The 144,179-nt window shown below is 37.2% G+C and overlaps 7 protein-coding genes across 18 annotated transcripts in view; 3 read left to right on the top strand and 4 right to left on the bottom strand.

The window, feature by feature from the left end:
• The window catches only part of LOC128020993 (dehydrogenase/reductase SDR family member 13-like), a 4,859-nt gene extending 685 nt beyond the window's left edge, over nt 1–4,174 (bottom strand). The window contains exons 1-5 of the mRNA XM_052607846.1: nt 3,810–4,174; nt 3,484–3,602; nt 685–808; nt 248–574; nt 1–163 (exon numbers count right to left, since the gene is read on the bottom strand). The exon at nt 1–163 is cut by the window's left edge and continues 685 nt beyond it. Of these exons, the coding sequence (XP_052463806.1) occupies nt 1–163; nt 248–574; nt 685–808; nt 3,484–3,602; nt 3,810–3,936 (860 nt within the window). The 5' untranslated portion in view covers nt 3,937–4,174. The remainder of the gene's footprint in view (nt 164–247; nt 575–684; nt 809–3,483; nt 3,603–3,809) is intronic.
• A 148-nt stretch (nt 4,175–4,322) lies between these two features.
• On the bottom strand, nt 4,323–11,674 carry LOC128020991 (PHD finger protein 12). Of its 2 annotated transcripts, none has more exons than XM_052607842.1 (15): nt 11,210–11,674; nt 10,779–10,960; nt 9,345–9,417; nt 8,536–8,962; nt 8,327–8,447; nt 8,100–8,232; nt 7,797–7,961; nt 7,559–7,702; nt 6,889–7,468; nt 6,696–6,812; nt 6,030–6,173; nt 5,850–5,948; nt 5,693–5,775; nt 5,455–5,593; nt 4,323–5,265 (listed from the first exon to the last, which is right to left on the bottom strand). In XM_052607842.1, exons 1-15 carry the CDS (start codon nt 11,273–11,275, stop codon nt 4,910–4,912), a joined length of 2,829 nt encoding a protein of 942 aa, XP_052463802.1. In that variant the 5' UTR covers nt 11,276–11,674; the 3' UTR covers nt 4,323–4,909. The 2 variants fall into 2 exon arrangements, with proteins under 2 accessions (XP_052463802.1, XP_052463803.1); XM_052607843.1 differs by having other exon boundaries at nt 8,103–8,232; nt 11,210–11,672.
• A 1,023-nt stretch (nt 11,675–12,697) lies between these two features.
• Nucleotides 12,698–47,682, bottom strand: LOC128020990 (seizure protein 6). Of its 2 annotated transcripts, XM_052607841.1 has the most exons (17): nt 47,264–47,682; nt 34,173–34,712; nt 32,871–32,998; nt 28,329–28,521; nt 25,532–25,717; nt 25,176–25,344; nt 24,155–24,321; nt 23,181–23,375; nt 22,194–22,332; nt 19,662–19,858; nt 17,529–17,723; nt 15,489–15,680; nt 15,129–15,323; nt 14,906–14,941; nt 14,683–14,791; nt 14,494–14,593; nt 12,698–13,095 (listed from the first exon to the last, which is right to left on the bottom strand). In XM_052607841.1, the coding sequence occupies exons 1-17, from the start codon at nt 47,346–47,348 to the stop codon at nt 13,066–13,068; spliced, it is 2,856 nt and encodes a 951-aa protein (XP_052463801.1). In that variant the 5' UTR covers nt 47,349–47,682; the 3' UTR covers nt 12,698–13,065. The 2 variants fall into 2 exon arrangements, with proteins under 2 accessions (XP_052463801.1, XP_052463800.1); XM_052607840.1 differs by having other exon boundaries at nt 12,698–14,593.
• Nucleotides 47,683–56,228: 8,546 nt separating this feature from the next.
• Nucleotides 56,229–95,532, bottom strand: LOC128020989 (unconventional myosin-XVIIIa). 2 transcript variants are annotated; one of them, XM_052607838.1, is made up of 41 exons: nt 95,397–95,532; nt 93,398–94,524; nt 80,627–80,714; nt 80,440–80,546; nt 80,186–80,362; nt 79,894–80,104; nt 78,956–79,098; nt 78,768–78,868; nt 78,379–78,442; nt 78,147–78,291; nt 77,672–77,836; nt 77,492–77,582; nt 77,211–77,403; nt 76,163–76,249; nt 75,640–75,781; nt 75,389–75,548; nt 74,695–74,881; nt 74,369–74,564; nt 74,170–74,279; nt 72,594–72,659; nt 71,150–71,278; nt 69,523–69,666; nt 69,041–69,130; nt 68,696–68,815; nt 68,148–68,265; nt 67,822–67,949; nt 67,498–67,652; nt 66,648–66,771; nt 66,287–66,487; nt 65,741–65,851; nt 65,511–65,615; nt 65,286–65,432; nt 65,081–65,194; nt 63,161–63,277; nt 62,760–62,843; nt 62,177–62,314; nt 61,639–61,824; nt 61,218–61,360; nt 60,911–60,955; nt 59,617–59,739; nt 56,229–57,065 (listed from the first exon to the last, which is right to left on the bottom strand). In XM_052607838.1, exons 2-41 carry the CDS (start codon nt 94,397–94,399, stop codon nt 56,930–56,932), a joined length of 6,093 nt encoding a protein of 2,030 aa, XP_052463798.1. In that variant the 5' UTR covers nt 94,400–94,524; nt 95,397–95,532; the 3' UTR covers nt 56,229–56,929. The 2 variants fall into 2 exon arrangements, with proteins under 2 accessions (XP_052463798.1, XP_052463799.1); XM_052607839.1 differs by lacking the exon at nt 60,911–60,955.
• Nucleotides 95,533–96,781: 1,249 nt separating this feature from the next.
• LOC128020988 (vascular endothelial zinc finger 1) lies at nt 96,782–120,199 on the top strand. Of its 3 annotated transcripts, none has more exons than XM_052607836.1 (6): nt 96,782–97,976; nt 111,701–112,467; nt 114,877–114,946; nt 115,163–115,328; nt 117,145–117,180; nt 117,419–120,199. In XM_052607836.1, the coding sequence occupies exons 1-6, from the start codon at nt 97,941–97,943 to the stop codon at nt 117,775–117,777; spliced, it is 1,434 nt and encodes a 477-aa protein (XP_052463796.1). In that variant the 5' UTR covers nt 96,782–97,940; the 3' UTR covers nt 117,778–120,199. The 3 variants fall into 3 exon arrangements, with proteins under 3 accessions (XP_052463796.1, XP_052463795.1, XP_052463797.1); XM_052607835.1 differs by having other exon boundaries at nt 111,698–112,467; XM_052607837.1 differs by lacking the exon at nt 117,145–117,180 and having other exon boundaries at nt 111,698–112,467.
• Nucleotides 120,200–123,382: 3,183 nt separating this feature from the next.
• Nucleotides 123,383–134,852, top strand: LOC128020986 (CUE domain-containing protein 1-like). Of its 7 annotated transcripts, none has more exons than XM_052607830.1 (12): nt 123,383–123,526; nt 126,476–126,646; nt 127,889–128,473; nt 128,562–128,692; nt 130,393–130,519; nt 130,874–131,105; nt 132,910–132,975; nt 133,274–133,363; nt 133,452–133,596; nt 133,809–133,867; nt 133,976–134,048; nt 134,135–134,852. In XM_052607830.1, coding segments are annotated over exons 3-12 (1,233 nt in total). In that variant the 5' UTR covers nt 123,383–123,526; nt 126,476–126,646; nt 127,889–128,164; the 3' UTR covers nt 134,136–134,852. The 7 variants fall into 7 exon arrangements, 5 of the variants coding, with proteins under 5 accessions (XP_052463790.1, XP_052463791.1, XP_052463792.1 ...); XM_052607831.1 differs by having other exon boundaries at nt 123,407–123,526; nt 126,222–126,646; XR_008185455.1 differs by lacking the exon at nt 123,383–123,526 and having other exon boundaries at nt 125,528–126,646; nt 133,452–133,545; nt 133,813–133,867.
• A 3,906-nt stretch (nt 134,853–138,758) lies between these two features.
• The window catches only part of LOC128020985 (kinase suppressor of Ras 1), a 26,025-nt gene continuing 20,604 nt past the window's right edge, over nt 138,759–144,179 (top strand). The window contains exon 1 of the mRNA XM_052607828.1: nt 138,759–139,210. Coding sequence (XP_052463788.1) covers nt 138,992–139,210 — 219 coding nt within the window. The 5' untranslated portion in view covers nt 138,759–138,991. The remainder of the gene's footprint in view (nt 139,211–144,179) is intronic.

The raw sequence follows: 144,179 nt of genomic DNA, 5'->3' as shown, positions 1-144,179 counted from the left end.
ACATTCTGGACTGCACATTTAGAGAAGTAGCGTCCGCTCAGGGGTTCAATACCCTCTTGAAGTGCACAATAAAGAGACGTTTGAGCTCCAGATTCCACGTCTGCAAAGAAAAGCAGCAAAATCCATAGAACGATGTGGCGACAGATGTCCGTTTTGATGGCGCCTACAAAATAAATCAGAATTGATCACTTATGATGACCTACGATATTTTATCAAGTACTGCTTCTTACTGCTAACACAAACTGACCTGGATGAAGACTGTAGCAGGTGACATTTGTGCCTTTGAGTCTCTTGGCTAGTTCATGCGTAAAGAGGACATTGCAGAGTTTGCTGTGGCCGTACAACTTTAATAAGGCCAATGTGGAATTTCCTAAACCCAAATCTTTATGAGTGTTGATGCAGTCGAAATCAATTTCCCCCCCTGAATGGGAGATTGAAGAGACTGTCACAACTCTGCTGGGGCCGCACTCTTTTAACCTTTCCAGCAGCAGGATGGTTAACAGAAAGTGACCGAGGTGATTGACGCCAAAGATCCTTCCAAAGCCATCCTCAGTCTTGCCACCAACAAGAAGTCCTAAAAACACAGAAAAGAAACAATATAATGTTTTTAATCCTGTGGCTGATTTTCAGTTATCTTAAAACGTATCATTGCATAACATAAAATTGCATATATTTGATAGCTACCTGCATTGTTGATAAGAATGTCCAACCTGGATTCTTTCTTAAGAAAGTTTTCAGCGAAAGACCTCACAGATTTCAGACTGGCCAGATCCAAGTGCATATACAACACCTCTTTGTTTCCGGATTCCTGTGTGGCAGTCACATCGGTTCACTGATTTCACAACATTCCTACATTCATTCTGCTGACTTATCTAGCAGAATCATGGATTTGTTTAATACTGATATGACTGGAGTTTTATTTATTATTATTTATATAGTAATATTTTTCTTTCTTTTTTTTTAGGGGCAAAGGTTTTTAATGGAGAAATATTGAGGTAAAAATTCCATTCGTTTTCTACAAAAAACCTTTAAGGCTACAAAAACATAAAGGCCTACATATGACCTTAGGCTGGTTTTGGTTGATGCTGTTTTTTTCTTTTCAGCAGTTTTCAACATTTTAATGTGCCTGCATGTGGGGGAATTCAATCAAGTGTTGAGAAATCATCATTATGGGCTCTATTTAATATCAAGCAAAAGACAGCAGACTTTAGACACATCTATGAAAATAACACAAGTATGCTGTTCGATCCTTTGAGGAAACCTCATGTAGGCTATATGGTGCTGGTCATATAATTAGAATATCATCAAAAAGTTGATTTATTTCACTAATTCCATTCAAAAAGTGAAACTTGTATATTATATTCATTTATTACACACAGAATGATATATTTCAAATGTATTTTTCTTTTAATTTTGATGATTATTAATGACAACTAAGGAAAATCCCAAATCTCAGAAAATTGGAATATTACTTAAGACCAATACAAAGAAAGGATTTTTAGAAATCTTGGCCACCTGAAAAGTATGAACATGAAAAGTATGAGCTGGTACAGCACTCAACACTTAGTTGGGGCTCCTTTTGCCTGAATTACTGCAGCAATGCGGAGTGGCATGGACTCGGTCAGTCTGTGTCACTGCTCAGGTGTTATGAGAGCCCAGGTTGCTCTGCTAGTGGCCTACAGCTCTTCTGCATTCTTGGGTCTGGCATATTGCATCTTACTCTTCACAATACCCCATAGATTTTCTATGGGGTTAAGGTCAGGCGAGTTTGCTGGACAATTAAGAACAGGGATACCATGGTCCTTAAACCAGGTACTGGAAGCTTTGGCACTATGTGCACTGTGCAGGTGCCAAGTCCTGTTAAAAAAAGAAATCTGCATAAAGTTGGTCAGCAGCAGGAAGCATGAAGTGCTCTAAAACTTCCTGGAATACGGCTGTGTTGACTTTGGACCTCAGAAAACAAAATGGACCAACATCAGCAGATGACATGGCACCCCAAACCATCCCTGACTGTGGAAACTTTACACTGGACCTCAAGCAACGTGGATTGTGTGCCTCTCCTCTCTTCCTCCAGACTCTGGGACCCTGATTTTCAAAGAAAATGCAAAATTTACTTTAAATCAGAGAACATAACTTTGGACCACTCGGCAGCAGTCCAGTCCTTTTTGAAGAGAGATGCTTCTGACGATGTCTGTTGTTCAAGAGTGGCTTGACACAAGGAATGCGACAGCTGAAACACATGTCTTGCATAAGTCTGTGTGTAGTGGTTCTTGAAGCACTGACTCCAGCTGCAGTCACTCTTTGTGAATCTCCCCCACATTTTTGAATGGGTTTTGTTTCACAATCCTCTCCAGGGTGTGGTTATCCCTATTGCTTGTACACCTTTTTCTACCACATCTTTTCCTTCCCTTCACCTCTCTATTAATGTGCTTGGAATACAGAGCTCTGTGAACAGCCAGCCTCTTTTGAAATGACCTTTTGTGTCCTGCCCTCCTTTTGCAAGGTGTCAATGGTCGTCTTTTGGACAACTGTCAAGTCAGCAGTCTTCCCCATGATTCTGCAGCCTACAGAACTAAACTGAGAGACCTTAAAAGCCTTTGCAGGTGTTTTGAGTTAATTAGATGATTGGAGTGTGGCACCAGGTGTCTTCAATATTGAACCTTTTCACAATATTCAAATTTTCTGAGATAGTACTGAATTTGGATTTTTCCTTAATTGTCAGTTATAATCATCAAAATTAAAAGAAATAAACATTTGAAATATATCAGTCTATGTGTAATGAATTAATATAATATACAAGTTTCACTTTCTGAATGGAATTAGTGAGATAAATCAACTTTTAGATGATATTCTAATTATGACCAGTACCTGTATTGTCCGAAGCCCGTGATCTTTTTTGAAGATTCACTCATTTTATTACATCAAACGATATAGTTTTTAATTATTTAACTTTTTTAGTCTTCTGATACAATTATAAAATGTTGTTTTCGACCTTAAAACTGTATTAAACAGAATTCTAACCGTAACGCATTGTTTGCTTTTTCAGCTTCTCACGCGTTTTTAAAACGCCTGGTCACGTTAAAATAATTGTTTAAAATAGGCTATAAGTCAAATGAGACTCATTTCCATTTTTCTTTGGGTTTTTAAAACCTGCATTTATAGCTGATAATAGGTGGAACTGTCAATCGGTAACAAACCTTTATAAATCAGACAGAGCTAGTGACAATAACGTGATAAGAAGGTGTTTACTAAAAGCTATTGACGCTTTAAATGTTTAAAAGATAATATTTTTATTTTAGTGCTGCATGTTTGTATAATATAAGATACCAATCAAGTTAAACTATGAAACTTTTTTAAAACCAGTCATGTGAGATTTGGATGCAGCTCAGTGGCTCCACGAGCCTCCTAGCGGAACTTCATTTTTTTTATTTTATTAGAAACGGCGATTATCCTGAACAGTAAAGAAACAATGCTAGCTCTCACCCTCTGGATGTCTGTGACAGCAGCCTGAGCTCGCCTTTCATCCCTGCAGGCGAGAATCACACGAGCTCCTCTTTTTGCCAGATCCAGCGCGGTGGCTTTACCGATTCCCGTGTTTGCTCCTGCAGTTAAACCAACTCAAATGTCAATCGCATCTACTCAATGGCATAACACGATTGCCTGTGTGGACGAGATGTCCGTTTGGAGTGCTTACGAGAAGCGTAAAATGCGCAAAAACGTTTTAACATTATCAATAATGATCAAATTGGGACACGCCATGCGTGGCTGAAGAGAGTATCAAATACCCTGAATTGAAACTGAGCACATACCAGTCACGATCACTGTCCTCCCGTACAGCTTTGCTGTGCTCTTACATTTTGGCTGTTGCAACACCGTCACCCACATCAGCAGGTAAAACCCGACGAGTCCTCCGCAAATGAGCAGAACGGTAAACATGCTCAAACGATCAGAGCAAAAAACTGCTATGTTTATTTATGAAAGAGCAATTTCCTCCAGACTGGGAACAGGAAGACTTGCTGGAGCCAAACACGCCCTCGATGCCCTCCTCAGATTACAAAACCAAAAACAACCCTCAAAGCTATTATATTGAAGACTACAACACTGTTGCGCTGATTTAAAGCAATTTGTTACAGTAAGCTGCTGACAGGCCAGGCCTCTGTCGATGAAATTTTGAAACCATGTCCATGTTTCTATAGGGTGGTCGAAATTGTAAGATATTCTGATTTAAGCAGGGACCACTAGGAGGTTTTTCAAATATATCGTTTTGTCTGAAAGATTGAGACCAGTGAGTGAACCAGTAAGCATGATACATGAACACAGGCTGGTGGACTTCTAAAGCATGTTATTTAAAATCTGGTTTGTATTTACATAGTTTGAGACAAGAACCTGGTGAAAACTAATTGCAAAACCACAAGAAACAGGCACATAAAAGAACTGAACAGCAACAAAATAGTGCAGGACAGAAATACAAACTCTAGCACTTTTGCGCATTGAATCGTGTGGCTTTCTGGCTATTCACATGGATACATACATCTATGTACATGAGTCTCTTTGCACGTCGTGCTAAAGAACCACCAGGTCTGACTGCTCCAGAGGACATACATAAATAAAAACATCAATTTTTATGAAAAAAAAGAAAAGAAAATGCATGTTTTTTATAAAAACTATTGTAACTGGCACAAAATAGAACATGTTTGGATTTTTTTTTTTTTTACATGTCAAAATTGCTCACTGGTTCTGAGCATACAGGATGATCAAAGTTTCCCTTTAAAAATGCAAGTCTTGCCTTGAGACAAGAAAATGTGCAACCTGTCAAAAGAGTCTGAAATAACTAGATAAAAGGTCACCTCATGCAAGTGTATAAACAATTAGGAAACCGTTTAAACTGTACAAGTTGATGCTTGAGGGGTTAAGTTACAAGGTTGTTTTGAAGTGAAGGAGGCATGGCCTTGTTTAGCTGCTCCCCCTGTTGGCCAACTGTGGGAGTGAGGCTGCAGGTGTTGAACTCCTCTTTAAGTGACTTGTTGGCGAACTCCGTGATACTGAATATAAACTGCAAGCAGCCCAGTTTGATGTGGCTTCCATGATGGAGGAGTGCAGTGCCTTCCCATCCAGCACCACTGCCTCCAATATAACTGGAGCCGCTGTTTTTACAGTTACAGGGAGTGATGGGAGCATCTTGGGACTCGCAGCTCATAACTCCATCCTCTGTTGTTGCAGCGATGCCCACTGAAGACTCCTCCTGCTCCTTTTTCCTGCAGCGTCCTACAAATGCACTTTAGTTAATACTGATGCTTACTGTGCGATGCTTTTAAAGTTGTCATGAAATGGAAATCACCCTATCCATTTTCTAAATGCATGTTATTGAATTTATTTTAAATGATTAATTTGTGCATTTTTAATTTTTTTCCCCATGATTTTTAAATCACTGGAACTGAAAGAGGAATAACTCACGGATGATATTTTGCACTTTGGCGAGCAGGTTGTTGGACGTACTCTGGCTCATCTTCTCAGAGAAGTCACAGGAATATAATACGTTGTCAACAGTCGTCCCGTGTTCGCTGTAGTTCAGCAGTTCATACTGCTTTGTATTCTGGAGGAGGAGAGAACAAATGCATGTAAATGTAAATCACTCAAAAGAGATGACACCACCTTTGTTCGTAAAGCATGTTATATGTTTAAAAATGCATACCTCATCATAAAATATACAGGCATGTTTCCCTGAAACATAGTTACAATGCCCGTAGTTTTTAAGGCACACATCCATATCAGCACCTGCAATGAGAACACATAGCTGTACTGAACTTTCTAGGATGAGGCATTTCCTGCAGCCACCTGATAATAATCACCTGTTCCGATGTACAGACTCCTGTAGCACATGTTTACAGCCGTCCCCTTTCCTGAGGCCGAACAGAATGAAGCTCTCGCCTGCACTTCCTTGTTTTGGGCTGAAATGGAAACATCAAGAGTTCATTCGCTGACAGGTACACAAACTTCAGAAAGAGCATAATGAACAATGAATTTCATACCTTCACTGGGTTTCCTGTGAGTGGGTGACACAGATAAAGGAGAACTGCTCTGAACAGGAGAGGCTTTCGACTTGAAGAGCTGCTGAATCCGCTGCCAAGCTAAGAGCTTGATAAATTTCTCATCTAATGAGCCAAGCTCAACTTCTGCAAAATAAACCAGGTTTCAAAAAGTTAACAAAATGCTGGCATCTTATAAAAGTCTTTTATTTAAAATGGTTTACGTAATAGTAATCCTAATCCAAAAAGTAGTAATTATTATTTTATTATCAAATTGATAAATAACAGTTTATATCCAAATCATGGATGCTTACAAAAAAAGCACTGGAGATTTTAAATAAATAAATACTGCATTATTTCCCCCCCAAATAATGCAGATGAAATCTATTAATGTATGCAAGTTCGGTATGAAATTCTGTGAAAAAGCAGACTGCTTTGTGGTAGCTTTATGTATAGCTATTAACTGTAATTAGGACAGTGAATTTCTTTCACTTAACTGTAGAGAGTGCCAAATTTGCAAAAATAAACAAACATAAATTGAGTTGCTTTAATGCACAATTTAGAACTGGGAAGGATTTTGAAATCTTAAAGTTATAATATCTTTTCAACTGAACTTGAATAGCAAAACAGAAAGATTACAAGATTCCACTGAAACACACTCAAACCCACCTCCGCTGCCCTGCATGAGGTCTTTTATTCGTCCGGACAGCTCCAGCATGTTAGGTTCTGTGTAAGAGAAGACTTCACCACTGCCTGCAATCACAGGATGCGAGGCAGCATTCCCATCTGAAAGAGAAAGTAACCAATCAATATTTTTAAAGTGTGGCTGGATAATAATCAAACTACAGAAGTAGGCATTTACCACTGGATCTCTGATCTTTTGACTCGGTATCTGTGATGATTTTCTGTGGTTTAACAGCATGTGCTCCTGAACACGCAGTAGAGGCCAAAAGTTTTGCTGCTGCTGCTGCATCCAAAACTAATGCAGTTTTCCCAGGGTCACATGATGGGGTGCTGGGCTTAGATTTGACACAAGCAGGTGGAGGTACCTCGATGCTATTACAGGACTTTAAGCTGGCATTCTCAGTCTTGATTACAGTTTCAGTGTTGGTATGGTTGGGTAGATTGGGCATGTGTAAACGGGGTATATCATGGTCAGTGGTGTTTTCTTGAGTTCTATCAGGACCCTGCATTCCATTGGACTGAACCAATCGGTCTACAGGGCCATTTGTGGTCTTACAGTTCTGACACAGTCCATCAGTACATGAGCTACAGGAACCTTTTGGAGCAATGTTCTGGCTGCCTGTTGAGGTGGCACTCTGGCAAGAGTCTCTGAGTTTTAGATCAGTCTTTTCTGTGTGCTCCGAATCCCAAGGAGATGTTTGTCTGTTCCATAAATGCCTCATAATGCTGCACTGCAGCGAGATGACATCTTTGAGCCACTAAACCAAAGCATAAACAGAATAAAAACACTGGTTCAGAAACAATACTGAATCCAAAAGCAGAGCAATCTGCAGGCTGCATATACACACCTGACACTGTTCGTCTTCACTGGCTAAGTGCTGTGGGGTAAAAGATTCTGAGAGGCTGGAGCAGATCAGCTCTCCTTCACGGACTCCTGCCGGGGCCATCAGAGTAGGTGGGTTCTGGTACTGTGACTTTATGGCATCTGGAACCTGCGGTTAACCGAACGATATCTCCTATAAATGTCAACATGTCAAGTGTCTTATCACTCATATCATACAGTGAGTTTAAAAGAAGACAGATAACCTTCAGAGTCTTTCTGCTGTTGGCATGAGCCGACCGCCGAGTAGGGGGGTGCTGCTGATGTATCTGCTGCAGGAAGTCAAGTTTGACAGCATGTTGAGAAATGCGATCCTGAAACTGGTCAAATAACTGGCAACGGTTGCTGAGGGTCAAGGTTCTCTGGTTCAGCTGAGAGGAAATGAGGAAAATTAATGAGTGGCATGTTTGTAAGGGTGTTTTCGGGGTGTTTTTCAATTTGGCATATGAAAATTTCACAATTAAAAAGATATACAAGTTTTGATTTTTGTTTTACAAAAGCTTCCTTACTACCAGGTTCTGGATGTGGTTGGGACACATCCACCTGCCTGTAGGAAAGGCAGTGAGAGGCGGGTCCAAACAGTCCATGTGAAACAAGAGAGGGCAATAGTCGCACTGGATCAGTGGAGCCAATCGGCAGGTCCTGAGAGAAAAAAAACAGCAACTATGAATGTATAATATCTTAAAAGGGAGCTTATTAAAAAAATAACAAATAATTTGTATATAAAAGCTTGTACCTGCTGCATGTGTAGCACACTTTCACTGGCAGTGGAACCAGTCCACAATGGTCCAACTCATGTTGTGGGCGTTTAACATTCTTGCCTGATAACTCATCTTTTCGTCTCCTTTTGCTGTTGCCTTAGAGGATGAAAACAGAGGTTTCATTTCTTAGGATAACATATGATCTGTTCACACAATTTTACAGTGAGATCATAATGTCCTGTACCTGGAAATGCGGTTGTGCAAGTGAGGTCAGTTGGAAGCTGGAACTGCGTAGGGTTCCTTTGCATGGCAGCGGCAATTAGGAGGTCAAATGGTCTCTTGAGGGTGGTTTTGATATTTGAGATTTCAGGCTCAGAACCCTGGGCCTCGTCCTCCACGTCCAGGAGGTCTTCCTCCATGTCATTCTGCTCAGATGGTGTGGGCGTGTCTGTGGAAGAAGTGTTAGAGTTGGGGGTTGCGGGTCGGCTGCTTGGTCGTCTCTCCAGGAGCCGTACCTGAGCGACGGCGGCCCGAAGCCCTGTGCTACCCAACCCCATGGAAGGATCCGGACATAAAATCCCACATTCCTGCTCAGGAGTTGGAGAAGGCATTTGCCTCCCCAGCTGCGGCTCCAACAGACCGTTAATTTGCTCCTTCTTCTGTTCCCTTTTCTATAAATAGGGGGGAAAAAATACAATAAAAATCACAAACCAATATTTGAAACTTTGTTTTTTATTGCAAACCGCTGACAATCAACAAAAATGTTGAAGAACTAAAGTATAAGGAATTTTCAAACATAGTAAATATATGATTATCAGACATGTGATCAGCTAAGGACAAAAAAAAGAAAAGAAAAAAGAAGGAAAACTTGTTTTACACCAATTATGACTATACAATAGCAACAGTATAACAATAATATTTTATTAAATTATACAAATATAAATGTTATTATTAGTACAATGATTTGAATGTAAAATAAAAGATGTCTTTAATAATTTCACAGAACAAAAGTACAAAACTAATATTTGTGTCCATAACTGACAGGACACCAACCTTCTTGCGAACGGTACAGCGATGACACATCCAGTCGCCAGGGGGCAGCATTTCTCTACTCAATGGCGGGTTACTGAGGAAATGTAAACAAAGTCAGAGGTAAAACTACAGGCTTCATTTAGCACAGGGCAAACATACAGTTATAGTATGCACAGCCATTCAATACTACAATGAATGATAACGGGACAGCAGACCAGCTTTATACTTCAGCCTTTAGTAAAAATACAAACAAACATGATACTATAACTTTGGCAGCTTCTCAAACCAGACCCACATGTTATGCAAGACATGTTTTAAAAGAGGCAATTTTGAATAACCTATCTATACCCAGCCAGCATAGAGAAGGTAAATCAATACCTCACTCTGAAAGAAAGGAGCTTCTGTTTTCAATTGCATTGCACATGCGCAAACAGATCTACGTCCAAACATTTCTGTTCTACTGATGGTTTCAAATAAATCTGTAAGGAAGCTTAAAAGCACCAGACTCTATAAATGCAAAATGACCTTGACATGCTAATGTAGTTTCTTGTTGCGGCACAACTGATCAAACCCAGAAACTCTGGAACTAAGAGACTACACGGATGAAGTGTGGCAGATTTCCAGTGGCCCGTGGGCCACGTAGCACCAGCTGCATGTGTTTCTCCTCACACTAATGGAATCATTTCACATCCCAAACAGACACAATAAACAATGAGAAAATAAGGAGGGAATTGAAATTCAATCATCCTCCACTGCAGCTGACCAACTACAGCATGAAATGAGTTTAAAGTCATAATAAAACAGAAATGGCATCAGATAACACCACTGTGACATACGTCCAAGTGCAACAGGGTACCATTAAAAAAAAAATGTATGGCAGGGACTTGATTCCATGCATCAGTTGTTGATTGAATTTTGAGATGTGGACATTGCACTCAAAAATAGAAGCAGATGAGCGTTAAAGCATGCAAGAATTAAGTTTAGGAGGACTAATTGATTGGAAAAGCCCTGCATAAGAAAAATGTGAAACATGCATGGATGAATTGTTCACAATAAAATTTATAACATGCATTTAGAAAACTGATATTGTGAATTTTCATTTAATTCTGACATTAATAAGTGAAGCCAATCACAGATCTTCAGCAGACAAATTGACTCAAATGATCAAGGAAAATCCATCTCAAACTCTCCATAATGGAGATTGTGTGGTTGTGGCCTTCAGATCTCCATTGTTAATGATCATTTACCAGCTCCCTGCTAGAGCTTTTCCACGCTCATGCAAGAAACATCAGACAGCATATAAATAAACCCCAACATGCATGATGTTCCATCAAGAGATGCAATTATAAACATCAGCCAAATCTGAAGGACATCTAGTTGATACGCATGTGCACCGACTAAACCGACATGACAGCATTGGGCTCAATTTTGTTCCAGCTCCAGCATCACACACACCAGCACTGTAGATGGAAGGCAGCGGGGCAGTGATCACAACACAGCAGGTCCCCTCCTTCCCGGCAGCTGTCACAGGTTTCATGATTGCTGGCCCTGCCGGCTCTCCTGGTGCTCCTGTCTGGTTTCCTGGCCTTCTTCTCTCCATCTTCAGACTTGGGTGGCGCCAGCAGTGTCTGGATTTGCTGCAGGAGGGATGCGAGAGAGATTCAGAAACTCATTAGTGAAACATCTGCACGCTTCTTACATCACATCAGCCGCTCCAGCCATTGTTGGGCTGAGACCGTGAACTCGCGCGCGCCCCCGTTTGAAAGGAGCCTATGGAATGGATGACATTAGCGAGCAAGAGCGGGTTAGCGGCTAACGTTACTTTAAGAATGTTATCCGGTCAGTGAAGAGCGGTATAAAGGAGTCTATGAGTGGGTTTGACTTACCTCCATCAGCCCGCCGGAGGTATCCAGATCGTACACGATCGTCGGGTTCTCCATTTTCCCCCACATCAACACCAGCCCCAACTAGTTCCGTTTCCCTCAGCCACTACACCCCGACTCGTGTCAGATGAATAGCGTCTGACCTCCAAAACATCCGTAGAATTCCCGCCCGTGTCTGATGTGGTTCCGCGCGGGTTCTCCGTTAATCGAGCAGGCGCGCGGAGGCCTCTATTCCCGGTGCTGTGCGAGATTCCGGCCCGGTAAGAGAAGGAATAATAAACACAGATAAATAACCACTAAATCCATGTTGCAAAGACGTCAAACATCAAGCACCCCGAAGAACAACTCCCCCGAGGAACTGGCAGCGGCGAAAACCAGACGTTTTTCTCCCAGTGAAAGAACGACTTAACGGCGGAGCGTCTCTGTTGTGATGAAGGAACGCTCGCGTGAACTGACGCACAAACCTGTGTGCGCATGCGTCGCCCCGTCAGTAGCTATAGGAATCCAATTCATTTAGAGAATCGGTTCGCTTCAGTTAACCGGTTCAGTAGAATCAATTCAGTGATTTGCCATAGTTGATGTTTATGTTCTATTGAATATTTATACAGCTGTATAAAAATAACATTTTTAAATAATATTTATACCATACACATTTTAATTACTGCTTTTAATGACTTTACATCGATTAAAGTTTCAATTAACATTCCACACCTCACAATTTTACATCCAAAGTTTTCTCCACGGAATAAAGAAAGTCATATATTTGAAATGAACACGAGGGTGAGTAAATGATGACATATATTTAACTTTTAAGTAAAGTATCTATTGTTAACAATCTAGTGATTTACAAACGCTTTGCGAATCGGTTCGAATGAATCTTTATAAAGAGTCGGTTCAAAACAATAATTCTTTCGCGGTCGGGCATCACTACCCGTCAACAGTGGAGCCATCTTGCGCTTTTCCTCTGTTTATAAAAACCTCTCTGTCGATGCAGTCATTGTGGGAACCGACAGTTTGTGTGTGAGGAACTTGTTTAATACAATATCCCATGACGTTTCGACAGCAGATGCCATTATCCGTTTTGTTTACGTATTCGAGCCTCTTTTTATTGTGAGGGAAAATTCAAGCTTCTGATTGGTCCGTTTCGTCGCCGGCGTGACATGAACCAATGCGAGAAACGGAAGAACTGAATCAAATTCCTTTTGATGGTTTTGGAATGGGGTAGTGTTAAAATCAACATATCACCAGTAAGCACTGAAATGATTATTATTTAATTTATTAAACTAGATATTAAATATTTAGAATACATTATAATAGAATAGATTCTATTGAAAAGCAAAATATGTTTGTTTTATTATAATAAATATAGCACATTTGAGAGATAAAAAAAATGTGATGCTGTTCAATAAATAGCTGCAGTCTTGTTCAAAGAAAAACTTCCACAGCTACACACTATATTGCATAATAAACACACAACACAACACCATAATGTAGTTTTTGACCATTTATTTACAAAGTTATCTGCAAATAAGCACCCATGCAGCCAGTGAGTTCAACTCGAGACTTTCAGCCACTCTCCCAACTCTTTTGCTGCATGTGGGTGAAAACAGCTTCCACCTCTGTTGTTTTCCAGTGTGAAATAAAGAATCCAGTGCATTCTGATATAGTCTAGCCTCAAGGTGTGAGCCTTTGGGGCTTTAAAAAAAGGTACAACACAAACCTCAGGCTCTGACATGCTACAGAAATAACACTCTATTGTCCACCGTCATTTATGTGCTGGCAGAGGTCTTAGAGAAAATACATTTACAGGAACCCAGCAGGAAAAAGAGCATAGGTGCCAAAAGAAAGACAGATGAATTTTACATACACACCTCGCATTGCCTTGCATCCTGAAAAGATAAACAAATCAGATTTCAGGACAGTGCAGTACAGTAGTTTGCTTTGTCCTATCATTCAATACAGCTGGTTATCCAAGTTGTAGGCTACTTGAAACAAAAAAATTCAAAAGTTCAAATGTTTTGGGTCAGTAAGATTTTTTTTAAATATTTTTGAAAGAAGTTACTTATGCACACCATGAGACTGCATTTATTTGATCAAAAATACAGAAAAAACTGTCAAATGTAATTGCAGTTAAACTGCTTTTTAAATATATTAGTAATATAAATATAATTTATTTCTGTGATGTTTTCAGCAGCGTTACACGATCCTTCAGAAAGCATTCTTCTAATATGCAATAATCTGTTTTTTTGGTTAGTTTTTTGTGGAATCTGTATGCATTTATCACCTTTCAAATAAAAAATAAATCCACATTTTAAGTTTATGAATGTATAATGTGCAAGCAAGTTCAAGAGCTTCTTTAGCATTTCTTGTCATCTGAATCAAAAAAAGGAAACTTATGAAAGCATGAAACAAATGATCAATCACATCAACAAACAACTTGAAACACAATAATGACTGAAAGTGAGTGTCATGAAAAAATCCAGTCAAATAAAGCTATTATAAATAAACATACATTTTTGTGATCATTCAAATGGAATTTAGACAGAACCTTTCACATTCAGTAGATAACGGTGAATTACATACACAAATTGAAACACACACACACACACACACACGTTTGTTATTTGGGAACAGTGGGGACATCCCATAAGCATAATGGTTTTTATATTGTAGAAACTGTATATTCTATCGCCATTCACCAACCCTACCCCTAAACCTAACCCTCACAGGAAACTTTGTGCATTTTTACTTTCTCAAAAAAACTCATTCTGTATGATTTATAAGCGTTTTGAAAAATGGGGACATGGGTTATGTCCTCATAAGTCACCCTCTCCTTGTAATACCTGTGTCATACCCATGTAATTATACAGAGTTATGTCCTGATATGTCACAAAAATATGCCCACACCCACACACACAGACACACATCTTCTGAGTTCTAGATATTTCTGACCCACAGCCTCGAGCCTAAATGGATTTTAAATCTAAAATAAATGTTTTAATAAGGGACACAGAATCTTTCCTCCAGACATATTCTTTCTAGCACGTTAATGTGTGTTACAAATAGACAGCAGCATTTTCAACCTTTGCTTATTTTTAAATATTGTTAAAAAAACTTAAGAGTTGGCTAATGCAACATTAGGCTCATTCAGTTATAAAGTTTTTTGAAATATCCAGTTCAGAGTCATAGATGATATGTCGAAATGACAGAATGGAAAGCATTGATCAGGACAAGACGATGGTGTTGTGAGAGCCCACGTCTCTGAGGTTCACGGCATCCATACTTACTCCTGTCTCATAAACAGGGTTGTCAAATGCAGATTCTTCTGTCATGTTGTCATACGGCGGCAATGATGATCCAGGGAGCTGAAAAGACTTACTTTGAGCTCTGCAGAGACAAACAAGACAACATTATCAGTGAAAAACTAACCCTAAAACAATAAGCACAGTGTATTTTTCCATGCCCTTGAAACTTACATTGAGATGCAGAGGAAGATGACCAAGAGGAGCATCAGCACCGCCACTACAGGAATCAGAACTGCGATAGCGATGTTGACGTCCTCTGCATCAAACTCTGAATCAACAGCTGTAATGTGGACATTTTACGGAACATAAAAAAATAATAATAATACAATAATGAATGAGGATGTTTAATTGTTTAGTGATCGAAACATTTAGATAATACAAAACATTGTGTCACCGTTCAATCTGTGTTCCTCATTGTTTCTTGTGGAAGCTGAAAAACACCAATGACAACGAATGAAATACCCCTGAATCATTGAACAGTGTTTTAAATCTCATGTAAGATGTAAGCCACTTACACTAAAGGAGATTATGTTAATAATTATTGTCTATTCTTGTTTTTTTGAACATTTTATTTAAACAATTATTTAAATATTTAACGTTAGGAGTGCAGTTTGTACCTCTGCACATAGGGGGCGCTCCGCTCCATTGAGAGGGATGTCCAGGGAGGCAGTGGATATTGGGTTCACCCTGAAGCACATAACCTGCTCGGCAGGTGAAGCTCAGAGTCTCTCCTGCCTGGAAGAACAGTTTCTCTGAACTTTGGATGGCCGAGGAGGGGGCACCAGGGTTACTGCAGGGTTCATATCTTTCAGCTAAAGAAAAACGCAGAGATTTCAGTCTAGAGATTTCTAAGTACTGGGACGCAGTAATTCTGAAGTCCACTAGATGGCAGTACAGTGTAAGATTTAGGTTTGCATTTCTTGGAATGCTGAAAAATTAATATCAACAATACAACAGCACAGACGTTTCCCACTTACGGACACATTTGGGCAGTCTTTCACTCCACTTTGGGTCTGCAGTATCTCTGCTGTAGCAAGTGAGCACTCCTGGGCCAAAAAGTGAGTATCCTTTGTTGCAAATGTACTCCACGGACGATCCCACAGTGAAACGAGAGCTGGTCACCAGTCTCTGACTGTTTTCCACTAGTCCTGGATCCTCACATGACATAACTAGGCAAAAAATAAAATAAAAAAATAACACTTGCAACATTTACCAATACTTCAAAATAAATAATTATGATTTAAGAAAGTAAATAAGCAATCAAATTAGAGAAGCAAAATTATACCGGAACTTATTTTTTTGCGCAGAACATTTTTATTGCATAAAATGTTTTTGTGGGGTTAAAACCTATCTTTAATCATTATCTTTAAAATAACTGTATATATTGTTTAATAATAATAATAATAATAATAATAATAATAATAATAATAATAATAGCATTTCTTGTCATCTGAATCAAAAAAAGGAAACTTATGAAAGCATGAAACAAATGATCAATCACATCAACAAACAACTTGAAACACAATAATGACTGAAAGTGAGTGTCATGAAAAAATCCAGTCAAATAAAGCTATTATAAATAAACATACATTTTTGTGATCATTCAAATGGAATTTAGACAGAACCTTTCACATTCAGTAGATAACGGTGAATTACATACACAAATTGAAACACACACACACACACACACACGTTTGTTATTTGGGAACAGTGGGGACATCCCATAAGCATAATGGTTTTTATATTGTAGAAACTGTATATTCTATCGCCATTCACCAACCCTACCCCTAAACCTAACCCTCACAGGAAACTTTGTGCATTTTTACTTTCTCAAAAAAACTCATTCTGTATGATTTATAAGCGTTTTGAAAAATGGGGACATGGGTTATGTCCTCATAAGTCACCCTCTCCTTGTAATACCTGTGTCATACCCATGTAATTATACAGAGTTGTGTCCTGATATGTCACAAAAATATGCCCACACCCACACACACAGACACACATCTTCTGAGTTCTAGATATTTCTGACCCACAGCCTCGAGCCTAAATGGATTTTAAATCTAAAATAAATGTTTTAATAAGGGACACAGAATCTTTCCTCCAGACATATTCTTTCTAGCACGTTAATGTGTGTTACAAATAGACAGCAGCATTTTCAACCTTTGCTTATTTTTAAATATTGTTAAAAAAACTTAAGAGTTGGCTAATGCAACATTAGGCTCATTCAGTTATAAAGTTTTTTGAAATATCCAGTTCAGAGTCATAGATGATATGTCGAAATGACAGAATGGAAAGCATTGATCAGGACAAGACGATGGTGTTGTGAGAGCCCACGTCTCTGAGGTTCACGGCATCCATACTTACTCCTGTCTCATAAACAAAAAACATTATTTTTTTGCGCAGAACATTTTTATTGCATAAAATGTTTTTGTGGGGTTAAAACCTATCTTTAATCATTATCTTTAAAATAACTGTATATATTGTTTAATAATAATAATAATAATAATAATAATAATAATAATAATAATAATAGCATTAATAATAATAATGTTTTATAATCTATCAAGTATTTATTATAAATATGAAAATACAATTGTATCATTAATGAAAAAATGTAAATGTATTATATTTATATTATATTATGTAAATTACTTAATAATAAGGCATTTGGTTTTGGCTTATACGCTGTGGTGCAAATATAATATAAATTTAATATAATAGGATTCCTCTTCAAGAACAAAATCAGTTTGATTATTGTCAAATATTCTCAAATCAATTAATTGGCATTGCTAAACCCAGGCAGGTGCCTGCCAGTTAATGCTTCTGAAAACTTACTTTCAGATTTCACTGCATCTTTCATGATAGGGAGGATATTGTTTGTAGTAACCTCAATTCACCAGTAGGTGGCATTAAGTTTAAAGCTATGTAGTCATTATCACCATGTTAATTAAGTTTTCTTAATTTGTCTCAAGCACTAATGATCTGGTGTGACCTTTAAGTGTGATGTTAGTTCTTACTTTTCTCACAGATCGGGACGTCTCCGCTCCAAGTCAGATCCCACTGGCACATCAGGATCTCTGAGCCCTGCAGACGGAAGCCTGGGTAACACTGGTAGGTAATAACGGTGCCATGGGTCAGGTCGGGATGAGATGTGCTCTTCCAGCCATTAGGGATTTCTGGCAGCTCTGCACATGTGTCGTTACGTGGCACTTCTAGTATTTGGATGATGGAAGGAAAAAAGATGCATGGGGTCTTTTCTGTTTTTACCATTAAGTTTTGAATTAGATTAGATTAGATTCAACTTTATTGTCATTATGCAGAGTACAAGTACAGAGCTAATGAAATACAGTTAGCATCTAACCAGAAGTGCAAGAATATAGTGTTTTATATACATAAAAGTGCAGAGTGAGTAAAGCTATGATATACAGAATGTACAGTGGAGTTGCTATATACAGTATTGAGCAGAGTATATACAGATTATAAATATGAATGCAATGTAGATATTGTATGTACATTATGAACAGAGCAATGAAGGATTATATATACATTATGAATAGCAGGAACGTGAGAACAGTGGTAATAAATACAGTTGAATGAGTGTGCAAAGTATTGTTGAACAATCTATTATATGCAAAATAACAGTAGTGCAATGATTTTTTGTAGAAATAGTCTACTGTGCTTGTACAGTAACCATTTAGACAGTTTATAGTGTAATGGATTTAACCATGTGCAGTCTGTGCAAAATATGAGTAGTGCAATACATGTATGTAAAGTACTGTGACCAGTGCAGTAAAAGAGCAGGTGCAGGTTAGATAGGTGGTGCGGCATTCAGAAGTGTCACAGCCTCAGAAAAGAAGCTCTTCCTGAGCCTACTAGTTCGAGAGCGTAGGCTTCTGTAACGCCTGCCGGATGGAAGGAGGGTGAAAAGTCCATGGTTAGGGTGAGAGGCATCCTTGATGATGTTTCTTGCACTGCCCAGACAGCGCCTGTGATAAATGTTCTCGATGGATGTTAACTGGGTGCCGGTGATCCGTTGAGCAGTTTTCACCACCCGCTGGAGTGCTTTGCGGTCAGATGCGGAGCAATTGCTGTACCACACTGAGATGCAGTTTGTAAGTATGCTCTCAATGGTACAGCGGTAGAATTCAGCAAGGATCCTGGGACTGAGGTGAACTTTTTTAAGGCTCCGTAAGAAATAAAGGCGCTGCTGAGCCTTTTTGACCAGGGTGGAGGTGTTTAGGGACCAGGTGAGGTCATCTGAGATGTTGATGCCAAGGAACTTGAAACTTGACACACGCTCCACTACAGCTCCGTTGATGTAGATGGGTGTGTGTGCATGATTCCTAGTCCGCCTGAAGTCCACAATGATCTCCTTTGTCTTCTGGGTGTTTAGTTCCAGGTTGTTGGTGGCACACCACACAGCCAGGTGCTGCACCTCATCCCTGTAGGCTGACTCGTCGTCATCCTTGATCAGACCTACCACCGTGGTGTCATCTGCAAATTTGACTATGGTGTTGGAGCCATAAACAGGAACGCAGTCATGGGTGAATAGGGAGTACAGGAGAGGGCTCAGTACGCAGCCTTGTGGCACTCCAATGTTCAGGGTGATGATGGAGGAGGAGAGGTTATCTAACTTAACAGACTGAGGTCTGTTAGTCAGAAAATCTAGAATCCAGTTGCAGATGGGTGTGCTGATTCCAAGATGGCTGAGCTTGGAGATCAGCTTGGAGGGGATTACCGTATTAAATGCAGAACTGAAGTCTATGAACAGCATTCTCACATGTGTGTTCTGACTGTCCAGGTGGGTGAGGGCAGAGTGAAGTGCCGTTGAGATGGCGTCCTCAGTTGACCTATTGTTGCGATAGGCAAATTGGAATGGGTCTAATGTAGCAGGGAGACAGGCTTTTAAGTGGGGAATGTAAATGAGGCTGCTGTGAGAAAACAGTTGCCCATTTCAGACTTTGGCAGTGATAGGCACTGTCAAGCAGGCTGGCACCCCTTCTGCTTGTTACGACACTAGGGGCTCAATAGACATGTCAATAACTGATCCTTAATGTACTAATGTTCACCGTAAAAGGCCTACCGTATACATAGAAATAAAACAAAGAAGAATGTAAAGATGATCAGCAGATTCTCATAATGCCACTTACCAAAAAAATGCACTACAAAGCCATTGTTGTATCCGTACATGTTGGAGGCTGGATCAGATTGAAACTGGATGGTCACATCAGCTGTGGAGGTGTAGAGTCTAAATCGAGCAAGGAAACCGCTGTACTGGCCCAGGATGTTGGCTGTGAGGTCATCACCATCATAAAAGGTCAGCAGGTCATTCTTCCCCAGACGAAGACTGATAATACAACACAAATGAATGCACACCATTAATGTAGCTCAGGTTGTAGCTCTCACCATATTGTCATATTGCATTGACATATTATTATGATAATAATATATCATAATGATTATCTTTTGAACGTACAGTTGCAGAATGAAACTCCATGTGAATATGTTTTTATTTAAATAGTTTTTTAAAAAGTGATTTAAATATTAAATATGTTTAAATTATTAATATATTTGGCATTCCACAAAAAAAAAGAAAATCATACAAGCCTAAAGCAAAAGAAGGATAAATTATAACAGAAAATTCATTTTTAGGTGAACTGTTTCATTAATTTAGAGGAATGGTGGCATTCTAACATAAGAAGCGGTCACACCAGCAGCCACATTTATTCCCAGATGGTTTGCTGATGTCATTCCACAATTCATCTTGATTTCCAAACCAAAATGAGTAATGCAAGGGAAAAACTAATTACATAGCCTAGGCAGAATTTTACACAACAGTATCCACGCTGAGAATCAATCTTGTTTTCCATTCTGTCATTCTAAATGGCAGTATAGGACAGTGTTTAGATTCCCTCATCTATCGGGAGGCTGCATTTACCTCTTCAACGGGGAAGTGACATTTTGCAAAGAAATTTGATTTATTTATTGTAATGTTGGAAAGCAGAGAGGCAGAACCCTCGGGGCGTCATACGGCTGTCAGCCCTTTGGGTTCTGATGTTTGGAAAGGTCACAGATGAGCTGTGTTAATATTCACAGCCTGACAAAAGACGGGTGTACAATGAGAGTTTACAGAGTTAAATGCACATGTACATCCTGATGATCAGCTGAGACAAACGGAGATATTTATTTTCTTCTTCTACCAAACAGAATTATTGTTAGAGCCTTGTCTTTCAGGTCTGTGTGTGTGTGTGTGTGTGTGTGTGTGTGCTTGTTTGGGGTATGTTTGGAAGACAGTATTGTGCAGAAGCTAGTAAAGCTGAACTAATGATGCATGCTGGGACACAGAGGCTCTGGGTGCAGAGATAATGTCACACTCAGCCTCAGAAAGTGTCGATGACTGTGGTGGACCAGTGGCTTCTAAAAAGGGCAGAATGTCAGAGCAATAAAAAATACTTAATTTTTTCTTCTTAATAATAAGTAAAATAGAGTAGGTTGGTTTTAAAATGCCACAGTCTCTATTTACAAAAACTTTTTGTCTGGTCAAACAATCTCTTTAGATTATGCCAAACCTACCCATCACACATAAACTTTCTTAATCCCAATATATCCTAAAACCCAAAGATACCATCACAAAACTGCTAATACTGCACCAAAATTCACCAGTAAGTCCACAAACTAATTTATACCACCACAAAACCCAACAAAAATCTTCTATAACACCCAAAATCTATTTGTACCACCCTAATCCCTATTCATATACCACAAACCTCACCAGTAACACTATAAAACCCACTTGTATCACTCTAAACCAACATATACTACCCAAAACCAATTAATACCACAATAATTCCCACTCATTCCATCACAAGCCCACCAATGGCTCCATAAAACCCATTCATATAATTCCAAACCTACATATAACACCCAAAATCCTCACTCATACCTGTACATCACAAAACCCACCAGTAACACTACAGATAGCACCCAAATCAATCCAAACCTACCTATACCACCCCAAATCAATTCACACCACCACAAAACCTACAAATAACTCCATAAATTCCATCTATGCCATCAAAAACCTATTCATACCAACCCAATCCACCAATAATTACTCAAAACCCATCCATATTTCCTATCTATAACCACCCAAACCAATTCATACCACCCTTCTATTACCAACCCACACAACTCCAACCTCGCCCCAAAATGCCCCAAATTTATTTTTTTAAAAAGAAATAAAAAATTATTTACCTTTATGTTTCCCTCAGATCTTTGCTACTTATGAAATATGCTACAATCAAACATCAATATAATAGAGTGCACATCCCATAGTGGGTCACAAAGATATTGAAGAAGCTCCATTGTTTTGAAGTAACATGTGCAGGTGTGACCCCATCCAGGTGTTCAGCCTGGCACAGGTACGAGTGCTCATTAGCGCTATGTGTTAATAAGTCTGTGGGTTCCACTCCATATCTGTGCTAAATCAATTAATCAGTCATTATACACACTGTTCCTCTGTAATTGGAAGGCAGTGAACTGTACTGAATGCTAGAGAAATTAAAGCATTCTCATTAGAGGAAAAAAGCTAAACACACACACTTAGCTACACAAAGACAGTCCTAAAATATAACCATCTATCCTTTCTGTCCACACACATACATATAGGTTCAGATACTCACACCTGAACATCCAGCATAAATCTCTTGTCCTCCTCCACATGTAGACCCCAGATACAATCCTGGCCTTTGTCATATGCTTCAGGCCAGTTTGGAGAAAGCACCACACCTGCTGAATCTGTTATTTCTCCACTGCACACCGCTGTAAAATAAACAAATGGTGCATTCATGTCCTCCTGCGAAGTTAGTATAAATGATACAATGTCAGGTGCTTTTAAATCAGTTTGGAAGACTGTGAATCCGGTGTGTTTTTGCATTTTGCGTATTGTGTAGACACTATAAATTTGGATCTTGATATATTGTAATTATATTGTAAAATGTTGATTTTGTGCATGCAACTTATATTTATTGCAAATTAAAAATAAAAACATATTTTTAACAAATTTGCCATTAATGCAGATGTTGCATCTGACTTGTTTTCTCACTGACACACCCCCAACTCAGATTTTTCAAATGAAATTACGACTTTGTGGTGACGATCATGGGTGTTCAATTTGTAAAATGAATATTTTCAATTAATATTGGACAAATTAAAATTCTGTCCTCATTCACATGCCCTCATGTCATTTCTAACCTATATTACTAATTTTCCTCTTCGCAACAAAAAAGAAGATATTTTAACAATTCAATACAAACAATATTTTAGCCCACTAACTTTCATCATAGGGACAAAAATATAAACTAAAAATTAAAATGCAGGGACATTCTTCAAAATGTTAAAAAGAAGAAAAAGTCTTAAAAGTTTGGAACGACTTGAAGAGAGTGAAATTGTTTTTCATATTTGGGTGAACTGTCCCTTTAAGAACAAAAAGAGTCAAATAGGTTTTCATATCGACTTCAAACGGCATGTAAAAAAAAAATATATATATATATATATATATATATATTTTTTTTTTACATGCCGTTTGCATATTTGAAAATACATGAGGTAAGGTTTTAGACTATAATTCAATCAGCATGCTGAAAGAGACATCACACACACAAAATCACCTCGACAGGCTGGTTCTGTCTCATTCCATTGTGGATTTTCCTCATTTATGCACTCTAAAATAACAGCGCCCTGCTCCAGTGTATAACCCGGCTCACAGGTGAACTCCACCACAGAACCAACTCCAAACGCAGGATCACTTGTGGAAAAATTTCCATTCTTCACAAATGGCTCATAACAGCTGCCCTGAGCAAATGCTGTAAAACATGCAGAATTATAAAAAAAACAAAAAACAAAAACTCACAGTTAAAGGGATAGTTTTCCAAAAAAATTAAGTTCTGCCATAATTTATTCACCCTCATGCTGCTCCAAACTTGTATGAGTTTTTTTTTTCTATTGCTGAACACAAAAGAAGATATTTTGATGTTGGTAACCAGACTGTTGCTGGGAGCCTTTGACAGCATTGGGAAAAAATTCTATAGAAGTCAATGGTGATCAGATACTGTTAAGTTATGTACATTCTACTTTTTTGTTCAGCAGAAGAAATAAACTCAGGTTTGGAACAACCTGAGTGTGTAAACAAAAACCATTTTTGGGTAACCTATACCTTTAACATTTATAAAATATTTAAAAGAAAATATAACAATATAACATTGTTCATATTATTTATCCCATAAACAGTTAACATTTAGATGTATACACTTGGCTTTAATCCAAAGTGACAAAATAAAATCAAGCTACTCATTATATAAGTTCTTGCATTCTTTAGCAATCTAGTATTTCTAGTGTTATTTCAGTAGATGTTTGTCATACTCCTTGGTGATGGTGAACCTGTTACTCTATAAATATACCCTGTAATCTTTTGTCTCTAGGTAACGTCTATTGCATCTGGCCCTCTCTGCTTTTCTTCAGTTGATGTAACAGATTTGTTCAGGCCTTAAAGAGAACTAATTAGAGGCAGAAGTGAACAAGGTTTTTTGCTAAATTACTGGAAGACATGGATTCATGTTCAGGAAATACAGAAGGGTCCTTGTACCTTCATATCGAATGGCAGCTCCAGTGCATGTGCCCGTCTCATCACTGGTGAATTCCACAAACAGATGCCTGCCGGTGCTGGTGACCCCCTCAGTGGGCAGATACTCGACTTCATATGAGTCATACAGGGGCGGAGAGTCAATGTTACTCCCATCCTTTATGAGGAGCCTGAATACAACCAAATGAAAGTCAGCATCACTAAACAGTAAATGTTTCAACAGATCATTTCATTTTTTATTTTTTATTAAAAAAGAAAACAAGGTATAAAGCTGTCACTGGGGCAGTACCTTTACAATAGGTACTAATATGTACCATTTAGTTACTAATATTTACTTTTAAGGTATTAGTGTAATATGTATCTTTTTGGGGTATATAATATAGAGTTCAAAAGAGTACCTTTTGTAAAGAGACCACCGCAATGACAGCTTTTGTAAATCTTTTTGGAGAGTGTACGAATAATTGTTTTAAAATAGGCCTGATAATATTACAACTATTTTCCTTTGAATGTATATACTTACTTTGTACATACTGTTCAAAAGTTGGGATTTGAATTAAGTCTTTTAATGCTCACCAAGGCTGCTTTTTTAAAATATAAAATACAGTAAAAACAGTAATATAAAATATTTTTTATAATTTAAAATAAGAGATTTCTATTTAATATATTTTAAAATGTAATTTATTCCTTTGATGACAAAGATGAATTATCAGCAGCCATTAATCTTGTCGTCAGTGTCACATGATACTTCAGAAATCATTCTAATATGCTGATTTGGTGCTCAAGAAACATTTCTTACTATTATAAATGTTTTGACCAGTTGTGCTGCTTAATATTTTTGTGGAAACCATGACACATTTTTTTTTTTGCTCAAATATAAAGTTCAACAGGTGACAAAGGTTTTACTGTCACTTTTTATCAATTTAATGCATCTGGTTTCATCTGTTAACCCACTAAAAAAGGTTTCACTTTAATGGAATTTGGGAAATTTTTGGAGGTTATTAAGTAAAAAACAGAAAGCACATGCCTGTCATCATCCTCAGCCAGGGCAACTTTCTCAAAGTGAACATGGAGCCGATGGCCCTCAGGGGCCTCCAGTACCCAGTGACATGTCAGATTGCTGCTGTAATTTCCTGGAAATCCCGGCGAGATGATACGACCCTGAGTGGCATTTCTCATCATCCCCCCACAAACAACTGGGCATGAAAGACAAAAAGTTTCATTTTCATTGTGCATGGCATAGATTTCCAACAGACTGCCAAAAACTAATGAGACTAATGAAAAGGAATAACATTTAAATGAAACCAAAGTCATTATTTTTGACGTGTATAGCAATTTTGAAGCAACACATACAGGCATAGTATTAGCTTGTCCTTCTCATACCTTGACACCTGGGCTCTCTGCCACTCCAATATGGTGTGGTGGCATTTCGGCATGTGAGAGAGGAGGGGCCCTGGAGCTGATAGCCAATCAGACAGGAGAAATAGGCCACGCCCTCCACCTGAAGACCAGTGACTGATACTTCACCATTTTCAGGGGCCAGCAGGGATGCACAACTCAGAGCAAAGGCTGAAGAGAGAAAGAAAGAGAAACAGAATATATGGTATATATTTGAAAATGAGTATTATTTTTTAAATTATGTTGGGTGATGCTTGTGGCATAGAAATTAGACATTTATCTGCAGCCTCCACCCCTGCAGAAGGATTTGGATCTGTCTATGATGATGGATGGGTCTGATAACCTGAACACTCAACACATTTACAGTATGAAGTAAAGTGACTATAAGAGCTATATATGTCTTGTCTTTAAAAAAAAAAAGTATGTTTATGCTTAAAACAAGAAAAAATATATCATCTTGTTTGCCAGTTTAATTAAGTTTATTTTTCTTATTATTTTTCTTGTTTTTCATTTTTCTGAAAACAAGACTTAATATCCCATGTCATTTCCCTTCTTCAAGTATGTGCATCTTGATTTAACAAGACAAATAAAGATTTTTGTTGTTGAAGTGTTGAAGGTGGCAGAATTTGTTTGTTAGAAACAGACAGACACTGAAAACATAGCTGCCTCAATGTAAGCAGAAGATCTGTAACCTTTAACTTCTTATCCAGCAATTATATTTAATGGCATTTTTATCTGAAGCACCTTACAATGCATTTAAGGCACATTTTATCACTATTTGTGGTCCCTGGAAACTGAACCTTTGATCTTAGTGCTGCTACGAGTGCAGTTGAGCCATAGGAAAACAGAAAAGAGAAATCAGACCGAAAGCAGATGCTTAAATCTGACCCAGACTTCCTTTATCTGTCACTAAACCAATCAGGTGCAGGTTAAATGCAGAAGCAACATTTAATGTCCAGTTGGTCTCACCAGCTGTGAATAACTGACCCTGCTGTCTCTGTTTCCATGGTGATTAATGTTCCTTAATGACCAGTTGTTTAGTTTTTACTAACAATGACTAAGTTCAAGCACAGCAGGGCAGATTCACTGCTTGGGGGTTAAGGGCTACAGATATCAGGGTTTTTTGTAACACTTATCCAATCTGTCTATCTGCGGAAAAAGAGCCACTTACTAAGTGCAGAAGCATATAATCAAAAACATATTCTTTTTTTCTTGAAAAAATCTTAAGTGTCTTAAAAGTGAAAGCGAAGCAATAAGTCAAGATTATTTAATAAACTGATTTCCACTTTAATAATATATATATATATATATATATATATATATATATATATATATATATATATATATATATATATATATATATATATATATATATATATATATATATATATATATATATATATATTGTTAAAGTATATATATATATATATATATATATTAATTATCAAAACTGGTTTGATCAGTAAATACTATTTATTTATTTTATATTTGCAGGTTTTTGCTTGGAATATCTGCATTCTGGTGTGACCATTAATTGTTTCATTCATCTAGTTGTTATGAGTAAAATACTAGCAGAACAGCATCATATCACGGCGAGGTCATCATATAGCGAATGGTTCATTAATTTGACTGCGTTTGAGAGTGTATCAGAGCTCTTCATGGCCTCTGAGCTGCATCTCTCTCCCTTAATAGCATTTATTGAGCCCTTACCATTTGAACAGAGCATTTAACCCCAGCGCATAAATATCAATAGAGCACAGTGATGCATTATAGTTCTTTCTCATTTAATCTCTCTCTGGGACAAGCACTATTGATCTCTATTTAGCGGCAGGAGTGCTATTCACGTGTGCTTCAATTGCATTTCAACTCGGCAGGCTTTTGGCCAGCAACTTCATCTCTGGTGGCTGCCAAGTCCAGAGGATGCTGGGATTTCGAGAGGGAGGTCATGTGAGCATAAAAATGTATAAAATGATTTGATATCATGTATAGTCTATATAGTTTTTTGTTTTTTAAGAACTGAATACTTTTTTCAAAAAATACACATTACATTGATCAAAAGTGGCAGGAAAGACATAATGTTCTTGAGCACCAAATCAGCATATCAGAATGATTTCTGAAGGATCATGTGACACTGAAGACTGGAGTAATGAATAAAAAATCCATCACAGGAATAAATTCCATTTTAAAATATTAAAATAGAAAACAGTTATTTTAAATTATAACAATATTTCACATTAATTATTTACTGTATTTTTGGACAAACAAATGCAGCCTTGGTAAGCAAAAGAAGAAAAAGCTTTAGAACGTTATGTGTAGCAACACACACACACATTAGGGATTCTGATTAACTACATATACAGTTCAAAAGTATGTAAGACCTGTTTTTTCAGTGCTGCCCATGTAACAATCCTGTCTCTCTGAATGAGCTGTCTGCCGGAAAATAAAAATAAAAATGTTTGATTTCTTTTCCCATGTAGACACACACACACACACACACACACACATCCAAACAGACAGATGCTGTCTGCCTCCTCTGGAAAACAACCTCAACATGTTTACACTGTGGAGTACCATCAGTATCAAACCCCTCAAGGACTTTAGCATGAGCGATGATGTTTTATTCTTCAGGCTTATTTCCATGACATTATTCTAGAAACCAATTCAGTACTAATATTTGTTTATAATTCTGTAAACCAGACTTTTGCAAATTACAACTACAGCAAATTGATTTTTTCCCTCTTATTATATAGGCAAAACATAACACAAAACAGTTGGATGGTACCTCTATACCGCAGAAGTAATAAGCCAGGCTGAGCGGGCCATTCACTGCTGAACTGCACTGAGATCTGGTTGCTAGAGCTCCGCAGCACCAGACCCCTGGATAACACTGAGTTGTTGGCAAGTATTGAAACCACAGGTCCACCTAGATCCTCCAGAACTGCCTCCATCCCGTCATCCAAACTCGCGTTCAGCACCTAGAGCACAAAGTTAGAATCAGATCAAAACATAGGCCTACATGACTGCATCCGTATAAATATATTAAGATCAGCTCAACTGAATGTGTGTTTTGGGTGCACTTCATTGGTTCCAAAATATGAATTTGTGTGTGGAGGTTCCTCTGATCGGTTTTGTTGCATGTGCCCCTGAGATAAGCATAGCGACCAGCGTTGTGTGAAGTGTTCAGCTAACCAGCTGTATCAGAGCTGATACTGATACACACTGATATGTTTTTATGGCTGTGAGAGCAGCACAGGTGCTACAGTTTTCTTGTTGAATTAAATATATTTAACTTAATGCTCATTGAGAATTTGTAACAAGCATACATTTGGAAAAAAATAGCAGTTTCTAGGTAATGCTATCAACAGAACAGAAATAAAACATCAGAATTAAATTCACTTATTCCAAAAGGTTATTAAAATAACTTCTAATAATTTCCACATATATTTAAGTACAGAATAAAAAATAAATAAATAATAAATATGTTTTATTCATTCATTCATACATTCATTCAAACATGATTCAGGAACCACACTGGTCAATATTTACAATATTTATCCTACTACACTTGTCGTGCTGTATGTTTCTGGTTCACTAAAAAGAATCGGCTCAACATAAGAAATTAATTCTGTAGGGAACTGGACTACACTGACTGCTGTACAGGTGCGTCTCAATAAATTAGAATGTTGTGGAAAAGTTCATTTCAGTATTTCAACTCAAATTGTGTAACTTGTGTATTAAAATAAATCCAATGCACACAGACTGAAGTAGTTTAAGTCTTTGGTTCTTTTAATTGCGACGATATTGGCTCACTAAATCTCAACAAATTACAAATACTTCATAAAACCAATAAAAAATGAATGAATTGTTGGCCTTCTGGAAAGTATGTTTATTTACTGTACATGTACTCAATACTTGGTAGGGGCTCCTTGTGCTTTAATTACTGGCGTGGCATGGAGGTGATCAGTTTGTGGCACTGCTGAGGTGGTATGGAAGCCCAGGTTTCTTTGACAGTGGTATTCAGCTCATCTGCATTTTTTGGATCTCTTGTTTCTAAGAACATTTTGAAGGCTCAGGAAACCTTTGCAGGTGTTTTGAGTTGATTAGCTGATTGGCATGTCGCTATATTCTAATTGTTTTCCAGTTCCTAAGTCTAATGAGGACAAATTGCAGGTAATTTTGATACTGGTGACAAACTGTAATTCTCTTTGCCGTTACTGCGTTGAAAACAAAACAGTATAAAATTCCATTAATATACGACCTCATTCCATCATTTCCTTCTATGGTAGTTAGCTTAAAAACCAAGAGATATTTGCAAAAAAATTATGCTAGACCCAGAGCAGAGTTTACACAGACCTTCTTTACTTGTAAATTAAGCCTCATAAAATAATAATTTGAAAGAGGGTGAAGGAGCTGATGACCTGTAGAAAAGACTGAATAGATTTGAATACATGCATGATAAGTTTAGCTTCATATTTCCAATGCTTTTTCTTTTTTCTTTCTGTTGTGATTTGTCAGTCTCATACTGAGAGGAATAACCATCCCTAACACTCCTTTGCTTTACATCTCCCTGCATTTTATGACACATACCGGAGCCAAGGTGAAATTAATATCAGCTGACAGCAATCTCTTCAACTGAGACCTTGACTGAAAAACTCATTTCGGATGTCGTGGCAAGACCCAGAAACTGTGCTCAGGTTCAAGCGACCTCTTTCTGTGAATATTAGCTTATGTGCTCTGCTATAATTTGAGCTTTTTAAACTCAAATGCCAACTGAACAAGCACAAAAGCCTTAATTTCGATAAACTAGGTTTGAAGGTGCGTCATCAGATGTTTGGTTGATGCTTCCTGACCCCTGAGCTAGGTAGGGTTAGCAGGGCAGCGCATGTGGAATAATATGAGCGCTGTCATGGTCAACAGGTCAACAAGCAATTAAAATGAAACAGTGTTGAGAATCTTAATGATTTTTGGCCTTTCACGGGACCTTTGAGGACTCCAACAGACCAGTTTGTGGAAAGTTAATGAGGGTCTAGCCGACAGAGCACTGGACCTTGTAGAGATGGCACTGTGAATACAAGGTACCTCTAATTATAGCACAACTGAAACTCCAGTTTCTCTACTATACACTGCCAACTCATTCATCAGCACACAAGCATTGATTAGATCAAGAGCTTCTCACAATTAACAGACCTTCTATGAAAGAATATATATTAAGGAGGGAGAGTTTTGAGGGAAGCTGACTCATGTACTTCAGCATCTATTCCTCAAATCACTGCAAATGGCCGCAAATCCCCACTACCTTAGTCTCATAAAAGATAATGCTTGATGGCTAATCAGCAAAAGGAGCACAAACTGAGCTAGAATTGTCACTTAAAACAATTCTAAAAAAAAACACAGAGGCTCTTAATATGGATTTGAAAATACACTGCAAAGTTTTGAATTCTGTGAGTAATACTTTAGAAAAAGAAATGAGGAATGTTTTTAGTATTGTTATGGTTAAGGCCAATTACTTGATTGAATTAATAATGATGACATGTCCATGAAAGTCTGTGTAAAGTAATTTTTGTCCATAACCTCTGAATTTTTACATTTATTTCTTTAAGAATTGATTTCATCATTTGACAGTGGAATTGCATCTCTCTTTTTTTGCCAGATATGGGCATAATGGTTTTGCATTTCACTTCTTCTGATTTTGGAACCCACAACTGTTAGCTGTCCAGCTCTTTAACCACTACTACACCACCCACCTGTCACACTATAACAACAGAATACCTGCAGTTATAGACATTTTAACCTCTAACTAGTCACTGTAGAAAACACAACTCTAGAACTCTGTGGAATCTGCAAAGAAAAACATAATTTACAAAGAAATATGCAGCCAGTGTGCCTTTAGCATCCCATTCCAGAGCAAGCACGTATTAAAATCACTGGCTTTAAATTGGCCACTTGGAGATTTACAAATACCAGGAAAGAGCAGTTATTTTTAAGAAGTTTTGTTTTTGCAAGACATAAAAAAAGCAAACAGATGGTCTAAAAATTTGTAGGATGTGTTTGTGATCAATTCAGTACATTAAACTTTTATACTCACTATAAAATCCTCAAACATAAAACCTCTTCAGCATTTTCATAATTGGCCTCAACTCAGTAAGATCAATACGCATTACAAATGAAAAAGTTTTTACTTCAGACATAAATGAGAAATGTCAGATGTTGATGTGATTATTTCAAGAAAGTACCATTACTCAGAAAACCGAATTCACCAAAGCACAGAGATCAACTTGAAGTTAAAATCCTGATGAAGCCATCACATCTAAAATGTTCAGAAAATCAAGTGAATGTCACATGTATGATTGAGCACAGAACAGAGCCTCTCTCCTCCAACATATCTACTGTAGGGCTTTTTAGATAGAATTTTGTTTCATTTGATACGCCAGCTGTGCTGCAGACAAACACACTGATATGTGAACATGACGGTCCTCCTGGAACTCCACGCGGAAACTTTCACAACTTCAGACTGGAGGCCTTTATAAATGACTGAAAGAGAATTGGCAGCATCTGTCAGCAAACTTTTCTGTGCAATGTTCTGTCTCCTCGCAATCAGTTTTTAAAGGCACTTCTCTCTCTTCTGATCAATCAAAAGTTAGAGGGCAGTGCATTCAATCGAACCATATCGAGTTGACGGCTGACAGGAAAAATAACAAGTTCCACCTGAATGCATGAAACGCAGAATAGACAGTGTCTGCTCTAAATGAACGGTTTGTTCTCTCTTAGCTTGAGTAATAATAAAAAAAAAACATCTTGTAAATACTCTTTGCAGTTAATGATTTATTCTAAGAACTATTTAGAAAAGTGACTAGTTCCCTTTAGTTCATAATCAAACTAGTTTATCATTCTGCGATTTGAAGCAGTCACTGATATCATTGATATTTTTTCCTTTACTGAATAATTTAACTATGCTGTTTCTTCATTTTATTTTATTTTTTGTATTGTATTGTATTTCCTACATTATTGGCACACATTCAAGCATTGTTCCTCTATCTATAGCAGTGGCCTGTATGCAGTTGTCAGGCTTGTCAGTTCATACTTGCCATTTAGGAAAATTCTTTTAGTTATGCAGAAAGCTCAGAAGAGAATATCTTATCATACTGAGCCTGTAGGGACAGGCTGAGACTTTTTTAATTTCTATATACACTTGAAATTAAATTTCAATGTAAAGTGTAGAGGAGAGGGAAATGACACTCTGTTGTCCTTGAGAGACAAAGATGTGCCACAGAGAGGCTTCTCCTAATTTGCATACGATAACAGTGTTAGATGAAAAAGTACTGACCTGAATCTCAACACCGTAACCCAGATATACAGTAACCAGGCAGGTGCAATGAATGTGGGAATCAAATGAGACATCCAGGGGGAACTCAATATAACCCTCGGCGTCTGTGAAGTTCATATCGCAGTGAGCTGGAAAAAGAAAGACAGAGAGAGAGAGAAAAGGGCACCATTCTGAAGTCACCCCTTTTATAGCTGTTTTATGTTTGGTTGGCTGTGCAATAATCCTCCATTAGCTCTGAGGCATGTGCATTGTCGTAGAGATCAACAACATCCATATCCATCTATCTTTCATCTATATCTAGCCATATACATCTGTAGCTGTCCATATCCATCTATAGCCATATTTCCTCTGTATCTATATGTATGGTATATCCATCCATATCTATTATCTATCGATGTTCATATATATCTCCATCCATATCTATAACTAGTTATACATATCTGTCAATTCATATCTAATCATACCTATTAATTTCCATATCTATCTATCCATATCCATCTTCATCTATCCATACCTATCTATATCCAACTGTTTCTATCCATTTCCATTTATATCATATCTATCTATCCAAATATATCCATCTCTATCTATCTATATCTATATCTTTCTATCCATTTGCATCTATATCTTCCAGATCTAGCATCCATAGATAGGCTTTTCTATCTATAACTATCTATATCTAAAATCCATATCTATCCATATTCATAAATATCCTTCCATGTCCTCATGTCCAATCATATCTATATCCATATTTATCTACCTGTCCAAATCCATCTATGTCCTCTGTGTCTAGCCATCCATATCTATTCATATCCATATATATACATTCATATACAACTGCATATCTGTCTATAATTGTTATACATGTCTGTCCATCCATATCTATCCTTTTTCATCTATCCATATCATTTATACCCATCTATATCTACCCATATCCATCTATATCATATCTATCCACACCCATTTGTATCATCTGTACCTATCCATATCTATCTATATATCTATCCATATCTATCTATCCATCCATATCCATCTATATCCTTCATATCTTGCCATATTTATCTATATCTACCATCTACCATCCATATTCATCCATATCTATTTATTCATATCCATCTATACCTATCAATGTCCTCATATATCCATCCCTATCTATTCATATCTCGCATCCATATCAATCCATATAAATTTTTCCATCCATATTCATCTATTACCATCCATATCTATTGTTAATATCCATCTATGTCCTTCCATCTCTATCCATATCCATTTCAATCTGTTTTAATGTTCTCTTTACTGTACCTGGAGATGTCTCAGAGGAATATCCTGGTGTGGTTTTCCTCTCCGGCCTCAGTGATTCTTTCTTAGGTGAAGTTGACAGAGACAGTGGTGGCAAAGTGCTTTCCTTGTCAAAGGATTTCTTTATTGTTGTGTTTTGACCTGTGACTGTGGGAGAGCTTATTGGAATGGAGGGGTTTGTGAGAGGCTGAGAGGTGACTACCATCTTCTCTGATGTTCTACTACGGCTTTTGCTGGGTCTTCTTTGTTCCACAGGTTTTGCCGCATCCTTCTGAGGCTCCAGTGAATGTTCAGTGTTAGATGTAGAAGTGGGGACTGTTGGCATGGTGTGCGTTGCCTCTTTAAAAAACTGCTGATCTCCCTGAAAGCTCTTGGTTAGCAGAGCTGAGTGGAGTTTGAGCAGTCTTAGGTTGGGGAGGATTGGTACTGCATCTGTTGTGAGCTGCTGGACGTCGGTTGGTGGCTCCTGTTTGCCGGTGAAAGGGTCAAACTCTCTCTCTGATTCTGACTCTCCTCCTTTCCGAGTTTGTTCAGTTCCATCCTCTGCAAAATCCAAAGAGATTGAAAATTAATACTTAACAAACCTAATCTTGTCTAAGAGACTAAGTGATTTTTAAACTGGCCTATACAGATCCCCATGGGGGCCATTGAGAGAGAGAGAGAAGTCATACAAAAGTCATTGTACAAAAGTTTTGTAATGCTATTTGAATATTCAATGTTTTAACATATTAAGGTAATGCTTCCCTGCAAATTAATTATTTGTAGCTTAGGAGTGACACAAAAAGTTCAATAATATTGTTGTGATCTTCAGTGCTGAAATACAGCAGAATCTTTCAGGGAAAAGAAAGCATAAGGCAATGACAGCACGTCTTTCATCTCAAGATTAACACTCCTCACTAGACAGCAGAGCTCTCAGAAGGGTTCAGAGAAAAGAGAGAGAGAGAGAAAGAAAGAGAGAGATGGAAAATGACAGCCGATACTAGGCCTGAAAGTCTCAACAAATGTTTATGATTAGAAACAAACTGTAATCAGAAAGACAGGCCTTATTTGCCACTGAGAGGAAGTGAGTCATTCGAGCATCTCATTCAGACACAAAGATTTTTAAAAGCATGTTTGATAAAGAAATATAAAAGTCCATTTTGATCAAAAACAGTCATTATGAAAATGTCAGAGACTGTTGTTGACCGTTCTTTGACTTTTAAATGCGTCAAACCATTCCGATTGCATGCGCTCGCTCAGATTTCAAACTAAATTATTTTAATCTTTGATAATTAAGTTGCATGATGTAAAAATAAATAAATAAATTTACCTTCAAAAGATCGAGTCTAGATTGAGAATTCTGTCATTTACTAACCTATGTCTTTCAAAACTAGAATTACCTTTTTTTTATGTGGAATATGAAAGTTATTATCAAAATGTCAAATCTGTTCTCCAGGGAAAATGCTTGATGATCACTGACTTGGAAGCCTAGCTGTAATAAACAGTGTGTGTGTTTATTTATATATATATATATATATATATATATATATATATATATATAATTTATTATTATTTTTATTATTATTTTGTCACACTTTTTAAGCCAGTGACTACAACAAAAGCTATTGAACATTTTCACCACTACTGCACATGTTGGCATCTGTCTTTTCTTATTTAGATATTTGTTACATTTCACTGAGGTGTGAAGGAAATTCTTTTGTTTTTCTACTCATGTGATATAGCTGTGCTGAAAACAACATCCGGAGTTGAGTTTAATCTTTCAGAAAGTGCATGAAGACAGAAAATCATATGGATTTGGTAAGTAAATCCAGATATGACAAATATAAAAAAAATTTAGTCTACCTAACGCTTTTAAAGTGTTTTGTGACGACCAGAGACAATCATCAAGGTTAATTTTGCCTTCATAGTACGTCCTATACATCTCATGAATGGCTTCAAAATAAATCTCTGAGAAGACTCTGAACCCCAGAGGAGCAGATACCTCTGAGACCTACTATTGTTTCTGCGTTCAAACAGCCTGAGATCTCGAGTGTGTTTTTACTCCCTAATTAGGGAACTATATGACAGTGTGTTCTAATGTAGCTTGGTGACACAGTGAAGACAGTAAGAGATAAAAAGAACATCACTGACACAGACTGTAAATGGCAGACGAAAAAGGGATCAGAGATTTAGAGACAACTTTTGGAGACTAGCACACAGTTAAACTCTCAGCAGGAGCTATGGCTCTGCTTTTTTATTGGATCAGCCTGTAGTACGGTGCCAGTGAACTCTGGTGGAAGGCAGAATGAAGATAATCAGTAGTGGATTGTAACTGTTTTGTTGGCATGAAAATGTTCTGGTACTATAAGGTCAGAAAGCTGAAACCTCCATTGGGTGAATTTAAAATATCTGCATGTTTTATTGCTTTGTATACATGTTTTAATCTTTATCCAGTCATCACTAATTGCTATAATTGGTCCATTAAACCAGCTACAAGGAAAGAAACAAATATGCTGTTTGCATGCCATTAATACTGATAAATAAATGAACTGAAAATACACATTTGAGAGTCCAACTAGCTGAAAACTAGCTTGGCCAAGCTGTGAGACCAGTTTAACTTACTAAGACTGGATTTAGCCAGCTTTATTTCAGCAGAGTAGCATGAACTAGACATCCTATGCTGGTGGACATTTGTACTACAACATCTGACAGCAGAAAGCATTACTGTCACTGACAGCCATTCAAAATATAATTGTGAATTATATGACCAGTGTTGTGATCGTTAATGCAAACAAAAATAACCTAAAACTATTAAAATTAGAATAAATAAATACATGTGTTAATTGAAATGAGAAAATCATAGAAACCGTATACTAATATAACGTGTATGCTTATAAAACTGAAATTAAATAGACTAAAGTGTTAAAATGACTCAAATGAAATACATTTTTAAATAGTTTAAAAATAATTGTACTATTTTTTTAAACATTAAACAAAAACAGCTTAATAACTATTCAAAATATTAATAAATAATATTATAGTAAATAAGTAATAGAAAAATGTGATTAAACATTTTACGAAGAACATATAAATAATAATATTTCACTGATATTTTATATTAAATATAATATTTTTATTGTGGCCACATTATGTAAAATAAATATAAAAAAGGCATTGGATAGGCCTAAAAATGTAACATTAAAAAAACTTACTCTCATCAATATTATTGAATGAGTAAATCTATATTTAATAAACATTATACATTGTATAATCTTAGCTTTATCAGATTAGCTGGTGTTGTTTCCATAAGATAGCAAATATTAAAAAGTAAAAAAATATTCTGACATTAAAGCAATACAATCTTTTGTTTACAAACACATCTGCTGCTAACTGCAATTAAAATGCGACGGTTTCTCCAAGAGCATAAATCACACAGTAAATCTGGGTGCATAAACTGGATTCTTTCCTCACATTGTTTAGAGGCTCACAAACGTGTCCTGCTTTCATCCCATAATCTCTTTCCAATAAATGATAAACAGATCTAAAGCCTTAAAAAAGCTGTAAATCAAGCACTGACCTCACAATCTCTCTCCTATTAAGAACACATAGAGCACATGTCACTCCAGAGTGAATCCCATTTATCAAGATGACACTTTCTGTAATAGAAGTGTGATCAGATCATTCCAGTGGCAATAAACAGCCGCCTCGCAAAGCCACACAATGTCAGACCTTTCAGTCAGATTAAACCTGAAGCTGTAGACAGTCATTAATCTCTAAAAGAGACAATTCAACCGTATTTTTATAGACTAATCCAAGTGCACTTCTGCAAATAAATACCACCTTTAAGGGCACAAAACAGCCCATATAATTTTGAACTTTCCTTAGCCACATGCATTATAGTATATTTCAGATAGCTCCTCCCTTAAACGGCATGTAAAAGCAAATTAAAAAGTGTGGTTGGTCACTTTACATGTCAGTTAAGGCAGCCTAGAGTCAAGCTACTCAAGTCTTTCACATATCCAGCATGTTTCTTCCAGCCTGTGAAAATCCCGCAGAGACACGTAGAGAGCGCTGAGGTATTTAAATAGTCTGAAATTGCTTTTATTCGGTTTGGCAGGCAGGTGTCAGAGTGGAGAGTGCTGCAGGTCAACATGTCAAAAAACATAAACGGCCAAAACAAAGGTCCTACCTGCCCAACAGACATCAGTATGAACTACAAATATTAGAGCTGACACTGATGGATGAAGCTCAGTTCTTAAAAAGATAGAGTCTTGCTCCCAGAATGGATACAGTGACCCTGAGTTTCAAAAATGGATCCTTACAGATGAGGACAAACCACTGAACTGACAAAACCAAATTAATTTTGGACAGGGACGAACCAAACCCTGTTCCACAATGCAATGCACTCAGCTTGACCTTTCAACTGCACTTTTTACAAATGTTAACACATTTGATCAGATTTTAATCAAGTTTTTTCTACACAAAAATTATATATATTTATTTATTTACTGAGAGGCTACACTGTCACGTCTCATTAAGGCTACCTACATTTACACTACTTGAAAATAGAGACTTTCAAAAATGCTGCAGACCCCGTTTTAGTTTGAAAACTCATGGGGTTGCGTTTCAGTGCAACCAGACCAAAACAGACTTTTGAAAATGATGCCGTGGCTGCCAACATTCGCTCTGTGTTTCCTCGATGACTGTGTAAACAATAACACCATGCACGCTTATTGTTGTATCTGCATGAATGGTCATGTGACATGTGTTTTCAGTTGTTAAGTGTGGATGGAAATCGTTTCTGAAACAAAGTGAAAACGCAAGATACTTTTTTTTTTTTTTTTTTTTTTTTACAAGTTTGCATTTTATAACAACAACTTTTGGGCAGCAGGAAGAGAAAGTAAAAGTTGACTAAGTGCTAAACAAAGTAAAGCATAGTTGAGTAGGTGTTAGTGAACTGCATGTATAATTTACTGAGCTCATACATTAGCAGCTCTTCTCTGACACACGCCTTAGCCATGTGGAAAAAGTGTTGTTATACTTGAAAGCGCATGATTTAATTGTTGGCAGCTTGTGGAATATATTAAAGTGTGGACGTTCAGACAGCTTTCCACCCACACGGAGGAGAGGTCGCTGCATTTCTGTCCTGATGAAACCATTTACATTTTGTTGACCTCAAAATAAAGGCTGTTGCATTATGAGTTTGTTATTTACATCGTTTTAGTTATACTGCTTCCTGCACAGTCATTACGCCCTAAGATGAATGACGGCTGTTAAAGAAAAAGTTAAATAAGATACACGGGGAATTGTGCATACAGTACATATGAATTAATGAAAAAAAATAATAAATCAACTTTTTTATTTAATTTTTTAAAATATATATGATAGAATTGTAATATTATATTTATTTTTGCTTTATTGTGTCATCTTAAGTGTTTGAAGACATTGCAGGGCATTCCAAATGAACAAATTGAATGAACACTGCATAGGGACAATGAGAACCGAAACACAGCTACAGACAATAAACTTCTGGGGTTTACTGAAAAAAAACAACTGATTTCATCAAAGAGACAACAAACAAAACCATTTTCTGTGTTCTGGTATCCCTGCAGTTTCTGGATTTCACCTGAGCTGTGTTTGAACTTAGCGTCATATCTGTTCAAATCAAGTTCTATGATTAATACAGCATTGCTACATGTTCGATATGAAAGGGAAATGCACAGAGATGAAAAACTCTAGTGTTTTCAAACAGCTCTAGACTCCTGTAGGTTTAGTGAAGCCAATTTTTCAGGAGGTTATCCCATGACAGTTTGCACAGAAGGAGGGTGAGAACATGGCCAAGGAATAATAATGATCTTATTTGGCCATCCATCTCCTGAAGCATGCTGTAAATCCAGAGGAAATTTGTTATAAGATCAGAAATAATCTGGGTTTCTAAGTAAGTGTTTGATTTGTTATTCCCCTTTCCATTTTTGTATCTCTCTCTATCCCTACCTTTCTCTGTCTTTGTTTTCCTAGGCTTAAAAGTTTCACTTTCTCCCATTTCTTTACAGTGCAATCTGTGCAGTGAGATTTAAACAAAGCATTGTGGGTAATAAAACAAAGGAGATTTAGAAAATCACTATAGGAAAGATTTGATTTTATAAACTTTATATTAGATTGTTTTAGTTTTTAGGGTGATTCGAGCCAAAAAATAAACATTTGTTAGATTTTTGTACTCATTTAAAATATAAAAGTAATTCATTCGGAAGAAGCATCTCTGACCTGCAAATTTGCTTGAAGACCGCAGGTTTACAGAATTGCAGGAAAGCATTGAATAGCCTGTAATATTATAAATAACAGCTCACATATAGCTTAAAAAAGGAAAAGTCTTCTGTTTCTTTAATTTAAATTTTAAAATTAATTCTAGGTGATTCTAGATTTTCCCTGTACAAGAGGGAAGAAGAGCTACACAGATCTTTATTTATCTTTCTAAAACACACGCAAATGTGCAAATACTCAAATCTCATAGGCAGCCTCACTAAGACACTTTCATTCTGCACCAAACTCTTCAGAAAACACTTGATCAGAGTGACAGGAGAGAGAGAGAGAGAGAAAGCATAATTCATGCTATTTGGAAGAACAAAGGCCTGTGAGGAAATGACAGCTTGTCAGAAAAAAATAAACCAATGGCAGTGAAGCGAAAACAACACAAGACATAAAGCTAACAAACAGAGTAAACAGTAAACAGTAAACAGTAAGTAAACAGACACTGGTTTATCTATGTGTGCATGCATATGCCTTTTACTTCAGCTTACATTTTTTTTTTATATATATTGGAGTAAATTAATATGCAATAAATGAGTGAGGTGAGATGCATGTGCATAGTAATTCCGAACTCCTAATCAGTTAGGATTTACATTTTGAAATACAATGTGAAAAGAAAATCCTGGTATCCTGCTCTCTTATTTTGTATGCTTCTCTCTTCTGAGACTACCGTCCTGATAGACATCTGTGATTGACAGACAGGTTTTATTGCAGAGGAAAGGTCAAGGTTACTAAAATTTTAGAGAGAGAGAAGGAGGCTGATTAGATGCTCCGTGATGAGCTCAGAAATCTCCCAGAAGCCTTTGCTCAATATCCACCCGTCTCCCATCAACCCAGAGCATAACATCAAGAAGGAAAATGTCTGAAGTGAATATCCTTATAAAAATACAAGCCTACATAGGTTACATAATTATATTTCATACTTAATTACACTGCCAGTCAAAGTTTTGGAATAATTATGATTTTTAATATTTTTAAAAGTTCCTTTAATGCTCATGAAGGCTGCATTGGAGGTTGCAGTAAAACATAAATATTTAGAAAATGATTATAACTCGAAATAACTGAATTGTTTTCTGTTGTAAAATATTTTAAAATGTAATTTATACCTGTGATGGCAAAGCTGTTTTTTCATCAGCCATAACTCCAGTCTTCAGTGTCACATGATCTATTAGAAATCCTTTTACATCATTCAGTTTACACGTTAGAAAACATTTTCTTATTCTTATCAATGTTGAAAAAACTTGGGCTACTTTATATGCGTATTCGACATTGTGTGATGTAGCATATCTAAAACCATTCTGCATCAAAAATTGCAATTTTTATATAGATATGTACTGTATATGCAAACAATTTCATTTATTTATCCTAAAGAGTTTTACGAGAAACGCCTGTGACAGCAAGTCATGGATTGACAGAAAGAAAGGAAGAAAGAGAAAGGCGTGATGCTAATTATGTAGAATGTATTCCCCTTGTGTCTTGTTAACTTCTCAAGTTTTGCACAGTTTATTTGGAAGCTCCTGTTGGTGCCACTTCTCTAGCAGATTACCATGGAAACAACTTTTAGATACGTCCCACTGGATGTATTCAATTTATGCAGTGAATGATGAGTAGTGAATATACAGGTTTTTCCCAGGCTGTCTGTCTGGGTCAACACAGAGGATTTTTTTAAGCGTATGAATATGTAACAGGGTGAGAGATGTTGCTCAGCTCGACCTGGAGGAATACACTGATGCTGGGGAACAGAGCAGCGAGACGTGCACTGTATAAAACTGACTTCTTAACACCAAGGATTGTTTCACAAACATCTAAACCTCTAAACATCACTTGAGAGTGTCTAGACTTGACCTGCATGCACTGTTCATAAACTACATTTCACAATCCCTGAACTTGGGAAATCGAGAACACATTGTTTCTTCCGAGGTCAGATGGTCTTAAGTGAAATAAAAATGGTTTCAAGTGTGAAAAACACTTGCTCAGTTCATGAGTACCATATAAGTGGGGAAGTTGTGGCCTAGTGGTTAGAGTTTGTCTCCTAACCCTAAGGTTCTGGGTTTGAGTCTACCATGACTGAGGTGCCCTTGAGCAAGGCATTGAACCCCCAACTGCTCCCTTGGCACCGGAGCATAAATGGCTGCCCACTGCTCCAGGTGTGTGTGTGTGGGATGAGTTAAATCTCTTCTAAAACAGGTTTTTCATCTCTGTTTTGGAAGAGAGGGACAGATCTTTTGGAATGGCAGATCCAGAGAAACATCTCCCAGACCAACAGAAGAGGTGTGAAGTCAAACTGTGGCTTCGTCAACCTGTCAAATCACTTCAAATGTAAAGCGCACAACACCTAAGCAACCTCACAAACAGCAGCTAATCACACACTGCTTTAGCCAAGTTCCTCATTAACTGGACTAATTACTGCAATTAAATGGGCATAATTACTTTTAACACAGAAATCTCTTAACATCTCAGATGGCCCCCCCTTTTATTGTATTTAGTGTAAGAACTTTCAGAGCCAAAGGTAGTGTTGAACCAATTAAAGGGGCCAGGAATAGTAAGCCACTTAATGAGTAGAATAAAGGGACTGGAAGTCTCAGTTTTCTCAAAACAGTAAGCTCTGCCCTAATTGGCCAGCTTAAGAAAAAGTTGAGATTTACTTGGTTTTTATCACTTGACCTGATAAACATATAACATACTTTTTACATATTCCCAGGCTGCTAGAACAACACTTCAGAAGATAGTCTTTGTTTTTTTCAAAGCAATTTCGAGCTTCATGCAATCAGATCTAAAAGTAATTCAAGTTTGAGGCACTTACAATGATAACAACAACAACAAAAGCAATCGGCTATCTGTGCCTCTAAAGGACTAAATAAAAGTCTCAAACGGAATAATATCAATCATTTATTACAGCACGACAGATAGCTGCTGATGCAGAATTCAAATGCTTTAGACATTGATCGCAGCATCAGTTTCAAATACAGTGCCATTTCAAACCTAGTATCAGAAGGATGCCAGGAAACGTTTGAGTCTTTGATGGACCTGCATCTTCTGCTCTGACCCTGCCAAAAAACAGAGCCTCTTATTTGACAAATGAGCTCAAGGGATCTGCAGACACCAATTCCCTGTCACTTTATTTAAATAGCAGTTGTGTAACCTGATAACATCAGATAATTCATTTACAGAATATTACAGCATAGATATCCACTTACAGTTTTAACAAACACAACATCACTACATGCTCATGATAAAAGCAAATATTAATTAAATGCAATGCATTTAAATAAAAACACAAACTCAAGAGATGTCATCTTCAATCTTCAAATCACTTAAATTATGCTCATAAGTCTCACATAACTACCTTTGGTTAATGACTGACCATGAATAGAGTAGTAGTAACAGATCAAAGAGCACAGCTGCTTTTCATTGCTAAATAAGTTTGTTTTTTCTGTTTTCGTTAGATTCCATTAGAGTACTCTCCAAAACAACTTCATAGAGATCATTGTCAAATTTCTTCAAATAAAAAAGGAAAATGAAAAACAAGCATTTAAAATGCAGCACTTTTTAACTTTTATGAAGAAAGTGAAATCAGAACACAGTTTATAACCTTCATAAAAAATAAAATAAATAAAAAATCCTTATTTCGTGTCAGCACATGTTAAGACGTATCCTGCTCTGCATTCTGAATCAGAGGCTGAGGAAACCATCAGGATACTAAATAATGAAATGTCAGACATAATAAGAGGGGGATTACGCGGCCAGTGGACTTGTGGCTTTTTAAAAGTCAGAATATCAACTTTTAATCTTTCTCTTAAATATACCAATTTTATGGTTGTATGGCTGCAGGTGCCTGGCATGTAAAGAGCCTCAGCCTTGCGCTTTCAAAAGGATCAGTGGGTATTGATGCCCAGGAAGTCGATGTTGCCACCCTCTAGGCTGATTTGAAAACACTTGAAATCAATAGATGATCCATCACAGCGTGCCGGTTAAAGTGTTTTAAATGCTATTTTGATACAAAAGGAAATGTGTGTGGCAGACTTTAAGGGCTTAACATGATAATAACACAGATAAGAAGCTACGATAAATGGTTTCAAACGTATTTTGCTGTCTGTCTTCTATATTTTGCAGTCTTTCTTTAGAAGAAAAGTCAATCTTGGACAAGCCCGCTATTGCTTTTGTGTCAAAGCTGTAGGCCACAATGCAATGCAACCAACTTGAAGGTATAGTTCACCCAGAAATAAATATTTACTGAGTATTTACTCACCCTCAGGCCATTTAAGATGTACAGTAGTATAAGTTTAACAAGCATTATTTAAAACAAAAAATGTGACTGTGACGAGTGAGGCTGGGTCGAGAGCTGTGGAAATGGAGCAAGGCCAGTGGAGTGATCGGGAAATGAGCGACACCTGCTCCACTCACCGGTCTCGAGTCCCACAGAGGAGATTGGAAGAATACAAAAGAGGAGCGACGACAACAGTGAAGGACGGGAGAGGACCAGGCCTGGGCTTTATTTTGGGTTTGGTTTTTGTTTGTGTGTGGCAGTCGTCCGTGAGGGGCTGTCGCTGTTTTGTGTTAAATCTGGTATTAAAAGTTTTGATTTGAATGTTCGCCAGTTCCCGGCTCCTCCTTCCCGTGGTTATGAAGTTTGTACTCCGTTACAGTAACATTTAAAAGTAACATTTTAATTGAAGTGTATTCAACCATTTTCTGTTATCCCTTTAACCAAAATAGTGCTGATTCTTGTGCCGGTGTGTCACTGAAATAATTTTGCAGAGTGCAGTAAACCACAAGTAATCATCTACATCTTTGATGCCCTGCAGGGTGAGTAAATTCTAAGCAGATTTTCATTTTTGGGTGAATTATTCCCATTTCTATTTGATGAATGAACTGGAAATAATATCAGACACAATTTTGAACCAAGGATCATGGTTTGTCTTGGTATATTTACCGTCTGGTTCCTCTCTCTTTTCTGTCTAAATTGGAAACATATGTACGTACATAAACCATCATCACAGATCTTCCAGTTTTCTGTGAGAGACAGCAAAGGGAAGGTTTGTCATATATTTAGACAGCATGACGATATTAGAGAGCATTCTGCCATAATGACTCTCATTTACAAGCCATAAACTGACAAAGCACCAGACTAATTATGTCAACTAGCAGCTTCTGAATAGCCCTTGATCAAGCTAATCACTAGAAATCCCAAAAACGAGTGTTGAACATTTTCAAACCCTACCCTGAAATCAGAGGTGTGAAAGGCAGAAATTGAAACCATCAGACTGTTTCCATGCTTCTGTTTTTGAAAAGCCTGAATATGAGAGGAAGAATCTTGCACAGAATTATGAAAGGATCTGATAAGAAAGCTACAGCGAAATGAATGCAGAAATAGACCTTTGGAAAGACCTATTCCACACTTCAAAATTACTTCACATATTTCTGCATGAAATAGAAAGAAATTTCCCTCTGGCTGCCTAAAAGACTCTTTCACTCTCAAATACATCTTATAAAACTTACATTCAGAGCTCAACAAGGCATAGTTCAGTGATATTAACTCTATGTACCACCACCCTAAATGCACTGTAATGCACTAATAAAACCTAATTTTGTCATTTGGAAACATAACATTAAACAAACAACCACAGAGGAATCTACACAGGTACAGTATGATATACAATGCAGAAAAACATGCACAGTTTAGTAATAGCTCACTGTTCTTGCTGATAGCCTAATGAATGTGAATAATAATACAATTTGCAATCAAGATTAATAAACACAAAGACGTCCTATGAGTGAAAAATGCAGAATTTGTACTTATAAAGCAAACAGGAGGCCACAGGACAGAACAGGAGGGCTGCATCTCATCATCCCAAAACAACATATGGACGCCAAACATGCTGTGTCACTAAAGTAAATAAACGAAACAATGCACTGACTTATGAAGAAACGTTTATCATAGCCTATATAAAATCTGCCATCTGCAGTCAATCAGTTACTTCTAAAATGACCCGAATAAGCTGAGATAGAGTCTGTTATTAAACTCGTAAAACATAAACAGCTCAGTTCGGGACAGGGGTAGTCTGATTTTCAGGATTAGTCTCATTATCTTGAGCTGCAGAGACTCTCAGAACAATCACTATGTCCCGTTGTAACACTTCTATGATATTTGTGAAATGGTTCAAATTGGGGCTACTGATACGATAAAATATCTAATTTTCGAGTCGCAGTATACGGTTCTTCTCTCGAGAAGTATAAGTTGTTAGCGTCAGTTATCTTAAATACTTTTTAAATATACCTATATAATATAAATTCTCGCCGTGTCTTGTTAATATTCCGTCCGATAATTACTACTGCCCATCGCATCATAGTGAAACGTATTGTTTCTGTGGTTACCTCCAGACTAACGCGACTTATAGCGTCTATATTTGTGTTTTTAAAACCTGCCAGTGTCAAGACAGGCGTTTCAAGTTTGTAGTTTAAATTTGAAAACGCGTCTGAGAAACCATTTTGTAGCTCTGCGTCTGTTTTTTTACTTTACTCTCAACACTACAGATGAAGTTTTATGCATGACGACTTCATGCAGTCCTGCGATTTTTCTGTTAAAGTACAACACATCAACAACTAACCTCTAAATATATCCTAAATTGTCTAAATATATTTGTAATTTGTTATTGTACGTAAATGGCATGTGTGCGTGTGTGGAGAAATCCTTTACCAGTAAACCCCCAGACAGTACACCCAGTTACTCGTTGTGCCAAAGATTGTGCATCATGTAACCCTATTACAAACAGCAGCATTAGTAGATTTAAGTACTTAAAAATACTCACCTTGACAATGCGTGTAAATCACTGAAAGAGTCAGAATGAGCAGCAGAAAGAGCCAGTTCTTTTGGAGCTCGATCCTTACACACATGCTGAAACGACTCCACAGAAAACACTATAATATTTCCTTGTGTTTAACAAGGCTGTGAGAATCACTCGAGCGTCAAATAAAATGTCCGTAAGGTCTTGTACGCGTATGAGCTATTCGCCTTTTTCCCGGTGAATAACGCAGAGCTCCCGGAGCAACGCAGAGAGAGCTAGACTCACGGACTGTTATACACGGATTGCGCGGTGGAGGTTCAGCACCGCGGACAGCTCCAGTCAACCACAGCGCGCCTGGACACTCTGGACAGCAGCCTGGCGTTCCCCCAGCAGCGTTGGGCTTATTTACAGCAGCAGCTTTTGTGTGCGGAGAGGCAGAAGAGAATTACATCAGATACATGATTATCTTCTTAATGTAATGAGAACAAGTTAAACATTTTCCTGGTTGGGGGGAGGGACAGTGAGTGATTGGTCTAAGTTGGTTAAAATACAGTAATAGCAATGTTTTGAAGGAAAACTTTGTTGGGTTTTAAATTTAACATTTTGATTTATAAGGTTCTTTTAGCAAAAATGGTTTTATTGAAATTAGTAGAAATCATTTACTTGCAGACACTATTTGATTTTATTCTTTGATATCTAATATGATGACATTCATACATTTTAAGTGGGGTTTAAAGGAATAGTATGCCTAAAAATTTAATTGTGCTGAATATGCCTCAGGCCATCCAGGATGTAGGAGTTTATTTGTTCATCAGCACAGATTTGGAGAAATTTAACATTACATAACTTGCTCTCCCATGAATCCTCTGCAGTGAATGGGTGCCATCAGATTGAGTGTCAAAACAGCTAAAAAAACATCTAATAAAAACACTACAATAATCCACACGACTCCAGTCAGTCAGTTAATGTCTTGTGTATTGAAAACAAATACATCATTAAGGCTTTTTAACTTTTAACTTTAAAATGCACATCCATAATCCACAATAAAACTTCCTTCAGTGAAAAAGTTAATTCCCTGTTGTCCTTTCACATCAAAATCCACAAACATATTTGTTTAGAACTGTTTTCGATGTAAACAATTTTTTTTTCCCCTCCAGATTCAGACAAGACAACTTTTTCACTGGAGAAAGCAATATTATGTAGAGATGACTCATATTTTCACTCATCTACATCTTGGACAAAATTTAGACAAATTTTTAAATTTCTTTGTTTGCATGTTGGGGTGGTAATATTAATATTCATGAGGCTGGGGCCGAAGCTCAGACTGCTAATAAGCCATTTTATTTTTAACAGAAAATGGGTACTTGACATGACATTTCAAGCAGTGACGGCAGTGTCCTGTCGTTATACTACATCTCCAACCATTTGAAATGCCGCTTTAGTAAATTTTATGTCCATGTACAGCATTAATTGGTAGAAAACATGGAACAGTAACTTTTTTTTTTTAAAAGAAATGAATACTTTTATTCAGTAAAGGTGCAATAAAATGATCAAAACTGACAGTGAAGACATTTAAAATGTTAAAAAGATTTCTATTTCAAATAAATCTGTTCTTTTGAACTTTGTAGTCTCTAAAGAATACTGAAAAAAAATTGTATAAATAAATAAATAATAAAACTTCCTTCAGTGAAAAAGTTAATTCCCTGTTGTCCTTTCACATCAAAATCCACAAACATATTTGTTTAGAACTGTTTTCGATGTAAACAATTTTTTTTCCCCTCCAGATTCAGACAAGACAACTTTTTCACTGGAGAAAGCAATATTATGTAGAGATGACTCATATTTTCACTCATCTACATCTTGGACAAAATTTAGACAAATTGTCCAAGGTTTCCAAATAGTTCTGGAGCTACTGAACATCTCTTGTATAGTACAAACTACAACAAAATCAGGAGGAAAAACTGTAGAAACAACATCAGGTTCTTCTGGTTCCATTTTACATCCTGTACTGTATATTTTATAGTTTTTTTTAATGCTTGTAACTCATTGCTTACACACACAGATTTCAGCTGTGCAGCACTGCTGTTAAAAAAAGTCTGTCTGCTTAGCTAATGAAAATCACGTCCGTGAAATAGACTGACCAATGTGTTGAGGTAATGAAGCGATCATCATCATCTTTACAGGCTCTAAATTCATTCGGATGGGATGCTGACTAAACAGCCGTTAGACATTATTACTGAGGAATTAATCTATATCCTTCCATAATGGAAATAAGATTTGCTGTGTCCTTAGCAATGACAGTAGCAGGCCTGGCCATAATAAAACTGCATTAGTAATTTGAAAAAAAAAAAAAAAAAAAAAAAAAAAAAAATATATATATATATATATATATATATATATATATATATATATATATATATATATATATATATATTTATATATTTTAATATATTTATATATATATATATATTTATTTATATAATATTGTTTTATATATAACTAATATATAATAACTACATATATAAAAAATGTGTAATCTGTATTGTTTAAATGCCACTTTAAGTGAATGAAAGATGAAATTCACATCTTAAATGTAGATCTACTTGAGTATATGTGTATCTGCCTGAGGATTTGATCAAAACTGCTATTGGAAGTGTGATTCAGGCACCAAGCCTTTCACAGCTGCCAGATATTTTTGTCTCTGTCTGCTGATGTCATGGCCTCCCTCTGTTCTACTAAATCAGCCTTTTTCTCTGAAATCATTTCCACTCAGGACTGGACAGCTCTGTCTGTACTGATGAAGTCATTCTGTCTACAGTACATGAGCAGAAATGATGTGTATCATATCATATCCAAGCACTCTGCGTCAATTGTATGCAGTGAAAATGCCTATAAAACCTGAGAGGGTCTTTTAACATTGCTATACATCTCAATAGATGATGTTTCTGAAATGGCATTATCCTAATGGCTGCAGAAACAGCATGAATGAGACCATGTGATTTCAAATAATAAAACGAAATCCTTCCAAGGTTTCTTCAATATCGTGTACAACCTATGTATGGTCTTTTCCACGCACTCACAGCCATCGCACAATTCCTGTGAACCTTACATATTCCTGTGAATGATGATGATTGAGGCTTAGTGTACAGTATTATAGGCCATAGCTGAACACCTTCCACATTTGAACACCACAATGTGAAACTTGACCCACACAATCCATGCAGCCTTATTCTGTGTATTTCAGAGTATGAAATCGCTCATGTTTAAAAAAACAAGCTACACATTTTAGATTAAACATACTGGGACTCTCCTTCTATACTTACACGAGATTATACATCATGTTCTGAGCCTGTGTGCTTTTGTAGAATGGCTGCTGAGATCATATCAGCATGAGATTATATAAAATAGTTTTATGCTTTTACACAGCGGATTTCACCTCAGGAGGAAACAGGTTCTGTCTGACCCCCAGGTTTAAATCGTGCATTTAAAAAAAAAAACTTTCTTTTATTAGAGACCTCACACACCTGTGACCACTTTTAAGACCCAGTAAATTATTCATCAGGCAAGAACAAACATTTCTTTGTTTGCATGTTGGGGTGGTAATATTAATATTCATGAGGCTGGGGCCGAAGCTCAGACTGCTAATAAGCCATTTTATTTTTAACAGAAAATGGGTACTTGACATGACATTTTAAGCAGTGACGGCAGTGTCCTGTCGTTATACTACATCTCCAACCATTTGAAATGCCGCTTTAGTAAATTTTATGTCCATGTACAGCATTAATTGGTAGAAAACATGGAACAGTAACTTTTTTTTTTTAAAGAAATGAATACTTTTATTCAGTAAAGGTGCAATAAAATGATCAAAACTGACAGTGAAGACATTTAAAATGTTAAAAATATTTCTATTTCAAATAAATCTGTTCTTTGAACTTTGTAGTCTCTAAAGAATACTGAAAAAAAAATTGTATCACGGTTTCCACAAAAATATGAAGTGCCCACTGTTTTCAATATTGATAATAATAAGTTTCTTGAACTTATAAACTTATTAGGAAGATTTTTAAAGGCTCATGTGACACTGAAGACTGGAGATATGACAGCTGATGAAATACATTTTAAAATATAAAATTAGTATGAGTGAGTGAGCATAAGAGACTTCTCTCGAAACATGAAAAAATGTAACCCCCAAACTTCTGAATTGTAATGTACTTTGAGTATTAATGTTTTTATTGAGGCATTTTATTATTTATCATTATCTACCATTATTTGAGTGGAAGCAAGAAAATCACATACAGTTCACATAATTCCTCCAAACACAATGCTACAAGACTACATAAACACTGGCTCACATCACAACTCTTGAGTGTGTGAAAACGAGTTTCTCAGCATCTTCTGTGACAGTTGTGTGGAAGGTGTTGAAGTGTTGCACAAAGCTGCACAACAAAATAATCTGCAAATATCACAGAGGTAAAGAATCCCAGAGCTCTGATTGTATCTCTGCGGTTTAACGCAGCATTAATCATTTTCAACCTGGTTATACAATGACTGATGCACAAATGTGAAGAGCGCTCAGATATCTGATCAACCCCAAACACAACACAATAACCATTTTTAATCAGTCACTACCCTAAACTCTCCAGAGTGCAATGGAGTTTAGAAATGTTAATTCATTTTCTCATTGCCTGTTAGCGATAACACTTTAAAGGTGTTACACAGTGTTAACATAATTCTGAATTGGGGCACATGTAATTGATTAAATTCCTGTTCAGTCAAATTATATTACAGTATGTTTAGATAAAATATTTTGCAATAAATGTCAAATTAATGGTATAAAGTTTAATGAATAATAGTAAATAGTTATATTATACTGATTCAATTGCATTTTTTAATGAATGTGGAAAAATTTGATCAAGTCCACTTGAAAAAAACTGAGAGGTCACTGTTGCACTCGATATTACCTACAACCTAGGATGTCTATAAAACCTGAAGCCAGAAAGCTCATGGTAGTAGCTCAGCTGCCAAATGACCCCCGGAAGTAGAATATATGACCTTCCCTTAAACAAGGACCAGGCCTTATAAAGGTCAGAGGATATTCTGACTGTTTGGCATGCATTAGTGAAGGAGTCACTGGGGTCCCTAACTGATTTATTCCAGTGATTTATGGCACAGCACTGATAATTCACTTACCAAATGAGAATTATGCTCTATTAAACTGCCACTGACCTTCACACCATCAGACATCTCACACCCTCTCTATTGCATTTAACAAATATTGCATTTACCTGCTTTAGAAACATTCTAGTAAACATTGCTAATAGGGATTAGATGTCAAAAGGGGAGACAATTACATTTTAAAGCATCTGTGTGAAAACAAATATGGGAAAATATTGTAAATTAAATTGACCTTAGTATATGTTGTTATATAAATATTATGTTGTTTGAAGCATGTGATAATTGTGTGTTGCTAAGCATCTAGCAGTAACATTCTAACTTTCATTTCACACTGCAGAACATTCGACACCGCAATGCATGGGTTAAAGGGGTCATATAATGCGATTTCATCGCATTTGTGAATAGATAAGATTCCTAAAGTTGCAAAGACTGAAGTCTCAAACCCAAAGAGATATTCTATTTAAAAGTTAAGACTTGTCAACTCCCTCCTAAAACACCTCGTTTAAACACACCCCCACATCTACATCACTGTCTGGGAAGATTTGCATAACACCGCCCAAATGTTCACGCAAATAAGAAGGCATAACTTTGATTCTCACTGTAGTATTGTTGTTGCCGCTGCCGCCATGTCATGGAGACGCTGTGTGTTTCGTTGTGAAAGCGAAACTACGTTGTTTGGCCTTCCAAAAGTGGACACAACAAAAAATCAGTGGTTAAGTGTTTACAACACTGTTCCAGAGCAGTTCAATTCAAATATTTGTGTGCATTTTATGGAGGACTGTTTCCTGATCCTGGGAGAGTTGCCTACAATGCCGTCTGTTCTGACTCAGTCTGTAAATATGTTTTCATATTTAAAGAATTTGCTGCTGATGATTCAAATCTGAGTTTTGAACAGTGTAGAGTAGCGCTTGTTGTTGGTCATTTCTCCAGTCACAAATGCAGAGATGGTTTTATGTTTACGTTGTGCAATGCAACACCTAAAAAGACAGTATTAGTCATTATGATCAATAATTATGTCCCCACTGGATGCAACAAATGCCCTTTTTGTGATGGGTTTTATTGTTTTTGTCTTGTCACACCGGGACATGGTGTCACAGTATGGTAAGGGGTGTAACTTTTCTTTCACATACTTGAGGTATTTGGCCAATCACAACACACTGGATAGCTGGCCAATCAGAGCATACCTCGTTTTTCAGAACAAAGAGCCTTGTAAAAATCAACGCGTTTCAGAAAGGCCGGACATAGAGAAGAAAGAATAATGTACAGTATGTGGAACATAATGTGTTTTTTAAAACTTAAACTGTATAAATAAATTGCATTACACAAAATACACAACATAATGTTCTTTTTTTTTTTTTTCTTTTTTTTTTTTTTTTTTACAATGTCATATGACCCCTTTAACACCACAAAAGCAGTTCTAACCCTGCTCTGAGCATGGTTTCATTACTCTGGGGTAAAAAGCGGTGCTAACACAACTAAATTACAAGTGTGAAACATTTCTGTACTTGTGGTTAAAAGAGGTTTAGAATGACAGTAACACAGTGTGAGTGAATTCAAGTTTTCAAAGTCTGCATCATGTGCAGAATTTCTATTGACTGCTGCTGAAACATGAGCCTGGTAATCTGTGGTTGGATCATTTGTCTATACTGTATATACCCTACAGAATTCATCCCATCTGCTCTGCTAATGAACTTTGGAATTAAATGGCTAATTAATTTGTGCTTTTAAGCAGTTTAAAGTTCTGAAACATACACCTTTGGAGGGATCTCTATAATGTTATAAACGCTGTAGAGAGCGCTAAAGCATGAATAACACAAATGCTGTATTTTTTAGTTAAGAATAATTCTTTCACATATTGCAAATCTTTTATGTCTCCCAACCCTGCAGTCATAAAGCAAGCTGTTAAAAAACGATTAGCTGCTTTGTTTCATGATTCCTGATGTTCCCGCATCCCTCTCAATCAGTCTGCAGTCAACACATATTCCCCACACTTCAATGGGGCTCCAAACAGAAACTGCACAGTGAGAAGAAGACCAGCATATTTATTAGGGGAATAATAAAGTAAATTTATATTGACTTTGTCTGACAATGGACACATTAAAAGACCATTAGCTAAAGCAGAAGAAATCCATCCTCAACCCAGAGAGGGCTATGTTAATTAGCTTCGGGATTGCCGCCATCAATGGAAAGAAAGAGACAGGTGTTAAATCACAGGATTCTCGTTTAAAGTTAAACTCATTGAGAATTGGGACTTTTATATGTGATATTAAAATACCTCTTAAACAACCCATCATCTGTCAGAACAACACAATACACAACTTTTAAAACTTTATGGTTATAATTATAATAGACCTTTAATTCTTATCCTTTAATCTGATTTTGGCAAAAAGCATTCCATTAGTCTATTTAGTAGATTGGTATCTCTTTGATGTGATTCACTTGTCAAATGAAGGTCTGACAAGAATAACAGAACCAACAAAACCAAACCATCGATCAGTACTGAACCAAAACAAAGCATGCAAGACTACGTCATAAAAAGACAAAGCTTCATGCACAACACATTATTGTCACGTAGGCTTACAATGGAAACAGCACTCTTCTAAAACAGTGCACCTCCATCACTTCCTCTGACAGATAAAATCAAAGCACCATAAACCTCTGGAAACTCACGGGACAATGCCAGGGAGGATTTAAACCACAGTGTCCTGCTGATTTACCTTTTCCACTGAAGAACAAATGATATCAGTGAACATGGCTCAGAACAGACTAGACAGTAGATGAGCCCAAACATAAAGCAGTGGAAATCCCAGCATGGCTCTCCTGTGCATTTCCACAACGCTGTTTATGTAAGGCCCCCCTGGAGACTCCAGAGATTCAATTATATTCTTGTGTTTGCATGCAGTGTTCCTTCTAGCCTGCTAGACAGACCTTGAAAAATAATATACATCTCTCAATACCAAATCGTAACCCAACAAATGTACACTGTTGTTATTAGGGTAACTGAGGATAATATATGCTCTAAAACAAGTTTATGCACCAATTGTGAATCCACACAATTAAATAAGGCCTATTGTTATATTTTCTGATCTGTCAAGATTCTAAACTTCCCTATTCAGAGACAACACTGTTTCAGGCAGTTTGTGATAAAAGGAGTTATCACACATTTATGTCATTTTTCATTAGCTTGCAATCTAAAATACCTGGAGAAAAATTGCTTAGAAAGTACTGAAGTACTCAACATGGACGCTGCCATCTTGAGAATTAGTTTTGGATATCATGCACTCACCTGAGCTGACTGATCACTCATATCAAATCCCTGCAGCAGACAAGAAAAAAACCCTCCAAATTAAAAGCCCTCCAAAAATGTGGTTATTGGTGATATAATGTAATGTAATATAATACAATATTGCATTTATACGTTAATCTCAGGTCAGATCAGATGGCACACCTACAAACTGCCCATTTAAATTTAGTAAAGTTAAGTAAGTTTGTTGATAAGAGTTTTCTGAATCTTCTGGTTGTATGCAACGTCTGGGAATAATTGATTAAACTACCCCACTGACACTCTTTAGACACATATGTGTCAGAAATCAAGTTCACAGGCCATAAAAATGGAGCAGCATCTTTTATTTACAATAAAACTAATGCAAAACTCTTTCTTATATATATATATATATATCTTATATATATATTCTTATATATCTTTCTATATATATATATATATATATATATATATATATATATATATATTGCTTTTATATATCATTTTGCTTTTACTGCATAAACCACTGAACAGACAGTCTCTTGTTTGCATGTATTTTCATAATAAAATTATTATTTAATGCATAGAAAAACAGAGGACACACACATGCACGCACACACTAAACACGCACACACCACACTTACCCACAAACACATCAGAAATTATTAGACTCCCATCAATTACTGATTTTGGCAGAAAATATATAACACTACATTATTATCTTAAATGAATGGTTAAAAATGTAATTTAAGGCCCAAAAATGAAGCACCCCCAAGAAAATAGACAGAATCATAAAGAGGTTTAGAATGAAAATGCTGCTATTCAAATGAACCTCCTCTGGTTAACAGAAGTTCACCAGCTCATAAAGAACCAAAGGAGAGATAGATAAATACCCTATTTCCTTAACTGCAAACTACAGCAAAGCTGTGCTACATGGTTCACTCAAGCAAATTCAAGGCAAAATATATCATGAAGCAGACACTCAACCAAACAAAATAAACATTAGATAAAGACTCTAATTTCTTTTTTACAATATATTGCTTCATTTTCTTGGAGGGATTGTTCATTAAGACACGTGAGATCTAAATAAATACAAGTGCCTTGCAGCTGCAGAAAAGTACTCTAAAACACACTAGACCAGCGGTAATGAACTTAAGTCCCACTGTAACCTATGGAGAAACCAAAGAAAATCAATATTAGGGTAGATGAGAGGTAAACAGAGGCACTTTTCAGTGCATGTGAGAAGCAGATCAGCTCTATGAAGTGCTTTCCGAAGGTTGGCAATCACCATTACTGTCTTCAAGTATAGTATTTTTAGTTTTTGTAGTGTCTTCCTCTGGTCCAGTGTTATCTTCATCATGTTGCATTGAGTGTAGTCTGTACAGAGTGGGGCTGGAGGAAAAAAAGACAAAAGATTTTTTTAGAAACAGGAAGAGAAGGTTAAAGCCACATCTTCAGACCTGTTCCTTGTGAAAGAACAGATGGGCACAATGCCATGCAAAGATCGATAGCAAGACAAAAGTAATGAGTGAATGTCCCTGACAAATGCACATCTACAGCGGTTCCAAAACACCCTCTCTGTTTGCTCAATTATCAGTTTAAACTCTACCAGTATATCTAAAGCCTTGTGTAAATTAATTGTGGCTTATTGTGTTTCCTAGAATATCTTTTGTTGGTCTTGGAACAAGAATTCTGTCAAATCAACAAAAAGGCCTAAGCATATCCCTTATCCCTTATCCTTTTCTATTACTGTAAGTACCCAACATATCCTTAACCATTAACCATAAAATCAAATGGTTGATAATAATAGGTTCATGAAGTGTTTTGAGTTTCAAAATCTAAGTCTAACCTACCAGAAGGATCTGATTGACAGTATATTGTTCCAGGACCAACAAGGAACATGTCCTCCTTGACAAAATCAAGATAAGCATCTGTGTATTAGTACAGTACTGTATGTGGCTACACTTTGAATGTGTCTGTGTCCAAACTCAAAACCAAGTTCAGGAAACAGTGTCAAGGCATGCTGTTCAATCCAGTTATACAAAGAAGGTCATTAATGTTTAGAGTTTAACACAGAGCAGAACATGTGTTTAAAGTGAAGCTTCTTGAAAACATAAATCCTTAGTCTCGCCCATTCGGGGTCACCTGTAAATGATCTCTAATCACTGCTTGTAGAGATACTTCATAACCAGAATGTCCACATTTTTCTTCTGTTTCTTTATTTCTTTTTTTGCTGGGGGGTCATTCTTCATCAGGACTTTCCCCCATCTGAGGCTTTCTGCCCTGGGGTCTCTTCACACTGTTTGAGCTGCGTTATGAAACTGTTGATGCAGAGCGTGAAGATGATGATTCAGAGGCAGATTCTGACTTGGACGATCCAGATTCTTTCTTTCTTGACCTTCTGGATCCTCTCTTTTCTTTCTGTCTGGAATGCCGCCGAGTATGACCCTCATTGAAGAAGCTGTCAGACTCAGAGCACCTGCTCTTTTTCTTGTTCTTCCTCTTGCTGCTGTTGGAGTTGAAGGAACTCAGTGAGCTTCCGGAAGTGAACTCCAAACTCGTTAAGTCGGGTGCTGCATGCCAAGGATATTTGTGAGCCGACGCTGGTGCTTCCAGAACTGTGGCTTCTAGATCGTTGGCTCATACTAGTACTTGTTGGCTCATAATCACTGCGGCTGTCATCCATCCAAGAAGTACTACATTGCAAGCTGAACTTGCTCACAACAGACTGAGCATCATCATCTTGGCCAATCCCACGGCGTGTGGAAGCCCGGCTCGGGGCAACTGAGGACACCATGGACTCCTTGTCAAATTCTGGACTGGTTTTGGTCCAGCGACGGTCTAGGCCTTACCTGGCCTTACTGGCAGCCTCAGAGTATGCCTGGGATATCACTGAACCTCGGTCATCCAGGTCATCACCAGACTTAGCCCTGTCTGTGGATTTGCTTTTAGCTTTGTGCAATGATAATCTGTCAGGCATGTCCGGCTACTTCGAAGGGCACTGAAAGAGGGAGCTGTCATCCCCTGCGCCTCCATTCCAGTCCTTCTGATAGGAGCTGAGCGAACTCATCACAGACACTGAACGGCTCTCATCCAAATCTTTATTTACTTCCTCCTTGCCCTCTTTTCCCTCTTTTCCTTCTTTTATATCTTTCACATCTGCATTAGCAGCATTGGTGTGTCTGAGACAGACAGAAGTGACATCAAAAGTGGCAGAATTTCAGATGATCAATGAATGAAACAGGATGACACCCGTGACAGAGATCAACATGAATTCAAAGAGCGAAAGAGATTTGAGAGGTAATTTAGGAGCATATTTTACACCAACACCAGGACTAAACTTAAAAGGATTAAACTCCTAATGGCAGTTATGTAACCACACCATACTAATACTACTGAGGAACAGAACAGTAACAGCAGCTCCTGGTGAGACAGTCATGAATCCAACACCATCAAATGCTGTCTTGAGCTTATTAGCAATTCTTACAGATGGAGAGGACATATGTAAGTCTTGGCTGGTAAAACACATCAGTAGCGCCCCCAATGTTCTTATCCTGTAGCTACAAAAGCTGCCTATACTCTTTGAACAACTGTTCAATCAGCCTTCCACAGAAAACTCATGGAGGATTAAATAGACACGGTAAATTAAATATAAATATCTGTTAAATATGTATTTTGTATAACTAGAAAGGGGTTCACTAGCTTATAGATTAGAACACTAAAATTCACAAAATTATTTTTTCTGTCTTAAAAGCTTTAATGTATACTTCCAGAAAAAAAAAACATACATTAAACATAAACAAACTCATCATTTAGTCCCTAGTTTCCCACCAATATTAAGTGTGGTTTGATTTCTCCAGCTCTGGGGATCATCAAATGACGAAATGATGAAATGATCAAATGATGAAACCGTAATATGCAACTAAAAGGATTTCATGCTGACCTGGTGGTCTTCTGGGTGCCCTCATCAGAGAGTGTCTTGGTAGATCCTTTGCTCTCGGAGAGCGATAACTTCACCCCATCCATGCGGTCCTCCACTTCAGAGTCCATATCCGATTCATCTCCACTGCAAACAAGAGAACCGCAATCAAATGTAGCAGCTGACATAAAGGTCATTTTGGCTGGTCAGGGCAAGAGGGTCACAATACTTCAGTTAGTTGTTAGTACCACAACAACAAGTGTTTTCAATAAAAGAAATTGGGGAAAAGAGCATTTGAATCTGTTCCACAGCAACTGCCTCTATTTTAGAAGATACGAGAGAAAGAAACGGCTCACGTCGAACACTGAAGTCAGATCTTTTACTGCATTTTATCTGTATAGATCTGAGAATGTAGTGGTACATGTAAGATCATTCCCATGAGCCTTTACAGTTACTATTATAGTTTGATTTTATGAATATACACAAAAGCTTATCCTAGAATAAATCTTGTCTACAAAAATTGCACAACCACACAATCGGGGATGCCATACTGTGGATTTAGGCTACAGACGTTTCTGGAGAATTTTAACATTCTGTCACACAATTTAAAGCTTAAGCACACACACAGCTCACATTCAAACACTAATCGACCGTGACAATCTGATTCTATTGGTTGCATATCGCAGTTCCATCCAATTACAGCAAATCAACCCAAATGCAATTATTCCCCCTTCCCAAATCCTAGCACAATGACACACATGAACACATCACAACTTGCTAAGTAGTTAAGACAAGTAGCAAGATACAGTTAAGTAGCAAGTTGCTCTAGAAATTCAGAGAACACCTGGGGAACTTTATGCAGAATCAAAATTCAGTCTGGAAGTGGAAACTTAATACATAAGTTTTGGATTTTCAAACAAACACACAATGAAATGGGTCTAGAGTTGTATTCATTTAACAATGTTTTTTTTCTGTGTTTTTCAATGCAATATTTTCATATTTTCCTGGATGTATAAATGGCTCTGATGAAAAGATGGCTGGTGTAATAATGGGTAAAAACAGATGAGCAACACATGATGATATTGTTAAATGTACAGCACGTGCTCATGAAGACAGGAAAATGATGCTGTATTAAATTAGTTATTGGACTATTAATTTTTCCCATTTCAGCTGCAGACAACGTTCGCCATGTGAGACTTCACATGGTTGTTGGACTGCAGATTAATACAACAGCATTTTCACATGTTCTTACAGTGAATAGCATTACAAACTCAAACCAACAAACAGCTGTGAAACAAACACCATTCAGGATCCTCACGTTTTGTGTTTTCTTTTCTGATACTTTGTCACCGTGTCTTGTAAACTGCCAAAAATACAATTAAAATAGACAAAAATAAAGGGAAAACGAGTAAGCAGTTGATCATATATATATATATATATATATATATATATATATATATATATACACACACATTTGAGACAAGAAGTAAAAGTAGAAGAAGAAGAAAAGCAAAATAACGCAAAAATTTATGTTAACGGTAGTAACATGCAATGGTCATCCTGATCAACTTCAGAGAACTGTTGCCATGGGAACAGCGGCATTGACAGGAGACTAATCCTCGTACCTGTTGATGAGGTCATCATCATCATCATCCGTCTCCATTTCATCTTCCATAGCAGCCTGCAGGTCCCCAATCCGCTTAAAGGCCAGCTTCAAATCTGCTTGTAAGCTCTGATTGGCTGCTTCCAGACTTTCAATATCCATTTCCTGTTAAAGTCCAACCAGAGTTATAAAAAAAAACGACCACAGCTTTACCACAGTAAAAATAGTGTGTTTTAGGCAGTATCGTTACATTTACCTAACCATGGTAACGATGAGCCATCTATGGTTTTACCAGTGGCCTTACTAAAACACCACAGTTAATCTATGGTTACTTTGCAAGAACTATGTCACTTTCCATATAAGGTTCCTGTGCTGCAGTTTTCCATCATTATAGTTGCTAAAGTGATGATGACAAGAGAATCTCTGTATTCTCTGGAACTCACCAGCTCATGTTTTTTGCGACTGGCCTCTGCCTCTTTCTTAGAGAGTTCAGTCATCTCCTCCTTAATGTCCCGGGTCTGTCGTTGCATGCGCTTGTTCTGATCCTTCTCCCGGTTTTCGCTGGCAATACGCTGGTCTCGTTCCTCAGTCATCTTCTCCAGGTTTTCCTTCAGCCGTGTCACAAGAGACTGGAACATAAAAAGATGGAAAAGCCAGAGATTTAGGGCTCATAAAAAATGAGGAACAGAAACATTCTGAAGCAATTTACTGTAAATGAATTCTAGCCAATGACGGAGTTGTTTATCTGCATGTGCCATGCCACGTTGTTTTAGCTCCCAGTGCATCTAAAAGAATTATGCATGGATTAAAATAACAATTCCTTGTATAACATTAAATCAACAAAAGCTAAAGTGAAATTTATGACTAAAATACAAAATGAAATAAAAATAAAATTACTGAATTTTTCGGAACGATCCTGTTTCAGAATCCTGCTATGAATTAATTAAATTTGCATGAAGTATGAGCCGTCACATGACTCACCTCCAGACGTTTGGTCTGGGTCCTCTCATATTCTAGTTTGGTCTCTAGTTCACGAATTTTGGCTTCCTGACGACTGACCAGTGATTTCTCCACCATAGATTGTTCCTGAAATTCAAGCTGTGACTGCAGGGAGTGAAGCTGCCAAAACACACACACATACGTTTGTTTTTGTGGAAAGTGGATTCATCCCATAGGCGTAATGGTTTTTATACTGTAGAAACTGTATATTCTATGCCCCATACCAACCCTACACCTAACCCTAACCCTCATAGGAAACTTTGTGCATTTTTACTTTCTCAAAAAACTAATTCTGTATTATTTATAAGCATTTTGAAAAATGTCACCCTCTCCTTGTAATAAATGTGTCATACCCATGTCATTATATAGAGTTGTGTCCTGATATGTCACAAAAACAAGAGCACACACACACACACACACACACAAAGGTCACGTTTAAGACTGACTGCATCTCTCTCACTGTATGGTCCCTAACCATCTACAAATCCACCATATACTCCCGTAAAGAATAAAGAGAGCATCTGCCTTTTTAGTGTATTTATTTATTTATTTATTTTTTTTTTACCTTGTCCTGGATCTCTTGTTTTTCTTTCATGGCCTCTTCCACCCGGGTCTGCAGGTCACTGATCTGCACCAGATCTCTAGTAGACTACATTTACATTTTACATTTAATCATTTAGCACACGCTTTTATCCAAAACAGACTTACAAATGAGACTAAACAAACACACACACACACACACAAACATATGTAACATATACAGTTAATTTGAACTCTTAATCTATACTAGTAGTATTTTAAATGTTTTTTAAAGCTGATGTAACGTTGATATATACATATATAATAAATTTATAATCTTTGACTTTTTATGTCATACACAATAATTTTCATATTGATGAAAATAAAGAAAACTCTTTGAATGAGAAGGTCTGTCCAAACTTTTGGTCTGTACTGTACTGAGGTCACCTGAGCCACTGCAGCTTTGTGTTTCTTCATGAGTTCGTTCATGTCCTCCTGATCCTCCTCTAAGCGAGACTGCAGGTCGTTCTTCTCTCTCTGTAGACGACTTATCTGCTCCTCCATCTGTGGGAGACAGAACAGACAGGGTTGGGTGAGTACCTTGAATAGTTTTGTTCACAAACTTCTAGCATGAGGAATTGTCACACAACCTGTCCATGTTGCCAACTGTCTGATTTGGCAGCTTCTACCATGTGACAGATACAAATACCATACCAAAATACTGCAGAGTTTGATTGGATGCACAGAGTTTGACATCAACAACAACATATGATTTATCATTCCCTTTAAAACTAACAAAACCTGTTTATTACACATACAGACACACACATACACACACATATATATCTATATATATATATATATACATACCACTGCCACATCTACATGATTATCACTGTTTTAAAACTGCTTTAAAGACATTATTAAAAGTCTCAATTGTTATGTATTTCTAAACTCATGGTTCCAGGGGGTTAATGTTAAAGCTCTTGTATGTTCAATTATTCTGGGAACAAGAACCCCAATAAGGAACCATACCGCCAAAGATAAATTGTGTTCAATAAACTCAAGTAAACTTGCCAAAGTGGTTTGTGTCTGAAATATATTTATGTGTATATATATTTTATTTGGGTTGTTTTTTTTCTGATCTCCATGACCCTTTCAGGATTAAAAAGTCTAGACTACCCCCCAAAAACATTACTTTTAGTAATAGTACACTTCTGCCATTTTAGAGAAAAAGTTTAGGGTAACATTTCAGTGTGGGACTAAAACACTGTGACATATTTACATTTATCTGACGCTTTTATCCAAAGCGACTTACAATTGGTACATATGTCAGAGGACGCACGCCTCTGGAGCAATTAGGGGTTAAGTGTCTTGCTCAGGGACACATTTGTGCCTCACAGTGGATTAGAACCCAAGTCTCTCACACCAAAGGCATGTGTCTTATCCACTGCGCCAACACCACCCCATATAATAACTGCATATTTCTGAGGCTGTGTGATGAGGAGATTATAACTTTATACACTTTTCTATTTGACATCATCTCCCCTATCTCCATCCTTTTTCTGTCCTCAGTGAGGTATAACGTGAAGTGACAAAATCAGAATATATTTAAGATTTAAAATTCCACGTATATCAGGATTTGTGTCAATGAGATTTCACTGTAGGTGGAGCAAGACAGCATGACGCTGCATGAATAAAAGCCAAGCAACTGTCAATATGTTTTGTCAGCTGTCACAGTCACAGTCAGTTAGGACAAAAACTCAGACAAACATGGAAGAGACAGGATTTAATGCTTTATCACGTCATGCTTGGTTAGGACACCTTGATTCAGGGTTTCTTGATCTGACTCTGGAGGTTTACTTTTTGTCCCTCTGGAATATTTATTCTAAATGTTTTTTCCATCAGCCCGAGCAGGACAATGATTGAACTGTAAGCACTTTATTTATCTTTACTTAACAGTCTGAGAGAATCCTGACACATTTACTGCTCTATTCAACTCAAAAGAGGATTTTTGTTGTTGTTGAGGAAAACACATTTTGAATGGCACAATCTATTCTCAGTAAATTCCTAAAGGAGATGTTGATGACTCGCATTCTGTTGTCTGTAATGATCAACTCGACTGATCGATATAAGACAAACAATCGGTTAAACAAGTAAACGACAAACAAAAGACAGTAATCAGACAGTAAACAAACATCTTAAACAAATAAAGGACAAAAAATACAGTAAACAAACATTCTAAAAACAAATAAGCAAACAGTAAATAAAGAGCACAAACAATCATATATAAATAAGTGTACTCTATGTTTGAATAAACATGTGAATAAAACATTAAAGCTTTTTTAAAGAAAAAATATGACTCACAGCCATCTTGGCTTTGGTGTTTTCGTCCATCTGGATATGAAGGTCTTCAATTTCCAGCTCCATAGACTTGCGTGCTTTAACTGCAGCTGCGCAGGCAAACTCGGACTCCTCCAACTAAACCAGAAACAATACACATACACTCGTGTTCGATTTATCCATCTAGTGAGGGACATTAATTGTCATTTCTACAGCTCAGTGATTCCACCTTATTTTTGAGTGTGGTGATCTCTCTTTTGCTGGGCACATTGCTCTTTAGGTGGTCCAGCATCATCTGTGCATCCGCCAGAAGACCTTTTGTGCGCTTCAGATCCTTCCTGAGACGTTTCTCTGTCTCTACATCCCTCTGACCAACCTGTTATATGGTGTGATACTTTGTTGAGTGTAGTGTTGTATGCTGTCTGTGATATTTGTTTTTTTGTTGTGTTAGTACCTGTTCCTGTGCCATCATCAGTTTGGACTCCAGGTCTCTCTTTTCTCTCAGAACTCTCTGTTTATCTTCATATTCCTCCTCTAACTGCACTTCCATCTGCTTCAGCTACACACACACACACACACACACACACACATTTCAAAAGAGCCGTGAGGGAACATGGAGGAATGAATGAACCCAAAAATGAACCCATGAACCCATGAAGGTGTGTTAAGATCCTGTTTGTTCACCTTCTTACTGCAGGAGAGTCTGATCTCCTCCACTTCCTCATCTTTACTGTCCAGCTCTTTAGAGTGAGTTTGTCTCAGTCTCTCCATCTCCATTTCCAAACGGAGTTTAGCCTAAAAGATCAAATGAGGTTAACTATTGCTAATATCCTCTGAAAAATAAAAGTTTCCAAGTTTTAATTTCCCACCCTTCTACAATGAATGGTGTGCGATATATATATATATATATATACATATATATAATTTACATAAAAGTATTTATAAATATATTAGCTTTTATTTTTCAGTTTTAATTTTAGATCATTAGTTTTTTTTTAAATCTTATTTTAAATATTTTTTATTTCAGCTTTAGTTTTCAGTTTTAGCTTCTTTTCTAATTTTAAAGATTTTCATCTTATTGTACTTTATCTTAGCTTCTACATTTCCGTGAATGAAAATGTATGTTTTATAACATAATTTGTTATTGTAATAATAACAATGGCTCTAAACAGAATACAGTATAATTCATAGTCGTTATCCATCTTCGATTCAAATGTTTTTAGCTTGTACCTGTTCCAGCATCTGAATGGTTCCCGCCTGTTCATCAAGCTCCTCCTCTTGATCTTTGACCTTTGCTTCCAGTTCACGCAGTTGCTTCTTAACCTTTGCTAGTGAAGCCTCCTCTTTTGACTCCTGAGAGGAGAGATCCTGGAGCTCGGATTCCAGCTGCTCGACCTTCAGACTGACCGTACACAGCTCTGTGTCCTTCTCCTGTTTGTTCAGTTATGGAATTGTCATTAGCTAAAGGTTTTGTGGTTTTATCAAAAGCTATTTACCATAGACTTATTACAGAAACCAGAAGTTAAGTAGGCATCATGCTTAAGGATATGAGAGAGAAACATTCACTTACACTATCTATCTTGAGTCTTACCTGTAGCTGTTGTCTGATTGTAAACACCTCGCCAGTTAGCACATCTCTCTCGCGGCTTAGTTTCTCCCGCTGGTTCCTCTCCTTCTGTAGTTCCTCTTGAAACTGGTTCTTCTCCACGTCAAACCTTCCAGAAATGTCAGTAGATAGACAGGTTTTGAGACATGTAATTTCAAGAGCAACATGACAACCTGCAATAGTCATAATCTAGAAAACACAAACTTCAGTTGGTAGGCATTTCGAGCAAACATTTGCATTGTACTGCTTCTGATTTTGCAGACTGTCATCTGCATTGTTAGTAGAAAAGTGAACAGCTCAAACTATAACCGAACAGCCCAACTAATCGGAAAGTAAACAAACTGCTGAAACCAAAAGAGTAAATAGACAGTAAATAGACAGCTTTAACTAAACAGCAAACAAAAGACAGTAATCAGACAGTAAACGGACAGCCTTAACAAACAAACAACTAAACAAACAAAAGACAGTATTTAATTAAACGACTTAAACAACAAACAGTCAAACAGTAAAGAGCCCAAACAATCATACAGTAATAAAACAACATAATAAACTGTTTACTGTAATTTATGATTTAACAAACTGTATGATTAAACAATGAGTAAGCGAACAGCCCAGAAAAAAATAACAAACATACCACTAAAAAATATCAAACAGTAAACAAACAAAAAGCCCAAAAACAAACAGCCCAAACAATCAAACAGTAAATGTATGGCCCAAACAAACAAAGGGTAAACAATAATCAGAAATCTCTGTAATCAGACTCCAGCAGGTGACCAGGCAGGAGACTGAAGACACAGTCTGAGGTGCAGTATGTGCGTGTATGATTGGCTCTTACTTCCTCTGCTTTCTCTCAAGCTCATGGTTGCGTCCCTCTTGATTTTCCAGGTGCAGTTTGGTGTCTTGCAGTTCAGCAGCCAGCCGCTGGCATTTCTTCTTCAGCTGCTGGACTGAACGCTGGGACTCCTCGTGGTCAGCCTGCAAGTCCCCGAACTACACAGAAAAAGAGACGGTAGGGTGAATTTAATAAATTGCAGGTCAACGTCAGAGTATCATTTATTTTAGCAGAGTTTGAATTCAGGTACATTCAACACTGTGTGTAGTCTGTCAGAAGGCCGTGTGTGTATGCATTGTGTGTGTATTTACTGTGTGCGATACTAACTTTTCTTTCGAAGTGTCTCTTGTTCTGTTGCTCTGTCTCCAGCTTGTCCTCCATCTCCTGCTGGAGCTTTTTCTTTGTGAATTCTGTGTCTCTGATGACACGTTCATATTTCAGCCTCCATTCACCTCCTGACATGCACAAACGCACAGAGACAGACAGATTTTTTCAGAGCTGTTGTTATGATGAGCTGTTTGTGTGTGTGCTTTCAGTAGTTTTTGACCAAACTAGCCCTCTTTCCATCCCAGCGTCCAAAAAAATGCTATGTTCTAATTAAAATAAAGCATTTCCATAATCAGGTTCAAATGCTGATTGTGTTTCTTCTTTACCGGAATCATCACCACCATCTTCCACCTCGCCGTTGAGTTCTGATGCTTGGAGGAGTCTGGCCTCCATGATCTCCATCTCCATGGACTCCTTCTGTTTCCGCACAGCGTCAAACTTCACCTGAGTTTCAGAAAAAGAAATGAACAGGCATGTTCTACAGCAGCCCACTCACAAAATATGCTCCAACACACTTTCACCACTTTTTTTTTTTGTCAATCCATGGCACAAGCAACTCATAATTTAAAGTAATTTAACTAGAGTAAATCTACACGTATGAAAAAGTACTTAGCTACTCTACAAGCTACTGAAATGAAGATGCCATATTGTTTCCCATATTAAAAACAATATTTTGAACTGTTACTAAACAGCAGCATTTTACTAAACACTGTACCAAAAAGTCGTAAAATGTTATCTTTAACCACTAGAAAAAACTATACTATTTTACTGAATTCTATAACTTAAAAACAGTTAGCCTAGTAGCATCTGTCCTTTAGGTAGTTACTCCCATCACTGTATAAAAAGACTGAAGCTGGATTGAGAGTTCATGTACCTGCATATCCTTCATGTCCTTTTCCAAACGCAATCTCTCGCTTGTTTCTGTCTCCAGCAGCTGAGATGTTGACTCCGCAGTATTTCTCTCATCTGAAAGCTCTGCTGTCAGCTCTGTGATCTACATAAACACACATATGTGATTGTTTTTCTAATATGGTGGAGGCTTTTTAATATTTTCATTAAGACTTACCTACTAAGTTTATTGTCTATCCTTGTAGAGACACACGGCCTAACTAAAAAATAACACCCTTTGCTTTCTCAACTTCTTTCTCATTTTCTTGAAGCAGCAAAAATGAGGCCCTGCTTTGCATTTGAAATTAAATAAGATGCTTGCATCTCTTACTCGACTATCCAGACCATCCGAGGTCAGCCGCAGCTCATTTCTTTCCTTCTCCACCTTCTCCAGCTTCAATTTCAGATGCATGATCTCCTCCTACAAGGCGAAACAACAATTTCATCTCCCGCAAAAGATAATACTGATTCTTTTGATAAAATAAAGACGATCTTTGGCCCGAGGCTAGTAGAGCTAATATTATATGATCTGGTGTTTTTTTTATCTTTTGATCGGGCAAGATCTGGCCAGATGGCAATGTTGCATTTCTGAAGACAATGCTTTGAGCTGGGACTTAGATGTGATGGCAGCAGGAATCAAAGAGAAGTCTCAGCTCTAAAGCTGATGCAACAAAAGCCCTCTGATCATGTCATCTTTAAGGCAAACGCATCCACAAACACAGATAAACCTTCAAGCTCTTCTGTAAACTGACAGGAGCTTTGCATAGCGAGCAAACCAGGGAATGAAATAAAGAGTAAGATGCAAAGTCTCACATCTTTTCCGCGAATCTGTTCTTCGGTGAGCTGAACCTCCACTAGAGGTCGTACTGTGGTGAAGAGCTTCCACCAGGGCCAGTCCTTCACACCATGATTCTTCTTAATGTTCTTCTGGACACAACGGATGGCCAAATCCTGGATCTGAGAGACAGAGAGTGATTTGTTTTAGATGATTTAAAGTGAATATGAAAATGGTCATCATTTACCTCATGTTGTTTTATTTTATTATAGCACATAAATAATCATACAGTAGGTTAAAACTTTCAAGCAGCCCTAGTTTTCCTTTATTTTCATTATATGAAATACAGTGGCCCAAATATTCATCAACTTTTATGTTCCAGGGGGAAAAAAGCCATATAGTTTTGGAACGACATGAGGATGAGGTAATGATGACAGAGTATTCATTTTGACTGAACTATTGTTTAATTTCTGCTTCACATGGGTTCAGAACAGGCTGATGATACAGATCTCCATCTGTGAATGACATGACGGTTGCATTAATAGCGAGGCATGAAATGATTAATGTTCCTTTGCAAAGACAATCATAAAAGCCACCTTATGACTTTGATATATTACATTTTTGAAAAAGTACAGAAAGACTTGCAAACCAAAACTGTAAATCTGACTGTCAATTCAATTCAATCAATTAAATGCACATTATGAAGAAATGAGAGGATCTGATTCAGAGGCCCAACTGCATGGTAAGATCTGTGTTCAGAGGAGCTTTTACTGATTTGAGAACTTCTAATGACTAATAATTCTAGGGAGACAAAACAGGAGAGAAGTGTGTTTTTTTTTCATTATTACAATACTTTCTACTACAGTTTGCTATACAGAGACAAGTAAGTAATTTGTAGGTTAATTCCCTCATTTAAAACCTTCTGTGGTCCTTTTTAAAACATTACTTGGTTTGTTTGAGCTGCACGTCACCAGCAACTCTGACTCAACCAATGGACTGAGTTTGGGGCAGAAGTGTTTGTTTGGCTGACCAATGTGAAACCGGGGGAGTTTATTTCTGCAGTTCTGCCCGGGGACTCAGGGTTTCAGAAATTACATGCTTCGGCTTAAATAAGACCTAGTCACCTCCGTAAAGGCTTACCTGCTCAATGCTGTGCATTGATGTGTGCATTTTACTCTTAAAGCAAACTGATTATTACTATTTAAAAGTCTGGGTAAGCAAGATTTTTTTTTTTTTTTAAGGAAATGAATATAATAATTCAGCAAAGATGCATGGGTTGTCAATAAAGATGCAGTTTCTTTTATTTTCTATTCATCAAAAAAATAAAAAAACTTTCTTCAACATTGATAATAATAAGAAATGTTCCTTGAGCACCAAATCAGCATATCAGAATTTCAAATATATTAACATTTTTATTTTAAATTGTTATAATACTTCACAATATTACTGTTTTTACTGCATTTTTGAAAAATAAATAAAAAAATAAAGCCTTGATGAGCATAAGAAACGTCTTTCAAAAAAAAAAAAAAAAAACAGGAAAAGAAAAAAAACTTACCGACCCCAAACTTTTTAACAGCAGTGTAAGAGATATAAATGTTGAGATTCTGAATGATTGACATTGTATTTTCAGCTCAGGACTGAAGCAAAATGGAAAATGGACTTTACCTTCCTCTTTTTGAAGGTCTGTCGAGACAGAAAGCCCCTGCAGGCGGCCTGGAACAGCGTGATGTTCTGTCTGGTGTGTTCATCCCTCTGTCCCTCTAGTTTAGCCACTGTTCCAGCCCTGAAGAACACCTAACACACACAAACAAAGTTACAGACGAGACAACAGTAAAGAGAGCGTGTTAAAACTGAACTGTATATTATGAAGTTCTTAAAATGACAGAGTACAAAGAGACAGATACATTTGTAGAGAGTCATAGTTTTAAACAGAGACAGCTTTAACTGTGATATAAGGTTCATAAGCACATGGAGGTTTTTCATAAATGATTACCAAATTGTTGCAGTATCATTTGCAATTTAAACTAAACAAGAGGTGGCTATCCTTCACACTACAGTATCAGTTTTCTTCAATTTATTATTCATCAAACAAGTAAATATATATTTTTAGTCTGTTTTATTATTATTTATAAAATACTGCATTTTATATAATATTTCACATTTTATTTCATTTATATTGTGTTTTTATTGTATATTACTGTATTTTATTATAAAATTTCATTTTCTTTTTTATATATATTTGTTAAGCAGATGCTTTTATCTTTTCGTGTCTATCTGATCTGATGCACACAGTCACAAAATCAGATGCAATTTAATCATTAGACATGCATTTGAGAAACAGCAGGTGAAAACGGCAATCTGTCTCACCTTATGGATGTTAAACTATATAAACAACTTGAGGGTTTGAAGAGAGCAAAGATAAAGAAAATCTGAAAATCTGAAAATGTTATTACCCTCGTGCAATAATTTTATCTGGCTTCATATTCAGAAATAGACCATCTGTCCACAGCAGTTTGAACGACTCGAGTGAATCAATGTCCATTTAATGCATGTTTGGTTTATTTTTCATTGCAAGTAACTGTAACAGCGCAAGTCGAGCAGAACTGACAGGAGATGCTGGTGGAGTTGTAAATCAGTATGTTTTGTTGCTCGAATCCTTCGTCAAGGGCCCCTGACATTTTAATCCATTTCTGAGCACAGTTCGGCCTTCACAAAACTTGACGCCAATTGCAGCTGCCACAAAATAATTACTAACTATTCCAACTTATAATACAATCCAATAAATCTCCAATCTTCTGGGAATGTGCCATGTGGGGCTTGTTTACACACGCCGCAGGTTTTCCAGCTGATGGGCTTAAACCGTTGAGTGCCAGTGTCTGTTCACACTGATTAGGATGGCATGAAGAACCAGGAAAGACACAAACAAACAACGCAGCTCACGCCGAGATGAGAGTTTCTTGATTCCAGCCGATGGACCACGAAGTAGCAGACACAAAAGCACGCAGATGAAATATCATCCACTGCATATAATTTACTATTTGACTCACCTGCATCCTTTGGCGCTTCCGAAGTGATAAAATGGATAGTAACTTGTGTATGTGTTACTCACCCTGCTCAGGCCCATGTGATAGCTGCTCTTCTCTAATTCCAAAGACTCCAAAAGCTCCTCTACTTCCTGCAATGACAAACACACTGTCATGTCTAGTTCACACAGTGTACATTACAAAAACACTGCTGACCCCTGTGTAGGCCTACTGGACACACACACACCGGGTATTCTCTCCCGCTCAGTCCCCGAACTGTCCAGACTACCATCAGCCCTCACCGTGACACTGACACTGTCTTTGTCATGCGGAAAGGTCTTGAGAACTCGATCTATCTGAAAGGGCCCATCTAGATTACAGCACTAAAGGGGGTGCTGGCCCCTAACAACTAAAGGGCCATTGTTTGAATCACTTCACAAAAACCTCTCCTCTGAGACATGGTTCTACCTCCCTCTGTCGTTTTCTTTCTCTCTACGTCTCTCTAGATAGAATTTTGCATCGTCTCGACTTCCTATGAGACTCGAAATGCGACTGACCTCTGCTGTGCCATAAAAAGAGGATGGTCATCTTTCTTTTGTAAAAAATTGACTTTTTTAAGACATCTGTCAGTTGAATAGTCATTAATATTTCAAACTGCCCATGGAAGTTTATTTTGCATTTTTTATTTTTTTATTTTCAGGGTTAGGGACAATGTGTGATTTTTTAGCTGTTTATTATTTACAGCACAGGTTTGTGCAAGTCAAGAACGTGCTCATTTCTGTGAGTAAAAATAAAACAAACAATAAAACAAATAAATAAACAATAAAACTTTAATTTCTTTTGAATCTCACACTGATTTAAAATTTCACATTTTGAGTTTATATCTCACAATTGCAACTTAAGTATCTCAAAATGACTGTTATTCCATAATATGAATTATATCTCAATTACGACTTCATTTCTGATCATTGAAATTTCATATCTCACAATATGACTATATCTCAAAATTGTCAATTTCTTATAATTGAATATATCTCGCAATTTTTATTATATCTTCAAATGTTACTTTTTACATCACAGTATGACTTCATTTCTCATAATTGCACTTTTATATATCGCAATTTGATGAAATACAATATTTCCCAGTTATATCTCCACATATTTCCTATTTAAGCTTCCATTCATCTCATGAATAACTTCATTTTCTTTTCTTGGCAAAGCCAGTTTTTAATTGCACATGGCACTGGCGAGTGTTAGTTCTGGACCCTGCCTGCAGTGTACATGCCCAGGGCCACAGTGCAAAGGTTTTGTATATAACTCTCCTCTCCCCTCGGCTAATCACAGGGCCCAAACAAGATTAGGAGACCCTGGACGGAGACATTTTTCTAGCTGATAATTACAGTACATTTGGGCTTTTAGTAAGCACTAAAGCCCAGAGCAATTACTACATTTTTCCTGTCTGCTCTGCGTATTGATTCAAGTCAGAGACCCAGCTGGGGTTTTTTGATTAAGCCATCACAATAACCCTGATTACCCAGAGTTCATTCTGTCTTGGACTCACAGCACACAAGAGCGAGAGGAGCCCAAAACTTCATTTCAATCAATTCTAAACCCTTTGTTCTATTATTTTCATACTTATTACTCTCTTAATTAGCTACTCACTCGTTTCTCATCCTTCACAATGTAGTCTCGGCCCAGTTTCTTGGTCAGGTGAGGGGCCAAAATGTCAAAGCGTCTTCTGAACTCAGAGAAGACCATGTGATCAGGGTAACCTGCAACAAGCGTGCGGATATTCAGCAGGAAATAAAGGAGAGGACTTGATTTTATCTATTTGATTGGATCTTTCAGTCTCTCTTTTCACCTTGTCTGTAAATCCTCAAGCTGTCCAGCAGTTTAAAGCCACGGATCTGGGCCCTGAGCAAAGCCACATCCACCTGCATGAGTCCAGGGTCACAACTCTCCTCTGGGGACCCTGCGGCCCTCAGAACCTCCGCTCGGGGTAAGAGACAGTTGACAAAGTGAACCCTGGATCTGCGGATGGTGTCCAACAGTGCATCCTGATCAAAAGAGAAATACATAATGTGTATTTTAATCCATTTCTTGCAACTAATAGGGAAACTGAACAATTTCATAAGAGAAAAAATGTCCACCACTAGTATTCGGTGTAGGACCCTCTTGAAAACCTACCACTTGGAGTTTAATCTGAAGACAGAGAGACTTCTTTTTGACAGTAGCCATGCCTGTGGTGAAGGTCTTCCTCATGCTGGTGGCCCGACGCATCGCGAGCTGAGAGACGCCCTCCAGTCCAGCGATGGAGCCTGTCAGAACCGCGGCACTGCTGGAGCGGCCCACAAACATCCCACTGATGCTCTTCCTGTGAGGAACACACAGTGAGTCTCGAGGGGTGTGCGGTATGTATAGTCTACAATAATAATGTGTTTATTGTTTTACCTATTTACGAGCTGACATTGTGTATGTTACTCGCAAAAAAAAAAAAAAGTTTTATACACAATATATTTCATTTTTGCTTTATTTTCTCAAGAAAACCGTGTATGTGAGCAACACATAGCATTGCTAAGTTACATAATAAATCTGCATTTTGAACAAAACAGTGCAATGAATGATTCAATGACTGAATGAATGTTTGAAAGAATCATTTGAATGACTCGATCACTCATTAAGGAGGTGAATTGCAGCCACCTACTGGCAGTTTTAGTTATAGATGTAAAATATCATATTTTAAATGAAATCAGTTTAAGGTGGCGCAACTCTAATCTGATGTCTGGACTGTCAGTTCTTGTCATCAATCTTGAATTAAAAAAATGTTTTTTGACTGATTTACTGAAGTGACAAGTGCAATGGGGTTGTGTGTAGGTCTCACTTCTGGGAGTTCTGCAGCAGGTTGGCTGCGTTCTGGGGGGTGGGATTTAGCCTGGCTAGGTTCAGCCATCCATGAGTGTCATATTCCACCCAATCTGTCCCGTGACTGTGGCCGAGCAGGAAGTGATGTCTGTTTTCACTTTTAAGCAACACTGTGTGACCTGCAAAAAAAACAATGCATAAATTAGTCTAGGGCAGAATGTAAGTGTGTGAGTTTGTGGGGTTTTTTTGTTGCATGTTTGTGTGTGTGACCTGTGCTCTCTCCCTCTGCAGGGCCGTAGTAACTGAAGAGTCGCTGCAGGAGTGTTTCCTCAGACCCTCCCGGCTGCAAAACCTCCTCCTCCATCAGCCAGAACAAGCCCCTGGCCTCATCTGTCCGGGACAGAGTACGTACCTGAAATACAGACATGAATATCCACAGTCAAATAATCATATGTTTCTTTCCTACACAGACATTTTCTTCAGGTCTCTCTCTCTCTCTTCTATTCTGATACTTATAAACACGGTTTAAAAGGACTGCATCATATATAACCATGACCGGCCAACTAATTACTATTTATAGGATATAGGACAATATACTTAATATAGGATTACATTTACCCTGTCTGTTTCCATTTTCAGCCTTCAAAAGTTAAATCTTTTGTATTAAACAAAAAAACAACAACAATTAATTAAATTAAGTACTTATCCAGCGTTCTTGTTAAAATAATCACACAGACACTCAATCAAACTTTAAACATCAGCAGTTTTGACTAATTTAGAAAGTGCATCTCACCAGGGTCTGACTGGAGGACTGATCAACCACAGCTACTGAGCGAGAAGGGCTGGGATCCAGGTCATCCAGAGGGATCTCAATGTTTTCCTGTGTTAACACGGTAAAAAAAAAATATATATATATATTTTAGCAAGGATGCAAATAGATCAAATGTGAAAGCAGAAAGCATTTAAAAATATATCTATTTCAAATAAATGCTGTTTTTTTTTATTTTCTATTCATCATTAAACGTTTTTAACATTGATAATAAAATGAAATGTTTCTTGAGCAGCAAATCTAAATATTAGAATTATTTCTGAAGGATCACGTGAGAATGATGCCTGGAGTAATGATGCTGAAATTTCAGCTTTGCCATCACAGGAATAAATTACATTTGAAAATATATTCCAATAGAAAACAGTTATTATAAATTGTGATAATATTTCAAAACGCTAGTGTATTTTCATTCAAATAAATATAGCCTTGGTGAGAACAAACATCTAAGAAGCATAAAGAGGCATAAGACTGCACACTCACTTGCAGGTGATTCTTTATTACAAATGTTTCGGCAACACAAACACAAGGTCTTATTCCTCTTTATGCTACTTTGATGTCTTCTGACCGGCAGCTCGGATGGTGTGCATATGCATGCTTATTTTACTAGAGAACAAACATCTTACCATAATCTTACCTTCATAATATAATTATTGATTTACAAATGAACTGTCTAAGTATAGTGTCACATAGACATCCTTGGTCATTTTTAGCACTTTCTTGTGCCATGAGCTTTGTGTTTTTTAAATTAAAGTAGTTAAAGTTTTGAAAGAGCCGATCAAGATCCCTGCAATACATTTCATTGCGTTATTTATTATAATTAGTTGTAGTAAAATTTCAGAATAGTAGTTCACTGCTCCACAGTCTCATCCAGTAAAGGCAAATTGCTGATGAATACAATAAATAAAAAAGTAAAAATGAAGTCGAGTAGTGGTAAACTAACAGCCAAGTAATTCAGTGTTGTAATAAGAACTGTGTTTGACATTCTGGTGTTGGTTATGGGTGTTTTTCGGACCTCTTTGTAACGCTCCAGTTCCCGTACGAATGTTCGCTCCTGGAACAGCATCTGCAGACGTTCCTGAGCATAATTATGACAGAGCTCCTCAAACGTGGCCCCGCGCTGGTTCTTCACCTGACGAGGGTTCTGGAAGCCTGGTGTGTCCACGATCAGCAGAGAACAGAGAGAATGCTGGCTGGACTTCAGCGCTCTGAAAGTAGACAAAGACATCTGAATTCATCTCTTGTTTGATAAACCTAGTTGCTTTAGGTAATCACCGGTTACTGCTTATGGATTACCTGTTAATGAGAGAGACGATGAGTGTGAAAAGCTCGGCGTATAAACCAGACGCCATGAACTCCAAACACTCAGCTGCTGTTGCTTTAGACACTGAAACGCACACAAAAACACTTTTTGAGTCATAAAATAGGGAAGCATTTATCACATATTTAAGAATGTTAACAACAACAAAAAAACACCTGAGCTATCGGTATCATCTGTACTCTGCCGGACACTTGAGGAGCGGGGGAATGTGCCTTTGCTGTGCGTTTTAAAGATGGCGGAGGACAGCTCTTCCAGCGTGCAGCCCAGGAGATATGCTGCTTTTTGTGCCCACTCGTGCCTGGCAAACTGCTTTCGGCCCACTGAGGGGTCAGAAAGCCACATACATGAAAGAAAAGCAGTGTTACCACAAAACATCTGTCATGTTATGGTGATGATGACTGAATTAAAATTTTTGGCCAGACGATCCAAATGTTTTGAGACCTCAAACACACACACTAACGTCTCTAAACAATGAAACATTCTTTTAGTTTGATGGCTGGAAGGTCTCTACTGACTCTCAGTGGACAGATTTTAAAATGCACTCTGTGTAATTAGACATGCTGTATTTTACTGCTTCACACATTCAGATATTAGTGGTGATCTAGCCACTGGAGGAGCTGGCAGCTTTACCTTTGGTGGCCCCAGCGGCCCCAAGGTGGTATATGGCCCCTAAGATCAGCCACACGGTTTTCTGTTCTTCAGCAGAGATGCCCAGGACCTTCATGGCTGCCTGTAGCTTAGTAAACTGCTGAGCGGCTCTCTGCTTGTCCTCGGGCTACAGAGCATTTGATGTATGATACAATGTATAGAGATCAAATAGATAAAGTGTGTGTCTAATGATGCCACATGTGGTTTTTCTTACCTTCGAGTGAGGGAGGAGCCCAAACGTGCTGCTTTCAGCAAAGTGATCAAAATGAAGTTCAGTCCTGAAAGGCATAATATTTCATTAGCTGATCAACTTTAATCTGTACATGTGTCCTGCTATGATCAGCATAATTACCTGCTATGACCATTTGCATGCCAGGTTTGATATTTTGTATGTCTAGAATATTACAAAATGGCATGGTGGCTGGATAAATTTATGCATAATTTAGACATAATATGCATTTAGTATTCATGCTCTTTAGATTAATGCACTGTAAAAATTAAAACCAGTCAGGTCAATAATCTTACAAGATTGAACTATTTTTTCTTTATTCAGTTTAATATAATCTTTGATTATACTTAAGTGCCTAAGGCAGCACTGTTTACTTTAGAGCTGCATCTGCTCCAGCCATCAGATAGTAAAACACATTGAAGCTTGATTCTGCTTCTGGTCGTCTGGTCACTCTGAACTTCTCCAGCAACATGGTCTGTTTGCAAGACATAAAGCAAATTAGAGATAAATGTTCCAATGTCTTTAAGAAAAAGTGTGTGTTATTGCCCTTGATGTACCCCACCTGAACAGAGGCAGAGGCCACCTGTCCTGCCTGGTCGAAGTCAAGAGAGACTATGTGAGAGAAGCGACTGGCGTTCACATTCATAGCTGTACTGCAGTTCCCGAAAGCCTCCAGAACCGTGTAGACCGCCTGCCATTTCTCAGCTGTGGGGAGGGGACAGTTCATAATGTTACAATCTTCTAATAAAAATCAGAGAATCTATGTACACATTTTTTTTTATTAAACTTAAAACTTAAATTAAAAACCTGTTTTTGAAAAATAAAATAAAACATTATGAATATAAAAAAAAAAACTAAAATCCTTGGTAACTAACTGAGTTTAAGTATTAAAATGACTAAAAGTGAACTTAAAAAATATGCAAACTAAATAAAATGACAAAAGCACACAAATTTGTAAAACATTAACATTGAAGATCAAAATAAAGGGTAATTAAAAATAAATAAATACTGTATTATAATCCTAAAACAACACTGAAACTCAAACACACATTATATTTGTATTAGCTAAGTCCAGGGTAAAATAATATAAATTTAAATTCAATATAATATATAACAACTGAATGTAGTGTAGCTATATATGTAATTAATCATTAAATAAAATAACATAAGTTCATTAAAATAACTTGAGTATTCATATCACTTGACTATAAAGTGTGAACATTTTATAGATAGATAGATAGATAGATAGATAGATAGATAGATAGATAGATAGATAGATAGATAGATAGAAAGATAGACAGACAGAATATTTTTATATTTATTTATTTTATTAAAATTAGGATTTCATTATGATTGTATGGCTTAAAGGATAAAGAAACAAAAAAATCAAATAGAAAATGAGTGACTTATAGCCACTGTTCAGTTTAATCAAAAGTGAAAATGAACTCTGGGAAAGCTGAAAAGGAGAGCGCTATATTGGGTCCTCCTCATCTTCCTCACCTGAAAACACCTTTCCACTGCCAGCTGCGACGGTGACCAGGTACTGCAGCAGGTGCTGACAGTTAGTGGTCTTTCCACTGCCACTCTTGCCCAGCAGCACGATAGTCTGATCCTGACGTGTGGTCAGCAGCTGATGATACGCCGACTGAGCAATGGCAAAAATGTGAGGGGCTGTTTCTTCTCTCCGGCAGCCCTTAAACATCTGCATCACCTGATATAAACAGACCATGTCACTCCATCTCTCACGGCCATAACTCTCAGGTAACTTTAATACTTTGTGCGAAGTTCGTACCTTCTCTGAGTACAAGACAGGGGTACAGAGAGGATTGATCACAATCAGGTTTGGCCCAGCGTAGGTGTGAATGAGGTTTCCACCATAGCGCTGGCGAAGGGTGTGAAGGATGCTAGACTCGTTGAGGTACAGAAGAGAGGAGAGATCCTCCACTCGATCATATGATAGAGGATTTGCCTGACAGACAGACAGATGAAAGTAAGTAAACAGGTCTCTTGGCTTTTGTGTGAGTAATGTCACATGTTAATGTCCACCTTCTCCACATCATCCTCGTCCACTTCCAGGATGGTCCCATCATGCTCCAGTCTGACCTTTACTTTCCCCTCTGGGAGAGACCCCATCTCTATCTTGAGCTGTGTAGCTACAAAAACAAAACCATTATTTATTTACTTAATGAATATTCAGATCATTATAGGAGTAATGCACGATGACTTCACTAACCCAAAGAGAAGCCATCTTTATGGACAAGCCAGACCTTCCCAGTGTTGTACCAGGCCTTCTCTGTAGCAAGCTGCTCCTCCGCCTTCACCTGCAGGAATGAGAGAGACTGTCAGACACACGCCAGTCACAGAACGTGAAACACAATAGGTTTCCAGTCCAACGATTGAATGCAATTCAGTTCAGATTTTCAGTCTGTTTAAAATTAACTGTGACAGAGACAGATAGGTAAAGTGGTCGCTGCTAATATAAATATAAATAAGACGACATCTAAAATGTATACACAACAAAACAGCTAGAGTCATGTTAAACACAGAAAGACAAACACATTCGACACAAAAAAACAGCAGAACAATGCACATCATTAGGTTGAAGTCTATCTAGCTATAGAAAATGAATCAATAGCCTCTCTTTACACATCACAAAGAAAACTATAACACACAGAAAACTGCAAATAAACTGAATTGTCAAACATGCACATATACACCAGAGTAGAATTTGAATGGGAGCTCGGAGGTGATAAGATTCCTTCAATGTCACAACGAAACTCAGCTAAGCTTTACACATAAGCAGAATTACACACAGGCAATGCAGTAGGCAGACCTTGGACAGACTGGCAGCTTTATGTGCAGCCAGCAGGACAGCGAAAGGATCTTTAGCTGTCACGGCCTGCAATAAGTCATGAATACACAAATCCTCACAGGATAAATAATAACAGGGAAAGGTTCAGGTAAAAATGCACCTTAGTCACACTACATATAAGAACTGTGAAAAAAAAAAAGAAAGGAGAAAATTGACAAAGGTTAAGGGAAAATTTAGATTAATTTCCAAAGCAACAACACAGAACATGCATCTGTTTGTCAGGACTGTAATGCAAAGGTCCAAAAGAACGCGTGAGTCAATTTCTGCAGGCAGAAATTAGACATAAATTCTCTCTGCTGCAGCGCATCAGTCACACTTATAAGGAAAATTGTGAGTAAATGCATAAATACATACTCTGACCAATTCATACATCATTAATAGCAGCTCACTTCCATGATTTATTAAGATTGCATTCACATCAGAAGCGAACCGTACTAGAGTTTGCATGAACCATACCCCAGACCACCCTTTTTAGGTAGATTCAGGGATGGTTCACAGGTGCACATCCAAGTTCAGAAAACAGCCTTCACATTATCCAAACAAACCGAACTCTGACGTCAAACGAACCCAGGTGCACACCAAAAGTGCTAGTGTGAAAGCCCCGCAAACCAGGATCAGCAGTGTGATTATTATCAAACCAATTGATGCTAACATTAAAACCAATACAAGAACAAGCCTGACACAATAGTATAACCGCTGACAATTGTTAACTGCTGAAAATAAGCGGTGAGACATAAACACTGATGATGCAGAATACATTTAACTGACCACATATCCACTTTCAGGCAACACATATCTCTCACAGTTGAACACCACTGTTTTACACAAACATCTTGGCAGTTGCGGGACACACCTGTTGGTTGGCGATAGTTGAAATCTGGGATGGAGGCTTTCCAGCAGGGGCTGCAGAAGGTTTTGACTCCCCCTTCACAGATACAGCAATTGTCAGTATGTGTGTATTCAAGCAGACGGTCTACAATCATGCCAAAAAGTAGCAAGATAGGATCCACCACATTACAACTGTACAAGAAGTCTGCAACTGACACTAATGCAATATTAGTCTTATATCTGGTCACGGCTGCAGCCAACAACATTTTACCTCAACTTGCAGTTAAAGCCATTTGAGGGGTTGACAGAGATGGTGTGCATTAGAAAATGATCTCAAGAATCAAAAAAATCACTTCCATCATCAATAGTTGACATGATGATCTCTTGAAGGCGTCAACTGATTTCAAAGTTACTGCTTCAGTCCACTTCAAAAGGTTAAAGTAAGACAAATATTAGTTCTGCAGGGAGCCTTGCAAAGTTTTACAACATTGGCCTGCTGAGTAAACATGCATTACTAAAGCATTCAGAAACAAATGCAGTACCTCTGGCTTGGAGTAACCCCAGAGTGGGATACTTGCTGGCTTTTGCACAGCAGCAGTCTGTGGTACCGGAATAAAGCCTGCAGGGGGTGCTAATGGGTCAACTTTGGGCTTGGGGATAAATCCTGCCACTGGGGCAAATGGATGGTTGGGGTTCTTCTGAGGCACTTTTAACAATATTTTCTTTGTTTTCCTCTTGATGTTCTTTGCTTTCGGCAGCTTTCAATCGAGAGCGATGCTCTTTAATCCTTGCACGGCCCATTAGGCTGGTCAGCCCAACAGAGAGGGCATCTCCATCTACAGAGCTGCGAGCTTGCAGGGGGCAACTTGTTTTGGGGACCGAAAGTGGCTGCCGACGGCTTTTCCTCTGACCCTGCTCCTCGCCAATGTGCCAGACTCAACGCTGCCATGTCGTCCATACATGGAGTCGCTGCTTCTCTGGTCTGATGTCAGTGGCCACTCTGGATATATATATATATATATATATATATATATATATATATATATATATATAATTACAAACAACTTAAATAATTTAACTGCTTTTGGATTTTAATTTTACAAAGGGCATCTGAGAAGTATTTTAGATCAATTTGAAATACAATAAACAACGAAGAGGATTAAAAATATCCACATTTATGTAAAAATTATTTTGGTAATAAAACAATATTATTAATCAAATCATACAAAACAGAGCACTCTTTGGTTAGATCTTGTAACGTTTGAGTGAAACCATCAAGCTATCAGACCTTTCTCTACCATCCAGTCCTGCAATGCTTTCCAAAATGACTGAGACAAACTACATGTAGAAAAAATATGTTCTGTATCTTAAACTAAATATTTGCATAAATAACATAAAAATAAAAATACATTTTGAGTGCAGAAATTTATTAGAGGGATATACAGGTTTCTCAATTAATATTTTTAATTGCATTTTTTTTTTTTACCTTGGGGGGAATAGGAATATTTAACAGTGTTTTAATCAAATGTTTGATCTAATTTATTTCTTAATATTTGACAAGGGTAGTGTGACTGGATGATATATTGTCTTATATTCTAATTCTTCGTCCAGCTGCTACTCCCAAAACAAAAAGGGCTTCAGGCCCCACCCACTGGAGTACAGCAGTACAGTTCTAAACAATCACTCTCACTTTCTTCTCCAAAAATGATCTTTCGCCTGCTAACATTCACATTTGAACATTTAAGACCCTATAGTTTAGAAAGTTACTTCTACTCACTCCATGTCCATTCAAATGTTATCTTTCATTTAAAGCCATTCTACTACATTCCAACTGGATGATGAGAAGAAACAGATGAACTGCTTTCTTACGGCAATTACAGACAAAGTACAAGGTTGGAAGCAAACAACTGTCCTAAAAGAAAAAGACCACCATTTTCTGAACAAACCCCATCTTTAGCACCTCCTGGTGATATATACGTGAAGTAAACACACAGGATCTGTTTCAGAGAGAACCACAGGCACAATAACAAATGCAGAGTTTTGTGAGATGTCATATCTTCTGATCTCAGAACAGACACCCATCTGAAATCCGAGTCAGTAATGATGATGCTGTTCAAACACTTACATTCGTGCTTTTTGCACCTGAGACATTTTCATCTTTCACCTGAAGGGAGGCAGATAGAGACAGGAAAGTTAAACCAGGGATCAGACTTTGTGGTGGTTGTGACACTTGACCCTGCTCTCTCTCTCTGTTCTCTTGATATACAGTTTATGCACCAGTGATTCTCATAGAGGCGGGCATCAGACAGTTCATTATCCCTCTGTCAGACTGAAGATTAACCTCTGTCTATCTCAGTTACTAAAGACCAGTACAGCAAACTCTCATATACAGGCACCTGACACTAATTCAAAGCTACTAAATGTGGACAAGGGAGTTTCTTCTTAAGAAATGCGATACTTGAGAGCATGCAAAAAAAAAATGTGTGTGAATGCAACATTTCTTGTGGGAATTTGACACTTTTTGTGAGGGAAGGCAAAAGCATTGAAAGATGTTTTTTCTCCACCCATGTCATACTCTGTAACATATGGGGCAACAATCATATATCATATTGTGAAGAAAAATCTTGGTCTATTTCACCTGTCCTGAGCAGACAGTAAAGTCATGAACAATAAAACATAAAACAGTACTTGCGTTTTTCTCCCAAAATGAGAAATGAGATGAGAAGGCCATGGAGAAACAGACAGTTCAGGAGAGGAGAGGAAGAGGAAAGGGTAGGAGGGAAGCCTGGTTTGTGCAAAGATAAGATAAAGTGAATCAAGCTTTGCATAAAATAAGGAAAAATGCTGACAGAATGCAAAAACAACCCATCTGAAAGTGAAAGTGCAGTTTTCATGACATACCAGAACATTAAACATTAGTATAAATAGAGCATATGTGAAGAGGCCTGTGAAGTAACCAGCACACACACATGAATGGCTGTCCGGCCGGCTTTAAACACTGATTCCCTTTGTTATGTTAAGTTAGCCATGTTCAGTTAGCCATTCTTGAGCAGACGTCTTGAGCAGAACTCAACGTGGGGCATGACATTATGACAAGGACGTCAAGCAGGAGTCTAGGCCTGGGAGGGGGAAAACAGCTGCGTGAGGACACCATGGTAAAAATAACCATGCAGACCCCAGTACCCCCAGTACCCCCTGACCACACACACACACACACACACACACAATCTGGATTCAAACAGCTTAACTATTCTTTCTGAGAATCCAGCCGAGCTCAATTCACAAACTTTACCAGCAGAGACAACACGTTTAATTCCCACCACAAGGGGGCAACAAACAACCGACAACATCATGGCTTGGTGATAGTGACAAGTTTTGATTCAGAAAATGTGCAAATCCATTTTCATTTTCAAGTTTCACTGATTCACTGTGTTTACTTCAATTTAAAAATAGACAATTCATGCTGGTGAAACTTATCAAATGAATAGTATAGAGCTACAGTCAGCCTCTGTGATTGGTCAGAGGTTGACAGGGTGACTGCTGATTGGCTGTTCTGCAACTAGGGGCTGGCACAAAAGGTGGAATAAATTGTGTTATACATAAAATACATAAAAATACATACATAGATAAATGAAGATATATTATTGTTTTAAAGTCATTTTGTAGCTGTATCACCTGGCACTGAATCTAGGCCAACATTTAAAAGTATGTGACATTTTTATGTTGTATAATAAAGTTTGGAATTAAAATACATCTTTTAACAAGTTTCTGGTGTACAAAAGACATGAAAAACAAAAGAAGAGGTGAGGACATTCTTCTACAGGCCAAATACAGCCTGATTGAAACATTTGCTCCACGAATTCATAAAGTATTGTTTCTCTCATTCAGAAACATCCTGAGGGCACAAACCCTACGGACAGATAAAGCAGCATGTCTGGTCTTGCTGCTACTCGCTACATAGTGATTTACATAACATTTATGTTATGGGAAAATTGCTCATATGATGTAAGATTACCAGTCTCATGCTAAATGTAGGCATCAAAATCAAGGTTTCTTGTATTTCTTGATACAAGAAACCTAAAACAATCTGTCAGGTCTGGTTTGATTAAAGAAAGGTCCAATTGCTCTGTTAGTGAAGTTCACTTAAATAAGTGTGAATGCTGCCATCTGAAAATCGGTGTACACCAAACAAGCTTCCAAACTTACTCAAGTTCAGTTTGACTGAAATATATGTAAAAAAAAAAAAATATATATATATATAATATTCCATGTACCAAAGACATTTAAACAAACACAAACCCATTACAATTCGGTAAAGGAGCCAGAACCACCATCTATTCGCAGCAGAACTCCATTTGAGCTCATACAATGAGCACATTTAGTCCAGTCAACAGCATTATTTTGTATATTTGGTAAGTTTTATTGCAAAATATCTGCTAAAAAGGGCACTTGTAGTTTGATCAAACCAGGACCAAATGTATCAGTTTCTCTTTTGGTGTGGAAAAACTCAACAGTCCCGCACACTATCGACACTTGCACATATATATTTTATTAAAAACATTTCGGTCCCATGACCTTCATCAGGTATACAAAAAATATTCATGCATCTTATGTAAAAATCAACAAATGACCAATCACCAGGTTGTAAGCTTTTATATTATATATAATTAATGATTACTAAAACCTGATAGGAAAAAAGGAAACAAATCAAGTTTTTGTGAGAGCTATGGTGTATATGTTTTGACTAGCAACTCTTGTCATAAATTAATCTATAACTGCTCCTGCATAATTTTTAACAACAAACAGTGAGAAAAAAAAATAAATAAAAATTTTTTATATATATATATATATATATATATATATATATATATATATATATATATATATATATATATATATATATATAATTACAAACAACTTAAATAATTTAACTGCTTTTGGATTTTAATTTTAATATATAATTTATATATATATATATATAGGATTCTCATAACTTTCAATGATATATAGTTTGTTATGATTAGATTAGGATTTAATTTTAATGTATTGAAGTAAACTTGGTCATCCTGGTAGTGGGACGGTGACAGTTAAAAACCGTCACTCTATAACCTCAGATTGAACAGTGCTTCATCATTCATACCCATAGGTGATAAAGTTTGAAGAGTAAATATCCCGAATAACTCACGTCTAAACAAAAGCATTTCTATATCACCACCTCTCGGTGGCACAGTCACTTTCTCAATGCCACAAAACCATAAAAAGGAAACCTCATGATTCAGACAGCCACAGGATAATTAACATCTTTTCCTCTAATAGAACTCTTATGTTCACTGATCCTAACATCCCAACACACAAAGACCACAGGGGCAACTAATCAGGTAAAGGACATGGGATGAAGCACAAGTAATAACAGAATTGATTCTGTATTTTTTCCCAGTTCTTGGAAGGCAAAAATAAAACATTTTTTTAAACGTATTATTGCGCTTAGCACTGATACCACATCGATAGTTTCCATTTTGTACAGAACTCAATAATCTTTGAGATGGACTGAGATGAATCTCTTAATCTCTTCCAATTTTTGACCGTTTGTATACAATCAACGGAGGATGTTGAAAAAGAGAACTCAATTCAGAATCAGAAAACAACAAATGCCAATGTTTTAAAAAGATATCAAATAGGACATAAAGGAGCAACAATAATGTACAGTATGTGGAAAATAATGTTTTTTGAACCACGTTAACACATTTCATTACATTAAATACACATAATAATGTTTTTTTTAGCTATGTCATATGACTCCTTTAACTTTTTTTTTTCAATAGATCAGTTTTTTTGTATCCAGCCTTGGTTAGTAGTCTACCCGCAGGTGTGCAAGGTTAATTGTTAATTTACTTTTTTGGTATTTACCAAAAGGACCAAGAGAACAGAACTCGCCCTTACGAACGGAAAATATATTTACCAATATATTTCTTAAAATATATTGTGATATATTGTAATATATAATTTTCCCTTTTTATTTTCTAATATATTATATATTTGAATACATTTAATAATATATTGATGACACATATATTATATAATATATTGCAAAATATACAAATGATTGCCGCTTTCAATATATTGCAATATATTGGAAAAAATAAATATATCTAAGAATATATGCCTAATATATTACATGATATTTTTCAATATACTGCAATATATTTTTGTTTCATAAGGATCCAAGCGTAAACACACCTTTGTTGTCAAATTTGAAAGAAATCAATCATTTGTTAGAATCAAAGCTACACAACCAAATCAAATTGCAGACGCTATGACAACATTAAATGACATTCAAAATACATTAAGAAAGTAAATAAGAGCATTGTTTTGATTTTGTGCATTGTGCTATATTCTGACCCTTACGAAAGGAAAATATATTTACCAATATATTTCTTAAAATATATTGTGATATATTGTAATAAATTATCTTCCCTTTTTATTTTCTAATATTTTATATATTTGAATACATTTAATAATATATTGATGATACATATATTATATAATATATTGCGAAATATACAAATGATTGCCGCTTTCAATATATTGCAATATATTGGAAAAAAATAAATATATATAAGAATATATGCCTAATATATTACATGATATTTTCCAATATACTGCAATATATTTTTGTTTCATAAGGGGAGGGTGTGAATGGCCAGCAAGTAAATGACTAACCAACTGCTACTGTTAACCGAGTCACATTTAAAGAAGTACAATCATCCCTATGCCAACATGCTCAGAGAATACTGGACAGATTTGCACAGTCCCACTGCCAAATACCAGCGAAAATCTGTCCAAAAAATGCAGATGGTTGTCACTGACCTGCAGATAAAAACCAGGATAATTATCAGCCTGACTAAAGCCACTTCCTGGACCCCTGTGTCCCCTGACCAGTGTAAATATTCAGGCCCCCTCAATCTCCCAGTAGCACTGGGGCAACACTGACAGCTCAAGAAAGACTTCTGGGTCATCGGCCAGGAAACAAAGTGGAGACATAAAGAGAGATTTGACCGAGAGGACGGAGGGACAGCAGACAATGATGACAGACGAAAGACACATCCTGTATTCAGTGCCTGATGTGCAGCCAAGTCAAGCCATTACATAATCTAATCTGATACTAGTTAATGAAGCCATTCAAAGACAGATTGTGTCGGAGCAGTCAGAGCACATTCATAGTCCACAGGCTGTTGAACCCTCACAGGGTGGACAAAAAAGAAGCCATTGAGTCCAAAGAAATTATACAGGACTGTTTCTTTGCTAAAATTAGTAATTTCCTTCTTTTAAACACTTCTGAGCACTGAATAAACTGATCATTATCTTATTGCCAAAAGTGGACTGCTGTTACCAAAATATTAACCAGCATAATATAAACAAAATTCACTACTTAAGTGCACTTTTAAGACTGCACGTACTGTAGGTGTCAATCATCTCGGTTATGGCTGACTAACCTTTGCGTATCAGCATTGTTCACATTGTTGTCCATCAGGACAGGCCAAGTCACTGAATAGGTGTTGATATACAAGTGTGGGTGGTTTTAGGTTAGCAAGCATTGCATTGTAAACTTTAAAAAACGTCTACATAGTACATTTAAGCGCTTGTACTTTAAAAGTGCAAGAGCAAGGAAAACCTTTTCATGTTCATAACTTTTAATCATAAATCCCTACATACATTTGTGGGTTCAGACTTCCTAATAGATTCAGCAGTCACACACAAAAGGCTGATTAAAGTTGATTCATACATTCAGAGGACAATCGTTCAGCTAAGAGAGAGCTGGAGAGGGTGTAAGGAGATTGTGTGTGTTCTTCACACTACAGTAGTGCAGCTGAAACCTGTCTGTCTGGTAACTATCAATGCTAAAAATCAAACCTGTCAAACAAAATCACAAGCAGTTCCTGTCACAGACAGACCATGATTGAACCTGACATTCTACTGGAATAAAGCCACTCATGCTGCATGACATAAGAGTATCTGCCTTCCATTTCAGTTCTGGAGGGAGCTCACTAGGAGTGATTTGTGCCCAGTGATATTAAATAAAAATACTTTTGGTAATTGAAATAAAGGTGAAGTTTATAAAAGATCAAACTAATATTTGAAATGTTGTCTTGGAGACTACATGAAATGAATAAGTCTGACTAAAACTGAAAAAAAAAAACAACAACAATGTAAATAAATAAAATAAACTAATACAATGACAAAAGTAAAAAAAAAAATATTACAAATATTATTCAATACTACAATAAAGTATACATAATACTAAAATAACACTGTGGTGTTGTTTATTTGTAAATGCTGTCTGGGCTATTTTGGCATCCAATTCAAAGGAACTGTATATCAGGTAACGGTGAACAGGAACAATGGCTTTGCTGTAAGGTCAAACTAGTTGCACTAGGCAAAAAAAATAAAGTTTCTGTGAGTAAATATTCTATACATGTCTGACAATGACTGCGGCACTATTACAAGACATTTAGCCTCTGGTTAATTTAGCCTCTGCAATTTAATTGCAAGTGGTTGGACGCAGGTGGAAAACTTTTTTTCTCTGAACAGAAAATAAAAAGTGTCTACATTTTACACTATTTTCTATCAAGTTGCAACAAGCAATTTCACCATGCAGCTCTCCACAGTGGCATAGTCTAGATTTCTGTATCACAGTCTTTATATAGAATAAACGCTTTTAGGCCAATTCCAAATGTGTCATGTCCTTTTCTGTTCTTTTTTTTTGAAAGTGGGCCAGTAAAAACTCAGGTGGGACTCCTGCCCCCTGCAGGCTGGCTGAGACTGGCCACTTTCAAAGGGCGTAGTTTATTACAGCAGCTGATTTGACATTTACTCTCTTGATAACGTCACCATTTGAAATGGATGATATGAGGATGAGCCTTTTGTATAATTTTCATAAAACTTAATTTTGTGAGTTACTGGTATTTGGTAACAGGAACTAGGAGAAAACTTGGTCAACGTAACTTGAATGTCCTAGATTCTTAGGATCTCCTCTGATTGATGTGCTCTGGTTTTTCAGCATTACTGGGGCAAATTTGCCCAGAGGCATCTAGACTGCATAAATGTCTATGCATATAGGCAACTATTAGGATTTATATGAGAGCCCATTTCCACCAACGGGTAAAATAAAAATGACTTAAAATGTATAGTATTTATATTTATATATTTTTATCTCACAATTGTTCCTGCAATTCTGAGAAAAAAAAAGTTTGAATTTCAAGATATAAACTGGGAACTGTGAGCTAAAAGCTTAAAAATGTTAGTTATTTATGTATTTTTTACACTGGGTTGGCTATAACATTTCTAATGTTCTGACATACTTTAAAATTGATGGTGTACTAACACAACACTCTGACTTTGACACAGATATTTCAATGGTTATCCATTAGCAGTTATTTCCACACACATTCCTATTCAAACACAAGCAAACCAACATGAAAACAGGTTCAGCAGGAGCCATTGCTGACTCGTGTGACCCATGCCAACTCATTTGATTAGCCTGACCAAAACATTCTCTTCAAACACCTGTTTCTTCTTATTTTCACTCCATTAGATGAAATGCTGTTAGTGTGAAGAGCGGCCCCTCACAGATCAGGCCAGATGCTCTCGGCTGCACTAGGATAAACCTCTTAAGGTTCAAATGGAGCAAATATTACAGTACATAAACACAGCATTCTATATTTACCTCCCCCATGTTATTCTCACATCACAAATAAATCACTCAATGCATTTTAATCTCTTCTTAGCTCTGGTTTCGTGCTGAGCCAGATCAAATTAATATACCAGAGTATGGACGTCAGCCTAAACTAAGTATTTGCATTTGTCATTTTTTTCTCAATTTGTTAAAATTGTTTGCAAAATCATTTGCTGAGACATTGAAAATGTGTTGGAAAAAATAAGACGTTTCTTTAAAAATATGTCCCAGATCTTGATTTGGATATCGGTAACCACTGTGACTTCCTACGTGACACTGAGCTTGTGACATTTTTTGTCTGAGATGAGTGCAACTGACATGAAATATCTGATGGATCATGATGACAGACGATTACAGAAACAAACACAGCTGACATCACATCTGCTTTCACCTGGAGCACCTGACCTTTAGACTGACTACAAAAAAATCACTGAAATGTTCGCTTTCAGTGTTTTTCTCTCCGTTATCAAAAGACCCATCAATGCTTAGCAACATAAGATTAAAATATACAATAAGTGCTATCAGGCCAACAGATTCGCCCACATTCTGAATTGGGGCCGTTCGCTCAGCTGTACCAGGATACAGAGATGAAAATGTGTCAGAGAGCAACTGGGGAATACAGCAAAGCCAAGAGAGCAGATAAGTAAAAGGCTCTAATTCTGCTGCAAACATTGAAACAAAGATCTCAGAACATACGATTAGACCTTCAGGAAAAGCTGCCAATCGATATCTACATCCAAATTCTATATTTATGCATTTCACAGATGCTTTTATCCAAAGCGATTTACACTGAATTGAAAGTATACATTTTATCAGTTCATGCATTCCCTAGGAAGCGAACCAACGCCATTGGTGTTGCTAGCGCCATGCTCGATTGTTTGAACTAAAGGGATGATTCTAAAGTTATGTAGAGTACGGTAAATATCACAAAACATTTAGTGAACAAATAAAAACTCTTTCTGAATCTGAACTTTTCCATTTAACAGTGTATTAGATAACAATATGGACTTTTTCTGCTATTTTGCCATTTGTTCCACTCAAATGGGACTCCACTGTCTTCCATAATGTGAGTCTAAACAATGCAGATGCATTATGGGTAAAAGTGACAAATACACATTAGACGGGTTATTAACCCCCCCAAGCTGTCTCACTGAAACTGCTGACATCATCAACAGCTCTCCGCACAACGGTCTATTTTTAGATGTCAACAGAAACACTCATATTTCTCTGAATTCACAGAATACCTCAAGGCTGTAACTGATCTTCCATATGAAGAGTTGCTGAAACATAGAGTATGTACCCTCAAACTGTACTGTTTTTCCAGAGGAACGTCAAAAAGCCAAACATTTAGAATCCAAATTACACTTTTAGCTAAAAAAAAATATTTATCCACTATTTATCAGATTTTACTGACACAATTTCATTGAGTTTTATTGTGCCTAGTGCATGGTGGGAGACAACAGAAAATGATGTGAAGAAGAAGAGCTAGCAAACCAATGCCATCCACATTTTGCTACTTGGCTCAAGAGCAAGTTTTCTTTGAGTGATTCAACACATCACAACTATCTCACCTCGTAAACATCACGGTACGGGCCTCTGGTGTTCCTCAACCAACAGCGGCTCAGCTCGCTCAACTCCACGATGGGCTGCACCTTCAGACGTACCGTGTCTCCAGACAGCCTGATCATCTCCACGATCTCATCCCTGCTCTTACTTTCCACGTTTCTCCCATTGATCTCTACCAGACGGTCGCCTGGCACCAGCCCCAGTGTCAGGTCCTTATTCCCAGCGCCGGGCTCAGCAAAGTGCACCACCTTTCGGTAGAGCGACCCATCGGGCTGCTGGTCCACCATGGTGGTGCGACGAAGTGTAAAGCCAAAATCTCCTGTGTTGCGGCGCTGAATTTCCAACTCTCTTGATGCAGGAATCTGTGGAGGCGCCACAGCAGGCAAGCGCAGGTCTGCTGGGAACGTTTGGTCCACTATCTCTGGGACCTGGACAATCTTTGCAGGGCTGGTGGGATGGTGAGGTGTGTATAGAGGCGGATTGAATACCTTGACCTCTACCTGATGTGAGGGAGTGGTGGAGTTCTGTCCTGATGGTGTGGTCGACCCTAAAGGCCTTTCCTCTTTACTCTTCTGTGAAACAGAAAGATTTGTTCGCTTCCAGATTTGTTCGACTTGGGAATTCTGCTTTGCCATGGAGTCGTACTCGACCTCCTGTTCTTTGATGGATGACCGGAGGATGTCTTGGTCAATCTTAATGTCATCGCTGGAGCTTGTGGGTGTTATGGTACCTTGAGTATAGAGTTTCCTGAGGTCCAAGTCTGTCAGGCTGAGCTCTGTGTTTCGGACCACCCTGATGGGAATGGGGCTGGAAATCTCCAGCTTTCTTTTCGCCACTCGGTTAGAGCTGCTTCGATGAATATGAAAGAAACCTCTCCTCATGCTCATTTCCTCTAGACTATTCAGTTCGGCTTGAGACATTCGCTCTTGTTTCACTTTCTTCTCCTTCTTCTCCTTTTTTGTTCCATCCTTCTCCTTGTCTTTATCTTTCTTGATCAAGTGGAACATGGTTGTGCCCAAATGTAGAATCCACCAGGTCTCTTCACAGCATTAAGATCAATGTTGGCATTCAGTCATGACCAGCTCCAGTTCCACAGCACCAAGGGCACCTCAGCTACAAGTGAAGCTCTCCTCTAAAACAACAGATTGAAAGAACACATTTTTATGTTTCCTCTTTTTTGCAATGACTGTAGTAGTCATGGAGTTTAAAATGCATATTATTTTATTGTAATAGTTAAATAAATTGAAATTATCATTATTACTATTACAACTAATATATATATATATATATATATATATATATATATATATATATATATATATATATATATATATATGTGACGGTAGACCTCTGCGTGACGTCACACAATCTCATTGGCTGTTTTTACCCCTCTTGACAGGTACAAAAAAAATCGGTAAGAGATCCGTACAGCTTATCATCGACAGTAATATAAAATGTACACAACGACATTAACATGATATAAAACACAGCACCATATATCAGTTATGATGTTAAAACGATCAGTTTTCACGAATATCCGAACAAATCGAGTAGAATAAATAACTTCCTGAAACCACGCATCTCATCGCCCCCTGAACGCTTCCTCTTCGAATTTAATTTCTGTTACAATAAATATGCTACGAATTGCCTTGACCTCATCTGCAGAATCATGTCTGTCATGTAAAGTTGAATTAATTTCTAGATACACTACCGGTAGAAACTTTTACTGATTCAGGTCTTAATGTAAATCTACGAGGGTTTTAAAATGAAACTCTTTGTGCTTTTATTATATTACTCATTAATTCAGTATTAGACCCTATACTCAAATCCCGCGTCTATATGCAGTAATTTCTTTGGTCTTGTATATCATGTCTTTAAGGTGAATGTTTTGGTGCGCGTAATGCGCTTCTCCAAACCTATTTATTCCGCATCAACGCAAACATACAGACTGTTCACCTGTACAGTGAGCTAAACATAAATGCCGCTAAAGATAAACAAACTCACCGCTGAACCGGTGCAGAAATAGTCTGGCGACTGCCGGTGCGCGCTGAGCTGTAGCACCGCTCCTCTGGAAACGCGTCTAGAGCGTTTGACGGTCAATGGGACGCGCGCACCAGGTGATCTCCCGGATCACTGCGATCTCTGCTCGATATGATCTCTTCAAGTAAAGTTGAACACATCAGTTCATCCCTTTTGCATGAATAAGAGCCATTGAAACCTAGAGAGTTTTAGGTCGAGATACTTTGACTAAGATCAAAGTTTATTTGTCTGATGTGCAACACAGTTTAGTGCTAAAAAAGGCAACCAGTAATAAAAAATAAAATTCCAGCTAGGTTAAAATAATAATTTGTACTATTCGATCATTTGTATAAGAATAATAGCTACAGATATCAATAAATTAGCCGTCTATAGGAATAAATAATAATAATGAAAAATAATAAATAGTATAAGAATAGACTGGTATGCACACTATTGGCGTAATAAAATTAAAAAAGTAAAATATATTCAGTAGAAATTATTGTCTTTTCAAATTAACCATGTGCTTGATTTTGCGTACACAAGTTTAATCGCAATAATGAATTGATGGTGGTTCAGTTTAATTTTCTTGTGCATAGCGCCCTCCTTTGGAACAACTCTGTGACAACACTAATCCCTCTTTTTGTATTATTTTTTTTTTCATAATTCTCCAGCTATGCAATATTCTTCCAAATCTCCATCTATTCCACATTTGTGACTTATTTATCTTACATTCTTACAGCATCTCTTGTTCTGGTATTGGAATCAGTGTGTCAATTTAAAGTTCACTAAACAAATCAAACAAAATATAAAATACATATATACTTATAATATCTTTAACCATTAACCAAAGCTTCTCAATTTAATACAAGCCTATAAATCATATGTTCTGGCTGTGGTGTTTTGGTAGAAAATATAAATATTTCTTATCTCATGCTTAAATGATTACAACATATCAAATATTATAGCCATAGCAAATCAAGTTGGCTAGTTTCTCAGCACATGACCTTACTTTTTTGGACTGATCAAACATTATGTATTTCCTTCTATGTTTAGGTTTTTAAACAAATTTGTGGCAAACATAAACTATTCAAAAGGTGCTCCACAGGGCCACCATGGAAATAGAGGATTTCAAACTGGCTTATACTGTATGATGATCACATTTCATATCACTCCTAATGCTCCTTTATTTCAGAAAAAAAAGTCCATATAAATCTATGCTAGAACCTTCAACACAAAGAATACCAGAGCAGCATTAAAAAAATGTAACTGATATATTAAAAAATATTTATATTTTTTTATTATTTAAAAAAAAATTGTTAGACTGAAATCTTAAGTCCTAATTAAATGATTTTTAGCGTTTAACGTTGGTAGTCACGCAAATGTTATTATACCCTACTACTTCTGGAAAAACAGTTTTATGAAGCATGACCTTTTAATCTCTTTGTGACCTATTAGAAGGGAACCCCGCTGATAATAAATCGGGTTATTAAGTTAATTCAGTTCAGGACTCGCTCTAATTATAAAACGATCCTAAAATAGAGCGGACTGTGTCTGCGTCTTCAGCTAATCGCTCTCGTGTGTCTGCTGGGGGATTTATAGGAATGAATCAGGTTAAAAGGGGCACACAAGTCTGTCCCATGTTCGCTGCATTTGGTCTTTCGGTGTTTTGAACGAATCTTTTAAACGAACGAGTCGTTTTCGTTCACTTCCATTCATCAATGAGTCATCTCAGAGCATGTCGTTTGTGAACAAACCGAATGAACTACTAGGACTTCTCGTTCATTAATGAAATAAAAAAGCATCGTGCTGAAGATGCTTGATTCTATTGACTCGGTTAAGTGATTCAAAGAATCATTCACTACTGGAGCATCCTGCAGACTGGGACACAGAAAGCATCAATGGAGGAGTGTAAACAAACCATTTTAGTGAAAAGATTCATGTCGTTTATATTAATCAAAATCCCTAACATCAGTAGACAGATAAATTAAGCCTTGATTCATGTCATTTATATTTAAAAAATCCCGAAAATTATTAGGCAGATAAATTAAACCTTAATATACATAATGTAGTATTTAAATGTATAAAAATAGACTTTACATGTAACGTTACAATGATACGATAGAGCATGTCTAATAGTATAAAGGCAGAGAAATCCTGCAGTCAGTCTCGCGCAGTGAGTTATGACGAGTCTCGCGACAGTTCCACGCTATTCATCAACTTCACTCTTGTTTTTTTGGAGCGTCCCGAGAGACTGTCGAGATGGAGATAAAAAACAGGGGTGCTTTGAAAATCGCTAGATTCAGTACCTCGTACATTCAGTGCCCTCGACGCATGCACAACGTGTCTTGTACCACGCAAAGTGTGTTAATATGTTTGTAATATACCATACTGTAAAACTGAATAGTTTTTTATTCATTAAATAATTCAGTCTGCTATGTTTTTCCCCTCTCCCGCGAGTGGTACGTTCCGCGGGGTGGCGGAAGTCTCGCTCTGCCATGTTGAGCGCTTTGTTTCTGTGAGTGAGACGCGATGATGGAGCAGAGCTGGAGCTCTTTCTTATTCCAGGTGAGAAACTCTCTTTCTCAAACACACACGCACATTCACACTCACAACCCGTCCGTGCGCCGCTCACTCATGCTACCGGCCTGCCTGCTTCAGTCTGCTTTATCAACAGAGATATTTGAAAAGGCGCAGTTGGAGCAAAACAATAGTAGATGAGTCCCGGGCACCCAACTGCGCTCCCTCTATAGTTACCCCTCTATCTCTGTAGATCTAACTTATCCTTATATCCCTCTTTACCCCTCTTATCTAACTCTATAATGTAGCCATGTGTACATTATTTTACTCTATCTCTCTCATTTTGTAGATCTTTCCTTCTGTCCCCCGTTTAATCATCTGTCTGTACTCCATCTATCCCGCTATATTTCTCTGTTATCCGGTCACTATCTCCATCTCTCTTCCATCTAACTTATCTTTTCCTCTGTAGATCTCTATGTATTTATTCATCTCCCCATTCACTCTTTTATAGATATTTCACTCTTTTATAGAATTTCACTCTGTCTGTCTCTGTTTGTTCCTCTGTCTTCCAATTCCATCTATCTCCCTTTGTAGATCAGTCCATTATCAGTTCCTCGATCACTTTATGTTTTTATATACCTCTGTTTAAGGTTCCTATAGTCATGGAATTTTTATTTTATTTAAAAAAAAAAAAAATTTTTAAGCAGGGAAAAGTTACCGAACACAAAATGAAAAAAGTTATGGAAATCTCTTTAGACTATATTTATATATTTTTTTTGTATTTAAATTTTTAATTTGGTGGAAATATTTTTTTGTGACATGTATAAAATGGTAACATAATTTTGCATACATTGTAAAATTATAACAACATATTTATTACAACAAAAGTTATAGATAACCATTAGTCGAAAGGTTTGGGAACCATCTTTCTGTCTATATATCAGTTTTGGGACCGCAAGAATTGGAAAAATAATAAGCTGTAGTGAGTGACTCAGATCCTGAGGACTTGTTCACATTTAAACTCACTTTATGAGGTGTTCTGTTGAATTGCTTTTTGCTTAGTCACTTCTATCCTCAGGCTTTAGTTTAACTTTCTGCTTTCCATTATACCTTTTACAAAATGCATTGGTTCATATTGCACCTGGTCCCTCTGTGTGATTTTCTCCAACCAGATGCATGTACATAAATATTGTTGAAGATCATATTTATCATGCCTTGTGATCACAGAGCTTTTGATGTTAGTGAGAGTTTTACTGGTTGTACTGGTTGTTTTCAGCAAATGTTGAGCCATGTCGATGAGTTTACTTAACTGTTCTTTACTTTACATGTCTTCTTTTATGTTTGTTTATTACCTGTGTAATAGTTTGTTTAACATTGTGACCCATACTTACTATATAACTCTCCTGAATAGATTCTAGGAAACATATTTAAAAAAAAATGTACATAATAAACTCTTTTCTAATAAAGCTGATTTTAATTTGCAAGATTTTATTATATTTGCATAAGAAATGGATGTTTGGGGGTCCTGTCTTGCCCTGGAAGTGCAGCACGTCTGCGTCATTTCACAGTCAGTCCTCGGAAAGTGAGATTAGACAAGTTTGATCTAATGTGACACATGCCGCCACACGGGTTTTGCAGAGTTTCTTTTTTTTCTTGATAGAGCATCATAGTGGAAGTGGTGACTTTGGTGAGATTGCAGATCTCTCCTGATGGTAAACTTTAGTTTGAGGGGTGAATCGCTTCAGTGGGTGTTTAGTGACAGGGCATATCATTCAGGTGTCTGGGGAAGCGGACCTGGTTTAAGTTGGTTTTGATAAACTAGTTGACTTCACAAATTGGTTGTTGGACAGCTAGTTGGTCGTTGTGAAGCAGAATGACCTAGTATAGCCTAGAGAAAGTAGAAATCCCGTAATCCATTTATCACCGAGCTGACTCATGAAACATCCTTCGTTTGTTGATCAGACACAGAGCGCTAGATGCGCATCAGACCTGCTCTCTTATCTCCGGGACCCAGCTGCTGCTTGTATTTTGAATTCAGAACTGCCTTAGACTTTCATATTTACTTAAGCTGAAGATAAAATTTTCATGATGAATGAAAATGGTGACGTCTGACCGTCTGGGATGTGAGCATTGCTCATCTGAGAATGTTTTTGGAGTCTGTGCCTCGGTTGACTCATCAGAGTGGAAATGTTTGCTGGGACGTTTTCTTAAATGTTTCATGAAGCATCACAGTTAGGATGGGGTGATATGGTGCCAGTATATATCAAGAAACCGTATGAATTGTGGCAACACATATGTCTGTTATACCATTTATACCACAAATTATCCAAAGGTGTGGTTTCATCATAATTTCAGCTCTTTTACAGTGATATAAACGTGGCTTATATTTACAGTGTATTACAGCCTTGATTATATGATGTGTTTTTGCACTGATGCCAAATTTATTCAACGGAAGAAAGAAACTCATTCAGGTTTAAAACAACTTGAGAGTAAGTGAATGATGATGACATAATTATTTTTTCTATTTATTTCTAATTCTTTAGTCTACTCACAGGTTTTCAATAATGTATTTAATTAAAACACTTATTTAAAGTATTTACATCAATAGATTATTGAAAAAAAGTTAATTATTAATCAGTCAATTATTAATCAATAATTTTATTACATTAAATTAATATATATGCTCTAAATAGTTTTCCCTGCTCCAAGCATCGCTGGGCTCCTCGATGTGGCAACACATGAATGAGGGAAAGTTACGTTAACATAAGTTGACTAGCTTAAGAAAAAGAGTTTTTTAATGGGGTGTAGACAGCAGTGTTAGTAAAATAATAGATAACCCAAAAATGTTTAAGTCTGAAGTCTGGACCCACTTCAGCTTTTATAACATTGATGGGACAAACAGACTCGACAAGAGAGTACGCAATATGCAAGAACTGGATTATTTGCATGTGCTTTAAAGCCTTGCTGGTTAAACAATTCATTCATGGGCTTTTCTTGCGTGCACACCTTAAGTGCAGGCGCTCTAAAAAGACTTTCAAAGAGCGCTTGATTACTGGATCTTTCGTGTCTGATTGCGCTAATGCTGTCAAAAACACAAAAGGTTTACAAACACAGTTGATTATGTCTAAAGTGAAGGTAAACAGTTGAGAGAAAAACGGATGCATGCAGCTCTTAAATTGACAGCAGACTAATTGTAGTAAACATGCTGCTGCTAATCATTAAAAGGACCCAAGAATTACAATTCTGTCATTATTTATTCACTCTCATGTTGTCTCTAACCTTTTTTTATTTTATTTTTTCCATGTGCTTAATGTGAATATGAGGATATTTTGGGTAACCAAACAGTTGCTGGTCCCCAATAACTTTGATAGAAGGAAAAAAAGACTGCTGACCAGCAACTGTTTGGTTACCCACATTCTTCAAAAAAAAAAAAAACTTATGTTCAGCAGGAGAAAGAAACTAATTCAGGTTTAAAACAATTTGAGATTAAGTAAATGATGACAGAATTTTCATCAGTTTGAACTTGAGAGAACCTGCACTTAATCTTTTCACAGGCATTTTGTTTTCATAGTTAGACATAGTGTTGTCAAAAGCCCTTGTACTTCATAACTAATTCGGTATTACAAAAATGAAAATGTTACGGTACCAGGTTTTTTTTTTTTAAGTATAGGTGGTACAGAGTACCCGGTCAACCCAGTTCTTGATGCGCTATCTGAGAGGTGCGCAGATGCACTCTCTTCATAAAATCACTGCGACGTGGCGACATCAAAATGATGAAACACACCAAACTAACAAAACACTTTAAAGACAGTCGCCTCGATCAAATGGAAGAGTTCAAGCAGGTAAGTTTCATTGTTTTTCCTATACATTGATTTATTTGTGGCTCCTGGTCACAATATCATATAATGCCTGAGCAGCGTTTGAGAGCGCAGGCATAGTGCTTTTTTGATTACAACCATTACCGGAGAAACCTATATCTTTCCCAGATTGAAATGAATGCTGTAATTAGAGTAATTAATCGTTAGCATAAGCACAGTTGACACTAATATAATGAGCAATGGAATGAAGTTTCTTTAACTATTTAATGCTCCTATAATTTTTATTACGGTAAAAAAAAAGAAAACAGGAGGACATGACGATATTTACTATTTTTACACACCAGATGCTTTTACATGAATTGTGAATCTAAAATATGCATTTTAGAGAAAATATCAGCGAGAAAAGCAGTTCTGGTGCCTTTAATTTTTTTTATCTAACTTAGTTATTCTTGGCTTTAAAAATTAAATATGTACACAGTTTGGATTAAATAAAAGTATAGTCAAGTGTTTTAATTAGCATGTTTTTGCGTTTTGCTTTAGTACCGAAGTTGGTACATAGAACCGTGGATTTTCCCTTATATCGGTACCGAATACTGAAAATTTGGTACTGTGACAAGTTAGACAGATATCGTGATGTATCATGGATTGTCTAGCAATATATAAATTGCTGTATCGTAGGGCTGGGCGATATCACCATCACCTGCTTTCAGATGGAGCGGCGTTTAATACACAGAGCCATAGTTCACTGACAAGCTACATAATATTGCATTCGTTATCAAAGGCAATTCATATGCCTTTGGGGGGGGGTAGTGGACCTGCCGTAGAGTCAATTGGTTGTTCTTGGAGATAGCGGATTAACTCCGTGTCAGCGCACGTTCTGATCGGTAAAAGGGCAGAGATTTCAGACCTCTGTTTATTAAGGAGATCTGTCACAAAACTCATCATCTGCGCAAACGTTTTTTGAGCAAATGAAGCCGCACCCGCCCGCCATCCGCTGATTGTTTTGCGGTCTATGGCAATGCAATGCTTTGCTGATGCGAGCCGCAAAAAAAAGCCATTGTCTGTTCTAGAAAGGATGCAGCAAAGATATTTAATGCTAATGTATGAGGCATAGGCCTACGCTGAGTATCATTTACGATGAGATGCGCTCTAGTTCACAGTGCAGTGCAAGTGAACGCGGCGCGCTGGTGCTTCCATGTCACGGTTATCATTGTCTGCTATATTTGCTTTTTATTTATTAAAATACATGCAATTGGTTGATGAAACATTTATTAAAATTAAGATAAAATTTGTACAAAACGAAATTCGTTTTTAAGAAAGGTTTTCTACAAAGCAAAATTTTATGAAGTGGTAAATATCATGTCTGACGATTTACAAAACTTCATTAAGTGGTAAAAACCATGTCTCCCGATATATTGCGCATCTTATGATCCTATCTAAAAAATGAAAATAATTTTTGATAAAAAATGTTTGTAAAAAATATTTTAATGACACGGTTTTGGCGGTTATATACTAACCGTCACACCCCTAATTGTATACGGTTACTGTGGTATAATGTCTGATAGCATGATGTAAGATTGTGATCATAACACCCACCCCAGTCCCAGTGTAACACAGGCTTTAAGCGTCTGTGAAAATGTGTGAACTGCTGGGAGATTGTGGATTGGGTTTTGTCCTTTAGGGTCTAATAGTTGTAAACAGCTTGGTTGTGTAGTGTTATGAGCTGTCCGCCTTCCCACAAGCTCCCTGTTCCTTTTGTACTGTTTGTTTTGCCCGTTTAATCACCCTTTCTTCTTTGCTGTTTCTTTTCTAATTCAAATTTAAGTAAGCTTTACTCGAAAATGAATTGCCATGTGTTTCAGCATCCAGTCCGGGCCTGTTGCGGATCTCCATTGTGTGACCGCTGGCTTTTCAAAACTCCTTATTCTCTCGCTGAACTCGTTTTCTCTGTTATTTACGTTACACTGACCTCAGCCTTCAGAGCCGATTTGTATCAAAATTGTCAGAGTGGCGTGAAGACGCAGCAGGGCTACAGTCATTCTGTCTCACATGCTCGCAAAGTTCACACACACGCATGCAGTGGCCTAGTCTAGACGCGCATCCCCAGACGTACCCAGTAAATTGATGAGTGGGATGCTAGGAAGTGAGCGAGCAGGTGTGTGTGTAGATATGTGGTTCTCCTCATGAATAGAGGAACCAAATCGGAGAAGACTCCTGCACAAAGACCCCCTGCGGATCCGTGAGGGCATCCCCGCTCCGATTTGTATCCATCACAATAGAGCAGATGAAATAAGGAGCAGAAAGAAGCGTTCATTTCTCTTGTCCTGCGTCTGCCTGCGTTGTGGTCAGCCCTGTGAGATGGATGGATGACGCTGAATGGGAGAGGTCAGGTATTTAACCCTGCCCTCTCCGTGATTGCAGGAGATCGTGCATCTTAATTGCGATGTCCCTTCTTTTTTGAGCCTGCAGAGACCAATGGTAGTGTGTGTGCGTGTGTGTATGTGTGGGTATGTGTGTATATATATGTGTGTGTATATATATGTGTGTGTATATATATATATATATATATATATATATATATATATATATATATATATATATATATATATATATATATATATGTGTATAGTTTATATGTATAGTATATATGTACTGTATACCTCATGCAAGGCTTTGCAAGCCAAATATTCATCAAATAAGCATGCTAAATATCAAAATATCTTTTTAGCACAAAACTATTATCGTCATTTTGAAATTTGAGAGACAATTACTCAATTACGGTTTTACAACAATTGTACAGGTTTTAGCATCTGCAGTCACTTTGAGCATTCTAAAACCCTCTTTATCATGTTGAAAAATATTTTTTATAAATGAACTAGTCCACTTCACTCACTAATCAGTTAGCTTATAGGATGATTAGTGAACCCTTCCTTATGTTTCCTTTGCCTCTGAGAATTGACAGCCCTAATAATGCCGCCTTTGACCCTTTGCTGACTTTGTTCATGGTTTAAAATCTGCATCTGGATTTTTTTTTATTTTTTTGCTCATTAGTTGTGTGCAGTTGGGTAAGGATTATTATTTTTTTTTTACCAAGCTGGTTTTGTGCCGTTTCTTGGTTTGTGGGGGCTGTGCCTGTTTTAGATGCTCCATTGAACATCAATAGTGGGTGAACAGGGCGTTTGCTGAACTTTATCAGGTCTTTTAAGCGCCTCAGGCTGTGGTAGGGTTGAGAAGTTAGATTCCTTTTGGTGAACCACTTCGTTAGGTCAGTTCATGGATGCATTGGATTTAACTTGTTCGCCAAGACCCAGTTTGGCAATTGATGTGATCGTTGTATATTCTTTCCCTCTCATTTGTCTCGGTGTTGTGGCTCAGAGATCAGTGTCTGCCAGAGTAGGTTGTGATGTAGGTTAGCAGTGAGTGTCTGTAAGCTTTTGCCCCTGGCTGTGTAAACAAATCCCACAAGCTGCTCTGTGTGTGTGTGTGTGTGTGTAAGAGAGGACTAAAGGAGAGCGTCCAGCCTCCCAGAAGCCTCAGTAAACAAATAAACAAACATCCTCTGTTTCCAGGTGGGTTTCACTTGTGTGTTTAAGCTCGCTGCATCCTAATTCAGATACATCTATGCTCTGAAAGTAAATAATTCACTCATAATGGTTAAGTATAGACTTTTTGAGTTGTAGTAGGACAATATGTCACTATTGTCACAAAACCACATCATAAAAATATCATGCATTTTTTAAACTGCTGTGGCAACATCTGGCGTGCACAGATGTTAACTTTGAAAGTCAATCCATTTCTGTATTCATTGTTGTATTTGTGAAAGTTTTTATTTGTGAAAGTTATCCAATGTATTTTTACAGTACAGTAAATACAGTAACATTGTAAAATATTATTACAATTATTTATTGTAATAATTGTAATAAAATATTATTACAATTTATTTATTCAGCGTTACATGATCTTTCAGAAATCATTCTAATATGCTGACTTGTTGCCCCAGAAAAGTTTCTTTAAAATGATTAGTGTTGAAAAGAGTTTTGCTACTTAATATTTTTATTGAAACCATGATACATTTTTCAGGATTCTTTGATGGATAAGAACAGCAATTTATTTGAAATAGAATTTTTCATAACATTATGAATGTCTTTGCTGTAGGGGTGTAACGGTACGTGTATTCGTACCGGACCGTTTCGGTACAGGGCTTTCGGTACCGAATGCAATATTTTGTGTGCAGAACATAGGTACATTTTCGTGTTTCCAAACAAACATATTAAGTGGCTGAAGTCTCCGCGTTCAGCACAAATCCTGCCCTGCAGCTGATTCTAAGGCCAGCGACACACTGGATGCGTGGCATGTCTTTACACACCAGAATCAAGCCTGGCGTGCTGCTGCTAAAGTAGGTGACATAGAGGGAGGCCGCCGACAGACCAGGCTCTTGTCTTCACGACAACATCTATACATCATTTGGGCATAAATATAAAGCCTACTGATAAAGGACACTGTCTGTTGGTGGCAAAATAGACTATGTTTGACAGGTGCAATAAGCCAGTGTGTCTCCGGCCTAAGGTTTTCAAAAGGCATCACGCGAGTGTGAACATCACTACAACTAGGAAAAAAAACGATTGTATTTCAAACGCAGCACCCGTCAGCATTTAAACAGACCTTTGCTCTTAAATACGATCGGTACAACGCAATAACGAAATCGGAACAGGTCTAAAAACTGAAACTGTTGATGCTGCAACTTTACACTTTGGAAAAGTTATATATATTTTTTAAATATGAGCAAACCTACAAGCTGGGATTGGTAATGCTGCACTGTAATCATAGTTATTTATTTATATTTTTCATTATATTTTATTATATGATATTAGTTTGAGACAGAGTATTTTATTTAGCGGAGAATAGGCTTGTTGCGATATTCGGTGTTACCGGTGATACACAGTGTTTAACCCACCTACCGGTCATAGCACTTGACCACCGGCACCGTCCCCATCGTGTTGAAGTTTTAGCCTATAGCAATAAAGCACTTAATTCAGTTAGTGACTACGTGCCTTCGTAATTTAGCGTAAGGGGAACGAGTGCCGCAGTAAAGCAGCAGGTGTCCAATTTCATTTATCATTTGAGGAGAGTAGGGCGAGCTAACTGGCAAAGGATGGCGGAAGATCTGGTTTCAAAGCGAAATGCAAAAGCACCTATTTGGAAATATTTTGGATTCAAACCAAATGCCAACAGGGAACCTGAAAAACGTTAACGAGGCAACCTGTAAACTTTGCCTGATGAAAGTGGCAGCATCCGGAGGTAACACTTCGAATTTACATGCACATCTTCAAGCACACCACAAAATGAAGCGGCCAAGATGGGTCCAGCGGCAAAAAATCGACCACAAAAGCCTGACACACAAACACAGCCTTCGATAAGTGGTGCATTTGCGCGATGCACAAAATATAAAAGGGACAGTGCGAGGTGGAACACGTGCACTGACGCAGGGACGAAATACATATGCAAAGAAATGATTTTAACAGCTTAACGTGAGTAAAATTTTTATATTCGTTTTTTTTTGCACTTAAGTGTCCAGTGAAGTTTTTGATAATCGTTCGTTTCATAATTCGATGGTTGTGCGTTTTTTGTTTTTTTTTTTTGCTGAAAAAGTCAGGCACTTTTAACGAATAGTGAATTTTTAAAATATAATTTCTTGTTTGATACTTGCACGATGTGTGCAGTGGTTCGTTTTGTTAATAAAAGCACTTTAAAGGTGTTTCATAAGTGCTTTTGTTTAGTTTTTGCATTGTGTGTTAAGTTATTATTCATTTTGCAATAAAGATGTGTGTAATACAAGCGAGTGTCTTATTGTTTTGTTTTTATTAAGAATAAAATTAACCCATGATTAATTCAAACAAATGCTACTGAATTGCCGCTAATTAAAGTGAAAGTAAATTGAGACTTGTGCACGTTTGCACGACCGCATTTTCGGCCACCCGAAATCCCTGACACGCAACCCCGGTGACACGGGATTACCGTTTTTTTTACATGTCGATTAACCGGTGGAAAAAAATCCGTCACCGCAACATCCCTAGTGGAGAACTTTGCAGCAGTATTTTATTTCTTATTCTTTTTTAAATTATGTATATATATATATATATATATATATATATAACTAAAAAGTACTTAAAGTGTAAACAAATTGTTAAAAAAAAGTTTATTGTAATGAAAAACCTGCAGTTTAATGTTTTCATTTCTTTCCCTTAACTGTACTGAAAATGAACCGAACAGTGACTTTAAAACCGAGGTACGTACCGAACCGTGATTTTTGCATACCGTTCTGGACTTTAGTTTGATATCTAATATTAACCAATATATTGCTTATCAAATTTTAAATATAAATATCTTTCACAATCCTGTCCGTCAAACACAACTATCTGTAGTGTAAGTGCTGCATGGCTCTTGTTTTCTCTGTAAAGTCCTAGTCATCTCGTTCACAGGTTTAGCTGAGTTTGTTCCTGACCCGCTGAATCATCTCGCTTGTGTTACAGTTAATTTTGCAGTCACATGTTGAACCGAGAGTATCTCAGCAGATCGGTTTACGCTGGACAGATTTAGATTCCTCTGAGGCACTACGATGTTTTTGAGTTCAGTTAATCAGAGCACACAGCCTCTGCCCGGTACCCAGCATTCGTGCCAACATGTGCTCGGTCATGACTGCAGCCTAATCGGTGTCATTAGTTTGGGGCCTAGATGATATTTTTGATAACTCTGAATCAGGAATTCTGAATCCAGTCATTAGCCCAGCATGCTTTTCTGTGGTTGAAGAGGGGAAACCTGACTCATTTGATTTAATGAGAAGTTTCTCAATGGAGTGCCTTTTCGTCCTGCCAGCTGTCGACTCCAGTGTGTTTGTATGTATGTAACGTGAGCGTGTGTGTTCATTCCTGAACTTCTGCTCATCGTTAGTCACCCCACAGGCTGCCGGATGTGCTGATGGGAACAGAACACACACACACACACACAAAAAAACTCTGTGCAAGATAGACTTCTTCATCTGCATCAGTGAAATCAGAGTTTTTAAACTCTGTTCAAACACACTGGAGTCCAAGAATAAAATTTTCCAAAGAAATTGCCTTTTTTAACCTGAGGAAAATAAAAGTAATGTGTGGAATATGTGGTTGTGTGTGCATATGTATTCTATAGGGGTGTGCCGGTTTCAGAATTGGTGATGACGGTTATGACGTGAGACAAATGTAGCGGATCTGCCTTAGAGTCAATTGGTTGTTCTTGGAGATAGCGGGTTAACTCCGTGTCAGCGCGCGTTCTGATCGGTAAAGGGGCAGAGATTTCAGACCTCCGTTTATTAAGAAGAACTGTCACAAAACTCATCATCCACACCAACGTTTTTTGAGCAAATTTCAAAGACGCACCCGCCCGCCATCCGCTGATTGTTTTGCGGTCTATGGACGATGCAATGCTTTGCCGATGCGAGCCGCAAAAAAAAGCCATTGTCTGTTCTAGAAAGGATGCAGCAAAGATATTTAATGCTAATGTATGAGGTATAGGCCTACGCTGAGTATCATTTACGATGAGATGCGCTCTAGTTCACAGTGCAGTGCAAGTGAACGCGGTGCGCTGGTGCTTCCATGTCACGGTTATCATTGTCTGCTATATTTGCTTTTTATTTATTAAAATACATGCAATTTGTTGATGAAACATTTATTAAAATTAAGATAAAATTTGTTCAAATTCGTTTTTAAGAAAGGTTTTCTACAAAGCAAAATTTAATGAAGTGGTAAATATCATGTCTGAGGATTTACAAAACTTCATTAAGTGATAAAAACCATGTCTCCCGATATATTGCGCATCTTATGATCCTATCTAAAAAATGAAAATAATCTTTGATAAAAAATGTTTGTAAAAAATATTTTAATGACACGGTTTTGGCGGTTATAGAGTTCTGATGACAGTGTTCAACTATAACCGCCGGTCTCATGGTTATATACTAACCGTCACACCCCTAGTATTCTATCATTTAATACAAATATATATATAAGTTATTATAAGTTTTTTTTTTTTTCTAGTTTTTGCAGGTTATGTAAATATTAAAGCTGCCTGGTTTCACTTAAAGCTAGAGTTGTTCCGGTTCCGATACTAGTATCGGAAATATCTCCGATACCACAACAAATTCTGGCATCGGCATCGGCGAGTACATGAACCCATATACCGATCCGATACCATTTTCTTAAAAAATACCTAGTTATGACCGCAAGCTTTGCCTAACTGCTGCACGGTTCTTCTTCGCTGCTCAAAATGCATTGAAAACACAGGAAGTTGTGCTGTGTTGCCACAAGCAACCCCTGTTTAGAGCAGCGAAGAAGAAATGAAAACGCGTTAGCAGCCCTTATCTATATATGACTGGATCACTCATCACATTCTAAACTGCCAAAACACAGTGAAGCCGCTACTATATTATAGATCAGTGGTTAGCAGTATGTCTCTGTAGTACCGGTAGTTACAGACTCTCAAGTATATTCAGTACCGGCAGCTGCGTTCAGTCGCTTCCGTGTAAGTCAAAGCGCAGGGCTCCAGACAGTAGCCGAATATATACTAGTGTCTGTGAATATTAAACTGCAAAATACTATTTAAATATTACTCCCGCAAAATCTACATCTCTGTGGGTGACTGGCACAGATGCGCGAGAGCTCGCTGTTTTGTAGTCTCTGCTGTGTGTCATGAGGACACGAACGCATAAACCGTCACTTCATGAGAATTTACCGTTTCATTTGAGAATACTGTCATATCATAAACACAGACACTCAAAGATCTTCATGGCAGCCCATTAAAATAAATGTTTGGTTTACATGAGTAAATTGACAATATATAAAGCTACTGTTGTAGCCTACAGTAATAATAATACGTCTCTATAATAATAATAATTATGCCTAGATGGTTGCTTGTTTTTTACTTGTTTTGTTGTAAAGAGATTATCTGATTAATAGATCTTTTTTTATATTCCTAGACTTATTTGTTGCAGTTTTTTTATACAGTTATATTGTAAAACTTAAATACCTTTTTTAGTTTGCGGTGTTAGATTTTTGGCTGCATTTGAAGTTCTTTTTTGCATATGAAAATAAATAATACTGTCAAATTCATGTTAGATAATAAAAATACTGTAATAAATACAGTAGTTCACCATGTATTTGTTCATGTTTTATTGAGGGATCTGTCTGAAGCACACCATAAAAAGAATTCTAGCAATTTACACAGGGCTAGTAGTATATACAGCTGTATATACAGATACACACCCAGGTATCGGATCAGTACTCGGTATCGGCCGATACCCTGAGCCCAGGTATCGGAATCGGTATCGGGAAGAGAAAAAGGGTATCGGAACATCTCTACTTAAAGCACGTTAAATTCTCTATGTATATCATAAATACGTAAACCTGTTTAAAAATAAAACCGTTTTGGATTTATTATATTTCTCTGAATTTATTTTTAAATAGACAACGATTTTATAATGATTGATTTTGAGGGGATTTAATTTATTATTCTGATCTTATTATTATATTATCTCATTCTATTTTAATAGTATTCTATTTTTATTCTTATTCTATCAGTTTCTTTTTATTTTGTTTCTTTTTATTATTTGTATATTTGTTTGATTTATTTTATTTGTTATTATTCAAATTTTATTTCATTCTAATTTTTTTTTTATTTTATTCTAAAAAAGTATTTTATTTTTATCTCATTCATTGTCCATTTTTAAGTATTTTATTCTGTTATTAATTCTTTTTATTAAGCACAGAATCTCAATATATTATATATTTAATTATATATATTATATAATATAACATCTATCAGCCATAATTATAGTTAGCATTGTAAATTTCCTTTTTTTTTTTTTTTTTTGTCAGTGCATCGCTGTTTTTAACCCCTCTGCCGGGTTCTGTCTTCTCCTTCCAGCAGGCTAATGAAGCCCTTCACCACCAGCACCATGTGGCCCCGAGCAGCCTGCTGCCACTGCTGAACTCTGAGCCACAGGACCAGAAGCCTGTGATGCCCATTCTACTGGACCACAAGCCCCCCGTCAGTGCCGCCGAGCTCCTCAAGGACAACGTAGCCAGTGGGACAGGGGGAGGAGGGGGTGGGAATGCCGGAGGAGGTGGTCCAATGCCCGTGATCAAGAAAGAGCACAAGAGCAAGACGCCATTCATCTGCGGCTACTGCAACAAGGCCTTCCGTGACAGCTACCACCTCCGCCGGCATGAGTCCTGCCACACCGGCATCAAAATGGTGTCCAGACCCAAAAAAACGGCGCAAGCCGCACCAACCATGGTCCCACTCATCTCCACCATGTCCCGTGAGACCACGGGCGACCCTGCCTACATCTCAACCATTGCTGGCATCCTTTCCACGGCGACTACTTCCACGTCCTCCTCTTCTACCATCATGTCCCCGATGTCCATGTCCAATGTGACCCAACACAGTGCCCCCAAAAAGCCACCCAAACCTGTAAAGAAGAACCATGGCTGTGAAATGTGCGGGAAAGCCTTCCGGGACGTTTACCATCTGAACCGTCACAAGCTGTCACACTCGGACGAAAAACCATTCGAGTGTCCTATATGCCAGCAGCGCTTTAAGAGGAAAGATCGCATGACGTACCACGTGCGCTCACACGACGGAGGCGTCCACAAGCCTTACGTCTGTTCTGTGTGTGGAAAGGGCTTCTCGAGGTACGTGGAGCTTTTACACTTCTTGTCAGTTGGCTTAGATTTCGATATTAGGGATCTGAATTATAAGAAATGTAATGATTCTAATTCAGATTGCAATGAGCAATTCTGGTTCTTTAATGATTCCTAGAGTATTTTTGAGACAACTCCTTTTTTGATAACACACTATCGTTCAAACTTTTGGGATCAGCAAGTTTTTAGTTATACTTTAATACTTTTATCCAGCTAGGATGCATTAAATGGATGAAAAAAAAAGAAAGTAAATTGTAAACATTTTTTAAATATATATTATCTAATAATTGCTGTTCCTTTGAACTTCAACAAAAAATGCTGAAAACGTAATTATTACTGTTTTCACGCTAACGTGAAGCAGCAGCACAACTGTTTTCAACACTAATAATGTTTCTCGAGCAGCAAATCAGGATATTAGAATGATTTCTGAAGGTTCTTGTTACACTGACATTATAAACGACATTTAAGGAAATATCATATATTTTTTCATAATATACAGTTATTACTCATTTTGATTATAAATGCAGCCATGGTGAACATAAACTTTTTTTCAGGACCATAAAAGACCCGGGTACTTTTTTGCCCAGTAATGTATTTTAGTTTTTGTTATTGTAGCTATTAATTGTAATTTTTTTTTACAACAATTTATTTTTTTAATTAACTTTAAATACAGTACTTGAGCTGATTTATCTTTTAAAAGTTTTGAGTATAGTAACAGTTAATTGATTTTATTTTTTATTTGAAGTGATTTAATGTTGGTTGTGAATAAAAAAAATAGTTCTTAATATAAAGTATATATTTTCACTTTAACAATAATACTAGAAAATATACATTAATGGCAAATGTGACTCACTTCCGTACTTTCCGTATGAAATGAGGCTGTTTGTGGATTCTGATGATGTCAGTGTCTGTTGAAATATGTGTTCAAAGCTGGAGCTGAATCCACCATCTGCTGTTCTGATGATGTTAATGTCGTCTCGTTCCTATTGGCTGCTGCTGGCTGATTTATAGTTGCTGTGAATGGATCTGACTGGCTGCTTTTGTAGGGCCCAGCATGCCGAGGGTCTGCATGAACAGAAGGAGGAGGGGGTTATTCCCTCCTTGCCTCCTGTTTGTTCTGTCTTAGAGGATCAGTGCTGGGGTTTCCTTCGAGTCACTCAGGGGCTGCAGACACACGGCTGCTTTAGGAGTCTCGTTTATAGCTCTTCTATAACGTCCCTGAATATCTGGGAAAGCATCAGAGAGGCCTTGCTATCGTTGAAATTAATCCTCGGATTATATCACGCTCGGACACAAGTTAAAGCGCAGAGATAAAATGGTCTGTTTTAGGGCTCTGGCTGTTCCTGAGAGCACCACCTGAAAACAAACTGTCCCAATCTCCTCCGGCAGGTCGTGTCACGCTCATATTTAGTGCATTTTTAAAACCTAGATACAATTGTTCTCCCCCACATGCCCCTGTTCCTTTGCTTTCACTGTGTTATTTTGTTCCAAATTATAGAAAGATTTCAATGCTTTCGTTTTGAATATGAGAAGTTAATCTGATAGTCAAAATGTGTCATTTCAGTATTTTTGAGATACTAAAATAGATACTACAATTAATTTATAATACTTGACGGTTAGTTTTTATTATTGATTTGAATTAGTTTTTATTTTTGGTCATTTTTTACTTCAATTTTAATTGTTTAATGTCTATATAGTTCTAAATGTTCATTTGAGTTTTATTTTATCACTCCGTTTTAGATATTTTAGTGAAACTGAATGAAAATGATACGTTTCCTTGTGAACTTTTTTATGGGTTCAGTTTTTGTTTTATTTTAGTTAAGTAACTTTTAATTTTTGAAACACACTTTTGAGAATTTTGAAAATATATTCATTTTTACCTAAATTCAATGAAAGTGTACTATCATGAAATATTATTACAAATTTACAATTATTCTATTTGTGTGTGTATATATTCAAATGTATTTTACTCCTGTGATGGTAAAGCTGAATTTTCAGCAGCCATTAAGCTAATCTTCAGTGTCACATGAATGTGTTTTTGGAAGATGCTTTCTTACTAAACATTAAAACCAAACAGTATGGACAATCAAACTTATGTTCAGACCTGAACCTCTAGTGTGAAAGCAGCATCAGTTTGTGTTCTGTAAGCAGATGTGAATAGTAAATAGTAGCTAGTGTAGGTAAATATTTACTGTCAGCCACATCTACAAGCATGCGTTTTAGCTCAGAGGCAGACTCTGTAAACCTGTCTCTCCGAGGCAAAGTACAGCACCTGAGCCTGCTGGATGTGTTTTTCTGAAGTGCACACGGATGCTGCTGGTACCAAAATCCTCTGGCTTTGTTTCAGGAGCATGATGCTGTTTACTTTCTTAGCACGTTTTTCATTTTCATCTTTTTCAGGCCTGACCATCTCAGCTGCCACGTGAAGCATGTCCATTCTTCAGAGAGACCTTTCAAATGCCAAGTAACGGTAAGAACAGGAACCCATTTTTGGGATTTATGCAGTTGAGCCTCACAACTCTTTGCGTCTTTAGTTGCTGGCAGCCAAAAGATGGTAGGTTTGAACTCCATAAAGGGTTAATAATTAGGACTTAACATAGCATACATCAATTTGGATAATTCAAAGAAAACTGATTGAATTAGTGCCATAAATGATGTAATTCTGCATGTCTTGTGTCCGTTATAGGCCTGTACATCAGCCTTTGCCACCAAAGACAGACTTCGGTCACATATGATTCGGCACGAGGGGAAAGTCACTTGTAACGTGTGCGGAAAGATGCTGAGCGCCGCCTACATCACCAGCCACTTAAAAACACACGGCCAGAGCAACTACAACAATGCCTGTAACAAAGGTAAGTGCGACATGATTGGCTGCCCCAACAGTCAATCAGCCGCTAGTCTGTCCAATGACCCTCCCAGTCTGTCTCTGGGTGACTCATGTAGGTCTAACACCAACATCCTTCTAATAACCCTGTTCATCTTTACTCTGAGCTCTTTGCTGTCCCTTCAGCTCCCAACCTCTTTCCTACACACTCAAGTGCAATAGTTTATGAGAAGTGTCTTTTCATGCACAGTTGGGAGATTTTTAAACCTCTCTGAGAAGAACTGGCCAGGATGACAGTGTTGTTGTCTTTGAGTCCTACAACTTTTCAGAACATATTTTAGCATCCACAGTAATTTAATCCAGTGTTTTCATGATATCACATGTTATACTGAAAACTTTACTTCGTTTGGACCTCATCCCGTCCCAGGTGTTCTCCTGGTTTGACTAAAGCAGGTTTTAGGAGCTAGTGCAGAGCAGCATTTTCTAAAATGGAGAAAAATGGGTATCTGAAGAAGAACAACGAATCTTTGGAGTGAAATCTCTATAATATAGACGTGAGGGCAATTTTAAGCTATTTTTTTGTTAGCACTTCTGTTCGGAAAGATACATGAATATGTCTTCCGTGATTCTTTTTATTCAAAGTCCTGTGCCGTTTATGTTTGTTCGAGATTGTGATTCTTGGGAGTTGTTTAGACTTTTTTTTTTTTTTGGTTGTCCAATCCATCATGTTTGATTGGTCATGGCATTTGACTCATTTGTTCAGATCTTAAGTTAGTCAAGCATGTCAGTGGAGAAGACCAGTGCTTTGCTTTAGGCAGTAACTGCTCTGACTGAACCGGATCCTTTCTAAGGACGTGTTCGACAGGGTCAGCAGTAGGTCAAGGAGCAGATCTATTGAAAAGATGAAAATAGGTCAGCAGTAGTCTGGAAATGTGTGTCGTTTACTTTAATTAGAATTTAATGGATGTAGTTCACCCAAATTCATGTCTGCGGTCTCAGTTTGTCTCCGAGCTGTTGTGCTATTTAGGTGCCATTATGTGTACTTTTGGATAATTTTTCTTTCATGAATAAACCCACTGCTCCCCATCCCATAATCTACCTGTCTTGTAGTTTAATGTTTTTTTTTGTTTGTTTTTTTTTATATTTCTTTATTAGGATTTAGCTACATTATTGTTGTTGTTGTTGACTGTGAGTCTGTTTTAGTTTTTTTTCTCCATAGAATGTTAGAATTTGGTAGACTTGTATATTTTAATAGCTAAAATCTTCTGGTTTCAATACAGATTCTCTCTTTATCGACATAATCTGTGACCATGCTGTTTATTACCACAGAATTTTGTAATTCTATTAATATTGAAAGTATTTTGAAAACCATTTTTAATTGTATAGTATAATAATATGGTAAAATGTGTTTGAAAAAAAATATTGTATTATAATTTAATATATTTAATAGCTTTTTGATTATATTAATATATTATTTTGTCTCTCAGTTAAAAACAAATTCCATTATTTTGTATTATTATATTATGTTATACTATTAAGTTGTATAATACCTCAGAATTCAAAGATTAGTTAATAAATTGTTAACAGTAATGCCTTTATAATGTACAAATAATTTGTTTTTGTTTTTTTTTGCAAACGTCTGTCAACATGCTGTCTATATAGCTTTACCTGTATTGAACCTGCAGCATTCACATTAAATGGAAAACCTTTAGATTTTAACGTGATAGTCATGTCTGAATTCACACTGAGCATAAATGCTGCAGCCCTGCATTGTCACAAGTCCCATAATGCATCACTGCAGGCAGCTGCCTGCCCATCATAACCCTCTGTCTGTTTCTAAATAGGAGATTGGCAGTGGAACCACTCAGGGCTCAGAAAAGGTAAAAATGAAACGAAACAAAAAAGGTCGAAAGCAGATATATACACACATTAACAGTTTGCTGTCTCTGCTGTTGATAACAGGAAGTTCAATCACAAATGCTCACATACATCTTCTGGTCTGGTCTAGGTCTAGGTTTGCTATACTAGTGTAGATGCCCAGATAGTTTGGGAACAGAATACACCCAAACCCTCAAAAAAAGCGTTAACGCTTCTCCTGTCTCTTTCTCTTTCTCTAAGATAACAGTGACGTCTGCAACTCTGCCGCCACCACGCCAGTTACAGCCACAAACCCCATCACCACTGCAATGAACCGCGGCCACACCAGCCACCCTGTGACCATAGCAGCCCAGATGAACATCTCTACCAACACGGTCAACATCACGTCTCCCGTCAGCCTGCAGCACCCGGTTACCATCACCGGCCCAGTGAACATCGCATCAGTCAACATCCCAGCCACAGCGCCCATGAACATCGCCCACCCAGTGGCCATCACCACACCCATGTCCATGAACATCGCTACTCCGCTTAACATCGCCATGAGATCTATGGACTCTATGCCCTTCCTGTCCCAAATCTTACCGTCTTCTCACTGGTAGAACCAGGGGCGCTGACCAGCATTTTTGCCCTGACTGCCGTGCTACTGACGCCTGAGTGGCATGAACCAACCCATCCCATGGCTACATTGCAACACTAGCAGAAGATTTGCACGGATTTCCAACTCTCTCTGGCCTTCAAATATGTTTGCGTTTTGCGCACCTGCTGAGCAGCTCTCTAGCAAGGCATTTCGCAAACCCATCTGAGCACTTCAAACCCCGACGAAGGACATTTTTAAGGACAAATGCAATAATTGATGTGCATTTCGAATTTTTTTTTTTTTCATAAACAGTGCCGATGAGCACCTCAATGATTTTGAAGTGTAACCTGCTAATCGGTATTTAAGGAAATTAATTTGAAATGAACTGTTGCTTCCATTGGGAGGGAGGATTTTTACAATATTTTCTTACATTTAGATTTTGCGCAGAGGTGTGAGTGCGTGCGTGCATTTGTATGTGTGGCAAATCTGAAGCGGTACAGTAGAGAACTTTTTTATTGTTATTATTAATGGCGTTCATCATGTTTACAACTATTTGTTTTTTTAATGAGGGGAGGGCAGGTTCTTTCGCATATTGTTTATGTGGCCATTGTTAGCTGTTGCGTGTTTTCTTTTTGTATACAGAAGAAAACGTTTGGAGTAAGGATAGAGAGTCTTGAACTGAAAGCATATCCATAGTCTAATGAGGCAGTATTATCTAAATATAAATATCATGATGTGTCCCAAATGGTGCACTTGATGTGGTCGCTATGGTCTCATGGCCTTTGTTTGTGCAGACTACTACTCGACAGCCTGTGCAGCATTACTTCACCAAACCGTGGACTCGGAGAAGGACTGTAAGGGCCAAGTGTGTTTTTTGGGACAGGGATTATGAGCGTTAGATAACCAGCTCATTTAAAACAGCGCCATCTATTGGTTGGAGTACCACGTTGAAGACCTATAAAGGTTTAATTTGGATTTTTGCCTGTTAAAAGTATTTTATAACCTTGTTTTTAATATTTTTATATAATGTTTGCAAGATCCCTGTTCTAAAAAAAAAATTTTTACAAAGGAAATGTCCTGAGAATATGAAACGAATGTGAATAATACCAGGAAAATGCCTTGGAATTATTCATGTTTGTAAATATTTCACTTTGTTTTTATTTCTTTCCTGTGTGTGTGTTTTTTGTTTCAGGTTTTATTTCTATTTACTGTTGTTTGTTTTTTTTTGTTTTTTTTTTTTGTTAAATGTTTTTGTACGTTTTTTTTTTTTTTTCGTTTTGTTTTTTAGATTTGCTTTTTTATTTTAATTTTTTTATTATTATTATTATTTTTTTTTTATGTGTTATTTCAACAGCAGCACCATCCTGCTCATTTTATTTGGCTCCAGTGTTTTGGATTTTGTAGACCATTGTTTCCCGTAGCTAAAGCCCAGAAACACCATTTAAAATAAAACGCATGTCTTCAGTCTGAAATAATGGAGAATGTTTACAGACTGCCTCTGGAAATTTCTACACTGTGGTGGGTGGTTACGTGCTGGGCTGTGTGGACTAAAGAGTTTAATTGTTTTGTGTTAATGAGAACAATAGTATAAAGTAGGAAGTGTGAACTGTAATTCACTACACGGACCTGTCATCAATGTGAAGGAATTTAGGTATATATCGGCCACTTCCTCTACATGCTTCCTGTGGATGGAGCAGGTGCCAGAGAGAAGACTGCTGTAGTGAAAACACTAATTATTCGACTTGTATGCCAATTTTTTTTGTGGGTAGTTTTCCCACCGCATTATGTGATGTGATGATCTGGAGTGTCTGAATGGATGCCGTCCACCCCAGCACTGAGTCTCAGGAAGGGTATGCTTTTTCCTGATCAGACACACTGAATCCCTGATCCGTGTGTGTGTTTGTGTGTGTGTGTGTGAAGCATTTGATTCTCCCATCACACTAGAACAAACAAAAGCATGTTTCTATCGTTTACTTTGTGGGAGAGTGAGAATGCACATTTCTGCATTTCATGGTAGATGCATTACAATTGCCTCTTTTATTTGCCAAATTGAAACCAATTATGAAATCCAATGAAGTGAACATTTTTGAATTGAGTCTAATGTTGTTTGTTTTGATTCAGTTGATGAACTGGATGATTTTTGGAGCCCCTGTGAAAGCGGTTGAATGTATATGTTTGTACAGAAGTGTTTAGATCAGAAGATCTTAGAGAACAGATAGACATGTGAGCGAAGAAAAGCAAAATAACCTTTTATAAAACTTTTGTATTAGTACATTAACAATGGTAATTTTGTATATATGAAGACTAGGCTTTCTGAGTAGCAGAAAGAAAAACATTCCTACATTTTTTTTAAATGTAAGTTTGTCAGAAATAACTATGTAAACATGCGCAATGTTTTATGTGCCTTTTATTTGGATTGTCTAAATAAAAACTGTAAAACATGACTGCTACATGTGTGTGTAAGAGATCTACCATCATCTATTATCAATAATATTCTCTATTTATTCTTTTAGTTCAAATAAATTATTTTTGCTGGTCAGATTTGGAAACACTGATTGTTGAACCAACTTCTGGCTTTATTTTATTTAGTTATTTTGCATATATTTACTTATATGATTATAACTAGAATTTTTATTGTAGATTCATGCATTATTTATTTTGCATCAAAAACTAAATATTTCTGCTGGTGAAACAAAGTGTGGAAATACATCTCTGCAAAATGTGTTGCAGGCTTTATATTATTTTATTTTAAAAGAAATTCTCTTTCATCTCTAATTCATGGCTCTCCATCTGGCCCTGTTCCAATGGTCCCCTCCCCCTCCCCCACATACTGTTTTTTTTTTTTTCTTAGCAGAATCTCATATTGGTCGTAAGGACTAATTTCCATGTGCATTGGCTCCATTGGTGCGCGTTCACGGCCTCACGCTTGCCGCATCATTTGATCAGGCGTGACGCGCCCCTGGGATCCCAATACAATCAGCCCTGGGTTTAATCTCGTGTCCATGAGCAGGTGCTTCGGGTTCAAGGTCTTTTGTTTCACCCATAACTGTCGCCTCACAACGGGGATAAAAGACAATGAGCCCCACTGAAGGAACAATTGCGCTTTTTTCGGGGCGCCGCTGTTCACCATCTGCCCGTGTCTGTAAGTACAGGCAGCTGTATTAGTATTTGAAGAGCATTTCTCTCCGTTCATTTATATTCATGAAAACATCTAATTTGGATGTTGCATCAACATTGAGCACTTAAGTAATAAATCATTTACATTTATTATTGAAACAGAAAAAAAGTGGTTACGCCCGATATAAGCTATATTATTGTGGGGTTTTCTGTTTGAGCATTGGCCCAAAATCGGGGTAACTTGGGACGCGGCATGAAGGGAGGCGCAGTTTTACCGAGATCATTGTGTTCTTTAATAAAACCTTATAAACAACGCTTAGTTGTTAAAAATAATGTAATGAAACATTTTTATTATGCATTTTTAATAACTTCAAAAAAGTATTTATTATAAACGGAGTAGGCTACATGTCAACCGCTCACCTTTTGACACATTACCGCCACAGACAGAGTCACATGACCAAAATGAATAGAGGAGAGAAACGCTCTGGGACGCAGAACAGAAAAGACAAAGGAGAAAAGAAAAACTATGCATTCAAATACAGAAATGTACAAGTGAACTAATATAAATTATCAAGCTATTATTATAATTTTTTTCATTGTAAGTCATGCAGTCATTCAACATTTGACATTGTTGTCTAATAGAGGGCAAATAAGTGATTAACGTTAATATCAGTTCTAATGCTCAAAAAATGAAGTCACAATAGGTTTGGGAATTGGGCATTTGATTTACATTTAAGAGGAAATTAGTAGGTTGTTAACAAGGATACAAACTAGCCACATTTAGCCAAAAATTGCAGTTTTAAATTTAAAATAGGTCAATTGTAGAAAACTTGCTACTTCATACTTTAGTACAAAACAATGTTGAATTTTGACAAAAAAAAAAAGGTTATTTTGAGATGTTATAGTAGCAATTTATAACATCCAAATATAAATCCAAAAGCAAAACATGTGAAAAGAGCTATATTACAGAGTGGAAATAGTAAATGAGGCAATGAATGATCCTCTGCCCCATCTAGTGGCCATAGTGGGAATATCATGACATTTATTTTAATAATATTTGTTTTTCTACCAGGTGGCAGAAATCTTTCACTTAAAGGAAAACCACCATTTTTCCATATTCCACTATGTTTTTCCCTCAACTTAGACGAGTTCATACGTACCTCTCCCATCTCAATGCGTGCACTTAATCACTAAAGCATGCCGCGCCACTATGTTAGCGTTTAGCTTAGCAACATTCATTCCTTAGGATTCAAACAAGGATGAATTTAGAAGCTACCAAACACTTCCATGTTTTCCCTATTTAAATACAGTTACATGAGTAATTACACTAAGTATGGTGACACAAAATAAAATGTAGCGATTTTCTAAGCGGATAAAAAATGATAACTATAATGTATGGTGCAAGAGCTCTTTGTAGCACTTCAACCTCGGCCCCTCTTCCTGCACGCCTGCACTATTGGTAGTAGTTCGGGGGAGTTTTCAGGAGTATTATTTACATTTACATAACTAAAAAGTGAGCAATATAACGTGTTTGAAAAAAATAAAATAAACAGAAGTGTTCTATTGTCTGAGCTCAACCACCTGGAGTTGAAGGGGATATTATATAACACACTTTTTTCCTATGGTATTGAAAATGGGGGAGAGGGTTCGGACCTTTGTCACTTTTTTTTTTTACCCCTGATGAGTTTGTATTCTTCCATACACAAGCTAGTTAATGGGCTTTTGGTCATTGACTTGCAGAAAGTTTTCTATTGGAGTTAGTGTTAGGGGCTAGAATTTAGGGGGCGCCAAAACTGATCTTATATACCCCTCAGCAGATGTTCAGTTGTGCCCCTGAAGTTTAGATATATAAATATAGATAGAGCGTTTATTGGCTATTTTACAACTTTGAATGCGAATGAGTATATACGCAAGATTTTAAAATATTTTTGAAGCAGGTCTACATACTGCTGAATCCAAATATACAATAAAAAAAACAGTACTATCGTGAAATAAAATAACTCATTTCTATTTGAATATATGAATAATCTAAAATGTATTTTAATAGCCATTCCTCCGGTCTTCAGCATCACATGATCCTTCAGAAATCATTCCAGTACATTGATTTTGGTGCTTAAGAAACATTTCTTATTATTATCAATGTTGAAAACAGTTGTACTGCTTAAAATTAATTTTGTGGACACCTTAATGCATATACATTTTGGATTATGTAATTAATAGAACGTTCATAAAACACCATTCATTTGAAATACACTTTTTTTTTGTCTTTGTTGTTTGATAAATTGAATTTATCCTGGCTGAATAAAAATATTAATTTATTTTAAAAAATCTTCTGATTCTTGTTGAATATAATACTGTTATATTTTTTTCATATGTAAATGAATAAATGAATGAATAGTTATGCAATGTGGTTGATTTGATCTTTTGTAATGAATGCTGGGATGCTTTACTCACCTGTATCCACTAGGTTGCTCTTGAGTGCGGTAAAAGGAGGATAATCTGCCCACAGCTCATTCTCTCAAGAGCCGATAAAGATCCACCATCTGACGAGCTGGAGCGCTGCTGTCACACACTGTCACACACAATCACTGATTATATACAACATGGAGGAATGCAGCATCGAGTAATGTGATCAGAGCCGATCTCTTCAGATGGTAAGATCTCACCCTTAGTCTGCTGCTTCTTTCTCTGTCATTTGATTTGATTATGCATTTATTAATATAAATTAAGCACTGTTCAGTTATAATTCTCTAGCCAGACAGGCATTAGTGTGGTTGTGCACTAATAACGCCCCAATATAGTGCCGGACTCATAAATTACGGTGCTGTTATGTTGCTACAGTATGATGTGATGGAATTAACACATCTGTGTCTCTGGTCCATTTATGTCTATGTAATAATTAAATTATAATAATGATAATATTTTACTATGTAGTACTGTGTGGTATTTACAGCAGTTTTTTTTTTGTGCACATCTTTTTTTTTTCCAGAGAAAATGTAGTGTAAAAATTTTTTTACTAGAAAAAGAAGAAGAAGAAAGTATGAGATTTTTTTATTTTATTCATTGAGTTTTATTCCACTCAATGAATCCTGGGATGGGGTCCATGAGTGAACACATGCCTCTAATATAGTTTTTAGTATCATTATATTATGGCTTAAAGGGGTCTTATTATGCTTTTCAACTGTAGTTAGTCCGTAATGTTGCTGTTTGAGTTTTTTTGAGTGAATTGATTTGATTTCGAGCAATATTTACACAGAAGCTCGCAAGTGTGGCTATGGTAAGGGGCATGACATTTCCCGACCAGACGCCAAGTGCTGCCAATCACAATACACACTGGCCCAGCTAACCATTCACAGGGCATTTTGTATTTCAGAAGGCGGGCCTTCATTTGATACAGAAACTTTTCCAGGCGTTCATGCCAGACTTAGGAGAGATAAAGTCAAGATTTGTAAAAGAGCATAATAGGACCTCTTTAAGAGCAGAGATTCTATTAAAGGTATAGTCCATCCCAAAAAGCTCCCCTTGCCCTCATGTCATTTCAAATTTTTGCATTGCATTTCTTTCACCTGTGGAATACAAAATAAGATGAACAAAGAATGTTAGTAAAAAAAAGTTTTATGGTTTTTGAGGTAAAGTATAACTTGATTGTCTCAGTATTAGTATAAACGCTATTTTTAAGATACTTGACTGTCACCTCCCCTCTGCACTGTTCCTTCCTGTCCTCTCATCTTCACTTTTCTCCTTCTATCTCAGTGGATCCAGGTCAGAAACAAGGACAAGTGTCAAAGCCCTGCTCGTGCTTTCGGTTCAGTGCACACTATGCAACTGTTCCCTTTTTCTTTGGGCTGAACATTACAAAAGCCTGCTTGTATTAACATTTGGGGAAATGCTTGCATCTTTTCAGTGCAGTCTATTTTCATTTCTGCTCTTATAAAATGAATTAAAACAAAATCTTACAAATTGTGTAAGCAACTACTGGAATTTATCCTCATGGGTTTGGCCCCATTAGAGCTAATGATAGCAGAGATGTGCCAGTGAACGTGCTGCTGCTTTTATACGTAGACAGCAGGCGTGTGTTCTGACATAAGCATGAACCCACAGACGACTCCTGTGGTGATAACAGCTCTCCGTGTCAGACACCACAATCTGCCCGCTTGGATTTCACTCTCCTCTTGGCTGCTGAATCAGCCAGAAAAAGCATCTGAATTTGGCAGAGTAATACAGAAAGGGAGACTAGGATCATTTTGGCAGGGGCTCCTTCTAAATTTCATTAAAGCTTTGTTTATAGCTCATTATTAATAATGGGGTTGTCATGTGTCTCCCAGCTTCACACTTACTCTATGTTCTGTTCCAAAATGAGTCAAGAAAGATTCATTCAACTTTTAAATAAATATAACACCCACCCCAAAAAAAGGTTATTTTAAGAACTGTTCACTGAAAGGTTCTTTGGGGAACCAGAAATGGCCTTGCTCCGAAAAACCCCTTCTGGAACTTTTATTTATGAATCACTCTTTTGAATCAAATCAGTTGATCTGATTCATGAAACTTACTGATTCAATTCTTGAATTAAACTCACTGAGTCAGTGATTCATCAGTTTTCAATTTAAACCCTTTTCAAGCAGAAGATGATAAATATAGTTATGTAAACATCATTCTGTAAGTGCAAAGGAACAGCAGAATCCACACCATAATGATAACGACATGGAAGATCAATATAGTTGGAATCACTTTTCACAATGATGATAGCCATTCTGAATTTATTATGCTTTAAAGAGTGTGAGCATTTAAGGAAGTCGACAAAATTATGAACAGAATGCACTGGTGTGGATGCTAGTTTTGTTATTGTTATGATTAACTCTTCTGGTTTGAACAGGCCTTCATAGATTATTTTAGGGTATGTTTTATAAAAATGTAATTCCGCCTTGAAACAACATGGAGGTGTCTAAATGATAGAATTTCTTCCTTCACACAGTTCAATTAGGTTGGAGTTGTTTTGAATCTGAAAAGCTTTACACTTACAGTGCAGCTTTTACTGATTTCATATCAAGTGTGTGACCAAACGGCAAGATTGACTGAAGCTTTAAATCGGGTTTGGCACTTTAACACCACTGCTGTGGTTTATTCTGAGTTTTCTTGATGAATCACTTACTCCGAGGGTCCAACGACTGCGAGATTGATAGTCACGGGGGTTGCCATGGAGACAAGACCAGCAGCCTCCGATCACATTGACTGTTGATGATGGCCGTAATTTAAAATAACAAGCTTTCCTGTGTTGCACCGGAAGGATGATTGCCCCGATTATGATGACATCTCCACCATGCTGAGATCTCTTTCACAATTATCCATCAGATCCTGCGCTGTGTGGCATTCCTCTGGCTCTAATCTGTCTCAGTGGGTCACACGGACCCCTGCTTAACCGATATCAGCTCAGCGGGCGTATTAACTATGGATGACGTCAGGCTTTGCTGCATGTTATTCACAAGGGCACAGCCGCCCTTCTTCAGAGATACATCACTAAGCTGCTACTGTTCCTGAGCCTCGCTGGCTAACTGTGCCAGAGTCTCTGGCTATATTTAGCGCTGCCTGTTTGGTTTTGGGTGCAGATTAATGTGGAGCGATGAAAATGGGAGCGAGGGATATCCGAACCTCTCCGTTGATGGATTTTATGGAGGAGCCTGTAGCCTGTGATGGGAGTTAAAGGTTTATCCTGCTGGCATTAGTTGCTTCCTGGTGGATCTTTTGGTGTGAGTCTGCATCTCCTCTGCAGAGAGACGGTAAGTAGGGAATGGAAACATATAGGGACATGTGAAGCACATGATTACATCATGAGTCCAGTGTCTGATCATGTATGGTGAGAGGGCAAAATGTGCCCTTTTGAAGAGTTTAATACCTATCCTATCTTTTATGGAAGCGTTGTTTGTTAATGACCCTGATCCATTTAATGTCCAATGGGGACCATCCACTGTATGACTCATGCTATTCATGTGTGCATGTATGATTCACAATTTAAAATTATTCATTTTATTAAAAAAAAAATGTAAATATGTAAAGTAAAGAACTATATAAAAAAAAAAGATTTTGTATGTGCTCCAAAAAGATAACCAGTCCATTCTCAGGAGTGTAAATCAAGAAAAATTTGATCCACTTAAAAAACTAAAAATGTCCGCACACTGATAGACACACAATTAGATGATTAGAAGGCAAAAGTCTTTTACAAAAGCACTGAAGAATGTATGAGCTGAAACGTCTGTTCTTTAGTCTGTTTTTAAGACATTTTTCACTATTGTCATCCTATAGATGTTAAAGTAATTTTTGTGATAGACCTTTTCCTTTGTCTAAAGTAAAGTTCTATAACCATTTCTATAATGGTGTAATTATATATATTTTTTCTATTTATTCTATAATATGCAATTTAATTTTTCATATATTATATTATACTCTTGCACTGATGTTAAAGCCAATAAATATTGTATCTACTAAAAATAAATACAAATATATGTACATTCTGTTTTTGGGGCCTCATATTCAGTGTTGCTTCTGTTAACTAAAAGTAAATCTATTAAAAATCATTTTTGGTTATTGAAACAAAGCTTAAATATACAATATAAAAAAACATACATTTTAAATTGCCTTGGTGACTTGATTAAATTTTTTTTTTATAAATAAACATGTAAGGTTGAAGTATTAACATTATTAAACTAAAATAAAAAAATAAATAAAACCTATAAAAAAGAAAAGATCCATGCACAAAAACAAATAAAAATGACAAAAGAACATAATATAATAAAAAGTCAAGTTCAAATAAAAACTGAATATAGAAAACAAAATCACATTCAAAATACTTATAATTAATATAATATAATATATATTAAATAATACTAAAATAACAGTGTTCATATTAAAAGAGTGACTACGTGTTATAAATGTTATATTTAAATATATGTTTTTGCGTATTTTTTTCAACAATTTTTTCTCTCAATATAAGCAATGTTTAACATTTCGCTGTTCTAATGTAGGTCTTCAGGAGTGGGCCGCTGTTTGTACTTCGCTTGAGGTTGACTGTGAGAGCGAGAGCAAGGCATTCTGGGAATCCCAGCCAGCCGTGGATGTGGTTGAGTCTTAGCTATCAGCAGCAGAAGAAAGGTTTATCCAATGCTGCCCCTCTGTATACGGAAGCTTACCTCCAGAGGCATCATGAGTGGATAACAGGTGTGTCCGGAGGCGGTGCATAGGTCAACGGGTGGGATCATTGCAGTGAATGGGCAGCTCTGAGTGGGAGGGAGGTGCTGTAAATGATGACCAGTCTTTTCCGCCGGAGTAATGCGAACAGTAACCATGGCAGTGGTACACGAGGGAGCGACGATGGATCACGAGAGCTCAATAACATAAGGCCTCCACATCAGGTCCGGCGTTTGGAGTTTACCCAGGCTATGGATGACTTTAAGACGATGTTCCCCAGCATGAAGCATGAGGTTATTGAGTGTGTCTTAAGAGCCAACCATGGTGCTGTCGACTCCACCATTGACCAGCTACTGCAGATGAGCCTGGACAGCAAGGCCACGGATGACAGCTCGGATTCTGAGGACAGCATCCCTCCAGAGGTGAGTCTAGAAACTTTTAATGAGATCTAAAAGTGTGGCATTTTTAGATCTGTGTGCACAAAAGAATCTTCCCTTTTTTCTCCTGCAGATCCTGGAAAGAACACTGGAGCCGGACAGCTCAGATGAGGAGCCTCCACCCGTCTACGCGCCGCCCTCCTACGACATGCACATCTATGACAGAAAACATCCTGCAGATGTTCCATCCACACCGCCACCCAGGCAAGAAAAACAACTAATCATGTTTCCTGTTGGAAAAATGACTAATAATAACAGTAGACTTTAACCTGTGAGAGAGACATTGTATCTGCATTCACTTTGTTGAAATGCTTTTTATGTTGACTTGAAAAAAAATTCTGCTACTATTTATTCTTACTTTTCTTCACACCAAATTATTCTGATGACAGACTTAGGACCAGGCATTTAAGAAAAAGAATAAAAACAAGATTTGAGATGCTGTACAATGAGATTGGTCCATTGGTTATCCAGTCAAATTATCTGCTGATTCAAAGTCACATAAGCTTTTTGTTGTGCATTAAGGAATTTATTCGGTAAATGTGCTCTAAAGTTTATGACTTTCTGTTGGTTAACAAATGTATTCACCTCAAATTGATCCACAATTTAAGATTTTTCTTCTTATTCTTCTTCTTCTGAGACCAAATTTATAAAATGAATGCAGTCTAGACTTCCAGGCTGGGATCCCCAAACTCTGCACAGATTTTTGTGAGTTTCTTACTCCGTGTATTCTACTCTTCTTTTTTTTTTTTTTTACTTTTTCCTAACTTTAGTTTATGGAATTTCCATAAGGGACTTTCTAAACAGGCCCAAATTCCCACAGAGGGTGAAAACTTTCATCCAATAACTCCTTCAGGCTAGCTTTTATATCACCAGCAAAGCCTAACAACTACCTTGGTATAACGTGCTAAAATATATAATTTAAAGTTTAATGTAAAAATCTGCTCAAACATGCTAGCAATGTGCTAAATTATGCTAGCCAAATGTTAAAACATTCTCGCAATGTGCTAAACCTTATAAAAATAACTACTAACATGTCAAAACATGCTAGCAACATGCTTATGTATGTTAGCAGCATGTTAAAACAATGCTAATGCTAGCAATGCTATGCTAGTCTATATAACCATTTTGAACTGATGTGCTTTACTTCTCAAGTTTAGTCTGCTGCTTTGTTGTGTAAACCGTTTAAACTAACAAGCTATTTAGTGAATAAACGGTTTCTAAGTAAGTCCCTTATTAGTTTGATATTACTACATCAAAGCATCAAAGTCTTGAAGACTACATAGTACATTCAAAGTTGATAATTTAACTTAAAAAAAAAGGAATATCGGAAGGAATATGTTGAATATATAAAACATTTGAGAATCAAAAGAAATGCTACTGCAACTGAAGAAGCCATTGTAGCTTCTGATCTCATCCATAATAAATGACTTGCACTCAGAGCTCACAGACAAAGTCCAGTAACAACCAGCAGTTGTCAGGTTATCTTGCGTTTGGAGCAGGATACCTGATGTTTGGGATTGTGTGGGACAGATTTGTGAGGTAACCAAATCATTTTGATGACAGACTTTTGCTCAGGGACTACAGATTGACTAAAGCAACATTTGAGATGGTGTACAAAGACATTAGTCCACTGGTTAGTGCACTCATCCAATCATCTGAGCACTGAGGAATTTATTCCACCTCAGCAGAGCGCATACGATTTTATGCACATCTTGGCATTTCCATCAAGCGCACAAAAAGTCTCATAAAATATATGGATGGAAACAGTTACTGATCTATTAGTAAGTGAACTCCGCAAACAACAGTGCCTTTAAACCTCAAGATGAGAATCCCATCAGGCCTTTCTTATTTTAAGAGTGTGTTTCATAAGAAGAATTAGTTTTATTTTATACTCATTTTGTCAGGTTCGATGATTATCCCCCTCCTGGGCATCAGCAGGTCGGCAGACACAGGAACTGGAATCCACCGTTACTAGGCAACCTCCCTGATGACTTCCTGCGTATCCTGCCTCAGCAGTCAGAAAGTCTTCAGGTGGATTTATAAACCATTTACATGTATTTTCGGTATTAAAATCTTGGCTGAATATCATGCGTTTACATTAGCAAACATTAAGATCCAGATTCAAAGATTTAGATCCAGATCCAGATTCAAATTCCTTCCAAATTCACTGGGTTCATACACTGGCCATATCATGCATATAATATTTTTGTTGCATTTAACTCATTCCATTTTTTTCAGCCAACATTTCATTCAAAATTACAAACAAAAATCTTGAGTTGAGCATTACATCTTTATTTTAGGGCCTTAATTCAGTAAATTTAAGACCAGATAAGGGCAATTCATTTGACATTAAAAATGTCATTATTGATTTCTTTCCCCCTGCAGCATTCTCAGAGCAACCTGTCTCAGCCTTCCTCCTCCTCCTCTTCCTCACTTTCATCCCTGATGCAGCTTTCATCCAGCAGTAGTGCCCTGTCAGGTGGCGTTTGGTCATCTGAACAGGACAGGAAGTTGAAACAATACTTGGAGGATGAGCGAATAGCCCTTTTTCTGCAGAATCAGGAGTTCATGAAAGAGCTACAGCGTAACAGAGACTTCCTCATAGCTCTGGAGATAGGTACACACACACACACACACACACACACACACACAAATATGCTGACCTCAATGTGAATTTCATATTGACTTCTATTGTTTATATAGTTGTTTATATATGTAAAGGAAGTGGCAACATAATTTTTCCCACATATTGTGAAGAACATCTGAGTTAAATGGATTATGGAAATGTGAAAAAAAAAAATGAAATGCAGAAAGTGGTGGAGTGTAAGCAGACTAAATAATTGGAGAGACCAACATAGACCACCAGAAAAAAGTCTGCTGCTTTACCAGAAGATTTTATTTGTAACGTTTTTGTTTTTAAAAAATTACAAGGCCAGAAATTGTTCACAATAGGTTTCATGCATTTACAAAATACAATTGTATACCAACATTTAATTAAAATTAAATTAAAAGTATGTTACACTATTATTCAAATTAATTAATTTATACTTAATTAAATTCTGTTTCAGTTATATTTACTGTAGACCTAATCCTAAATTTTTAAACACTTTTAGAAGTGAATTAAATGGATTTTTATTATCATTCAGTTTTTGTGGTGAAATTTTTTTGACCTTTCCCTCATAAAGGTTTAGTGCAACTATGTCAGAGACACCTTGCCCACTGTCACTCAAACACTCATTTTTCAAACATACTTCACATAAAATGAAATAATGTTTGGATTTCTCAATGTGAGGGAAATCTGTCATTCATACAGGGTTTCTGCAGGTCCTTAAAAGTCTTACAGTTAGTCAAAATTAAGGCCATAAACAGTCTTAAATGGTACAAGAAAGTCTTATTTATTATGATTTCAAGAGTTCTTAAATTTGGCAATGGAAAGACAAGAGTTGCTGTATGACTTATTGTAAAGATTAAACTTCAGAAGGCGATGAATTAATTGATTAAACTGGAGCTCTGTATGTTTCAAAGTCACTGCTTTGTTTTCTGCTGCTATTGGAGGAACTATACTGTATTTCTGCAATTCCGAGAATGAATTTGCATTTTCAATAAGTCTGCTGGTTTTGTTCAGACCAATGTGAAAATCAGCCCATGTTTTTATGCAGCAAACACACATTTGTAAATGTGAACTGGTGGATCGACAAAAAGATAATGCATTAGAAAAATCTAAACAATTTAGACTGTAAAATATATTTATATGCTACTTAATTAATATAATAATTTATTTGTAATAGTTGTTTCAATTAATATAATAATTGATCAATTTGATTCATCGATTTTCTTAAAAAGTTTAAATTCTGAAATGTGAAGTTTATAACTTTATATATATATATAAAAAAATTGTGAAAACCTGTAATCGTGCTTTTTACAGTCATTTTACAGTTCAATATGTCACTATAGACATTGCCCTGCCCTGCTCATGTGGTATTAATTTTATTTGTGGTGGTCTTAAATTTGAGCTTATAAATCCTGCAGATACCCTGTTCATAGCCAAGAACTCATTAACCAACATTGCATTCAAGCACCTTTTTTTTTTTTTTACCTATTTACCTATTTTTTGTGCCCCCTCAAAGTTTTAGTTCCTCCCAAAATTTCTTCCTCACCTTACCTACCTTTAGGATGATTAATATAATGAAATATAATTTCTACCTTTCTATTTGCAAAAAGATTTGCAATGTTTTTCATTCTCATATTTGCAAACTATCACTCCTATCATTCTGCTAAAGTGCCTTTTAAATGAACCCCAGAGGGTTGTGTGTGTGAACCGCTCACTGTGTGCAGTGTTGTGTTGTTCACTCCACTGTCTCCACTCTGGAGCGACCGATCTTCACCTGCCCTCAGTGACCCTGTTACCTGCTGTGTTTTAGATCATCAGAGGTGCGAGAAAGCACAGTGTGGTCATTCATCCGCTTGCACAGAGAACTCCGCCGAAGGTAGATTCCCTTCATCTTCATCCATCCATCAGCCATGTCTGCCACACAAACACTGACAGGAAGCTTCATCTGAACCTGTCGGTGCCGCCACATAAAAAAACACACAGATAACGGCCTACAGGGACCACATTCTACACTTTTGCAGCATTTAACAATTTTTTTTATCATAAGGTTAAATTAGTCTGTTTAACAAAAAAAACAAAAAAAATCTGTCATTATTTAATCATCTGCCGAACGCAAAGGAGAAAATGTGATTGGTAAATGTGAGCAACCATATGTTGTCTAATTCTTGATGTAGGTGATAATTGTGTCTCGGGGTCTGAGGAGGCCTGTTCATCAGTCTCTGACGATGCCTTATTCCTGGAGAAACTCAAGCACATGGGCAAATGTAGGAAAACGCAGACGAAGTTTAACAGCAAGTTCATGTAATGGCTTGAGCTCTTGGCCCTTTTTGATCACTGCATTATTACCTGCAGCTACAAGGAAGAAGCTTTTTGAAATTGCCAGATCATTCTCGGAGAAGACCAGAAGAAAGAAGTCCAAAAAGCGAGCTTTCTCCAAACACCAGTCATATCCTCACATGTCCAGCCCCGACAGTCGCTGCCTGGAGTTTGCTTCTATGTATGTTGTGTTTTTTGTTCCTATAACTACTAGATTCAGTGTAATGTCAGTGCATGTCTAAATATGATTTTTTGATCTTCTTGTTCTGATATGTATTGTATGAATTAAAAGCTATACTTTTTTAAAGTTAAAAATGCTAGAATACATCTTATAAGCTATATGGCATTGTAGTATTAAACCTGTAGTGTGTTTGGTCCTTGACTTCCTCTCAGTCAAGGCTCTGCAACCTCCATCGTCAATCTCCTGGAAGAAGTAGAGGGGCCGCCTTCGGGTAAATATTCCCTTTATCTAAATGCAAATGTGAAATCTATCGGCACTTCATAAAATGTATAATATTTGGTGAAACCTCGTAAAGTGGAAATATGTTTGTGTCTATAAGCTGAGGATGACAACAAACTTAAGAGACTTTCAGAAAGAGACGAAGGGGAGGAGTCAAAGGAAGTGATGTCATGGTAAGTGCTCACAAATACACTTATCATCTTTACATCATTGGACGAATATGGATAATTGGCACATATTTTTTTATGATTTTTGACAGATGGATGAATCCTGGCCGGAGCTGCCGATGTTGTCTGCTTTAGAGAGCCTGATTCAACAGCTCTGAAGACTAAAGCGTCATGATGATCGAGATTTTACTCATTAGTTTCCTGCAATGCTTTATTAAACCTGAACCATAAAATCATCATAGTTCTATATTGTTTGTAATATTCTGGTTCTACAGTCTAGTTTAGGACTGTCATGTGGTGTAGCAGATCTGGTGGTGTTTAGAAGAATGCTGTGCTGGGCCTCGGGGCTCAGAACATCCACAAGCACAAAACCTCATTGCTCAGCTTGATAAGAAAATCTGTGTTTATCTCAGGAGTAATTTTAATGGCCTGGAGTCTATGTACAGTTCCTTTGATGTTTATAGATAAAGCTCTTTTCAATTCTCATTATCTTATCTTATAGGTTTTATTTTGATAACTTGGAGATTGGTGTAAAATGTGTTATAAAATTAAAGTTGTTGTGTTTTCAACCAAATCACAATTTAAAATCATGCTCAAGACTTCTTCACCATTAATTCCGGAAATTAACAAACATATTTTATTCTTAGTGTGAAGTGAGGTTCTGTTTTTTGTGTATTTACACTGGGATAGTAGGCTAATTATTAAAACTAAATTGTAATTTTCAGAGTTTAGAGCTGTCAGCTCACTGTAAATTGATATTGATTTTCAAAGGATGATGTAGTTTGTTATTAAATTACATTTTGAGAGCAACACATCCTTGTTTGTCCTTTAATAATTCGTTTGCAGAAGGGATGAAACTTTTCATATGCGCAAATTTACAAAGTCAAACATTTAGGATGATAAACAGTTTTGTTTACTTGGTAATGTGATAGCACATTGGTGCTTACTTGGGTTGTGCTCTTGTGTTTTAATTCTTACAAGAACCAGCAGAGAACATCACATGTGCCATAAGGCCAAACAATAAGGGGATTTTCACATTTAAAAATGAGAATAATTTTTACCCAATGTTTAAAAATATATCAGTTTTATGAAAAACGTGTCTTATAAATATAGATTTAGTCAGGCTATTTTATGATAACTCGTTGCATGATATAAACTCTGCAGAGGGATGTTACGATTTAAAGGCGCATATAGATAATTTTTTTCCTCAGTAAAAAGTTTTACAATTAAAGAAATTAATAGCACGTCTCACAAAATATCTTTGAAATCACTGACATTTCCATAAGAGAAATCTAATATCATCACTCTTGTAAAAGCTTATGTTTTACATCTCGGGTCTACTCTTGGGGGCGGATCAGACGTTCCAGTCATATATGACAAACTCATTTTGTATTGACAATTTCCCTTTTATTAAAATTTTTCCACTTATGGAATAAATCAATAAAGATTTTTACAATGACTTCGGAAAATGCCAAGTTTTGCTTTTGCGTGATGCTGTATCCACGACGCTAGGTGTCAGTATCATATCGGCCAGCGCAAAACAACCAACTGTCTGCTTCAGTGACCAAACTAATCAGCAACAAACATCTCTAAAAATATAGATATATATTCAAATAGATAAAGAGAGGTTGACATAAATTTATTTTGCCTATTTAAGTTTAAATTAATCTTGGCACAGGTGACCTCGATTGTTTGTGACACTTTATTGTCACTATTGTCACTTTATCCCGCTTTATCCCCTTCTGTAAGTGTCCAGCAGATGGAGCTATACACCAGTGCCTTGCTGTACATTGCTTGTTCAGCTCAAACACCTTCTGATTTTTCTTTTCAATCATAATCAGTCATTACTGTGATAGATGGCATTTATTTTGCTATCAGGAACAGCCTAAACACCTGTAGGGTTCCTGAGAGAGAGAAAGAGAGAGAGCTGGCTGTGGGTGCTCACGTGTCCGAGTGTTTCTGTTCATTGTCTGGTGTCTGCAGATTGGGATTTATTTATAGCCGTGTCTGTCTACCTCAAAGCCCCATAATGCACCACTCCCAGATCCTGCGACTGATGGCCTTTTCTTTTTTAACCTAGGTCTCAAAAATAATCTCAGATCTGATCTCACCAAACATAAATAGAAAAGCACACGGCACCACCTGCCCCGCAGACACAAACAGTCTGAAATGTGACTGAAAAGACGTGTCAGTCGGGTATTTACTGACAGCCTGTGTCACGGATGATCTCTGTCATCAGATTCTCCACAATCCAATTTAATCTGCTGTATCCTGGGAAAGGATTCCTCAGGCTGACCAATAGAGAGAGAGTATCATGACGACACAGCAGCAGCCAGGTGGAGGCTGCACTTTGTCTGTAGCACTTCTGTAGGCTTTTTTGGCTTGGTGCTCTGAAACTTTCTCATATAAATCACTTGATTTAGAGCCTGGTTTAATTTCAGTTTTTGTTTGACCAAAGTGTTTTAAGAATGCAATAACATCAGATGTCATACTAGCTTGGAAAGAGGTCATGGTATGGTTGATTTTTGGATGACACGAACCCTCATTTGACGCTTCTTCTGTCTGCATGGAAAGGTCAGGTTTCTTCAAGAGGTTCCTGTGGTCCTCAGCATGGAACAGATGCACACCTGACACTCTGACCGGTGAGAGATACATCTAAAAATACTGGAGTTAATGATGACAGTTTGGTTCAATTCAAATTCCAGTTTTAAATTTAGATGCCTTTAAGTTTTTATTATGATTTCTACTTAAATTTCTGCTCTAGCTTTGCAACTACTCTGGATTACTGTTAAAGAGATAGTTCATCGTAAAATTACAATTCTGACATCATTTATTCACCTTCATTGTTCCAAATGTTGACACAAATGGACACAAAGGAAGATATTATAAAAATGTCAAAAAAAAAGCACTTAACAAAATGACTGAAACTTTAATAAATGACGAACATTAAAAATATAAAAATAAGCTAATTCAAAACAAATAATTAGTATAATAATATATACATATTACTAAGATAGCACTGCTTTGCGTGAACAAAAACTAATATGTGAAACAAATTAAGGAGTTTTCTGGACATATTTTGGTGACTTTTTATATATTACACTGATGAATACACTTTGAGGCCTTATTTTACTGAACTTCGACTTTCTTTCTCATATACAAATGAAGATGTTTTTTTCATTGGTTGGTCATTACTGGTTTGGACTATAATCCATCCATACAAACCAGACCTCAGCAGGCGCTTGGAGTAATGTTCCATCTCTGAGATGTGTGTGTATGTGTTGGGGAGGATGTAGAGTGTTATGCAGCACGCAGATGGAGAGATGGAGGACAGACGGAAGGATAGAGAAAGAGAGTGAGATGAAGGACAGATGGAAGAGGAAGTGAGGTTTAGAGAGTGACTCAGCAGTCAGATTGAGCGTTTGATGTGAGGGAACATCTCACCCTCACAGTGAGATGAGAACCCCCCCCCCCATTTTAATAAATGTGATTAAACATGCTTGTGCTTGTGTGGAAAAAAGCTAGGCAAAGGGGTGAATTTCTTTCATCATTAGTTGCATTGTAGACCCTGATATGTGAAAGGCCCTCTGTTTGAGCCGAGGATACCCTAAGGAAAGAAAAACCGCAAATGCTATCCTGTTAATATTGCAGTTGTTTTTACTAAACTGTATTTAAGTTTAAGTAGAAAAAATGTGGGTTTTGGTTTGAGTCTTGTGCTTCACAGATGTGTCTCCTCAGAAGAACCTTGTAATCATGCACGTGTCTCTTCAGAAGAGATCTCAACGATGTTTTAAACTGTGCTCAGATTTGCCAAGAAATATATTTTTTTATCTTTTCTTTTTTTTCCCAGAGACCATATATGACACAGTTTGAAGTGTTTGAAAATCATAAAGAGGACTTCCTGGATGATTCATATGGGGGATTTGGCCATGACTATTTCCTTTCCTTTTTAAAAACAAACCAAAATATCTGACATCGCAATTCAGCACATTTTATGGAAATAGGAACATTAGTATTATTTTGGATTCCGTCATTAGTACTTTACTGATTTACAATTGTTTCTTGTAAATAAATATCCCAAGAAATGATTTGGGAGTTTGCAAGGACATTGGTTTCTTCATGTGTGTAACTTTGGGAAATATGCAACAGGAAAATAGGGTGAAAACAAAATAACAATATTTTTATGAAATTTATTTATTTATTTTTTGTTTTCCCGTAAACATCATAAAAAATAATGTGAAAGTCATAACCATATTTTGGTCCTGTTCACAAAAATTCATACATTTTACAAATTTACTTTACAAAACAAATGTAATATCTGTCCAAAAACAAAAAACAAAGTGTCTTTTCCTAATAACAGAATATTATTCAAAATATGAATAAAGTACTTTAACGATATATATATATCAGAGTTATTAAAGTACAAATATATATTAAAAATAAAAATTAAGATAAAAATATATAATATATAGGCTATAATAATAAATGAAAATGCTCAAGTTATTAGATTTTAATTTAATAGTTATAATTAATATCTATCTATCTATCTATCTATCTATCTATCTATCTATCTATCTATCTATCTATCTATCTATCTATCTATCTATCTATCTATCTATCTATCTATCTATCTATCTATCATTAGCCTACAGACATGTTCGTACGGACTTCATTTCCCAGCGTGCATCGCGTCGTGCGATGTTTCCCACAGCTGACATACAGTGAGCAGAGACTCGCGGCAGAACGCGCAGCTCGCACGAAGCGCTTCCACAGCGCACTTGGATTCGGGAGTACCTCAGACCTCATCTCCCTTGTGGATCCTAGTATAGACCGCATCTATTGTCCGCTCGGACAGTCTGATGGCATGCATCTGTAGTAGTGCATGTGGATTGTATTATTATTTGTAGTTGCACTCATCTCTCCATCCACGGCGTGCCCGATGCAGTGGGATGGATGGTGTTAGAGTGGGGCTGATGATGGTGGAGGAGAGTGATGAACAGAGGGACAGCAGCAGCAGCGGCGGCGGCGGTGGCGCAGCGATGGCCGCGCTACACCAGTGTGAACTGATCCAGAACATGATTGACATCTCCATCTCCAGTTTGCAAGGGCTCCGGACCAAATGCGCGGCGTCCAACGATCTCACGCAGCAGGAGATCCGCACTCTAGAGGTAATGACGACTAGAGGGGCCGAAGTGCAGCGTCACGAAAGAGCGCATCCGCTCTCGTGCGCGCACTTTATCCGTTTCTTCCCATTTTTGCACTGCAGCTGTTTATTGTGGTGCATTTTAGGGGCGCACAGGACTGGGAACGAGCTCCTTCTATTGCAATTTACCATATTATCTCTAACAATGGTAGTATTACAATTTTTGCACAGTGTACCATGGTAATACATGGAATTTGGACAGTAAAGTGATGCTGTATTTTTAGAAACGCACAGGGATGAGAATTGGACCTCTCTCACAAAATTGTGCAATGGTATTATCAGGGTTTTCTGAAGAATTTCGTTCGGGGGTCTCTGTTAAATAGCAAAAAAGGTACTATCACATTACCATGACAGTGTAGCAGAGCAATAACATAGTAATTTCTGGAGTAGGCTAAGATGTTAGTAAGACCGTGCATGCATATGGTAATCATATAGCATCACAATATCAATGTAAAATGGTAAGAATGTTAAAGCCACAGTACACTTTCTTCATCAATGAGCATAAGAAATTTTCAGATTTTTTATTTATTTATGTCAGTTATGGCATATTAGTGTTTCTATGGTTTAACAAACACCACAAACGCCACAGTGCATTTGCATTGAGCATTGGCTTATGCATGGAGTTCACAGCACACTAACCCAGTGGGGGTTTATTTGACCTGGTTCTGTGGAATAGGTGAAATATTCTTGGCAGTGAGATGCTGCGTAAAGCATCTCCGGACCAGAGCCAGTCCTGATATTTTGACACTAAAGACCTTCACTGGACCGTCGTCAGGTCTGTGTGATATGTTGCAGACTGCGTCTCACCTTGATTTCCGCAACATTGGTGGTTAGATGTCAGTATTGATGTGTGCTCCACCTGGAAAGTGCCCCACTGCTCCACCGGTAGGGGTAATTAATGAGGAATCAATACTGCCATGGGGTGGATGGTGTGCAAACAGCCCCAGGGGGCCTGTAGTGACCACATGCACCAGAATGATTGTTTTGGAGATTTGAGATGTTTGTGGAGATCCGCAGAGGTTTGTTGCGGATCTGTGTTTCCTGATCTAAAAGGAAATGAGTCCTGATTTGGAGTTAAAGGCCCATGAAGAGTAGTTATATTTACATATTATTTTTCTATCGTTGTGATTGGCCGCATGATTTTTGCGAGCAAATAAAATGAAACATTATTTTGTCTAAATAAATTAAAAATAAAACACTATAAACTAAAATAGTTGAGTTGAGTCATCACAACATTATAATGTTCACTGCAAATTATGATTTTCATCAAGTGTATTTTGCAACGAAAAAAACATTTCAGTCATTCTACTTAACATCGACACGTTTATTCAACGTCACTTGCTGTTTCTTTGTAATAAACCTGCCGATTCAGAGTGAAACCCCAGTTTTTAGGTGTATGAAAGTTTTTTTTTTTTAGACTTGCTTAAGATTGCATTCAATAGTGTTTTTAAATAATTTGTAAGAAGGTAATTTCAATGAGAAGAAATGCATAATTATATATTCACTATTAATGATACTGATAAAAAAAAATAAAAAAATTCTGTACATCCCATCTGAATAGCCCATTTCTTTCACAATAAGTAAAAGAACAATTTAGTAAAATAACATCAAACTGATTCATTAGGTTCTGCTTTTTAGCAGAAATGTAAAACTGCTTCAGTGCTGCTTCCTGCTTTAGCAGGAAGTTGAATGTTCTACCTGTGTTCCAAATCAGGCACTACTGGGCCTCAAAGTCTGCAGGAAATGGCACATGCACAGTCTGCTTCCTCTTTATGTCTAATGTAGCACTTTCTGACTGTGTCTCCTTCTCTTAGAGCATTTAATACATTGTATCTTGATTAGTTGCAATAAATGAAAGCTGGTCAATCACTTGTTTCAGGTAAGCAGTCCTGGTTTCTCAAAGGCTTTGAGAAGATCCTAGTTGTCTTAGCCTTCAGCAGCCTGCATGAACAGGTTGATGTATTTTAAGTGTGCTCTTATAGGTGTTGTTCAGAGGGACAGATGGAGTCTGTCAATACTTCAGCTGTATAACAGGCCCTGGGTGCTTGTTAATTCCTGTGCACTTCAGCGCAATCAAGAGACACTTGAACTCACATTAGATTCTCACCGAAGGCTCTTTATAACATCACTTCCTGTCTTTTTTTTAACAGCTCGCCACTCTGGTCAGGAGATAATTATTCTCAGTCTCGCCTGCTGAAGTACTGCGAGGTACTGTTTGACTGAATGTTCTCAGCCGTCGTGCTGATCTGCACTTTTTTCCGATCTGTATGGAGATAAAGTGGGATAGGATTGGAAAGTATCCATTGGGAACCAGTTTTTTTTTTTTTATTGTGAACTATTACAGATTTTTTTTTTCTTTTTTTATTGTGAACTATTACAGATTTGTTTGAAAAAACATTAATGAAATGTAGAAATTTAGCCTTGGTAACTTAATGAAAATGTAGAATTTGTAATAAAATATTAATACTTAAACTAAATCAAGTCAAAATATGAATAAATACTGTAAGAGAATAATAAATAATACTTAAATAAAGCTGTTGGGAACTGATTGGATTGTGAGTAGGGATGCACAGATTTTTTTCAGACAGACAGTTTTCACAGATATATTGAATTCTTTTTTTAAATATTGCCTGATAACCGATAAATGGCTGGTATTAACCTTTTTATATTATTTTTCTAAATTAATGAAAAATCTAACTCTAAAAGATAATTTCAAATATTTTATTTATATATTTTCAGATTGCATTTTTTATTTTGTTATTTGCCTTTGTTACTTTTTATTATTATTATTATTAATATATATTTTAAATTCATTCAGTTTTAGTTTTAATTTAGTTTTAGTTTTAGTATTTAGTGAGTAATTGTATTGTTTTAACTTAAAAATCTTATTTCTGCCTTTTCTTAATTGACAATCTTTTTACTATTAGTATTAATTTTAGTTAAAATTTTAGTTAATGATAACCTGCTATGTTTTTGTAATTGTGTTCCATTCTTCTGGACATTGATCTATTTCGCTATAGCATTTGAAATCATCTTTACTGATCAAATCAAACCAAATCAGCTTGCACCCATGCCTTTTCTCAAGACGTGGGAATGTTAGTCCTGCACCAGTTGTTTCCCCAGCTGCTGTGGGATTGCATTTGTCCTCCAGAGCGAGATTCGTGTATCTCCCCACATCTTTTCAATGTGCAGATTTTGATGAACTGTGATGTTTGATTCTGACAGCGTGAGATGCCGTCTCATGACCTACTTATATACGGAGATCCTCAATCTATCTTATGGATAAACGAGTTTGTTGATGGTAAAAAAAAAAACAAGAGCTAGTTTGGCTCCAGAGGGTGCCTGTTCTGCAGTCTCGAGCGGTCAGCTGTTGAAGCCCTCATCAGTCTGCCCCCCCCCAGCCCTCGCAGTGATGTTTGAGAGAGTTTTGCAGTGCATTTGTGTCGTGTGCTGTCGTGGCTGTTGCTATATTTAGATGTCTTCCTCCCTACGCATTTTCAGGGTTGGTTGTTAAATAAGAAAATAATGACGTGAAGAGCATGAGAGTGGGGAGGGGAGAGGGAGAGTGCCCAGCCAATCAGCTCGCGTCTGTTTGAGGGCTCCCAATAGACTGGGAATGGGGAGGGGGGGGGGGGGGCAACAGATTCAGCCAAGCAGAGCAGGTAAAAGATGTTCCATCACTACTCGTGGCAGATATTCTCTAGCGCATGCGAGCTGCGTCACTGAGGAGCTGTCATCATGGCTGGCAGCAAACATGTAATACAGTGTAGATGCAGACCGTTCAGTCAGATAATGCTCTTTGATGGCAACATTGTCAGGTCTTTGCTATTTTTGGTATTTATAAACCATATCCTTAATAAGGAACATTTTCAAATTCAAATTCAAATTTTCAATGTTATGTAGTTTTCCAACCGGAGATTTGTTAGACTTCGAAATGGCATAATATATATATATTATGGCTGGGCATGTTAACACGTTATTATATCGTTAACGCAATAATTGATTAACGCCAACACTGTTAACAAATTTGTTTATTATTATGAAAGTCCATTGCTTACTAGCTCTAAATACACATAGAGACAAATCATGCATTACAGGAGGGGATGACTCGATCAAATTATTTAAGCCAAGCATCAACATTTACAAACCACTGACCACTGTTATTTTGGACAGAAAAGAATGCAACAAGCTCGTAATCATGACTTTATTCGTTGGAAATAGGAAGTTCATGCAGCACGTATCAGAAGATCTGCACTCCGGGGTGGTTAGTGCTCACACTCACTGATCTATATATAACTGAACTGCGCTCTTGTCCACTTCTTTCAACTGAGCCAGGGACTGCTAAACGGAGCGATCAAACTAATCAAACAAACCAGGCTTTGGGGGTTAAGATTGCCTAGTGTGAGGAAACCCTAATTATTATCCTGCATAAGTTTTTACCCACACATCAAGTTTTGTCCCGCACCGTACTCTTCTGCGATGGGTCCCGCGATCGTGCAGGTCTCTAATAGGAAAGTGCCTGTTATAATGTAATGATCGAGGCTCTGGACTTTGAGCATAACTTATTTTTCTATAACAAACTATAAAATATTTTCTATAAAAACATGAATGTCCTGGCAGTGACAAATAGCTTGTTTTATATTTAATTTAAATACATTATAGTTATAAGTTGAGATTTAGCCTACAATAAATATTTTAAATGCTGCCATGTAAAAGGAGCACTGCTGGAAAAAAGCAACTTATTTGTTTAAAGTGTTTGCAAAGCAAATGTTGTTAAACTTGTTCATATAGCAGTAGGCCTACTTTTAAATGATAAAAAGTGCACAATACAGTACTTTTGAATGCATTATTAGTTTTGTGCATAACAATGCAATTAATTGGGATTAATTGCAGACAATAATAAGATTAATCGCAATTAAAAATGTAAATCGTTG

This window comes from Carassius gibelio, chromosome A10 (genome assembly GCF_023724105.1).
Source record: "Carassius gibelio isolate Cgi1373 ecotype wild population from Czech Republic chromosome A10, carGib1.2-hapl.c, whole genome shotgun sequence".
Taxonomy (NCBI): Eukaryota; Metazoa; Chordata; class Actinopteri; order Cypriniformes; family Cyprinidae; genus Carassius; species Carassius gibelio.
This window is presented reverse-complemented; position numbering and strand designations above follow the sequence as displayed.

Bases quoted from the DNA above. Each gene is read 5' to 3' on its own strand.
- LOC128020991 (XM_052607842.1), bottom strand. From the start codon at position 11,275: ATGTGGGGGAAAATGGAGAACCCGACGATCGTGTACGATCTGGATACC. The intron at 8,963-9,344 runs GTTGGTGTCCTG...CCCTATTTATAG, and splicing joins GCTGTACCGTTCGCAAGAAG to AAAAGGGAACAGAAGAAGGA. The intron at 5,776-5,849 runs GTGATTATTATC...TTCTCATTGCAG, and splicing joins GAGTCTGTACATCGGAACAG to GTGCTGATATGGATGTGTGC.
- LOC128020990 (XM_052607840.1), bottom strand. From the start codon at position 47,348: ATGTGTGTAAGGATCGAGCTCCAAAAGAACTGGCTCTTTCTGCTGCTC. The intron at 32,999-34,172 runs GTACAGTAAAGA...TTCTTTTTCCAG, and splicing joins TTCCTCTGAGACATCTCCAG to CTCACTGCGATATGAACTTC. The intron at 14,792-14,905 runs GTGACACAATGT...TCCACATTACAG, and splicing joins TGAGGAACACAGATTGAACG to CTGTTGATTCAGAGTTTGAT.
- LOC128020989 (XM_052607838.1), bottom strand. From the start codon at position 94,399: ATGTTCCACTTGATCAAGAAAGATAAAGACAAGGAGAAGGATGGAACA. The intron at 65,195-65,285 runs GTGGAATCACTG...TTTCTGGTTTAG, and splicing joins TCACCACACTCAAAAATAAG to TTGGAGGAGTCCGAGTTTGC. The intron at 59,740-60,910 runs GTGAGGATCCTG...TCTTGTTTGCAG, and splicing joins CAGAAAAGAAAACACAAAAC to TGGAGATGAATCGGATATGG.
- LOC128020988 (XM_052607835.1), top strand. From the start codon at position 97,941: ATGATGGAGCAGAGCTGGAGCTCTTTCTTATTCCAG. The intron at 114,947-115,162 runs GTAAGAACAGGA...TGTCCGTTATAG, and splicing joins CTTTCAAATGCCAAGTAACG to GCCTGTACATCAGCCTTTGC. The intron at 115,329-117,144 runs GTAAGTGCGACA...GTTTCTAAATAG, and splicing joins CAACAATGCCTGTAACAAAG to GAGATTGGCAGTGGAACCAC.
- LOC128020986 (XM_052607830.1), top strand. From the start codon at position 128,165: ATGATGACCAGTCTTTTCCGCCGGAGTAATGCGAACAGTAACCATGGC. The intron at 128,693-130,392 runs GCAAGAAAAACA...TCATTTTGTCAG, and splicing joins CCATCCACACCGCCACCCAG to GTTCGATGATTATCCCCCTC. The intron at 133,364-133,451 runs GTAGGAAAACGC...TATTACCTGCAG, and splicing joins ACTCAAGCACATGGGCAAAT to CTACAAGGAAGAAGCTTTTT.